At 46.1% G+C, this 142479-nt stretch overlaps 2 protein-coding genes across 3 annotated transcripts in view; both read left to right on the top strand.

Moving 5' to 3' along the window:
- Positions 1-25336: 25336 nt before the first annotated feature.
- Positions 25337-117045, top strand: CACHD1 (cache domain containing 1). Its single transcript, XM_066555454.1, has 27 exons — positions 25337-25546; positions 55493-55555; positions 63662-63810; positions 75172-75278; positions 81623-81749; positions 83845-83989; positions 86507-86723; positions 90866-91015; positions 91981-92214; positions 93877-94026; positions 94523-94646; positions 95132-95249; positions 96044-96212; positions 98783-98925; positions 100019-100200; positions 101442-101552; positions 104231-104353; positions 106192-106291; positions 106382-106498; positions 107693-107853; positions 108440-108526; positions 108682-108798; positions 109396-109547; positions 110158-110319; positions 111227-111304; positions 112085-112186; positions 114640-117045. The coding sequence occupies exons 1-27, from the start codon at positions 25337-25339 to the stop codon at positions 114876-114878; spliced, it is 3837 nt and encodes a 1278-aa protein (XP_066411551.1). The 3' UTR covers positions 114879-117045.
- An 8466-nt stretch (positions 117046-125511) lies between these two features.
- RAVER2 (ribonucleoprotein, PTB binding 2) overlaps positions 125512-142479 on the top strand; it is a 31548-nt gene continuing 14580 nt past the window's right edge. For both annotated transcript variants that reach the window (XM_066555540.1, XM_066555539.1), the window contains exons 1-3: positions 125512-125667; positions 135347-135413; positions 136563-137032. In XM_066555540.1, coding sequence (XP_066411637.1) covers positions 125512-125667; positions 135347-135413; positions 136563-137032 — 693 coding nt within the window. The remainder of the gene's footprint in view (positions 125668-135346; positions 135414-136562; positions 137033-142479) is intronic.

The raw sequence follows: 142479 nt of genomic DNA, 5'->3' as shown, positions 1-142479 counted from the left end.
ATTTAAAAAAAATTTTTTTTTAAAATTTTTCTGGGAAGTTTGGGAAGAAAAAAAGGCAGTTCTCAATAAATATTTATTTATGGATGACTCTGGGAGAACCTAGCAGGAAACAACCCAGAGTGTTCTGCTGCAGAGAGCAAATATGTCAATCCTCTGCTATACCTTGATTTTTCTAGGTCACAGAAACACAGCCTGAAATCTTAAAGGTCATTCCTGAATATCCATAGGAAAAGGCAGACAGAGAAAATCTACTTGGCCACAGTCAGAGGAGTGATTTGGCTTTATCAGTGAGTTCTCTGAGCCCAGAGATACCAAAAATGTCTGTATTATTTATAATCCCCGTGGAATCTAAGTAGGTTGAGGAATATTCTCCTGTCATCCTTTGATTCCTCCCCAGAAAGACACTTCCCAGGCCTTTAAGCAGATTTTGAGGATGGCAGCCAGCTGCAATCTAGGAGTCACTGCTCATTTTGTAGCACTGCTTCATTTTAGAGAATATCTGAAGGAAATGTTAAAATCCAGTACATCTCCTAGCTTTCTCTTGGATTAATGAAATTCTGGGGAAACCAGCACTGCATCCATCTGCCCTGTGGCTTCCTGGAGCTTTCTCCAGGCTGTTCCATCAGCCCAGCAGTGCAGCAGGATATATTTTATATTGGATTGCACTGGAATTAGCAAAGGCAGATGTGTCAGGGAAAGAGCTGCAGCTGAATTATCTCCATTATTGGGTACCGACACCTTGTAGTTCCATCATCCCAGGAATCCGGGAGAATCTTCCCCTCCAAGCCCGGAAATGCTGGGAGAGGGTGGTTTGAGGATAAAACCCCTGGGGAGTCCTGCAGCTTCCTTCTATCCCTGAAGCAGCTCCTCTCCCCCTGCCCAAGGCCAGGCCAGTGATGGATCTGCAGGATGGATTACCTGGGACACAGGAGCTCATTTGTGAAGCCTGGATCCAGCAGGAATCCATCAGGATCAGCCAGAACCTGCTCCTTCTCCCTTGGCTGCTGTCCTGGTGGCTTTTCCAGATCCATCTCTGCCAGCACCATTTCCAAAGGCAGCCTTGGGAGGCTGTCCCCGAGCACCAGGCAGGATTCCAGCTGTTGTCAGAAGGCCCCAGATGTGATGAATGAACATTTAACTCCTCCCCGATGTTCTGCCCTTCTGCCCCATCTCCTGCCCTTCCCATCCCTCGGCTCTTTCATCCTCCTGCTGCTGCTGGAGGTGGTGCCCATGGCCAGGAGGGTGCTGGGCTCTCCCATAATGGATGTTGACAGGGAAGGGAACAGCAAAGGGAGAGATCCAGCCCTGAGCCATGGCCAGAGCTGGAATTTTAATGGATCAAAGGCATCCAGACAGCCCCTGCACAAGGGGAGCATCTGGAAGAAATAATAATGATAATAATAATAATAATCAGAGGTTTAAGGGGCTGCTTGGCATCTTCTGAGCAGGTTGGAGCAGTGGTGGCATGGGGGAATTGTCCTTTAATTTTAGGCTGTTCTTGGAGGTTTTTTGGTGCAACCTTGCTGGCCAAAGGGCCTCCCAAGCCACCTGGGGAGCTGCTGTGGGGCTCAGCTCCTCGTGAGGGGATAACAGGAAAGCTTGGAATGGGAGTCAATCCCATCATTTTGTTGATTTATGTTTTTCCATGACATGTGCAGGAGCAGTTGCTACAACAAAGGGCTGTATTTATAAATTATGAAAATTGAATTATACAGGCATGCACATGTAGCTGCTCATGTAATACATCGGGTTTGGATTAATGGATTATGGGATATTACAGGCCAGCATGTCTGGGTGTATTTCTAGGAAGAAATTCCTGGCTGGGAGGGTGGGCAGGCCCTGGCACAGGGCACCCAGAGCAGCTGTGGCTGCCCCTGGATCCCTGGAAGTGCCCCAGCCCAGGCTGGACAGGGCTTGGAGCAGCCTGGTCTGTGTGACCAGTGACAGGAGTGGGGAGGGAATGGTTGGAGCTGTGCCAGGGGAGGGTCATGTTGGATTTTGGGCAAGGTTCTTCCCCCAGAAGGTGCTGGCACTGCCCAGGCTTCCCAGGGAATGGTCCTGGCCCCGAGGCTGCCAGAGCAGCTCCAGGAGAGCTTGGACAGCGCCGCCAGGGATGCCCAGGGTGGGATTTGGGATGTCTGTGCAGGGCAGGAATTGATGATCCTGGTGGATCCCTTCTAACTCCATTTATTCTGTGATTTGAACCCCCTTGGTGTTTCCAGGTGCTGCTGTCCTGCCCCAGCAGAGGCTGGGTGGTCACAGCTCAGTCCCTGGGGCTAGTTTGATCTCTGCACAGGCACTGCCTCACCTGAGAGCTGGGATCTGGGCTGGGGCCATCCTGGTTCCCATCTCCCGTTCCCATCTCCCAGAGCCATCCCCATTCCCATCTCTTGGAGCCATCCTGTTCCCATCCCCTGGAGCTGTCTCCATTCCCATCTCCTGGAGCCATCCTGTTCCCACAGATCCCTGGCTGTTCCCTGTCCCAGCCCCTCTCCCTGAGCACACCCAAACCTCAGAGGGAGCTGGGTGTGTTTCCCCCTCACAGCTTTTGTGCAGATGCACCCAGGCCCAAATGTGAGCTCCATTATTTCTGTCATCAATCCCTGACAGTTGTGATCCATCATCCCGTGGTGTTTCCCTGCACACCAGAACTCCTCTGGAGCAGGAAAGCTCTTCAGCTGCACATCTGTCAGCCAAGCAGAGCTCCCCAGCCCAGCAGAGCTTCATCTCCTCCCCTAACAGAGACATTTGCGGCAGGAGGCTGTAAATGTCCAGGGCTGTGTTGCTGTGTGAGCTCCCAAATATTCCTGTTGTTATGATCTGTGCTAGAGATTGAAATTCCAGCTCAAAGTGCCATTAAAGTGTCACACCAGGGTCATTAAAGGGGTCAGTAAGAGCTCCCAAACCCTTTGTGGGTGCAGAGGGTGATTTCTCCAAGAACAGTTTAAAATACAACAATTGTAGCTCGGCTCTGACTGCTGTGTCTCTAATTGGATAAATAATCACCATTTAGTGGGTGAAAAAATGGCCTAAAACCTCCCAGTGTGCTGCCTGAGCTCTTTCCTAGGAGCTGGAGTTTGGGAAGCTCTGCCTGGCCAAGCTCAGGTTGTTCCCAGGATCTCCACGTCCCTTTCCTGCCCATTCTGAGGTCCTGGGATGGGCTCAGAGCCACTTTTCCCTCCTTTAGCACATCTTTGGGACAGGACATGTGGCCCTCGTCCACGTGGTCTGGAAGATTTAATATTTGAGGACTGGGGGGAAAAAACCCCAAAAGGTAATTGGACTTAAATAAGGAAAAAAACCCCAAAAGGTAATTGGATTTAAATGGGGGGAGGGAAGCCAAAAGGTAAATACAGGGGGGATTTAAATACAGGGGGAAAAGCCCCAAAAGGTTATTGGATTTAAATAAAGGGGGGGGGAAAGCATGAATATTCAAAACATGGGGAAGAAACAGGTTGAGAATTTGTTTTTAAGGTGTTGTGGCTGGGATAATTTGGAGCAAAGCCAAGAACAAGGCAGCAGTGAGGAAATGCTGGGTCTGGGGTGGAGTGGGGACAGTGGGGTCCCATGTGGTGACACCAGGTGATGCCACTGACACCCCAGGGACAGCACTTTGGGCAAATGAGATGTGGGGAGCAGAGTGGAATTTAATTTGGGTGAGATTTACAGGATTTTTTGGGGTTTAGGGTTTTTTTTCTTCACTTGGTAAAGTCAATTGATAAATATATCTTCCAGTGGAAATTCCACTTTATACTTCCACTAGGTCACTAGTACAAGCAATTCAGCAAAACCTGGTTTTAATTTAATTTTTATCCATTTTTAACTCGTAATCTTTAAAGCAAAATTAAAAATTTGGCTTTGAATTTCAATTAAAATGGGAAGGTTTTGTTAGGGAAACACTGCCCTGAAAGAACTGCTCTCTTTTCCATGTCCATTCTGTTTTTCTCCATCCCACACTGGTGGCTTTTAGAGGGAGACTCTGAGGTATCTGACAGCCTGAGCATAATTACCTGTTTTTTCCTAATATCTGACAGAAATCCCTCTTGCTGGGAATTGAACTGATTTCTACTTTTATTCCTCGTGGACGTGGAAAACAGCAGAAAATGGGTTTATGCAGAATAACCTATGGGATTTTTACTGCCTTTAATCTTGCAGGTTTTGTACCCAGCAAAGCCAACCCTTTCCAGCTTTCCTCTGATTTTAGGGATCTGTTCTCATTTCCCTGATCCTTTGTTCTGTGGTGTGGGCGCACAACAACCCCTGACACAGATGGGGCACAGCTCCAGGTGCTTGGCAGGCCAAGATCTCCTGGAAATCTGCCTTTGGGTGAGGGTTTGCACATCAGGAGCAGCCCAGCAGAGGGGGTGCAGATCATTTGCAAATCGGGTTAAGCGATGGTTTGCATGGAAATGCAAATTTCGTTGCCGTTAATGGCTATTTTTTTTTTAATCTCCAAATTTTCACTTTCTAAACCAATGCTGGAGCTTTGCACCTCCCCGGAGGTTTCTGTCACCCTTGTGAGCATTGATTGAAGTTTTTGCCTTGCTGCTGCTGGGAACAGAAGAGCAGAGGCTCCTCATCAAGGTTTAATCTCTGCTTAACCAGGCAATGCTCCCTGTGAGCTCTGGCAGCGCTGCTTGAGCCAGGACTGCTAAAGCCCAGCCTTGGAGGGGAGCCTGGTTTTGTCCCACAGGCAGTTTGTAAAGCAGGGGAGCCTGAGGGACTCAGATTTGGGATTTTCCAGAGGGCCAGGCAGCAACTGCAGGGCTGGATCCATCCTGCCAGCCCAGGGCTGACAGTGCCAGAGCTCAGGCCCGGGCTCAGGCCCGGGCTCAGGCCCGGGCTCAGGCCCGGGCTCAGGCCCAGGCTCAGGCCCAGCTCAGGCCCAGCTCAGGCTCTCAGCTGTCCCCTCCTGTCAGGAGCTGTGCAGAGCCACAAGGTCCCCCCTAATCCCCCTTTTCTCCAAGCTGAGCCCCTTCCCAGCTTCCTCAGGAGCTGTGTGAATTTTTGTTATTTGTATCATTTTGCTTTATTTCTGTGTATAATGTTTTTATCTGTGTGATTTTTATTGTATGTATAATTTTATCTGTGTGATTTTTTTATTATTATTTGTATAATTTTACTTTATTTCTGTGTATAAGTTTGTTATCTGTGTGTTTTTTGGTATGTATGATTTTATTTGTACATATAATTTTTTATCTGTGTGTATGATTTTATTTTATTTGTACGTATAATTTAATCTGTGTGATTTTTTTATTATTTGCATGATTTCTTTTATTTCTGAGTGTGATTTTTTTGGGTTATGATTTTAGTGTATTTGTAAGTATAATTTTATCTATGTGATTTTTTAATTATTTGCATGGTTTTATTTCTGTGTGTGACTTTGTGTGTACAATTTTATTTTTTTTCTATATATAATTTTATCTGTGTGATTTTTTTATTATTTGTATGTTTTTGCTTTAGTTCTGTGTATAATTTTTTATCTCTGTGATTTTTTGGGTGTATTATATAATTGTATTGTATGTATAATTTTATCTGTGTGATTTTTAAGAAATTATTTGTATTGTTTTATTTCATTTCTGTTTATAATTATTTTATGTGTGATTTTTTTGTGGGTATGTTTTTTTATTTGTTATTATGATTTTATTTGAGTATTTTTTTATTTCTGTGTAAATTTTTAAAATTTATTTCTTTATTATTTAATTATTGCCAGCACCCTGGAAACCCAAGAATGAAGGACTGGACCATGGGAGTTGAGGTTCGGTTCCCCCATGGCTCAGGAAGGCCAAGCCCCACCTTTTGTAAGCACCACCTCATCCTGCTTTTCTCCAAAATTATAAATATTCCAAACCTCCCTGTCCCCGAGGCTTGTCCCAGATGGTTTTGCCCAAATTTTGGCCATTTTGTGCCAGCCTATGGGAATAAATCACACAAACTCTATTTTCTTTAAGGTTGGAAAAAAGCCTCTTCTTTATTGGAACCGTCTCGTGCATTTAATCCTGACCCTAGCAAAACAATCCCAAAACTCCACAACTCTTCATTCACATAACTCTTTTTATACAATTTTACAGACCTCATGTGTGACTCTAATTAGTTAGCAGCTTTCTTGCCAGTTACTTTTATTGGTTAGTAATAAGTTGTTATTTTATATTAATTGGTCACTCAAACTCTTGGTGTGTGCATGCAGGAAAAGTTGTTTGTGAGAGACAGAAAAATGAAAATTATCTAATGATGTAAAAACAGTTTATATAGGTGTAAGATTTATTATTTTTTATTTATAAGTTGTGAGGTTTACAGTATTTTACTAAAAAGTTATAAAATGTTATAGATTTAAAATCTATATTTATATAATAATATTTTATTTATATATAGTTACTTATATTTATATATATTTATGTAGCACTTCTAAGGTTAAACTACTTAATTAAGAAATTATATTTAAATTATTTTTACTTTTAACTTAATAATTAATTACTTAAAGTCTGCAATGTGGACTTTTTTATTTAATTACAAAATACTACTTAAACTCATGAAGAAAAAAGTAAAGAAGAAAATAAATTATTCTCTTAAAACTTTTCTCTTAGTTTTATATATATTGTTATATTCTAAAACTTTAAAAGTTTTCTATTTAGTGATATTACACAATTTTAATTAAACTTATTATTAAACTTTTTATTAAACTTATAATTTTAGTGTTATTAATTAATTTTAGAAGTTTTTTCTGTAGTTTTAAGATAAATGTAGTGCTTTTTTTGAGGCTGAAGTTTGTTAGCATAGAAAGTTTAAACTTTTGGTATCTAAAATTCGGCCAGGCTTGATTTTATGGAGCCTTTCTTTATGATTTTCCTGCCTTACTGCACCACCAGCCTGGTTCCCAAACACAAACCCCTCTCCCTGGGCTGTCTCCTTCTGGATGCTCTCCCTGTTTTTATCTGTTCACCTCACTCCACTCAGAGCTGAGTGTTTTCAATTTTGGGAATTTCTGGGTTTTTTTGGAGAGGGCCTGAGCCGATTCTGATGGGAAGCACATCCACAGCTTTGCTGCCTTCCCATGGTTAAATCAGATTGTTTCCATCATTTAAAGCTTGTGGGGTTTTTTCCATCTGAAAATGGAACCAATTTGTCTGAATGTTGGATAGATGAATTTATAAGTGACAATTCTCGCTGTCACCTCAGGGTTGGGTCAGGAGATGTCCCAGGGGTGACTCAGGCACTTTTTTTGATGGTGCTGGTTTCCAGTGTCTCTGCAGGATGGGTTTTGCCATATCCATGGAGGGGATGGGGAGGAGCTGCTATGAGGGAGCTGGGAAGGGGCTGGAGAATCCCTGAGGGAGCCGGGCAGGGGCTGCAGAATCCCTGAGGGAGCCGGGCAGGGGCTGCAGAATCCCTGAGGGAGCTGGGCAGGGGCTGCAGAATCCCTGAGGGAGCCGGGCAGGGGCTGCAGAGTCCCTGAGGGAGCCGGGCAGGGGCTGCAGAATCCCTGAGGGAGCCGGGCAGGGGCTGCAGAATCCCTGAGGGAGCTGGGCAGGGGCTGCAGAATCCCTGAGGGAGCTGGGCAGGGGCTGCAGAATCCCTGAGGCAGCTGGGCAGGGGCTGCAGAATCCCTGAGGGAGCTGGGAAGGGGCTGCAGAATCCCTGAGGGAGCCGGGCAGGGGCTGCAGAATCCCTGAGGCAGCTGGGCAGGGGCTCAGCCTGGAGCAAAGGAGGCTCAGGGGGCCCTTGTGGCTCTGCACAGCCCCTGCCAGGAGGGCACAGCCGGGGGGGTCGGGCTCTGCTCCAGGGAACAGGGACAGGAGCAGAGGGAACGGCCCCAGGCTGGGCCAGGGGACGTTTAGATTGGATATTTGGGAATATTTCTTCACAGAAAGGATTCTCCAGCCCTGGCACAGCTGCTCAGGAATGCCCATCCCTGGAGGGGTTTAAAATCCCTGTGGATGTGGCACTTGGGGACACGAGGTGGCCTTGGCAGTGCTGGGAATGGTCTTAAAGGCCTTTCCCAACCTGGAAGTTCTTTATGATCCCACTTGAACCAGCTCTGTTTTGACTTTTTCCTCAGTAAAAGAATTAAAGAAGACTGAAAATGTCACCATGTTGGGCTCTGGACAGGAGGAGAGAGAACGGCCTCAGGCTGGGCCAGGGCAAGTTTGGGTTGGAAAGGACCTGAAACCCCATCCCATTCCACCCCTGCCATGGCAGGGACACCTCCCACTGTCCCAGGCTGCTTCCAACCCGTCCAACCCAGCCTTGGACACCCCCAGGGATCCAGGGCAGCCATCCCCACCCAGTTCCTGCCCAGGTGGTGGCCTTTGGCCAGCTCAGTGCCACAGCTGTTTGTCCAGGACTCAGAACCCCCCCAGTCCATCCCAGTCCATCCCAGTCCCAGCAGAGGAGCCAGGAACCCGTGGGAGCCTCTGGCACCTGCAGCACTGCAGCCCTGGCCAACCTGACCACAGCACGCAGGTGACCCCAGGGGGGCTTTTTTCCCTCCCCAAAACAGAGCAGGGCCAGGCCTTTGAAGCTCCAAATGCAGCCTTCATTTCAATTTTAGTTTTAATGAAATTATGTCATCTTCTGTGCTACATCCCTTTAAATGTTGGGGTTTTATTTGAGTATTTTTATTTGAAATTTTTCCCCCTGTGTGGGGCCGCTGACCTCCCCTCCCATATTGCCTCCAGATGTCCAGGAGGGAACAGGGAGGGGAATCCTGCTGGCTCCTGCTCCTCTGGAAAAGTGCTGGTCCCTCTGGCCATGTGGTGTTTTCAGTGGGATTAAAGGAGCTCCATCCACAGCCCCACAGAAATGTGGCCCCACCACCTCCACCCTCGGCTGCTCCTTCCCTTTTCCACCTCCTTTGAGCCATCCTGGGGAGTTCAGCAGGATTGAAATCACTTTGTTTTTAAAGTTTAACCCAGAAGGGGTTGTTTTAAGCTGGATCTGGGTCACTGAGGTGGCCTCAGAGCAGGGATGAGGAAGATGAAGAGGAGGAGAGCCTGATGCCCTCTGGGCTGGTGGCCTCTGGAGCTGCAGAAAGCAGGAGAAATGTTGGCTGTAAGTCATAAGCATTTCAAAAAGTTTCAGAAATGAAGGAATAGGTGAAATGCAGCAGGCAGGAGAGCCCCGTGCCTGGTGCACCACCCCAGCCCTCCCCAGCACGTCCCAGGCAGCAGAGCTTTGCCACCAGGAGCCTTTTCCATCTGCATCAATATTCCTGGCTGCTTCCTGATCTCCTCCAGATGGGCTACAATAGTTTCCTATCTTCCTTCTTTTGGTCTTTTTTATCTTTTATTTCAATCCAAACAATTTCTCCCTGCCTTGCCAAGCTCTATATTGTATTGCATTCCTGGCTCCTTCAGACACAATATCCTCCTTGACCCATCCTGGCATGTTTCCACCTGCCCTGTTGTGTCTGTTCCTCCTACAAATTCTTCTTATTCCAGCTCCAAGAGCAGCCCCAGAGGGATCTGATATCCTGCTGTCCATCCTCCCAGTTTGTTGGGAAGGATGGAAGCTTGACAAGAAATTTTTGCAGAGATCTGTGCTTGGCAGAAAGCTCCCTGAAGGTAGAACCTGGGAGCAGAATAGAGATGGAAGCAGGTTTTGATACAGAAGGATAATAGATGTGCAAATTGAGAAGTGCTGAGCCAGTCTTGCTGGACAACTAAAAAAGCAAAGGTTGAGTCGAGTTGGAAGGCGGTTTTATGGCTAGAGCAAAGGATATGTTGACCACAAACAAAAAGATGTTTTTATCAGGCAGAAATAGGTCTTAGGAAATGCAGAAAGATACCACAGGCAAACAAACATGCTGATGTGGCAAGCAGAAAAAAGGTCCAAGGATTTTCCACTGCAAGAAAACTGAAAAACAACTTTAAGCTGCAACTGTACCACACTAACTCATGTGATTGGATAGTATTGACCATAATATGGTAATGGAGTAGTTATGATAGGCTGTAGGTAATGGTGAAGGTATTGATTGGTGCATTGTGTATTAATCAATCATCATTATATATATAATTATATATAGATCTATTTGTCATATATATATGTATTATATATATTTATATATATATTATCTTTGCTGAGCAAAGAAAAGTATATAATGCATTTTTACCAAATTTCAAGTGTCTTCAGGCTTGTCTATAGCTGTAGCTGGCAGTTTTAGGTATGGCTCTGTTACCCACAACCTGAGACTGCTGTAAAATCTTCTCTACAAGAAGCTGCATTTTGTGTACAATAAACAGCACTTTGTATGCAACATACTGCAGTTTGTATACAGTATACAGCATTTTGTGTATACAGCATTTTGTATATGCAATATACTGCATTTTGTATACGATATATTGCATTTTATATACAATAAACAGCATTTTGAGGAGCTGCCTGGAGTCCCACATCTCATCCCAGTTACACGAAGTTTCCCTCCCACACCACAGGGACAAATTCCTGTTCCCAAATCCTCTCCAGCTGCCTAGAAGGGCTGGATTTGGGAATGTCACTCCACTTTGGGGACACACGTTTGGGAAGCATCCCTTTTAAGTGAATCATCTGTTTGCATGGGCACCCAAGGTTGACTCCTGTGCCAAAAAGCACATTTTCAGTTTCTGAATTGTTGCTGCTGGGCAAGTCAGGGCAGGGTTTAATTGTGTGGCTACACCTCTGTCTCCCCAATTAGAGCAAAAATTATTTAAATATTTGGGCCAGTTTGTATTTTCTCATCTTTAATGGCTAGGGAAAAAAAAAAACATTTTTGAAGGCCCTTTTGAGCATTTCCATGCATTTCTTCAATTTTTTCCAATGTCTTTGCTGCATAATTTAATCTTTTGGGATAAAACTAAGGATAACCTGCTCGTTTAAGGGTGAAAAAGATTCTTCTATGGAAGAAAAAAATTAAGTTTGTGCAAAGTAAATATATTTTAAATAATTATATTAAAAAGATTAGTTTAAGTGCTTATGTCTATCTTAAGGATTTGCCACAGAGGTATCAAATTCATTTTATGTTGGCCAAATTATAACACTGCTATTCTAATAAATCCACCAAAAATTAAAAAAAGAAAGTGTTCTACTGCTAAGTTCAAGCTAATTTGACTCATAAGTCAGGGCTGATGGAAGCAAATCCCAACTCTGGGGTAATTTAATCTAATTTAGAATAATTTCAAACTGGGTGCAAAGGTGCCTAGGAGTAGTTAATGTAATCGAGGGTTTTTTTGAGATCAGTGATGTGCAAGGAGGAAGACCCTGGTTCTACTCTTGATAGATATGAATATTAATGAGCTTACACTGGTACAATTTGACCAACATAAAATAAAGTTGATATCTCTGTGGCAATACCCTTAAGACAGAGATAAGGATTTAAACTATTCTTTTTCATCCAGTTATTTAAAATATATTTACTTTGCACAAGCTAAACTTTTTATCCCATGGAATCCTCAAGAGAGAAATAAGGACTTTGAACTATTCTTTTTCACACAGTTATTTAAAATGGATTTACTTTGCACAAGCTAATTTTTTTCTCCCATTGAATACTTCTTTTTTGCCTGGCATAATTGGTTCTGTTCAGAATTAAGGAAAATATTTTCACTTTGCTGCCTGAGCACCTTTGGCTCCAGGTTCTGTTTTGCCAGCCACTCTTCCCACAAGAGAAATGCAATCACAACTTGCCTAATTGCTGAATGATAGATAAGAAAAATGAAAGAATAAATGCCTTCATGGGCCCAGGCCCAGAGCAGAGCCAGCTGCAATGTGGGCTGTGAGCTGTGGCACTGCTCTGATGGATCTGAGGCTGTGCTTCTGTGCCCCATCCCCATTGTCATTGCCACTGGAGAGCCACCAAAGGCTCTGCTGGGAGACCTTTCCATTGCTGCTGCTCCAAAAGGGCATTTTCCCTGCAAGCCACTGCAAGGAATGCAGGAATTACTCAGTCAGGACTGGTAATAGCACCTAGCAATTATATAGTCCTTTACACATTCAGTGGATTATACAAACTCCGACATTAATGAAGTTGGACTGCCTCTTCTCCTCTGCTCTTTACCTTAAAATTCTCTTTAGCAAAAAACTTGGTTTGGCACACACAGATTTTCACACACTGGCTGTGCGACCAGCAAAATCTCCATCTTTATGGGCAAAAAGAAACAAGGTTGAAGTCTGAGCTACAAACACACGGCTGGCTTGTAAATTTACAGTGCAGCATAAATTAGGAGTGGTGCACAGTTGTGACAAGCTAAAGATGGACTTGAGATCTCTCAGTTGCAGAGATATTCAAAAAGTCTCTTTTGAGGGGGGTTAATATGCATTTTCTTTACTTTTCTTTACTTCTGCAGGTTCTAATGAGCGGTGAAATTCCAGACCATGGAGCTGGATATCTTGTCTGTGCCTTGTCCCTGCCAGCGGCAGGGAGGGCTGGCACACCGGAGAGGGGACTGGTGATGAGATGATCAAAGAAAAGCAGAACCCTCGACTCCAACGAGCTGTACCCACCCAGGAGAGCAAACAGAGCATTCTGCTTTTCCCCTTTTTCAAATCCCGTGTGGTTCCCGATCGGGCTGACGGGGACAGACACACAGACTCTGCCGTGCCCGGGTGTTTCACTGATAAGCTATCAGGAATCAGCCACCGCACGTATTGCTCCTTCCTTTGATGAATCATTAGCAGCCAATTTGCAGGAGGCTTTGGGGCAAGTCCCCACGGCTCCTCACGCTGCAGGAACATTAATTTGCTGTTTGCTGAGGGAGGGCAGAGGCAGGCCCTGGACGCTGCCCACTCCTCCTGACTCACACTGGAGCAATCCCTTCTTTCTGTTTGGATTGGGATAAAAATCACCCCCAGGAAGGGATGGAGAGCGCTGCCTTGCTCAACTCGTGGCTCACAGCATGAAATCGGGTGATTTTCAAGAGGGGATTGACACAAACCCACGGCCACCCTGGGTTTCATGGTTGCCACAAGGCCACTCCGTACCTGTGGTGGCCACGCTCAGCAGATCTTCCCTCGGAGCTCCAAATGTGGGATGTTGTCCTGGATTAATGGATCCTCCCATGGCTGCAGGACATCTGAGCCTGCACACAGCTGGGACCTGCTTTGGGTTGGAAAGGACCTTTAAAATTCCATGGCAGGGACACCTCCCTCTGTCCCAGGCTGCTCCAAAGCCCAATGGCCAGCCTGGCCTTGGGCACTGCCAGGGCACAGCTGCCCTGGGAATTCCATCCCAGCCCCTCCCCACCCTCCCAGCCAGGAATTCCTTTCAACATCCCATCTCAATCTACCTTATTTCAGCTTCCAGCCATTCCCTGGGTCCTGTCCCTCCAGGCCTTGTCCCCAGTGCCTCTCCAGCTCTCCTGGTGCCCCTTTAGCCACTGGAAGCTCTCCCTGGATCCTTCCCTTCTCCAGCTGAGCATTCCCAGCTCTCCCAGCCTGGCTCCTGGAGCAGCTCCACCTCCTCCCTCTGCTGAGGATCCCAGGATCTGGGAACATTCACAGGGAATCCTTCCCAGGAATGCTGAAGGTACCCATACACCAAAGGGCTCCCTGTGGATTTTGACCTCATTAGTCCAAACTTATCCTTGTACAACTTTCCTTTCAACTTCCCCTTGCTCCAACAAAGACATGGAAAACCTTCAGATGAGTTCCATCACTTATTAACTAAGGATTCCTTAGAAAGGCTCAGTTTTCTCCTTAATGCCATGGAGGATCTTTGCATTTTCATCACTTGTTTTTTGTTTTTTTTTCAATCTCCACGATTAATAACTGGGAAAAAAAGTTCTATTTCTTTACCACATCCAGCTGTTTGTTAGGTGGTGGAGCAGAAATCTGTGATAAGAATCAGAAGGCAGAGCCAAACTGATAAATTTCCATCTTGATGATGGAAAAAGAAAAGCAGCTGGGATTTTTCTGTTTTTTTAAATTAAGTCTAGACTATACGTGTTGTGCTGCTGGGAAATAATCTGGAAATATTTACCAAATTGCATTCTGATTATGATGTCAATTATCAAGTGAAAAGAATGGGTAGAGGCTCAATTTAGGAGAGAAAAGAAATCTCTGATTTGCAGCTCCATGTTGCTTAAGAGAGCAGCTCTGAGCTTCAAAGCCAGAACTTTTTGTTCTTTCCTCCCAGTTGGTGAAATTCATTCTCAGCAGCCCTTGTGAGTGTCATGAAACCTGAATTTCCCATCCCAAGCTCCAGAGAAGGGATGGGGGTGAGGAGATTTCACTTTTTGGCTTCCTGTTTAAAATCCAGAGCACCCATTGCAGCCTTCCAAAGGATTTCTTCAGCAAATTTCGAGGAGTGCAAGAAAAAATCCCAACTGCAAAGTTTTATGGTCTCTGCTCTGAGATTTTAGACTTTATAGCTGGTACACAATTTCAGTTTATTCCTATATATGTTTTGTTGGTTTTCCTATCTTTTACAGAGATGGGGCAACTGAGAGGTGTATTAAAAGATTTCATTCCATTTTCAGTCTCGAGGAATAGTGAGACACAAGAGATGCAAAACTCAAAGGCCATTCCATCAGAACCCAACCTATTTCCTCATTACAATACCTCAGAAATATATTTTAGTTTATTGGTTTTTGCTACACAATGTTGTCATTATTTTTAACACTATCATTTAACACTATTATTTAACATTATTTCTATTTTTTCTTTATGTGGTCATGCTAGAATATATCTTTTATAGTTTTAATTTTCTAAAATATCTAGTCTTTTTGTAAGGCTGTTGTAGTGGTTTTGGTTTGGTAATTTGAGATTTTATTCATTCTGAGATTTTTTGGTGAATGTATTTAAGAGTGTGGTGGTTAATTACTAAAGTATTTATTTTTTGTTGTGAGATAGGATTAGAAGAAAGGCAAAGTAGGCTAAAATTTTTAAAAGGGTAAAAGGAAAATTTATTAATAGTGATTAAAAGGAGGAGTGATAAGAATTAGAATAAAACTTTTTAAATACTTTTTTCCCCTATAATTATAAAAATTGATCATGTAGAGAAACAAAACTTGAAATTTTAGTTAGTTTATTATTTTTAGAGTAGTCTTTCTAGTCTAAAAGCTGTCTTTTGAAACTTGTTTCTAGTTCAATCTCTCTCTTAACAATTTCATCTCTATCCTATGGCTTTCTTAAGTTAGTAACTTTATCTCAGAGTTTGGATAAAGATGTACAAGACTGAGTTTGCTGTCAGATTTTGAGAATCCCTCACAAATCCATTTCTCGCATCTTTCCTTTAAACTCTAATGAAATAACTGGGGCTTCTCTCTGCTCTTCTCTCCTCCCTCACAAGCTGCAGTGCTCAAACAGCACCCAAATAATCAGGAATCATTTTGGAACAGCGTGGCCAGAGGTGCCATCTGCCATCAAGGCTGACAGGGACATTGGCTGATTTTTCAGAGAAATTCCTCTTTTAGGAGCAGGGAAGTGGCTGCATCCCCTGGGTTCACCCCACACAGCCATGCTTGGATTTATTTAACCAGCCTGTAAATGAGCTGCTTAATTAGCAGGTAGGCCAAGCAATTTAGAATTTACAATAATGGTTTGAATACAGATGTAAAAACCACTTTCTCCTATGGCTGGGTTTTTTTTTTCCCAGTTCAGGGATATTTATTTATTTGATCAGTCAAAAAAATGTTAAGTTTAAAGTGAGCATGTTCTTATCTCATATTTTCCATCAAACTGGAAAATCTCTGAAAATCTCTCTTATTTAGCTTGTACCATGACAAAAATCACAGATTCAGGTGCATTCCAACCTTTCCACTGGCAGATCTTGCTGTTACTGGTAGTTAAATTTATCATTTTCCTTAGAAGTGGCTCTGATTCCATGGAATTTGCAGTCCTGCCCACAGGATAGTTTAGAGGGCTAAAAATCTGCAGGAATAATTCCAGCTGAGAAAAGTGGGTGTCCCATATAGTCACAGCAGAGTGGTGGTGTTATAGGGGATAGTTTTTGGGGGGGTTTAAGGGGAAGGGATACAAAAAATGCAGGAAAAGCTGTCATAAAACAAAAGAGCACTGTGGTCTTAAAATAATGACAAAAAAGGACAAATTTGTTGATTTTTAAAAAAATTTGGGTACTTTTTTATAGCCTGTAACTGGTTCACTCTGATAGCATCCCCCAGAGTAAGGCAAATCCTACATTTACACTCAGATCTTGCGAGATAGAGATATTCAAAACAGTATCTTTTTTGGAGTTAATATGCATTTTCTTTACTTTTCTTTAATTCTAGGTCCTAATGAGTGGTGAAATTCCAAACCCTTGAGCTGGATGTATTGAAAAGGTAACTACCTACAGATTGTGTCATTCAAGCATTTATTTAGGTGCACATTAGCTATGCCTAAAAAGGTCGTAAAAGAAAATTCTCCTTATTGGCTGCCTAATTTCAGAGGCCATAACCAGCTCAAGGTGTTCCCAGCTCTGGTGTGGATCCTGTTGCAGCCTGGCTGCTAAAGGAATTCCAGATGTGCTGGGGCAGAGGAGGAGGAGGATGGGGAGGCTGTGATGCCAGCACAGAGCAGGGTGTACGTGAAGAAAAAAACCCCAGATTTTGGCCCTTCTTGAGCAAAAATAATGTATAATATAATGTAATCTCTTATAGTAAAGTAATATATAATCATAGAATCCCTTTTGGGGATTATATTTGAAGTGATGTTGGATAGGGAAGCAGAGCTCGGTGTCCAGGTGTGGAAATTTGGCTGCTGAGGGATGCAGCCAGTGGGCAAAGGGGTGTCCTGGGATGATGGTGATGGGAGCTCCAACCCGCCCCTGATGCCTTGTGCAGGCTGGGCAGAGCTCCAGAATAAAGCAGGGATTTATTCAAAGCATCTCCTCCATGGATGCACCTTGGGCAGCACCAGAGCCCAGCCAGGGCTGCACCCAGGATGAACCAAAATGGCCCCAAAATGCACGGCCGGGCACGGGCTCTGTCCCTGGGATCAGTTCTGCTCCATTTGCACCTTGCAGTTCATTGTCCCATCCCAGCTTTAGCCCCTGCAGTCCCACCCTGCTTGTTTTTCTCTCTCCAGCCCACGGGGTTTGTGCTCTGGGGCTGAGATTGGATCATTTGTCCTTGGTGCCCAGCTGGAGCAGGAATTGTTTTGTGTCCCTGCTCTGTGCACAGAGCTCAGCATCCCCTGATGTGAGCCCAGCCCCACACACTAAAGCAGCACAGAATGTGAAAATAGAAAAGCCAAAACCTGAGGCATCACCACAACTTCAGGAAGGACTTCCCAGGACAGCAGGAGATGGGGACAGAGAGACCCAGGTGGTGCTGAAGGCCCCGGGACGCTCCTCACCAACCTCCTCCATGCCTGCTCATCCCTCAGCCCGCCAGGCTGGTGGAACCTGTCAGACCACAGCTCTCCCTGCTTGCTGACAGCTCTTCCCAAGCTTTGTTTGTGTGCTGGAGCTGGGAGATTTGAATTCCAAGTGCGTGGGGATGGCTCCCAGGGAACGCTGCCTCCTCCCCTGCCTAATTAGAGAGCGTGCTCTGGGAGACAAAGATCTGCCAGCCTCCTTCCCCAGTGCTCCACGAGCCATATCAGGAGGTCTAGCAGGAGTTATTCCCTGTCCTCAGGAGCCAGGCTCGGGGTGACAGGCGTATTTATAGCAGCAATATCGTGACTCAAGTGTCTGCTCAGCAAAGGCAGGGACATTCAGATGAGGGACCTCAAGGAATTCCCATGCCAGGACAGCTGGGATAGATCCAGTTTCCCAGGAGCCAGGAGAGATGGGTGGCTCTCACGTCCTCCCTGTCACCACAAATGCCTCCATCCACCCCATCTGGTGGTGACAGGGACACTCCTGGTCCCCTCGTGCCCTTAGAAGGTTCTCAGTGCTCTGTGCTCCATCAGGACCTGGTCCCCCAGCCAGGGAAAGGATAATTACCCCTCATCCCAAGCCCTGAGCCCAGGACAGCACACCACCTTTACCCAAATCATAAAAATGAAGCCGTTCCAATTTCCAGCATGAAGCAAAAGGGAAAAAATAAATAATACTGATGCCATGAATTCCATGGCATCAACACGAAGATAAAAGCAGAGATGCAGCAGGAAGATAAAGAGATTAGAGTATCAGAATTATGACAAATCTTGCCCGTAGCAGTGCCTGTTCCCAAGGCTGCCTGCCATTTCCCAATGATAAGATCCAGGTTTGCAGGCTGGGTAGTGTTTCTTTTTCCCCTATTTGTGCTGGAAAGCTCCGAGCTATTTTTCACTTCAGGCTCCGAGATATTTGTGCTGAAAGGTTCAGCCATTTCTCCAGCTGAGGTTATAGACAACAAAAAACCAAAGCTGTTTTGTTGAGAAAAGAGAGAAGCTGAGATTGGTTAAGTTTTGCCCCACTGGCCAAGAATGTGTCCTTTGAAACACCTGTGAAAATCCAAATTTAGCCAAATTATGAGTCTCTGGAAAACTCTTGCTCATATATAATCAGAGTTCATGTGTGGTTCCTGAGCATCTGCAGCTGAGGGAAATGTGCCCTTAGTCCAGTGCAGGGTACAAAATGACACTGAAATTGAAAACAAGTTTTTTAAAATAAACAAGAGAAGGCATTTAATGCTATTTTTAGAAACATTTTTCAAATTATCCTAAAATTAAAGAAGTGCAAGTAAGCAGTGTTTTGATTTGAGCAATAATCTCACTGACAGCACCTTCCTAATCATGTTTGCTCTTTCCAGTACCTGCTTTTAGGTCTATAGTTCTTATAAGTACCCATTAGTAGCTAAGATGTGTCTCTGAATGAGAAAAACCGCGGAACAATGAAGACATCAAGAAGTGGGAATTGAAAATTTGTATCCTTTGTTACACAGCATGGACCTGTTCTTCACCCATAACCATGAAAAAATGCTTAATAAGCACGTGGTCTTGATTCAGGACAGAACCAGAGGGACTCAAAGAATGCCTTCAGGTTGTGGAGTTTGCTTCTCCCTCACAATTTTTAGGGGTCATTCCTGGTGAACCTCGTCTGTCTCTAACAGAATTCCCACTAAACTGGGGGCTGTGCTGCTCAAAGGGTTATCCCAGGTATTTTATGGACACGGGAGGTGGGCTGAGCTAAGGAAAATTCCCCAGCCTGGAGCTGGGATGAGCTGGAATCACAGTCTGGGGAAGAGGCTGCAGCAGCCTTTCCTGCAGCCTGGGAAAGGAAAAAGGAAAGCAGGGCCAGAGCTCAGGTGTGGTGCAGCAAGAACAGGATGAACACTCTGACGGGTGCCAGGTGAGCTGCTCACAAACAAGCTCTCTCCCAGGTAATTATGGCATTATAAAAAGGTCATGACTTAGAAATTGCCAGGACTGCTGGACAAGAGGTTAAAAAATGCCATCTGGTTATAATAATCCCAAACTGCAGGGCTGCAGCTTTCCCGCACTGGGATAAACGGGATCTGTTGTGGGATTCTATCATTGTGCCATCCTGTGATTCTTTTTCCTGTATCATGGGTTTTTGCTTTAACACCATGGTTAAACCACACACAGTGATTTTTTTCCAGGACAAAGAGATGTTCTTGTGCCCAGGCCCCAAATAACTGCCAGGTAAGAAAATACCTGTAAATTTCTTACAGGAATACCAGAAAGCTCCAAAGTTCTTGGCTTTGTCTTCCACTTTTCTCTCTCTGGGACCTGCAGGGGCAGCAAACCACGACCCTCAGGCCCTTCCATCAACTTCCAGCATCCACCCCAAGCCCTTCATCTGCCTCTCTCTTCCTCATGGCCTGTGCCTCTGCCTGTGTTTAACCCTTGCTTAAACATTTCAGCCCTGCCATGCTGAGGGTTTGAAGCCTCTGAGTTTGTTTTCTCCCTTCCATCATCCCTGGGATATTTAGGACAAAATTCAGTGTAAAATCAGAGCCCACAGCAGCGATTCTGTGCTGCAGCCCTGCTGCTCACATCAGGTTTTCCCAGTCCTGAGCTGTGCAGCTGGGCACAATGCTCACTTTGAAATCCCACACCACACACGTGATGGCTTTCATTAAATATATTAAATATATTATCTGGTGATGATGGTGCTGTGGAAAGAATGCTCTCACAGGCAGACTTGCTGCACAGGGAGGGGACCAAGGCGTTTTTTCCATTTTCATTGCTGGTTGTAATCTGCAGGGCAATGACTGATTAAGTGGGCAGATGTTGCTCTAGGAGATAAAACTTGGAGTTGGTGCCTTGTGCAGGCTGCCCCAGAGCAGAGGCTGGGCAGAGCTCCAGAATAAAGCAGGGATTTATTCCAAGCATCTCCTCCATGGATCCACCTTGGGCAGCACCAGAGCCCAGCCAGGGCTGCACCCAAGATGAACCAAAATGGCCCCAAAATGCACGGCCGGGCACGGGCTCTGTCCCTGGGATCAGTTCTGCTCCATTTGCACCTTGCAGTTCATTGTCCCATCCCAGCTTTAGCCCCTGCAGTCCCACCCTGCTTGTTTTTCTCTCTCCAGCCCACGGGGTTTGTGCTCTGGGGCTGAGATTTGGATCATTTGTCCTTGGTGCCCAGCTGGAGCAGGAATTGTTTTGTGTCCCTGCTCTGTGCACAGAGCTCAGCATCCCCTGATGTGAGCCCAGCCCCACACACTAAAGCAGCACAGAATGGGAAAATAGAAAAGCCAAACCTAAGGTATCAGAGTTTTGAGTCTTATAGGTCCTAGCACGTGATACTTGTGAAAATGGGTTTTTGTGAGAGTGCAGACCTAAGAACAGTTATACAGGCACCTTCCCAATTAATGAAATATGTTCAAGGAACTCTTAGTTCTGATGTATAACATAATTTGTCATCCACACAGAAGAAAACAAGGTTTAGAGGAGCAGTTTCCAGATGCATGAATCAATTGCTACCTGAAAAATTCCACCCTAAATCCAAGAATTCCACCCTAAATCCACGAATTAGAGTTGCTAGCCTTGGTTTAATCCAGTATGCAACTTGTAACTCTCAGGAGTGAGCAAAGATCAAACTTTCTGGGGAAGCAAGAGCTGCAGCCAAAACTAACACAAAACTGTAACTTCCAGAGGAAATATTTAGAGGCATAATGAGAGGGATGGGAAACTAAACATGAAAATCAACATGGGGAAATGAAGCCCTCAGACTTGGCCCGTGTGCTGATGGCCACAATCAAATTAAGGCAAATTGAAAAGGGGTCAGATCAGAAAATAAAATAAAGCACATGAACTGGGAAACAATGCAGGGCAAGAATTGCAGCAAAGCAAGACGCAGTAGTCCCATGCAAACTTTCATTTTCTCTATTTTTATTCTGGATTTATACCAAAGGAGTAAATTTAGCCTTTGCTTGGAGGTCAGAGAGCCACAAAGAATTCCTCAGTTCCTTTCTTGGTGAGGGCCTGGGAGTTGCTCCATCCCTGTGAGGGTTTCTGGATGTGCAGTTTGCACACGACCAGTTAGGGACAGGCTATGGACAGGGGGAGAATTGGGCAGGAACTGTGAGGCTTCCAAACTATTTTATTATTCTGAACTATTTTAATATTCCAAACCATCTTATAACTACCTAATAACCTTCTGGAGTGTATATCGTGTTGCTCACAGGCCTGAAGGTCAGGATCATAAAAGAAGTGCCCCTTTTAAGGGGATTTTCCAATGGTCTGACCACATGTTCTTAACATGTGGGGATCCCAATTTGCTGGGAGGGTTACAGGGATGTGCCAGGGAGTGAAGGAAGCACAGCAGCCTAGGGAGGGGAGACCTCTGCATTCATGTGGCTCTGTATTTACAGTTAAATTTCAGAATAGAAATGAAATATTTGTCTGCAGAGCAACTGGAGAGGATATATCAGCAATATCCTGATCCCTGCAGAGGGGATACACCATTAATAAGCCCCACTGAGTCATTCCCTACAGGAATAGTGTTTTTCTCCAGGGCCATTGCGTGCTCCAGCTATTCCAGAGCCATCCCACTTGTTCTGTTTCCTGACTGACCCGCTTGGCATCTGCCTGTGCTGCTGTCAGAGCGAGGTTACTCCCACCACAGGGCTGGGATTTATATCTGACACGTGTTCCTCCTCTTCCCAACACTCCAGCACTGACACTCCAGCTCTCTTTCCATGTTCTCTAAAAGGAAAAAGGGATGTTTTTCAAGCCTGGCCCCAGTTTTGCAGTCTGAGTTTTTGATGCTTTTAGCAGAGCAGAGCCTTCAGCTCTTCGTCCTTTGGGTCCTTTCCTTCTCCAGCCCGCAGCAGCACACACTCCAATTTTGGGATGCCACAAGCCAAGCTAGGGGGATCCTCCTCTTCTCCAGGGTTTATTCCAAAGCAAAATAACAGGATGGGAGGAAACAGCTTCATGTTGCACCAGGGAGGTTAGATTAGGTAGCAGGAGAAATTTCTTCATGGATGAGGCTTGGCCGGGGCAGTGGTGGAGCCACCATGCCTGGAAGTGTCCAAAAAATGTGTGGATGTGGCACTGGAGGATGTGGTTTAATGGTGAACATGGAGCTGGGGCTGGGCTTGATGAACTTAGAGGTTTTTCCAACCTTTACAGTTCCATGATTCTATGATAGGAGGACACAGATTTAATCCACAAAAGACAGGTTTGAGAAGGTGACAAACATCAGACTATCTAAATTGGTAGCTTTAACTCACATTCAATGATCACAGAATCTGAATTTTGGGGTCCTTTCTTCATCTCTTTCCCCCTTGGCACTTTGAAGGGAGATTTTTTTCCTCTCTTTCCCTCAGCATTTTGTCCCGTGGCACTGAGTGAGCGCGAGCCCAGCTGGTTCAGAAACGCCCCGCTGCTGATCCCTGGGGTCTGCGTCGGGTCTGGCTCCCACATCCTGGAACAACTCCCCATGGGTTGCTCCTGCGGGGAGGCAGAGCAGGCAGGAAGCACTGGGAACCCCAGCAGGAGCTGGCTCTGCCTCCAGGGCTCTGCAGTCAATGAGTTTTGGTTGTGCAGGAAAATGTGAAACCTGTTCTGTGGGTTCCCTCGCCACCAGCAGCATCCCGGGGCTTTGGAAGTCCAAGGACAACTGCCTCACTCATTTCCTGGGGTTAGTTTATTTAAAAAAAAAAAGTCTATTTGTAGTGTTGACCTTGTGATGGGGTGCAGGAATGGCATGACTTGGAAATCCTTGGAGCTCCAAATGCAGCTGGCTACTGCCTGAGCTCTGGCTGCGACCTTGATTTGACAATGTATTATGTAACAAAGTTCAGATATGAAGTTTTCAAACATGCAGCTACATTAGAAATAAAAATTTTTAAACTGTGGTTTAGCTAGGATATTGAAAAACCACTTGGCTAAATCTTTGTGTCCTACACTGGTGAACCTAATAAAATAAAGTAAAATGTAATACGAAAATGACCACTGCTAAGTGTGAATTTGGCTGAGTTTTGCCTCTGACTTGGACCCAGGGAAGATTTTCCAGCAGAAGTCCAGAAGCTTCAGCATGATGGAAAGAAAATATCCTTGACTTTCAGGTAGCAAAGGCTGCTTCAGCAATGGAAATAAAAGGTAGCAATTAGGGCAGCTTTGAGAGGCATCCTTTGGGTTTGGATTGCTTTGGCTAAACCAGGATTGTCAGGAATATTGACTAAAAATTCATTAAATATGAATACAAATATAAATATTATTAGGCTCATAAATCACCTAAATGAACAAAAGCCAAGGATAAGCTGGTGCAGTTTTTGCATAGGAAGAATTATATTTCATTTATTAAACTCAAATGAAAGAGTTTTGCTGATGTCCCTCAGAGATGGCAGCAGGTGCTGCTGGGAGGAGCAAATTTCAGCTCTCAGCTCCCATTCCTGACAAAGTGGGATGAGGAATTCCTGTGGGCACCAGCACCTGGGAGAAGTCAGGAAAATCAACCATTAGAGCAGATAGAAACCACATTTCAAGGAAATGGGATATGATTATAGTAAATAATACATTGTATGAATGCTTGGAGGAACTGTTAGCTCCTGGAATTTACTGCTACAGGACACGAGTGGCTCTGGTAGGATTCTTAAAAATGTAACCGCGGATGTGGGTTATTGAAGCCATTGTGTCTCTACAGCCCAGATTTATTTAAACATTATCTACACCTGCACAATTATTGTTAATTAATGAAGAGTAAATCTGGAGCGTGTGTGTCTTGTTGTGGGCCTGGTGTTTGGCTTCTTGGGCTTGTTGATTGCTGGGCAGTACCTCAGGTCCAAAATTTATTCCTTGTTTGAGTTTTTCTAACACAACCTGATGTAGCTTGGTTCCTGATGGTCAGGAGCAGAGGTGGCACCTGGGGACGTGGCTTGGTGCTGCTGGGTAAATGGTTGGATTTGATGACCTTGGATGTCTTTTCCAATTTACTTATCCTGTGATTCTAGATTTCGATGTGCTGCTACAGGTTACGGGATGCAGGGCTTGTCGTGTGCTTGTGCACATGGCATCGACACAGCTTTTTACAGGGGCATAGTGATAGGACAAGGAGGGAGAGTGTCTTTAAACTGAAGGGGATTAGGTGTAGATTAGAAATCAGGAATAAATTCTTCCCTGGCAGGGTGGGCAGACCCTGGCACAGGATGCCCAGAGCAGCTGGGGCTGCCCCTGGATCCCTGGCAGTGCCCAAGGCCAGGCTGGAGCAGCCTGGGATAGTGGAAGGTGTCCCTGCCATGGCAGGGTGGCTTGGATTTTGAAGTCCTTCAACCCAAACCATTCAATGATTCTTTATTTCCTGCCCCAAAGGGGACGTTTCTCCAGGTATCTCGGCTCGTCGTTTTATCCGTGCTGCTCTTCCCTCTTCCAGGGGGTGCAGCTGTGTGTTTGCCGCCGTTCCTTGCATTCATTTATTTGTTTATTGCCCATGTCAGTTGCACTACAAACATTTCCTCAAGGCTCGCTGCCCGACACGAGGCCGCGCTGGGCGGCGCCGTGGCCGGGGGACGGATGGCTTCGTGCTCGGGGTTGCGAAAGGAGACGTCGAACACTGATAAAACAAAATAAATGCAATAAAAGGGGAAGAAAAAAAAGTTTTAAAAGAGTTTTAAAAGATTTTTAAAAGATCCGAGGAGGCAGAGCGGTGACCGTTCGGAAGGCGCTGCCGGCCGATGGAAGCCGCCCCGCTCCGTGTCCCCCGCCCGGTCCGGGGGCACGGCGGCCTCCGGGGCGGGGCTGGCGCGGGGGGCCCGGCCCGGCCCCCGCCCGCAGCGCGGCGGCCCCAGACGCCTCCCCCTGCCCGCGGCGCCTCCGCTCGGCCCCGCCGCTCCCGCTCCTCCTCCGCGCCGCAGTTTGCGTCTCTCCGTCTCTCTCCAGCGCCGGGGCCGCGGAGCGCGGGCCCCGCCGAGCGCCGTGAGCGCGGAGCCGGGCGCGGGGCAGCGCCCGCCGCCGTCCCCTGCATGGCGGGCGGCCCCTGAGCGGGGCAGGCGCTGCCCGCGGCCGGCGCTGCCCGCGGCGCTCCCCCAGCATGGCGCGGGGCGGCGGGCGGCTGCAGCCCCGCGCCGCCGCCGCTGCCCCTGCCCGGGGGGACCGGGGGCCGCTCGGCCTCCTGTGCCTGGCGCTGCTGTGCGCGCTGGGCGCCGCCGAGGCGGAGTTCTCCATCCTGGACGAGGCGCAAGTCCTGGCCAGCCAGATGAGGAAGCTCGCCACTGAGGAGCTGAGGGTCGTCACCATGCAGGTACGGCCCGGCCCGGCCCGCGCCTCGCCTGGTTTTCCCTCCTTCCTTCCTTCCTTCCTTCCTTCCCTCCCTCCCTCCTCCACACGCTCTTCCCGATTCCTGCCTTGCCCTTTCTCTCTCCATTCCTTTCTTTCTTTCTTTCTTCCATCGGTTCTTTTCTTCTTCTCAAACTTTCCCTCCCCCCTGCGCGGGCTGCCCGGCTTCTCTGGCCCCGGTCCCCTCAGCTCCGGCTCTCCCCGGCCCCGCTCCCTCAGCCCCGTTCCCCTCAGCCCCAGCTCCGCTCAGCCCCGGCTCTCCCCGGCCCCGCTCTCCTCAGCCCCGTCCCCGTTCCCCTCAGCCCCGGCTCGCCCCGTCCCCGTTCCCCTCAGTCCCGGCTCGCCCCGTCCCTGTTCCCCTCAGCCTCGGCTCGCCCCGTCCCCGTTTCCCTCAGCCCCGGCTCTCCCCAGCCCCGGCTCTCCCCGGCCCCGCTCCCTCATTCCCGGTTCTCTCCGGTCCCGCTTCCCCCGCAGTGCCTCCCGCCCGAAGGCGAGCTCGGCCGTAGCGGCGGGGCACGGGCAGTTTCTTGTTTTATTTGCGATTTACACAATAGGAGTAGCCGAAACCGCCTCCCGCAGCCGCGGAGGGGCCCGAGCCCGGGCTCGGGGCTGAGCCCGCCGTGCCCCGGGGCAGCTCCGGGCGGGGGGCTCGGGGCTGAGCCGGTCCCGGCCGAGCATCCCGCGGGCAGGAGCTGCGGGGCGGTCGGGGAAGCGATGGCTGCCGGCCCCAGAGTGCGGCCGGAGGAGTTTGTTGGGATGCTGCATTCGGGGGAAGGCTGTTCTCCTTGCCGGAGTTGTGTGCTGTTTGCGGGTGCTCTGCTGGAGGCCGGTGGGACTTGCAGGGAGCGCTGGTACCTGCGGTACAGCCGGCGGCTGCCGACCCTCTCTGGAGGGGGGAAAAGTGAAATCGGATCCCGGGCGGCTTTCAGGGGAAGGTATGGTCAGTAGCAAATGCAGTTTTAAAAGCCTCCCAGATTGAAAAGGAGACACTTTCATAGGATCAGCGGGGGTCTCTACCCAAATGGCCTTTTATCTTCTCTAAACTGGCTGCATTCTCTCACCTCTGGACCATCATTGTGCTGGGCGGCCTCCTAGGGCTCGTTTTGTCCGGGCAAACACTGAGCTGTCTCTTGTCCTTGATGCTGAGAAGACGCGGATTTAAATGACTTCACTTAACAAGGTACATTATTGATGTACTGAATTCAAGGAAGTCCTTTTTTTCCCCTTCTGCCGTGCATACGCATGTGTGTATTTCCCCTCAAAAGATAGAAGCATAATCCTTTGCTTTGGTGGAGTCTCTGTTAATGCAAATTAAGGCAGTATAATTGCATTGCTAAATCCGTTTCTGGCGTTAAAAAAATTATAATACGATCACCTCAACGCGTGTTGTATTTGAAAAAGCAGCTCACAGAAATATACATTGTTACAAGAATTAACCATAGGATGAGCCAGGTTTTCTTTCCAAGAATTGTACCGATGATCCGAGCTCGGGAACAATCTGGATGCCAGTGCACGGAGATGCAAATAATGTTAAAATTCTGTTTACTATTAATTGGAGTAATTTAATGTGGTGGAACTGGTAGTTAAACTGAAACCCTTTTCATACTCAGCTCTATTTTTATATGCTTCGTATTTTGACTGTCTCAACTCTCATCACGCTAATGCCCAGCCTGTCCTTTGCTCTCCCCTGGAACATTGTTACAGCTGTTTAAGATTAAAAACCGGTGGGAACAAAACCTCCCCTGATTTTAGAAGCTTTTTTTGCTGACCTCCTACAGTAGAATAAAAAATGTTATGACATGTGTCACTGCTTCCCATGCTTCTCACTTGGTTTTAGGGCTGAAATTTCCAAAGCCTGCTCAGGCAGGGATGGGTGTAGCTGGCACAGAATTCCCCATTATTTCTGCGTGTTCAGGGCTGTTGGTGAGTGGTGATGAGCGCCTGGTGCCAGGTGCCACAGTGGGGATGTTGGGATGATGCAGACAGGTCGTGTTTGCAGAAAAAACAGAAAAGAAAGGTGTGGGACTTTGGCAGGAGAGTGAGAACACTTCCCTGCTTTAAGTGGATACAAATCCAAGGGTGTTGTCCTGGTTTAGAGGGTGGCAGGCCCCAAATCAGGAGTGGTGAGGGGAAGCTGTGGTGGAGGGAGGAAGGGTTGACATCCAGCTGTTAGTTTTATTTGCTTCACAAACCAGAGAGGAGGAAGTGGCAGGATCCAGTGCTTCCCTTGCGTGCTCTCCCCACGCTCTGGTCCTTGCCTGCTGTGGCTCCCACATCTGCACATCCTGCTCACAGGCAGGAGGTGGTGGTGTCACCAGGGGGCTTTGCAGGAAGGGTCTGAGCTGGAGGTGGGCAGGAAGCATCCAATGAGTGCGGGAGCAGGTGGGAATGCTTCAGTAGAGCCAAGGTGAGAGGTTGGTTGGGTGTGTTTTGAGTCTGGGAGAAGAGGAAGGTCTGGACAGAGCCTCCGTAAGTGCAGGAAGGCAGGATGAGATGAGGTGGAGACTCCAGAGCGGACACCAGAGGAGCAGGTGGAAGAGGTAAGAGGAGAAGGATGGAATTTGTGAGCCTTAAATGCCTGTGAGGAGGGGCAGGGAGTAATGGAAGCTGTGGGATATGAAATAAATCAGATTTCTGCGGGAGCACTGGCGGTGCTGTGAACCAGCTCCTTCTCTGTCCGGTGTCTCCTTCCTGTGGCACCTTCTCCTTGTATCTGTGCTTCATGGCACTGCTCCAGCAGCAGTGAGGGCTGACTGCTCCTCATAAAATCACATCATTTGGCATTGTTGAGAGGAGTGGGGTACAGCTGGAAGAGAGGTTGAAGCTACAGGCAGACTGAGGATGAGAGAGGATTCTGGTGGCACACCAGTGTGACAATTGATTTTTGGCACTCACACCACTGCTTTCTATTTCCAGAGCCTTGCATGAGGGCAGTGTCTGACTGTCACCTTGGGGGAGTGCTTTGTTTCCTCGCCCATGCAAGTGCTCTGGTTTCATTTATAAATTTATTCCTTGAATGGTACTGCCTAGAGCAGCTGAGGATCATGTAGTGTAGGTGACAACTCGTGAGTTGCATCATTTGCTGGATGTGTTGAACAGCAGCTTAAGAGTTTCTTATTTAAATTTCCAATTAGAATATACATGTTTGTACCGTGCCAGGGATGCCCTTAGTGAGAACACGTGCTGGGCTCTGCAGCGTGTGTGGGTTCCTGGGTGTCTGCCTCTGTGTTCTTTCTCCACGAGTGGTTAAATATTGAAAGTTCATCAGTTGTCTGATTTTTCTCTGTTGCTCTGATTAATTATTGTTCCCCCTCTGTTTGGCAGTTCTGCCAAACCCCCAGTTAATGATGTTGCTGTGTCTTAATATTCTGTGTCTTCCCTTTCCCGTGCTGGGGTGTGAGTGCTGTGTACATACACATTTTTACAGGGGTTTTTGCCCTGAGCAGCAGAGGTGATCTGTTTGTGTTTCTGCCCAAAGTCATTTCCCAAATCAAGCAGAAACATCCTCACCACAATCTCTTCCCTTCCTCTCCCTCCTGCAGGACGGAGGGTGCTGGAGAAGGATTCTGGGTTGTGCTGTACCACAGTCACCTGTGAGTGTTCCTTTGTTTCTGGGCAGCCAGAGCACGTTGGCAGCATCCCTGCCATTCCAGGGAGCACTGCTAGCAGCAGGCTGCATCCTTGGGAGGCAGTGGGCACTCCCAGCTCCGTGTTCTTGTCATTCCTCAGCAAACTCTCAGTGTCCCATGGCATGGCCTGCTAAGGGCTGCAGCTTGGTCGATGACTACTTGTGTGGCAGTCCTGTAATGTATTCTCCTGGGCAGAGCTGGCACTCAGCACTAATTAAAAGTTAAGAGCCTTTTTTTACTAAAATTATAACTGAATTGGTGGTTGTGGCATGACCTGGTCTGCGGGTGGAGTTTCACCATCGCTGTTACCTGGCTTGTCTGATCCCAGCTTCTCTGGCCTGGCTGAAATTACAGGGGTAGGTTGTTGGTTGAAACAACTGAAATTCTTTAGCTGGGAGGTGAAGGCAGGTAAAGAATAAATCAGAACTTTTTTGAGCGGTTGGTTTGGTTTTGGTGAGGTTTAACCCTCTAAATCTGCTCTGGGTGAGGTGAGGAATATTTTTTGGTATTCTGGGTCAAGGTAACGTTTCCATCTCCAAAACAGGGATATAATACTTGCAGCCAGAGTTGAAAGGAGTAAGAAATGCTTTGAAGATGAAAAGCATTAAATGCCTCTATAACTCTCAAAATGCATGTTGATGTTTCCAGCCAGACAGTAACAAAAGTTGTAGGCCCAGAGGGCCTCGGATATTTGTGAAGGCAGCTCTGCCATCTTAATCCTTAGCTCCTACTCTGAGAAGGAAGCACAGCCCTTTCTCATTGTCTGCTACTGATCTTGGGGACTGGAATTAAAAAAATGCATTTTGAATCTGAAAAAAAAAAAAAAAGCAGTTTGCTGATCACTTTTTTCCCTGTTTATTTTTAGTATTAATACTGTGCAAACAATAATATATTAATACATCAGGTGATGCAGTGATGTGTAAAATAACAGCTTAGTACAGGCTTTTCCTGGTTGATTGGCAAGCATATTATATATTTATTTCTCTCCCTAATAGCTTGTCTGGCCATATGTTTTTCAAGAAGAACAGATTGTGCTCAGACAAGCACAACACGGAGACAGAGACATGTCCAAGGGTTTATATGGGCTGAAAAATCCACATTCTTTGAGGATTTTTGGGTAATGGCAAAGAGTTGGAGTCACCAGAACTGTCCATTTTTTCAGTCCTTTTTAAAATGAGCGTTGACAGAATGCAGCATTATTTATTTTTTCTAATGGGATTCTGGCTATTGGATTTACTACTTAGAAGAGATAAATCCCATTTTGAGCTGTCCTGCAGACCAGTATAAATACCAGAACCGTGGTCCTCCATCTCTGAAATCAGGGGTTTCACACATTTCTCCACTTCTTTTGATGGGTCTTTATAAATAAATCTGTGGTGAGTGTGAGGCACTTGCACAGCAAGTGCTGTAAAACCCCACGTCCTCCAGCTCTGAAACCTGGACCTTGTGCACCCTCAGCACAAAAAAACTGCTGATTTTTTTTTCCTATTATTTTCATCTTGTGAAGCTGAAATACCAAAAAAAAAACAACCCATAAGTAAGGAAGGCTGTTAAGTGTTTGATTGTACCTTTTTGGGTTATTTAGATATTATTTGGCAGTAGTGTGTGCTGTAGCAATTATTACGGAGCAGAAACCAGTGGAGGAAAACCTCATCTGTTTTCCATGATTATGCCTTAGTTTGAGTCCAGCTACAGCAGCTTTATCCGAGCCTCTCTGGCAGCCCAAGTTTTTTATCCTTTTCCACACATATTCCTTTTTTTTCCTGCCATGAACCATTTCCAAAAGACAGCGAGAGGGTCCTGGTGGAAGGGCAGACCAAATCTGAATTTTTAATCAGGCTTTGAGCCGCCTCTTCAAAGGGCCGGGGCATCCTCAGCGCTGTGGCATCAGCCGGGGCTGACATTCCACTTCAAACACCGGGAATGCAGCTGGCCCCGCCAGATAAAAGTTGGGCTGTGGAGCAGCAAGGTGGGCTGGCAGATAATGAGCTGTGCCCGAGGATCCCGGGGACAGCAGGAATTCAGATCTCCTGGGAGGTGATTGGGGAGCTCGGCTGTGCCAGGGCTGATAACACGAGGAAGGCGCGCAGGGAAATGCACTCTTGGTTTTTGGAGTGGTTGGTGCCTGAGAAGCTGCTCTGCTGTCATAGCCTGGGCAGGCACTGGGGAGAAAATAGCCTAATTTTTGTTGTAAAAAACGTAGAGAAATTCTCTTCTTTCAGAGAGGCAGGATGTGTTTGAATTGGAAAAAAAAAAAGTTTTCTTGTGCATGTGTTTTCCAGTTTTTCTTTTATATCTATATATTAAAAGGGAGAATTAAGAGTAAACGGATTTTTTTTGTTGTTTGTCGGTTTTTGGGGAGGAATTGGCCAAGAAATGCTCAGAGCCTTGTCATTCATTGCTCTCCTGTGTGGAAGTGCCCAGCTCTAAGGAATTGCCCCAAATTTTGTTTATTTCCATATTGTTGGGGTGCTCCATAGCTGGGGCTGGGGTCTGGGGTACCTGAGCTTGGGTCTCTGTGAGCCTGGAAATGGCAACACTTCCTGGATAAGGGTTGGATCATGGCCCAGAAATGATTTATTTTGATGCATCTGAATAGGAAAATACTAATTTTTTTTCTTTCTAATTTTTTTTTCTGTAGATGAATAATATAACTTAATAATTGCAATTTTAGTGACTTACCTGATGCATCAATCTTTGTTTTGTACGTCAAAAATTTTGCTGAGGTTTTGATTAATAGCTCTTGTCTTGTAGGTTTCATGCAGATTAAAGTGTAAAAATATGGAGAGCCTGCACTCCTCAATCATCATTTTCCTGTCGCTTGTTGTTGTTCAGTACCATGCAGTGTTAGTGAAATCTGAAAGGATACATACCCTTGTGTTCTCTTTTCCATGGAAAACAGCATAAAAACGCTGCTGCTTATGCAATGTCTGTTGTGGAAATTTTCCTTTTCTGATATAAAACATAAGCCAAGTTATTGCTTGAATCTTGTGCTCTGTGTGTTCTTACCCTGTGCAGAAATCTGGATGAAATTATGTGTCTGCTTTAGCAGTGAGAATCTGAGCTGACTTTTGAAACAATCCTGGTGCCACAAATCAGGAGCGCTCATTTCCAATCCCAGGAAAAGTGTTAATGGAGTCACTTTATCAACTGCCTCCATGGAGAGCCTCCCAAGAGATTTTGCAGAAGTATATTTGCACAATTACAAGAATTAGTAAAAGCAAACTCTTCCATCTCCCTTCAGCAGCTTCCCAGTCAGGAGCAGCTGATGAAAACAGCTTTTTGTGGAGCTGTTGGCCTCTGAGCTCAGAGATTTGCACAACTTGGACTGTTTGATATGAACTCCCTTCCACCTTTTGGATAAAAAACTGTGATTTTCCTTTCAGCATGTCTGCAGAACTGTCTAGCCAGTGCTCCCTGTCCAGCTTTGACCTTCTTTTGCACATATCCCTGCGATGCTGTAGGAATTTCTGGCTGTACTTTGGCTTGTCACAGGTGGGAGTGAGGCCAGGGGAAAAGAAACCCTTCAAAATAGACACATCTGGAGGTTGCCATAAAAGTTTCTAGGAGCTGGAACGCCTTAAGCTGAATTTTTGGTGTGTTCACCCAGGTGGGATTGTTTTTGGTGCTGTTTTTGGGGGATTTCACACCAAAGTGCATGTGGAGATAAGTTCAGCTTGGCAGAGGTGATGTGGGGGTACCACAGCAAAGGGCTGAGGGGCTCCCAGTGACCTCCCTGGCCCCGCTTCTCTCCCTTTCAGCAAAGGAAGAATTAAAACCATTTCCCTTTGGGCTGTGTCTCACCTCAGGACTCACATCAGACAAACCCTGGGGAGGTGTTTGCAGGGGTTTTAGGACGAGGGAAGAGAGAGAATTTTGACTCTTATGTTTTAGAAGGTTGATTTATTATTTTATGATATATATTACATTAAAAGAAAATGATATATTCAAACTATACTAAAAGAATAGAAGAAAGGATTTCATTAGAAGGCTAGAAAAGAAAAGAATAGAATGATAAAATTTGGTGACTGCTCACAGCTTCAACAGAAGTAACTATCATTAGTGTCAGGTGGGATTGCTCCGGTGTGGGATGATGGCTCAGCTCCTGATGCTTCCCAAAACCTGGGAACTGGGATTGTGGTCATGGTTAACTTGTACTGCAAGAGAAAAATGAGTGGTGTGAGGCTTTTTGGGCTGCTGAGGTGTTGGATGTGCTGGAAGCCAGGAGAGCTTTTTGGGAATACCCGTCAATGAACAATACCCCACCTTGGGGTGGCTGTGGAATTGTGCATTTTGTGGGGGCAGAAGTAAATTCTCCAAAAAGTAAATTTTGCTTTTGGTGGTTGCCTGTCCATTGCAAACCAGCCCAGGGGCAGCTGCTGGTGGGAGGTGGGCACAGAAGGAGATCACATCAGGTTATTTGTATTGCCTTGTTCGTGGTCAGTCAATGAACAGATTGGTTTTCCTCTTTTCTCCAATATTGAGATCATGTGGGATTTCTGACTGTTGATAAAGAACTAATGGGAGAATAGGAAAGAAGCAGCATGTCCCATTGCAAGGAGTGTGAAAGGAGGAGGAAAAGCCACTTCCACTGTGGGTCCTAAATTGCAGTTTGTATTTCATTACTGGAAGCTGAAGCTGCAAAAAAAAAATTTAAAAGGCCATTTTTTTTTCTCTATTCTCTATTTCCAGTTGGCAACAGTCTGGTCAAGCCCTCATGGACAGGTGTATTCCAGAGGGGCCAAACCAACATTTTGGAGACAGGATTTTTGTGTGGTATGGAAGGCACAGAAGGATAAAAATAGACATGTTTTTAATTTGAGGTTAATACACTTAGCAGTTTTAACAATGAAAGGATATTTAATTTAAATAAGCCACAGCTGTAGGTAGTTAGACTTCCTTGGGCACATTGTTTGCCCAAGGAATTGTCTGGAATATGCATTTCAGAATTGTCTTTGATTCCTTTTGCCAGTGGCTGGCCAGGACTGCCAGGTGTGCTGTGGGATTTCTTCCCTTGCTCTGTTTTGGTGGAGTTCGGCTGCACACAGCATTTCAGAGGGAAAACTGCACTTTCTGGAGCAGGCAGGAATAAGCACTGAGGATGCTTGTTTGTCACAGTAGGCAGCTGTGGTCAGGCTGCTGGCTTTAAACTGTGCATTTCAGGCTTTGATCTCTGTGATTAAAATTAGAAATTCTTATTCCTGGCTACACAGTCTCCTGTGTCTTCCTTGAAGGAGGTTTTGATTTTAAAAATGGAAGAGAGATGATATTTACATACATTGCAGGAGGAGGATGGAAATTGTGAACTTCTGAGAGGTTTTAGCTTCAGATGAGCTTCACCAAGGTGGAGGTTGCAAACCCAAACCTAGTGGCACTAAGTAGCCAAGCTTCTCATTAGTGCAGTTGGGGAAAACAAGAAATCTTCTCTTTAATATTTTATTTTTGACTGAAAGGAAGCTATAATTATAAAGGATCCTATTCTGGCTCTTCCTTTTGAATTCTGCTGCTGTTATATTTTACAATCCCTAGACCATTTCAGTAGCTGCTTTGATGGATGTGCTTGATGGTCTTGAAGTTGTTAAATTCAGCTCACTGATGATGCAGCTGTTCTTGGCAGAGAGGAACCTCTGCTGTGCTGAGTTCACCACTGGGAACACAGGATTTTATTCCAGAAGTTGTGTTTGGTTTCTGAAATTTTAAATACTGACATACTGGTGATGCTGTATTTCCATTAGAACTACTGCCTGCAAAGCCAAAATTAAAGCAACCCCAACACAGCCATGATAGGAGATAACTTGTTTAATTGAAATAGAAATGACCAGTTGTTTATTTTTATTTGGTGTGAAATTCAATCTCATGAATTTTAAAATATCGATTCACTGTGATGTCACAGAAATAGAATTTTGCCTCCCCCTTCATTATTTATGTATTTATTCAGCAAGTGGTTGGCTGAAAGTCTAGAAACACATTTTTTAAAAAAAAAGTATATTCTGGTAATTGCAACCTCAGACTTTGAAATGCTGCTTTTTCCTACCTTTCCAAGAATAGAACCTCAGCCTCCAAAAATAAATGCAACCCAACATCCATCACCATGGTGTTCAGTGCTTGGAATGGTGGATTTCTCCTGGAGGAGCAAAGGTGCAGCAGCTGTTTTGGGAAGGGAAGATGTGGGGTGGGGATGAAATGAATGCAGAGTTGCTCTGGGAGGGCTCCTTGGAAACCTCAGACCTGCCTGGGGTGTGTGTTGTCTGGTGGCTTCAGAGCCTGAAAAGTCAGGGTGAAGAGGAGGAAAAACAAGCAGGGAAAGGGATAACAGTGATTCAAATATTTACTGAGGGAAGGTGTTCATTTGGAATTCTTTGGAATGTTCTTGATGTACAGTGCAGGTGCACACTGTGTAGGTCAGGCTCATTCCAGGCTCTTCCCTGGTTTTATTGACCCTCATCTTCCTGCAACTTTGGTACAGAAACTGCCCTTTCATTCCAGGCTCTTCCCTGGTTTTATTGACCCTCATCTTCCTCCAACTGTGACACAAAAACTGTCCCTTCTTGTCCAGGGCCTTGCATCCCAAACTGTGGCTCCTTGGTGAGCACAGGGGCTTCTGTGGACTTTGTGCATCAAACTGCACTGCGGGGCCAGGAGCAGCAGGGCTGGGTTTTTGCTGCCCTCCCCTGTCACTCCCCATTCCCTGGCCTCTGCTTTGCTTCTTTGCTGCCATTTCTGCCATTCCTGTTTGCCATTCCCTGTCCCCTGCTTCCCAGTGCCACTTCCCTGCCCGTGGCACTTGGCCTCACTCTGCACAGCTGAGGTGGCCTGGTGGCAGCTCTGGTGTGGCAGGGACCTCTCCAACAATGTTCTTTTTATATACATTATTTTATATATATATGTGTGTGTATATATATATATGTGTGTGTATATATATGTGTGTATATGTGTGTATATATATATGTGTATATATATGTGTGTATATATATGTATATGTATGTATATATATGTATATGTATATATATGTGTATATATATGTATATAATGTTTCTATATATTATCCGTATATAAATTATTATTTGTATATATATAATGTATATAAATGATATATAAAATTTTAATATATTATTCATATATACATTATTTGTATGTACATTATTGTGTATATAAGCGATGAATAGAATTTCTATATATCATTTGTATATACGTTATTATATTATATACATTATGTATATAAATTATATATAATTTTAATATATTTGTATATACGTTATTTGTATATACATTATTATGTATATAAATGATATAAATAATGTTAACATATTATTTGTATATACATTATTACACTTATTCTGTATTATATACATTTTTATATGCATTATTATCATTATTCCAATAGGGATTAAATAACAGGATGCCACCAGATCCCCTGGAATTTTGTGCTTGGTGGAAGATACCTGTGAGGGGTTTTTGATGTGGGCGTGGAGGGATAGAAGGAGGGATGGCTGGAAGCTGAGAGAGAGCAGGTTTAGCTGGGGTATTTGGAGAGAATTGTTCCTTGTGAGGCCCTGGCACAGGTGCCCAGAGCAGCTGGGGCTGCCCCTGGGCAGGGGAGGGTGTCCCTGCCATGGCAGGGTGCGATGGGATGGGATTGAAGGCCCTTCCAAGCCAAACCATTCTGGTTCCTGTGTTCCTGCAGGGATGGGCATGGATGGAGCACACACCTGATGTTGGTGTGTGTGACAAACCCCAGCAGTTCTGCCACCGCCGGCTCTTCCTCCTCGTCCCATGAGGAGCTGCACTGGAGTTCGGCTGCTGCTGCCCCTGGGAGAGGACATTTAATTTTAATCCTGAAAAGAGATTCACAGCCTGTTTGGGACTCTTTTTGGGATCCTGGCTCGGAAATGAAGTTAGAGCCAGTGTCAGCATCGGGCCCTGAGTCTAAAAATATATTTAAAATATGGAAACCTTGCCATAGCAAGGCTGTGGTTTGCACTGGCCAGAATGCAAAGCTGGCCCACAGGCACACCCATGCCGGGGAGGATTCTCAACTTCTGCCTTTGCTTTGATGATGTAGAAAGAAAAAAAGAGAAATTCCTTTTTAATTACTTTTTTAGAAACATTTTTTTCCTTTTGGTGGACAGAAGATAACATTCTCTGTCAGGGATCTGTACCTGTCTTAGTTATTTCAGAATCTCAGGAGATGCTGAGCCCCTGTGGGAAAAGGAAAGGGAGGCAAAAGATGGAGAAAGAGGATGAAGTGGCTGTGCACTGCTTTGGTGTGGGTAAGAGCAGGGGTGGCAGCTCACCAGTTCATCCTGATCCATCCTGATCCATGGTGTAACAGCAAGATCTGATCTATTATTTCTATTATTTATTTATTTATTAACTTTCTGTTACCAGCCTGCCAGAGCAGCGATTCCAGTGTCCTCAGAGCATCATGTTTGGTGCAGGGGCACTGTCAGGGCTTGAATCCTCTTTTCCATGCTTTCCTGGGCAGTGTGAGGTGCCTGAGTGTCACCAAACAAAGAAATGAAAGCCTTAAAACATACAAAATCCATGTTCAGCTGGGCTACCAGGCCTTGAGTGTTACTCAGAGGGGCTGTGCAGCATTCCCACCTCCTCATTTCAAATCCCAGTTTTCCAGTGACAGACTTAAAAATCTCATTGTGCAGCTGAGTTAGTGACTGAGCCCTCACTTTATAATCACTTTATAAAGCGCATGCACATTAGCAGGACGTGTTTAATGGCCACACGGCCCAGATGAAAGGGCCCTTTGTGGCAGGAGCCTTTTGTGCCTTCCTGGATCCCTCAGCAATTCCTGCCGAGCTTCCCAAGTCTGCCTGACACGGCGGGGCCGAGGGAAAGCCCTTGTGGCTTTCAGCTTGAGTGGAGAATAATGGGGAGCAGGATGGCAGGGGGGGAGGGCTGGGGGCTCTGCGGTTCCTCCTGCCCCAGCTGGGGCTGTGCATTCCCAATGACCTTCCCGGGCTGTGTCCCCACACCTGGGGACACTGGGACACCTTTTGTCGCTCCCTTTATTTCTCAGGTTTGTCTCTAATGGCCACGTACCGCAACAGCGTTTGATTTATTTAAAATTTTTGTTATTTATTATTTTTGTCAACTGAGATTTGATGTTGTCTTTCATCTTCTGTTTAATCTCTCAGCTAGGTTTTGTTTCCTGTCTGTGGGTCTTAGAAAAGCTTTTTCTAACCTTACCTTTCATACTCAAAAAATAAGGCTGCAAGGTCATGGATGCGTGCAGCTTGGCCTGGCAATAATCTTCATTAGAACAAGAATTTAGTGGATATATATTTACCTTTCCATTAACAAAAAGAGGGAAACTTCAGCAAAAAAATTCCTGGATTGTCTGATAAAGAAAAAGATCCTGATTGTCTATTGTTGCTAATTCACGTGGTGCTTTGTGGGGTCACAAGCAGAGAGAGTTTCAGCTCCTGCAAAAACTTTGGGAAATCTATTCCAGTTTGGAAATTGCTGAGTAAAGGTGAAGTGAGAGAAGATTATTAAAAAAAAAAACCCAAACGGTGGAGATGGGGGAACATACACAAGAAAATGCAGGTATTTAATTAAGTTAGAAATTAGCTAGATGTGATTGGAGTGGGGTTTCTAGTTTGGTCGGATCCCAGAACTGTTAAGGCTGGAAAAGCCCTCCAAGACTGTGGAGTCCAAGCTGTGCCCGATCCCCACTTTGTCCCCAGCCCAGGGCACTGAGTGCCACCTCCAGGAATGGGGACTCCAGACCTCCCTGGGCAGCCCCCGCTGAGGCTGAGCACCCTTTCCATGGAGAAATTCCTGCTGGTGTCCACTGTGATCAGTCAAATCTCCCTGGGCAGCCCCCGCTGAGGCTGAGCACCCTTTCCATGGAGAAATTCCTGCTGGTGTCCACTGTGATCAGTCAAATCTCCCTGGGCAGCCCCTGCCGAGGCTGAGCACCCTTTCCATGGAGAAATTCCTGCTGGTGTCCACTGTGATCAGTCAAATCTCCCTGGGCAGCCCCTGCCGAGGCTGAGCACCCTTTCCAAGGAGAAATTCCTGCTGGTGTCCACTGTGATCAGTCAAATCTCCCTGGGCAGCCCCTGCCGAGGCTGAGCACCCTTTCCATGGAGAAATTCCTGCTGGTGTCCACCCTGAGCCATCCCTGGTGGGAAGGTTGGCGTGCAAGAGCTGTTTGTGTGTGTTCCCAAGGAAACATCCTGGTGAGGAAGATCCAGGAGCTGCTTGGGCAGCTCCAGGCAGGTGTGTGGGGATGGATACCACAGTGAACCTCCCCGTGCTCCTTCCCTTGGGCTGCCTGTCTCCGTCTCGTCCACGTGTTTGCTGTTGGTTTTCCATGCTGGAGATTCCACGGTGTGGAGAGAGCCAAAGTTGTTCTGTCTGCCTTGAGCTGAGCGTCTGCAGCTCCTGCAAGGGCAGAGCTGTTGGTTGTGGGGTGGCTGAGGGTGGAACCCAGGGCTGGGCTGCACCCAGGTGCCCTCAGAGGGGCTGGAAGGGAATTCAGCTGGGAAATGCTGCCAGGGGAACAGGAACGGGGTGAAAAGCAGAGGGCTGGGCTCTGTTTCTGTGGGGCTTGGAAGCACTTCTGTCTCAGGATCAGCCAAGACGTTCTGCATTGGTGTTGTTGAGCTGAGGGAGAATTTCAGCTGAATTATTGGAAGAAATTTTTGGAGATGAAGCACTCAGGGCCTTTTTGCCAAGTGAACTTGGGGTGTTTTCTGTATAACCAAGTGAGGACCTTCCTAGGTGTGCTCTAAATGGATATTCCTCAATCTCCTCTCACCAAAGATCACTCACAGAAGTCAGATCCAGGATTCCTCTCTAAGAGGAATTTATTCATATTTCCCTATTTCCCCTCGCTTAACTCCGTGTTTAAGAAATCCATTATCTGGGAAGTGTGCAAATATATGGTATTTTTTTCTCTCCCTCTTTTCTTCATCAAAATAGAAGAAAATCTGGCAATGGATTGAGGTTTTCTTCTTTTTTTTTTTTAAATTTTAATTACATCTGTTTATGACTTATCTTAAGGCCAGAAAGCTCCCTGGTTCATGAGCTTTCCCTTTTTTTTCTGTTTTAGTTTTCAGCACTGTCCTTAGCTCATTAGCTAGAATCTCCTATATAATTATCTGTAATTTTCTATCCCACTTGCTCAGTGAAATACTTAGAGAAACAAACATTCTGTGGTAGTACTGCGAGCTGGGCTTTTAATTTTAAATTCTTCATTAATTTCACTGCATATTTGCTGCAAGTTTTGTGTTCTGCACGTGATCTTCAGTTTTTTGAGTGTTGAACACCGAATTGAAATCAACTTCTGCTTTGTCAGATGAAGATTTCTCATGAAAAATAAGATAATTTTCCTTTTCACGCTACTGCTTTGCAAGCTGGGATAACAAACACTAATTTTTTTTTTTTTAATCAGTAAAAAACCCTTCTATTATTGTTATTGCTATTTTATTTTTGGTGACTGAAAAACTGCAACAGGAAATGACCCCAGCCACAGTTTCCATGACACCCTCTCACTTGAATCCAGTTTTCAAGCAGATGAAAGGCCCAAGCAGCCTTTTGATAGTGAGCAGCTAATTGGGTGCCTGATAGAGGCAGGTTTTTCTCTGGGAAAAAAATAAAGGAGCCAAGAAGTGGAACAGCTGTGTTTTGGTACACGTGTGTAATCCCAGATAAAACTCTCCAAGGATAAGGAAATCCAGTAATATCCCACAGAAAGGAAAATTAAGAATCTTTGAAAACCTAAATGTGGCTTTTTTGGGGGGAGCTCATATTTAAAATAAAAATCTGCTGGAACGAATGTGGTAATAAATTATGGAGTTGTAAAATCTGAGCAGAGCTTCTTGTTCTGTGAGATGTGGTGCTGGGATTTGTTTTTTTCTGGGCAAGAAAATGGCAATTTGGTCTTTTTTGTCCTGGTTTTTCTTTGCTCAGTACATTTCTACCCCCAAAAACGAGAGGTTGGAGGCTGTTTCCAGCTCTTCTGCTCTCAGATGAGCTGCAGGTCATGGGCTCCTCACATCTCACCATGGTTGTGGCTCCTCCCCTGCCACTGTGTGCTGAAAATGTCCCTGTGGAGAAGAAGGTAGAAATGTCCACATCTTTTTGGGGAGAAACTGAAATCTGAGCAGCCTCTTCTGGTGGCTGTTAACATCTGTGTAACCTCTGGGGTGAGCAACAATTGTCCATGGCGTGGCAAAGAGGAGAAACAGTTAAAACAGAGGAAATAAAATCACAGATTATTCTGAGTTGGGAAGGATCATCAAGCTCAACTCTGAAATGAGTGGCTCATGCAGGGATCAAACCTTGCTGTAGCATGAGGACTCTTTTTTTCGGTAAATGGTTTGAATCTCAGGGCTGGTTTTGATTGGAGGGATAAATCCTGATTCAGGAATTCCCTGAAGCTGAGTTGTGGAAGGAGCTGGGACTGCTGAGGGGGCAGTTTCTGGCTCAGGTGGTGGTGGTTGCTCCTGCTGCAGCACCTGGGGGTGTCACAGAGCTGTGCCTGGTGGGTTTTGGTCACTTTGTGTGGGCTCCCTTGGTTTTCCCAGGAAGTTCTGAATTCCTGGGCGGGAAAGTTGTAGGGAACAGTCTGAGATGGGGACCTCGTGTGCTCTCCATGTCCCTGTTGGTCCTGGAAATATTTCAGGACCAGTTCAATGTTCCAGTGCTATTTCTAAGCGTTATTCTCTTGAAGTTGTGTTGTTCTCTTGAAGTTTCCATGCAGAGCATTTCACCTTCTTGCTTCAAACGAAGTGAAATGATGAGGGTTTTCTCTCCTGAGTAATGGAGCAGCCTGCTCTGGTGGAAGCTGTCCCTGCCCATGGCATGGGGGGGAACTGGATGAGCTTCAAGGTCTCTTCCACCCCAAGCCAGTCTGGGATTCCACAAATATCAAAGAAAGCTTTTTTTTGTTAATTCAAGGGTGTACAATTAATGTAAAATGAATCTTCGGCACAGGTGGAACAACAGCTGATTAATAGGGGGGGGTTGTGTTAAATGCAGCTTTGGGTTTTTTTAAATCAATATCTCTGTTTTCATTAGGTTTTGTCAGCAGTTGAATATTAACTTTTACTTATAGATTAATTATAACTGTGCAGGTTGGGTGTTGTTGTTTTGTGTGGGTTTGTTTTGGTTTTGTCTTCCAGGGCAGTTTTAGTGCCTGATCTGGATATGCCAAACTCTAAAAACAAAACTAATTTTGCAACTTGTTAACTTACAATGGCATTGACACTGTAGAAACCACTTGTCTCATTGTATCCCCTCTCTCCACAAGGAACGCATCAAAATTAATTCAGGAACCTTCTTTCCCCCAGTTTCTTCTACACTTTATGCATTTTTAGCTTTATTGTGGGAGTCTCTTGCTCTTTTTTTGATTATTTAAATGAGAGGATCCAATCACTTTTATGGAAATAGTAGCTTGTGGTTAATAATGGTGAACATTGGATGCAAATACATTTAAAAAAATCCAATTAACATAAGCAATTAATGATTGCTGTGTTTGTCAATCAGAGTGCACTCCTAAACTGTCCTGAAGTCCAGTAATTCTCATTTATTGATCCCTGACTCGGTGTTTGGGAGGACTGGGTTGGCATCCCACGTGTTTTAGGCTGAGGCAGGGCTCACCTGCAGGAGCTGTGAGCGTGAGGAGCAGAGCAAACCCAAACACACCATGGGACCTCTCTGTGTGGGTAATTGATGTCTGCACAGACAATGCCCACACTGGGAACGTTTTGTGGATCAGAGTGGGAGCACAGGGGGATGAGGGGCTGCAGAGCCAGGAAACGTGGAAAAGACGCTGGGAACTGGTGGCAGTGGCTCCTTGGGATTTGGTGACATTGTTGCAGTGGCCACATTGTCCTTTTTACTTTAAATTTTGCCTAAGTTCTTACCCCTTATGCGTGCTAAGATACAGGCAGCTGCTTCCTATTGCCACTTCATTCATCTGCAAGTGAGAAACAGGAGCACATCCCCTAATTTATAACCCTAATTTAATGTGTTATGACACACTGCAGAAAGGATTTGCCTTGCATGGCTCTGGGAATTTTCATAATTTACTTTTTCTTCATAAGAAATTCAATATTCTTTCCATTCATTCCGACTCCGGAATTCTCACCCTTCATTTTCATCCTCTGTGTTTGAGGATGGACATCACTTTTTGGAATGTTTTGAACTTTTTTATCTCCTGATGCTTTTGATTTTGTAGCCTTGTGTTTGTGTCTTTGCTAGGAGTGAAAAGCCAGGATGAAAGTCCAGCTGGGGAGGTGAGACAGGAGTTTTGAGCTGTTCCGCTGTCTGTCAGTTCCCAATGCAAAAACTGCGTTGTGAAAACACACATGGAGTCTGGAAGTTAAAATACAGATTCCATGCTGAGACAGAGACCTAGATTAATTCCTGGGTGTTAGCAATTTATTAAAGTTAAAATTTATTCATTAATTTGTGAAGATAAATTATCACTCTCAGCATAATGAAAATTTTTCAGCTCATTAAGTATTTTTTTCCCCCCCCTCCACTTCCTGACAGTCAAATCCTGCTACCAGTGCAGGAGTGACTGTGAGACAACAGGAATATTCATTCCCTGAGTAGCATTAATCCACTTCCATTCTCCATTCAAAGCAGTGTTAATGCCTTTATTTCTCCTTGGAGCCTGAACTCGCTAATCCCGATCCCAAAGTGGATTATGGTGTCGTTCCTGCGTGTTCAGACAGATGTGCAACACACAGATAATTGCACAGAAAGGCAACAGAAAGGGAATTTCTTTAGTTGCTGAGCTGGAGGTGGTCTCTATCCAGCCTTAAATCCTTAATTCAATTTCAGGTTTGCCACTCAGTCCTGTTGGCCTCGTGCTCAGAACGAGTTCTAATTGGAAAACTGCTTGGACTGATCCCTATTTTATGTGCATTGAAGCATCCTCAAGAATTAAATATGAATGGATGTTAGGAAATGTTGAAATATTATGAAACATCTAATTTCCAGTGCAAATATCTGCCTAGGGATTCTTGATTATCTTTCATGAAGATGACACTACCCATGATCAGCACAAGTGCTTCTCAAATAAGAGAATTCATAGAAGGAAATCACAGCAGAGATTTGTTTGGAGTAAACGAGCAGCCTTTTCTCCAGAGATTCCAAAATATTTTATTTAGACAAAGTTAAACATGACTGGAGGTTAAAAAAGAGGTCAAATCATTCTCTCCTGTTTTGAAAGAGAAATTGGTTTGCGTTCATTTACCAGGAGCAGCGCATTTGCTTCGTAGTTAGTAAACGTTTTGTGAAAAAGCAGCTTGTGATAATATTTATAGAGGGAATGAAAAATAATAATTGCCTCTGTCACTGCTTGAATTTTAACAATGTGTGTGCACTTGAGGCCTTTTTGATCTTTTTAATAGGTACAACCCAACTGGCAATGACATCACATCAGGAAAGGAATTAATGCTGCCACTGTCAACTTCCTGGCTTGCTTTTTTTCTGAAAAGCTGCTTCCCTGCAGTTCAAATCCCTTTTTTCCAGTAGAAATCTGCTCCCACATTCTGTTGGCTGCCCTGTCCTCGTGATGTTGTGCTCTGTTGGCCAGGAATTCCAAGACTCTGTGGATGGGCAGGGTCCCAGGACTGTGCTTACAGGTTTGTGGCAAGATCTGCTGTGATTTAGGTTGCAGAACATGAATCTGATATCAATTTGAGATATTAATTCCATCCTCCACAGCTGGGATTGTGCAGTTCTCAGCCCAGTCTCTTCCTGGATGTGTTTGCACTGGGGAGGTGAAAACAACTCGGAGCAGAGGAAAAAACAATGTTCCAAAAGAGCCCAGGCTGTTTCTAAACATCCTGAAAGCTGCCTTCTTTTTCCTCTTTGCTCTGCAGCTTTTTTGCATTGTGATTTTTGTGCTTTCTCTCCCGTGTTTTCCTCTATCTTTGATCAGTAACACTGACCTCATCAAAAGCCCCAAATGGGCAGCTCTTCCCAGCAGAGCTGAAGCTGCTTGTAGTGCATTTCTCCCTTGAAAACCTGAGGGTACCCAGTGAGACATCTGGGATAACCCAGCAGAACTCTCCTCCTGCAGTGACTGCAAGGATGTGTGGCTGGAATTTGTGGGAATCCGGAGGCAAAGAGCATCCCTGGCATTGAAATAACTGCAAAAAACAACTCCCCTGGCTAAGGAGGAGATGCTTAGTGGAAACTGAAACAATCCTGCATAGGAACTGAGGGGTTATGTTTGCATAGGTGAGATGCCTTTAGGGAGATGTTTTGGGGGGCAGTTCTTACAAATTTCAGCTGCTGATTTGAGGCTAGTTTCAGGCACAGGAATCATTCAGGGCTGTTAATCAGAGCTCCTCAGAAGAGCACACTGTGATGTTTAAATTGGACTTGAGTGTAGCTTCTTGCTGCTTCCTTTTGAAAGGTAAATATATTCCTTATCATTTCAGCACTGCTCATTTTTAGAAGGCTGGGATCATTATCTTTATTTAGGAGAAATCATGTTTCAAAAACCCCTCTCCATCCCTGCTGTGGTGGGACCATCCCATCCCCTGGGACCCAGAGCCAGGACCCCGGAGCCCCCAGCCTTGGTTTGTTTGGAAAACAGTGAGGGGGCAGGAATAAAATCAAATCCCTGCTTTGCACAGCATCTGATGGTTTTCTGCTCCCAAGGGCTGGATGTAGAAATTCCTGTGGGATGGCTGAGAAAGCACCGGGGCGAGTTCTGCTCCTCTCCTTCATCCTCGCCTTCCCTCATTAAATCTGGAGCTTTCTCTCCTTTTTCTGGGTTGGAATCCACACTGTGCTTGATTAACACTGGAGGTTTTGTTTGAGTTTTGGTTGTTGGTTGTTTTTTTTTGGTTTTTTTTACTTGCCCCTCTTTCATGTAAATGATGTCTTGCTATTTTGCTTGCTTTTTCCCTTTTTTAATTAGAAGAATAAATGCTTGCATTCATGCACAAATTGCTTTGAAGTGCTGTAAGAATTCAATTCATGAGCTTCCTCCAGTCTCAACCTTTAATTTTTTTTTTGCACACTGATAACATCTAATGGCTGTGCTCTTTCCAGGAGATTACATTTGTTTTCTGAGGGCTGCTCTGCCTCCTCCTGTGTCCCGAGATAATGAGTTCAACAGAGGGAGAAGTTCAGCAGCAGCTCCCAGCGAGCATTCCCAAGGTTTTGGTACTGGGAATTTTTATTTGTGCTGGGCCACAGCTCCCTAAAAAAAAGAGGGAGGGAACAGTCCCAGGGACTGTGGGGACCTCTGGGTGCTGTGGGACAGCTCAGCTCCTTGGAAAAGTGCTTGAGCACTTCCTTCCAGGGATTACCCTCTTTGCTTTATTTACCCAGGAATCATTTGCTATTTTGCACCTGCCTGTTGTTTTTTGGGCTGCAGGATGCAGTTTGTCAGTGCTGTCATTGTGTGTAGGGTGTTGGTGGTGATGCCTTGGGATTTTGGCTTTTCTGTTTTTCTGTATTTGTGATCCTGCAGTTCTTTAGTGCACAGCTCTAAACTCCATGTTCAGTGTGAGCTGCTGCTGTCCCATTTTGGGCAGACTCAACAATTCCCCTCCAGGCCTGGCAATCAGGGACTCCTCACTGCCTCAGTCCCTGAGAGATGGAAACAAAAATGAGTTGGGGCAGCAAACTTGGGGTAAATTAATTCATTACCTGAAGCTGTAATTGGGAAATTAACCCCCAATATGCAAATGGACCAAATTTATAAAAATTTGAAAACCTGTGACCCATGGTCCATTTTGGATGCAGCCCCAGGGGGGGTTTTGTCTGCCCAAAATGTACCTGAAGGCCCCGAGAAATGTAAACAAAAGGGATTTGAGGGGTGCAGACTTGGGGTGAATTATTTCATTACCTGAAGCTGTAATTGGCAGATTAACCCCCAGTATGCGCATGGACCAAACTTATAAAAGTGTGAAAACCTCTGACCCATGGTCCATTTTGGGTGCAGCCCCTGAAGGGCTTTGTCTGCCCAAAAGGTACCTGAGTTTTCCAAGGAAACAAATTTATAAGAATTGTGCTCTCCTTTGCTCCTTTTCCATCTTGTGCCTACTCCTTGTCTCTCCTCTGAGGCCTGAAATGATCCCATGGGATTTCACCTCCCATAGCTGATATGTAAATGTTAACTGAGATGCTTTTGGCCACCAAAATTAAGATCAAACTTGAAGGCCCCTCAATAAATATGACCACTCTTTATTCCCTTACTTTTGTCTGGCCTGTGTTTTTAGGTACCCCCAAAAAGGCATCGGTGGTTCCAGGTGGAATTCTGGCTCACGGAATGCCAAGCTGTCAGATCCAACAGTGTGCTCAATGTCTGAGTTCATTCCTCCCCTGTTCTGGGAGCAGAGGGGAACAGAGCCCATTTCCAGTGCTGGTGGATGAGTGATTCCCTTTTCATTAGCACTGAAGTGTGGCAAAACGGTGTTTCCTGGAGCCCACAGAGCCTCCCAGGGGATTTCAAATCCCGAGGTCAGATCAGTGCAGCTCAAGTGGCCTCTCCTCTGCTTCTGGAGGTGTTTGGTGACTGACTCCCCCTTTTAAATGTGGGGTCACAGCCCTGGGCTGGCCTCGTGTGCCCAGGGAGCTGCAGAGCAGCTGAGGTGGCACCAGACCTGCTGCGGCCCTGCTTGGCCAGGACACCTCTCCTGGTGTGTCTGGAGTCACTTTGGAATGGGATTTTTTGTTTGAAAATAACTTGACACCCATGGAGTGATTGATAGAATTAATGCAAAGTGGTTTATCACCTTGAGTTATTTTTTAAAGTTCTTTTAAATTTCAAGTGAGAGATTCAACCTGAGAATTTGAAATTGCACAGATTTGCACCCCCCCCCCCCCGTTTCTGCTCAGGAAGGGAAGGGTGGGGATTATATCAAATATAAGTAATATACAAATATCATATAAAAATGATGCAGATGAGGGAAGGGAAGGGTGGGGATTATATCAAATATAAGTAATATACAAATATCATATAAAAATGATGCAGATGAGGTATTTAAGCAGGTGACCCTAAAACTTCTGTACTTATTAATACAACTAATGCTGTAAATGAAGGCAACCTTGCAGTTTTTATTGCAGACACTGACTCAATTATCACAGGGAGATAATTATGTCCTGCCAGTCTTTTTCAGGTTACTACTACTATTATTTATCTCTTGACAGAAGTGTGGATGTTCTAGTGCAAGAACCTGCACATGGGCTGCAGTTTGTGTTAAAACTTTAAACGTGGCTGTCTCTCCAAGTGCAGGCACTGGGAGACAGCTCCTGTTCCAGAGAGGTTGTAGGGAAGGCTTTTGGGACATTTATCCTGTGGATGCTGATGGTTTCCTGCTGAGAGATCCTGAAAAATTATACTCTTGGACATTTAAAGCAAACATTTCTGTAATTAGGTTGCCATCAGCCCATTCATTTCATGCACAGAAGTTCAGCCCTGTGATTTATGATCTTTAAATCCCTGGATTTAAGGTTGTCTGCTTGGGTATTGTTTTTTTAAAGTTCCTGTGCTGCAGCATTTCTCCAAGCAAAATCCTTAATTATGCAAAACTGATGAGGGAACAATCACCTCTCTTGGTGTGTCTGTCCCTTTGTGCTTTGGGATTTTTTCCTGACTTTTCTGTAAAATTGCAGAATCCTGCCTGGAATGTTGCATCAATTGATCCGTGTTTTTTCTGCAGACTTGCTGTACATGAAATTCATGAGCAAATTGGACAAGCACAGTAATTACACTTAAAGTGGTATCAGACCCCTCTGGCTCTAGGATTGCAGCTATTTACAAGTCTTGGGCTGCTGCTTAACATCTTCCCAGTTTTGAGTCATTTTGACATGAGTTTGAGAGCAAACCAGAAAACTGAAACCCAGAGTTCTCCCAGTAGAATGAAGGCTCTGGTCAATTTTGCTCCTTTGAAATGCTCAATTTTAGGTTCTTTTAAAAGGAAAAGGAGCAACAAGATGCAGCAAGGTGAAAAGAGTTCACTAATCAAAATGTTCTCAATCTGAAAAAACCCATTGAAATCAGTTAAGTTTTACATCCTAGAGGCTGCAATGAGGAGTAAGTGTAGGGAAAAGGAATCCAGTGCCACTGAGAAGCCCATCTGCTTTGTATTTTAAGGGTTGGGTAGCATGACTTTCTTTTTTTCTGCCATGCACATTGTCAGGAGAATAACCTTAGTCAAGTTACATTGGCTAAATGAATAATCTCTTGAACATGTGGAACTTATTTTCTTGGGGTATTTCCCCCTCTCACCCTTTTTCCCTTCCTCTTCTCTGCTCCCTTGAAAAAGAAGACAAAAAAAAACCCCAAAAACCTGCTGGTTCCTGATTGCATTTTTTGGCACTCACTCAGTTTTCCAGAGTTTTCTCTCCTTGCAAATGCCCAGAGTTTTCCAAGGAAACAAATCCATCAGAATTGTGCTCTCCTTTGCTCCTTTTCAGTGTTGTGCCTACTCCCCATCTCCCCTCTGAGGCCTGAAATGATCCCATGGGATTTTACCCCCACAGCTGATACAGAAATGTTGACTGTATATATTTATATATAAATACATAGATGAGATGCTTTTGGCCATCCAGATTAAGATCAAACCTGAATCCCAGTTCTCCTGTGTTGCCCAGAGTACATTCCAGTGCTGCAGAAATGTGATGAGCTCCTGGTGGAAGATGGTGGGACCTTGAGCCTTATAGGGATAAGACTCAAAATTTGGGATAAGTCCCAAATAGGGACTTGGTGAGCAATCTTCATGACATGAAAAAATGGGAAGGGAGATGATGTTTTCCCACTTAAAACTTCAAGTACTGGGGAATGTGTGCACCCAGAGGGTGTGTTATGAGCCTGCAATGTTCATTGGTTCTAACTCACATAATTCTCTTTATTAATTAGTGTTCCACCCTCGGCTGGTTATTGATTTCTCAGTTCTCATGCTAATTAATCCACATTTTTCGGTATTTTTAGTATATTTTTATTATATTTTTCCCAGACAGGGAGTTTACAGCACGGGCTGATTGTCTTTCTTAGACTCTTCTTTACCTTCTGCTTTCTGCAGCATTTCCTTGGAGGGATGTAAAATTGCATTTTAGGTGCCCAGTTCTCAGCCTCATTGAAGCTCATCAGGGTTAGTTCAGCAAAACTTCAAATTTCAGCAATTTTCCAATCCAACTCCAACGATATGAGTTTGAGAAAAAGGTAGCTACATGCTGGCTAAAGTGGAATTCACACTGCTCATGATTAATTAACACAATTGATTGGAAAAGTGAATTAGAGACATTAATTAGAAAAATGAATTAGGAAAGTTCTAATTTCCAAGAGCCTGTGATGGCAGGGGCTGAGCTGAGCTCAGCATCACTTTTCTCTCTGATTCAGGTGTCTGTGGCTGCTCCACAAATCATGTAATGAAAAATAGCATTAATTAGTTAAAACCCTTCTGAAATTAGTGAAAACATGGGGTTTCGTTGAAACCCACAGGAGGAGAAGGGCATTTGTGGGGTGGTGTTGGGCTATTCCTTTCAGATCTGTGGTTGCTGCCCTCGGTGCTCCCATCCCTCTGGATGTGCCTTTCCCTGTGTTTTCCTCCAGTTCCCTTCAGCTTCTTCCATGTCTCACTGGAAATTCCTGGAGGAAAGCACAGAGCCTGTCCCTGATCTCTTGGGAAGTCTCTAGTTAATGTTCCTTGGTTTTAGAAAATGGTAACAAAACAGAACACGAGATGGCTTCAGACACTGCAAAAATAAACTGCACAGGTTTCCCTGAAAAGAACCTCCCTGGGCGAGCTCCACCAGGAAAAGGATTTGTTGGATATTTGTTGGCTCACCACTTTTTAAAACATTAACCTTTCATGTAGGAACCAGACCCTGCTTAGGGGCTGCTTGAGTTTACAAAGGATCACAGTCCTGCTGAGCTGATTCTGCCTGTGTTTTACACACCTACATTTTATTATTCTGTGTAACTAATTTAATATTATTGATTTTTGTCATTGAGTCCTTACCCAACTATGACAGCTAACAGCAATCCATGCCCCAAACCTGCAGAAAGGTGGGTGCTTTGGGTTTTTGGGGTTTTTTTTTTTTGGTTTTTGTTTTGTTTTTTAAATGGCTTGTATGGATGGTGAAGTGGCCTCAATGTATTTACAGCTCAGTGGCTATTTTCCTAATCCTGTGTTTGTTTTCCCTCATTCTCTTTGTCTCAAAAAATGTTATTTTTGTTGTCAGGGAGATGGGTTCGTGTCTTGTCTGGCAAGTGAAGTGATGTGCAAATGGTTGAGTGCTCTGCAGAGCAGTTGGTGCCTGTGTTTGGTCGGGGGCCTTGGAGCTTTGGGGGTGGTGGATTTTTCTGTTTGTTCTGATGCTGTGCTGACAGTCAGGCTGGGGCTTTTGGAAGTGTTTTTCTCACTGCAGTGCATTTTCATCCTGAGGGAACGAGCCAGTTAACATTTTACTTTTTATGCAGCTCTTGGTTTAGAGTCTTCTCCCAGATTTAAAACTGAGTTGCCTTCAGTTTCAGATAAATAAAAGCCTCTCAAGTAAGGAGTTTTTGGGACACCACAGAGGTAAACTCGAGCTTATCTCTGGCTTGGTGGGAAACCTGAGCTGTGGTTTGGGTGCTGGCCCCATCCATCACTGTCAGACCCCACCTGTGCCAGGCATTAGAGCTGGTGGCCCAAATCTTCCCTGTCCCAGCCCCCTGCTCCTGAATTCCTCATTCCTTCCTGATTTCTCTCTCTTATCAAATACTTGTCCTGCTGTCCAAAGTTAAAACCAGGCAGCTGGAATCATCAAAGGATATATGGAGGTACCACAGAAGAATTCCCCAGGAAGCTGCAGGTACTTTGACCCAGCCAGGGATTTCAAGAGCTTGGGAAAGCAAGAGTGGGATACTTTGGGAATTTGTCTTTGGAAAACAAACCTCAACTTCCTCAGGGCCCCATCCAGGACTCCTGCAGGCTCACAGGGCCACATCTCCTGGTTTTCCTGAGGAGCTGTCATGGATCCCTGGTGTGATCCCTGCGCATACCAGGATTTTCTCAGTCTGGGCTTGTGTTTGTGTGGCCAGGCAGGAGGGCTGGGGAGGGTTAGGAGCAGGAGTGATGTGCCCAGGATTTGGGTGTTGCCAGAGGCCCTGGGGATGGTTCAGGGCTTTGTGCTCAGCCCCTGGCAGCAGCACTGAGCCTAAACCTGAGCAGAAAGCTGCAGCTACAGCCAGGCAGGTGCTGTGGCTCTCCAGTGTCTGAATAATCCCAACAGAACCTTTAGGAAGATTATAATAAGTTTTGAAATGGTACAATTAGAGAATAACCAGGGTTGGAAGAGACCTTTAACATCATCAAGTCCAGCTGTTTCCCAATCCCTGCTGGAACATTAAACCACATCTCCCAGATCCCCATCAGGGTTGGGGACTCCAGCAGCACTCTGAGCAACCTATCCCAATGCCTGACCACAAAAACAATGGAAAAACTTGTCTAGTATCCAGCTTTAATCTCCTGTCTCAGTTTAAGGCTGTTTCCACTTGTCCTCTTGCTGTTGTGGAAGGTGTCAGGATAAATCAAACTCTCCAACACTGTTTTCTTAGTATTGGAAGGTAGACATTGCTTCAGTCACAGTGCTGGGATAATTCCACCAGGATGTAAAAATAAAGGGGTTTTCCCCAGTTAATTAGTGCATACAAAGGCAAATGAAGGAAAATAAGGTGGCATTTGAGGGCTTGAGGATGTGTGTGCTGGGATTTTGGGAGTGATGGTGGGGATGGAGATATTCCATGGCTGGGGGAGGAGCAGCTCAAGGGAGAAGGCTGAACCAGGGCAAGGGATGGATCCTGATCCAGAGGAAAGGCTGGATGCTGAGTTGGGGAAGGGTTGGGTGCTGAACCAGGGGAAAGGCTGGATGCTGATCCAGATGCTGATCCAGAGGAAGGGCTGGGTGCTGATCCAGATGCTGATCCAGCACAGCCTTCCCATGTTGGGAGGGCGAGTGGTGATGGGTTCTGGCGAGTAACGCCGGGCCAGCATCTCGTTAAACACGTGTGGGATTGTTCTGTGAGGGAGCTGAGCCTGCTGCCATCTGCTCCACAGAGCCAATTCTACAAGAGGGCTGGGGAGAATGAAGTACAGATGCTAATGGGCTGTGTAAACTGCAGGGCAAGTTCTCCTAAATATTTAGACTGTTTTCTTGAGGTTGTGTGTGGGGCTGACTTTCTCTCTGCTCTGTGAAGTTCCCACCACTTCATTTGAGGTTGCCACTTAGCTCTGATTTTCTGGTTAAAGTTAGGGCACTTTTAAGTCAGTGAAATTAGCTTAAAGATGTTTTTTTTTCCCCCTAGAGTGGAATTGTGCCCAGGAATTCTTGAATAGGGAGAAGATATCCTGAGTAGGGACTGGACCCAGGCAGGGGCTGAGCAGTTCATGTGTAGCCTCGGGGTTGGATTCTCAATCCTTCCTCGATTTTTACTGTTGGTTTACTCATTATGTGTGTTTAGTTTGACTGAGGAATTCCTGCTCCCCCCTCTCAGCCATGCACAGTGCTTTTAATTAAAACAACAGAATACACCAGACCATTTTAAAGAAATGAACTAATTCAAAATCAAGCAAAATAGGTTAAAAACCAAGCCAAATAAATTCCTGCTGGCATTGTGACTCTTACATAACCATGGGCGATGTTCCCTGGCATTATTTTGCAAGTTCATAAATGAGCTACATGTGAAAAGGGTGGAAGAAGGGTCAGCTTTGTGTTAGGGACAGAAAGCTCCATTCTCAGGGGCTGACAGTTGATTTCCTCCTCGTTCCTTTTGATGTCTGCGCACTAAACGCTGCGTGGACAGAAAAATTCAATTCATTTAAAACATTTTGCATCAAAATGACATGCTTTAATGTATTTCCTTCTGATGTTTAAGTTATCTTTTCATCTCACGAGGGAGGGAAGAAAAAAGCCAACATGTTTGTAGTTAAAGTACCCAAGCAGAGCTTTAAACAAAGGTCTCGATGAAGTCTCAATGTACAGGCAGCTTTTAAGAGTAGAAACCTTTTTTTTTTCCACCCCCTCCCCTGCCCTCCCTTCTTGGCTCTCTGAGCCTTGTAAGCCAAGGAGATTTATTGCTGCCCTTCCAAATGCTTCTTCAGAATGAAGAGTTCGCATTTTTGAAATTCCTCAAGTCCTCAGGAGGGAGAGGGATAAGGGGAAGTGATGATGGGGAGCACACCAAAGGATTTTCCAGGCTGGTTTTGCTGCCTGTAACTGCTGGGAGGGAATCAGCTGAACCTGCATCAAAAGAACCCTTGGAGCTGTGGACTCCAAGAGTTGTCAGGGAGATGAATTTGGATGAAACTGAAACTTTTTAGTAATTGCAGTTGTTGTTGCTGATAATGCAACCCAGGGTGTTTAGGAATCCCTGTCCTTGGCCAGGTGTAGCCACGTGTGTGACTCAGCACTGACAGAATTGGGATCCATCCCCTCTGTGAACCCCCAGCTCTCCTGGAGCAATGTCTTTACAGCCTAAATGACCTCCATTTATTGCTATTACAGCTATTGATACCACTGATTGCTGTTAGGAGAGCAAAGGAATATTTTAGGGGTATTGTACAATTGTACATTTTCCAGTGGGGATGGCCCCACTGTCCCCAAGGGCAAAGCTGCCCTTGGCAGTGAGAAATCTTGAAAGAGAAGCTCAGGTGATCAGACAAACCTTTGAATAATGCTGCTGGTGTAAGCCCAAATGTTTCCAGTCCTGTTTTTCAGTCTGGAAGCAGAATATAACACAAGGTGTTGAGTGTTTTTTCCTCTGGGTCTGTAAGCAGGGATGTCACCTGTCCCCCTGGGAAGTGAGCTTCCCACAGCAGGACACAGCTCTCACTTCTGTCTTCTGATAAATCTCTTGTTTTTTGCTATTAATGAGGTTGATCTGGTTGTGTTCAATTTGGGTCTCACTTGTCTCTTTTCCACATCTTGAATTTGTCTAAATTCGGCTCCCAGCCTCTCATGTTTTAGTTGGAAACAAGCATTTTTAAAAGTAGTAATATTGGGTTGAATGTTTAGCAAAAGAAGGGTCATAGTTTGCACGTGGAGCCATTTTTAGCACCTTAGGTCAGTTTGGTAAATACACAGATGTGTGGAAAAAACCCTGTTATGTCTTTGCCTTCCAAAGTCAGCCTCTGCATGCAGATCCCTCATGGAGACATAATTCCCTGGCACTGGGAGAGTCCCCAGGCTCTTCTCCGACCCCATTTCCTCACCCATCCACCCCTTGGAGCTGCTTTCCTGGGACATTTATGGCAGAAAAGCCTCTCACACTTCCTTTCTGGTTTTTCTTGCAGAGGATATTCAACTCCTTCGTGTACACGGAGAAAATATCAAATGGAGAAAGTGAAGTTCAGCAGGTGAGTCCAAAACCCCTTCACCTCCACTGGCAGAGTCAGCTCAGGGAATTCTTTCTGTCTGCATTTGTGGCCCCTTCCCAAGCTCAGATCACAGCCAGGAATAGGATGGGAATGGGGATGGGTGCATGTGCTGATGAAGCTTTTGAGAACTTCGCAGAGCTTTTCCATTGCTTGGTGTGGGGCTGTCCCTTGGAAACAGAAGGGCCCTCATGAAGAAGCTCCCATTAATTGTCAGCCTTTCATGTTGGAAGTGTCTCTTTTTGAATTTCAAATTCAAAGTAAACCCAAAAAATTCAAATTATGATGTGGAAATATGGGACAGCTACAGCCTGGTGCATCATAGGTGGGGTTGAGGGGTGCTTGTAATTTTGTGGGGTTTTACAGGAGCACATTTCAACATTTAACTCTTCAGTTTAACATTGAGATCCTACACGGGCAGTTTGCATTTTAATACATGTGTATATTTTTAAAATTAATTTTGGATCAGTTTTCGAACAGATCAAGTCGGTCATGTTTTATTATTTCAGAAATTAAAGTCCCAGTTATGTTTGTGGTAAAGATGATGGGTTTTGGTCAAAGAAATGGAACAGTGAACCAGCTTTTCTTCCCAGTATGAGCATGGACTTGCTCAGCCTTCAGGAGTAACCTGACCTTCCTAGACCCCTATCAAACCAGTTTTAATGTTCAGGAAAAGCAGAAGCTCCTCGGAGTGGGGCTTTCCCTGGGGAAGAGGGAGCTGCAGCTCAGCCCTGCAGGCAGCCCCGTTGTGGCTCCCAGAGCAGGTCAGTGCGTGGCGTGTTCATGTGGGCTCACACTGCTCCTGGAATACAGGAATGATTCACACTCCAAGTTGTGCTTCCTGGAAATGGTGACATTTCCAGCCTTTCATTTTTGTACTGAAGAAAAAGTCAGAGCAGAGCTGGTTCAGATGGGATTGTAAGGAACTTTTAGGTTGGAAAAGACTTCTGAGACTATTGAGTCCAGCACTGCCAAAGCCACCTCGTGTCCCCATTTGCCACCTCCACAGGGATTTTAAACCCCTCCAGGAATGGGCATTCCTGGGCAGCTGTGCCAGGGCTGGAGAACCCTTCCAGTGAAGAAATATTCCCAAATATCCAATCTAAACCTGCCCTGGCCCAGCCTGGGGCTGTTCCCTCTGCTCCTGTCCCTGTGCCCTGGAGCAGAGCCCGACCCCTCCGGCTGTGCCCTCCTGGCAGGAGCTGTGCAGAGCCACAAGGGCCCCTGAGCCTCCTTTGCTCCAGGCTCAGCCCCTGCCCAGCTCCCTCAGGGATTCTGCAGCCCCTGCCCGGCTCCCTCAGGGATTCTGCAGCCCCTGCCCAGCTCCCTCAGGGATTCTGCAGCCCCTGCCCAGCTCCCTCAGCCTCTCCTGGAGCCGCAGACCCTTCCCCAGCTTTTTGGAGGTTTTGGCATGCCCAGGTGGGTGCTTGCAAGCAGAGGGGCCACGGGAATGCAATTGTCACCTGGGTTTAAAAATTGAAATCCCAAACCATCCCAGCATCCCTCAGGATGGGCTCTGTGGCTCTGTGCTGTATAGGGCAGCATTTCCAGGAGTGTTTCTGGGTGGTCTGTGCACCACAGAAGGGCCATGTGGGCTGGATCAGATGTATCAGATGGCTTTTGAAAGGCAAAACTGCTTTTGGGAAACCAAGAAACTGGATCAAAACTTCTTTGAAGTCCTGACTACGGATTCTCCACTGAGGAAAAGACAGTCCTTGTTTCCCAGAGCAGATGTCTGTGTTCATCCCAAGTGGATTTAAAGAGCTGTCCAAACACTGGAGGTGGGGTGATGGATCTGGAGCTGTCAGGGCAGAAAACGGGGCTCTGCTAAAGTGTAATTACTGTGCTTAAAAGCTCTACAGTGAAGTGGATGGAAGAATAATTGAGCACTTCTGGTTCATTAATAACCAGATCTTTTAGCCCTAACGAATCCCCAGCAACAGAACCTGAATTTTATAAGAGTAGGACATTGAATGGGATCATCTTGAGCAAAGGCAAACAAATGTAAGCAGATGAAATCCCCTGCCAGAGAAATCTCATTTCTGCTTTGCTCATTCATTAACAGTTTCGTAGCAACTGCTATCCAAAGGCAATTAATGACAGTTTTTTATGTCAGCTGGGATTTCTTTTTTTTGGCAGAGCACTGAATTGTTGTGGGGGTGGTGGGTTTTTTGCACCAAACCATGTAAATAATGACTCTCAGTTTATTGAAAAAGTGAAAGATTCCAGCTGTTGGCCTTCAGGCCTAACTGTTCAATACCTTTGGCTTTCTTTGTGCCACACAAGGAGCAGTTTTACCTCTCAGCATTGAACTGGTTACACTTTTAAGGTCTGCAGTTACACAATTACTGTTGTACCTGACAGGTAAAACCTTTTCTGCTTTGAACAGGTCATTAAAAATGGGATGGCAATGGCCAAAACTGACTTGGATTCCTTCCCTGGGAGTTATTTCAGTATCAGAGAACTCTCATCATATGATATGAGAATGCAGTGCTGTGAGTTAGTGATGCAAATAAAGTGGGACAGGAGGAGTTTTATGAGGGGAGAATCTACATTAGCTGATTTCAGGGAAGTCAGTGTGTGTTCAGTGTCCTGCCAGACATCTGCTTTCCGTGATGTGGAGAGCGGGGATCTGGGCTCCACACAGGAGACGGGGTGAAATGCTCTCAGGCAGGAGTACATTGACCAACTTTGAGGAGAAAAGGCTTGAAAAGCTCAGACCATGCTGCCATTGGGTTGGATTTTTAGTTTGGTTGGTTTTGGACTGGGCAAAGAAGCCTTTGGGGAGGAAATAGATCTGAAATGTGCTGAAAAAATTACATTTAGCTGTTGAGCACAGCACGTTCCCTGGCTGTGAGAAGTGGTGTGTTCACACACATTAATGAATTGTGAGCCTCACAATAAAAGGCAATTATTGTGTGTTTAATGTACTTCCAGAATGATTCAGGAATTGTGACCTCTCTCTAGGTTTTGCTGTGCATCCTGTTTAACATCTTCCTTGGAATAAGTCTTGGGAAGCTTTGCCAAAGGTACTGGCCAGTAGAAAACCTCAAATGAGTGCTGGTTTCCGTGACAAAATGCACATTGGAAAGCGGTTTCCTGCATCCTGGTTGCAATAATGAAATGTATTTTCAGTGTCATCCAGAGGAGCAGGAGTGGGGACTTTCCACAAGGGAGAATGGACTTACATGGAAGGAGGGGAGGTTTAGATGGGATTTTAGGGAGAAATTCTTCTGTGTGAGGGTGGGGAGGCCACAGAAGCTGTGGATCCCTGGGTCCCTGGCTGTGTCCCAGGCCAGGTTGGAGCAGGCTGGGACAGTGGAAGGTGTCCCTGCCCATGCTGGGGTGGAGCAGGGTGATCCTTAAGGTCCCTCCCAACCCAAACCATTCCAGGATTCCATGAAGGGTTAGAATCCTTTAAAACAGAGCTGTGGGATGAAGCTGGAGGTGATTCTGTGACCCTGCCCTGAGCCATGTCCCTGCTCACCTCTGGCTCTTCAGGGCTGGTACAAAACCAGTGGTTTCTTCAAGAGCCACGTAAATGAAAAATACATAACATCAAAAGTTTCCTAGATTAGGAACCTGTGGATGCACAGTTGTGATACAGCAGCAGGATGAATGCCTGGTAGGTGTTGGAGAGAGGTGCTTTTTCCCAGATTTTTCTAGTTTACAGAGGAAATTTAAACCTCAAAATTCTAACTCAGCTCTTCCATGTGTAAGCAATGCTTTCCAGGGAGCTTGACAGTGTTAAATCCCTGTCTGTGAGTCCATCCTGGCATCCCTGCCTGTCAATCCCACTGATGCATATTTTATATACAGGCTTGGAAACATGAAAAATACCTTGGCTTTCAAGCTGCAGCCAGAAATAAAACCTCACCTTGGAGCTCTGCTTTCCCTCAGAGCTCCCTGCAAAGGGAAGACTTCAGAGCTGTGGAGCTTTGAGGGGGAAGAAGCTTTAAGAAAAAGCTCGAGGGAACGATGCAAATGAGGGAAATGTCTCTGGGAAAATTAGAGGAGCTCAGTGATGTTGTGATGAAAGGTTGTCAGTGGAGATGGTGACAATTGAAGTGCATTACCCAGGGGTGCTGCAATAATAGAAACAGGTGTTACAGTCCAACCTGTCTGCAGACCCAAGGGCTTTGGCTGCGTGTCAGCTGCCAGAGGAAATCCAGGGAAAACAGGGCTAATGGCTGCATTGTTCACAGAGAGCACTCTCTGCTCATTGTTTTGTTTATTAAAATCAAGGAGAAAGCACAGAAATCTGAAAAAAGCCCACAGAGGCTTCCCCTTGCTGCTGTTTTTCAGATGAGGCAAAGAGCACTTTGTGTTGGATAATGATATTTTGTGTCAATCTCGAGGCATCCAGATTTATTTCAGTCTCCATTACAATGGGTGAATTGGAGGATTTCTGTGGGAGCAGGAAATGTCTGCCACACTTGGTACCCACCCAGGTGTGGGACACCCCTGCCCCTTTCCTGTGTCTGATTGAGGGCACAGTTTTCCATTTTGCCTTAAAAATACTTGAGCAGTTATGTAAGCATGGTTTCATAGTTCAGTCTTCTGTCCTTTCATTATTTGTTATCTCTCTTTCTCTACTTTGGAGGTTTTGTGGGTCTGGCATCCATCAGCATCCAGCAGCTCTCCAGCTCCAGGCAGGTTAAAAAAAGCAGGGTATGTGCTGGATAAAAACTTCAGGTTTTTATTTAGAAAGAGGAGAAGGTGATTTAAGCCTGCAGCTTTGACTGTGACAGGCTCCAGCAGCCGAGAGCATCACTCTGCAAAGGAAATAAAGTTTGGGAGGGAATGAAGCCCAGCTATGGAAGAAAGGTTTGTTTTGTTAGGCTTCATCTGGGTGATACTTCTCAATTTGATTAATTAGAACCATTTGTTTCTAGCGTTTCATTGGTGTTTTACCCTCAGTTTCTTATCACAGTTTATTCATTTGAAGAAATTTTCAACGGAAAATTATTTTTGGATGGTCTTGCCCTCGGTGACTTTGAGTTTGCTGGTTTTGAAGTGGCCTGGATCGTTGGGAGCATTGTCTTGGTATCAGAGGGCAATATTTTTAGAGTTCTTTAGATTAGACAAAGTCAGATGTGGTCAGGGAATGGTGTCTGGAGCTCTGGGAGGTTTCAGATCCCTCGCTGCTGACACGCACTTGACTCCCGCCCCGACCGAGGCGCTGGATCCCCTTCCAGAGAAATAACGGAGTGACTTTGAGCCATTCAGAGCTTTTTTCATGGGAGACGCAGTTTGGGAACAAAGCATTTGCTTTTTGTCAGCTTCTGAAGTACAGGATCTTCTGAAAAACAGATTTGTCAGATCTTTAGACTCGGCACAGCAGGGTGAAATTCAAAGGCTGGGGGGCGCTTTTATCGTTCAACCTAGAAGGTGAAAACTCATCAACACCGAACCCTCAGCTTGAACAGCATTCATTTATCAGAGAGCAGCTCTGATTCCAAACCAGAGGCCTTTTGTTCTGGGGCCCTGTGATGGTTTTATGACTGCTAATGATGCTCAGCAAACTTCAGCTCTCTCCCCTCTTCCTGATTTCAGGTAGGGAAACCAAGAGGGAAATCTCAGATTCAAGTACCTGGTTTGCCTTGGCATTTCATTTGCCCAGCCTGAGAGGAGAACTTTGTACACACCAAATCTAAATGCTTTGATTTAGGAAACTTGGCTTGTATTTGTTTGAGAACAAAACCAATTTGTGCTGTATGACTGCTGCACCATGCCCCCATCCATGATGGAGTGAGTATGAAATCCTGGAATTCCTCATGCTGTCATTTAATCTGTAAAGAAAATGAGAATTTCTTTGCAAAATAGCCTGAGTTTTCTGCTACTTGGGATAAAAACAGAGAAGGCAAAACTCCAAAGGTGCCTCTTACCTTGTCCTCATCTTCTACATTTCTCCCACACCTGTGTTTAATGGTGGGTTTTAAACAATTCCAGGAGAATCCACTTCTGAAGAGCACATTTGAGGGGTACAGCCAGACACAAAGAAAGTTTACTGGAAACCAGAGAAAGATCTCCCCAACAGCTTTTTATCCTAGCAACTGGGAACAATTTAACAGTGCTGGATGTCTAACATGGAGGAGCCCATTAGCAGTCCTCTGGTGCCTTGGCAATAAATCATTGCACAGAACTAATTAGGTGTAATTCTGCGAGTCATTTGAGCAGGGTCCTATTAAACCTGTGCTCCTTGGGACCTGTCACGGTCTCCAGCGTTCCCTGGAGCGGGCAGGCAGAGCAGGGCTGTTATCAGGGAGGCCTCCTGCCTCCCAGAACCAAGTAAATCATGACAAAAGGGCCTGTTGGTGAGAGTTGGGAGAGACATTTGTTAGTGCAGGGATCTGGAGAATCCAGGGCTGTTTGCCAGCACACAAGAGCAGCAGCAGCACTGTTCAATCATTCCTGCAGGGCTTGGGGTGTGCAGGAGAGAGGAGTGCTGTGGATTGAGGAGGTGATTTAGCTCTGGAGAAGTTTGCAGAAATGCAAAACAGTATTTCTGATTATCCAACACCTCTGTCTGTTGCTTAAGAGGTGGTTCTTCCATTTGGGATTGGCTGATTATTAAATATGTAATTGGTTGGTGTGAAAGGGATGCAGAATATGCAGAGCAAAAAAAAAAAAAACCCTGATCCGTTTCATCAATTCCTGCCTTTGATGAAAGACCAGGAGTGAAAATCTCAGTAAATGTTCCCTGTGAAACCTGATGCCTCCTGCTAACTGTGTTCACTGTCACGTTTGCTCCAGGAGCAGCCACAGATTTTCCTTTCCCCTTTTCCCTGGCAGTCGTTAGTCAGGCTCTTTGGGAAGTGCCTAATGAAGGGACACAAACGAGCTCCTCTGTGACAGCACAGTCACTCCAGCAGCCTGGGATGTGTCCCAGCTGGCTCAGCCCTTCCCAGTGCCTGGAATCTGCCTGGCATGGAGAGGGCAGAGATGCCACAGGCACCACCAGCCCTCAGATCACACCAGATTGGAAGTCTTTGCCAGCAAAAAAATCATTCATTTTACTTTTATTTTAATTTTTTCAAAAGGATTTAAGAAGAAGGGCTGAAGTACCCAATTTGCTATTTCCAAAGTGAACCACTCTATTTTTTAATGGTCTGAGAATTGCATAGGAGGGGCCACAACCTGTTAGTTTTCAGTTTCTGAAAGGAGCAAAATTGGCTCTTACAAATCACAGCGTCACCTCTAAACCTTGTCCTGATTTATAAGGAGTCCCTCTGACAACAGAAGGCTTCGGGAGGAATTTCAGTGGTGCAAGACTTTTGTCATTATTTTCGTGCTGCTGTGGTATAACATCAGTTGGAGACGTTTCAGTTTGTGGTTGAAGCTGTGGATTGTGAGTAGGCACAGTGAGCTCTGGATCGATGAGGAAACCACCCAGGCGTTGCTCAGCCTCCCAGGAAAGCAGCAGGGATTGCAGCTGAAAAGCAAAAGCTGGGGCGCTTATTTGGCCCAAATCTCCATGAAAGAGGTGGTGGAACACTTCTGCACAGATCCAGCTGATGGAGAGGCTGCTGAGGAACTCATGGCAATGTTTGGGGTTATTTGGGTTCCTTGGGTCCTGAGGTTGCTCCCATCAGTGGGAGATTTGCTGTTGGCTCTTTGCTCCTGGAGCAGGAGGAGTTCTGTACAGCGAAGGCATCTCTAGTACCATTATTTGGGCTTTCCTGAAGTGTCCATGTACAGAACTTCAATAAATTCACTTGTGGCTTGGTTTATTCTCCATCACATCCCTGTCAGGCCTTGGAGCAAGCACCTCAGTGTCACATCCAGCTGTCAGTTCTTAGTGAAAGGGAAGTTTGTGTAATGGAAATCACACTTTTCACACATGCAGGACTCTGTTGAGGCACCCACTGCTGGATGGTAAATGTATTTTATTTTCTTATATGGTCTCCTTGCTGCAGCCAGTATTAATTACTTGACTTCTTGCTTAAGCCACAAAAATAAAAACACAACGAGCAAATCAGAAAACAATTGTCTTTAACACAGGTTCTAATTCCTTGTTAAGGAGTGGAGTAATACAGAGAAACTGGGTTGATTTTAAACTTCCTTATATATATATTTTTTTTCCAGTTGGCAAAAAAAATCCGCGAGAAGTTCAACCGCTACCTGGACGTTGTGAATCGGAACAAGCAGGTGGTGGAAGCCTCATACACTGCCCACCTCACCTCACCCCTGACTGCCATCCAGGACTGCTGCACCATCCCCCCTTCCATGATGGAGTGAGTATGAAAGTCTGGAATTCCACGTGCTGTCTTTTAATCTGGAAAATGAAAGTTTCTTTGCAAAGTAGCCCGAGTGCCGGGAAGAATGAAAGTTTGACAAGAAAGTCTCACAGATAATGTGTGCTTGGCAGAAAGGTTTTTGAATGTAGAATGTGAAGAAGGAATAGAGATGGAAGCAAGTTTTGATATAGGAGAAAAGAATTGCTGAGCCAGCCTCACTGGCTAACCAAGGAGGCAAAGGGGGTGTTAGTGAGAAGGGGTTTGTATGGCTTAGAGCAAAGGATAAACCCACCCCAAACAAGAAGATGTTTGCCTGTGCTATCGTTCTGCTCAGTAAAAACAAGTCTGTGCTGATGTTGCAAGTAGAAAAAAGGTCTCAGAATTTTCCACTGCAAGAAAACTGAAAAACAACTCCCAGCTTAAACTGTGATGTACTGACTGTTAGTGTTTGGAGAACAGTGACATGAATATGGGAATTACAGGAGTTATGATGGGCTATAGGTAATAGTTAAAGTATAGATTGGTTCTACTGTATTAAGATGCTCAGCAAAGAAAAGTATGGAATGCATTGTAACCAAAAGAAAAGTATAGAATGCATTGTAACCAAAAGAAAAGTATAGAATGCAATGTAACCAAAAGAAAAGTCTATAAGGCATTGTAACCAAAAGAAAAGTATAGAATGCATTGTAACCAAAAGAAAAGTATAGAATGCAATGTAACCAAAAGAAAAGTATAGAATGCATTGTAACCAAAAGAAAAGTCTATAAGGCATTGTAGCCAAAAGAAAAGTATAGAATGCATTGTAACCAAAACCAAAGGGTCTGGAGCTGACAGCTGTGGGCACAGCTCTGTCACCCACCATCCTGGCCTGCTGTGACACCTTGGATACAATAAACTGCATTTTGGATACAATAAACTGCATTTTGGATAGAATAAACTGCATTTTGGGTACAATAAACTGCATTTTGGAGAGCCCCTGGAGTCCCACATCCCTCATTCAGGCTCTTACTCCTGAGTTTTCTGCTACTTTGGGTAACAACAGAGAAGGCAAAACTCCAAAGGTGCCTCTCATCTTGTCCTCATCTTCTTCTACATTTCTGCCACACCAGTGTTTGATGGTGGGCTTTAAACAAGAGCTGGGAATCAGCTGGAAGCAACAAAAGGAAGAAAGTTCGTTCATGGTGTTCTGTACAAAAAGAGTCTGTCTAGATCCAAGACGCTGTTCTTGCACTGCTTGCCCTGAATAACTCTCCTCAAGCTGGTCATGGGAGCTTTTCCTGTCCTTTGAAGTAGCCAAAATCACGAGTTGGTCAGTCCATCACATGCTAACAGCACTGTGCTCCGCTTTAATCAGGCTGACATGCTGCTGTTTGGTAGCAGAGCTTTCATGAAATCGAGTCCATGGCTTGGAAACTGCATTTGTTCGTGTTCAGTTTGGTTTGGTTTCAAGTACAGGAGTTTTGAGTAGGCTAAATCCAGGCACTTGGTTGTCTTTAATAATTTCTGTTGTGCTGCATATTTGCAGAAATTTCTTTGGGTTTTCTAGCTGTAGAAATGTGTGATAGAAGCCCTGATTTTTCCAATTAAAGAGGAGTAATTTTCTTGAAATCCTGAACATTTTAAACATTTACTTCCATGTGGGCTTGAAAAGAACAAGGGTAACTTTCCATTTATGCAAACCTTGATTACAGACTGATTTTCATGGTTTATATCTCAGTCTGATTTAAGCACATTTGAGAGGGAGGAAGGCAATTTGGGCCATCAGGTGACTCCAAGGGCACAGGTTTGGAGTCTCTGTGCAGTTCCTGCTGGACAAGGCGCCTGTGGAAAATGCTGCCACAGCCAGGCCGTTGGCAGTGTGGACAAAAGGGTCAGGAATTCTTTGAGGGTGAAAACCTTTCTGCCCTCTGATCACAAAATCCATGCAGGAATCACCAGGCAGCAGGAACACCTTCCAAGCAAGGGCTGAAGGGAAGGAGAAATGGGATTTATCACCCCCTTGTCAGTGTGGCCTCATTTTTCATTAAAAAGAGAAGTCTGCTTTTAGTCTGGAACTTTAGTGAATTCCTTTTCACTTTGTCCTCCAAAATTACATAGCTTGGAAGTCCTCCAGAAATTTCTTTACCTGTGGTGAACTTGCATAAGAATCCTGCCCAGTAAGAGGTTTAAAACACAAACAGCTGGCAAAGCAGAGGGCTGAATTTATTGTTTGCACAGCTCCTCATTCATGCTCTACAATGGGATTCTCCTCATTTAGTTGCTTGGATAATAATTAAATAATCCCCAGAAGAGTTTATCAGCTGCAGGATGTTCTGGACCTTGGCAAGGCCTGGTTGAGGCTTATCTGACCACTGGGCCCAGTGCTGTCTATAGGAAATCATCTGCAAGACAAAAAAATAGAATGTAAAAATGTATTTTCTGTTTGAAACTTCCAAGTTTTAGCTCCAATGAACAATGCTTTGTTCATTGCCTGATTTTGTCTAAATGCTTCTGCCATCTTTTCAGTTTTTCTCCCCTTTCTGCCTCTCCCATCTGCTGCTCTTCCTTTCATTTTCCTTCCCTGTGGCATCACCGTTCTGGGAGATTCCCCATTTTGGTTAAATATCAGGGAAGAAGCTGATTCCCCTGGATATTGTGATCATATTTTGAATTCTTGCATGTTTAATTTGGGGACTAGCTGGGTCTGCACTTGCAGGAAGTTAAATTGGTTGTGTTAGTGCTGATAACAGCTTATGCTTGGTGTTTGAAATGTTTAATGTTGGTGTTAAAGCAACAACAATTAAATTTTTTTGGTTAAAGTATTTATTAACTGCTGCTGCAGAAGAGTCACATGGAAAAAGACCCAGATTTGTCTGTGATTTTTTTTTTTCCCATGAGATCCTTTGCCTCAGATTGTGCCTTGGCCTTGTCTGAGTCCTCAGGGCTGTGGTTTTCGTTCTGGAGGGTTGTGAAATGTTTGTGTTACAGCTCCTGAACTCTGTGTGTCTTCTTCTGGCTGTTTCCTCATGTGGCCTCTTCATTGAGCAAACATTTGGGGCAAGAGCAGTGGCAGAAGTGCATTATCTACATGGTATTTTTGGGGTATTTTTAGGTGGGTTTGAAGATTTCCCCCGGAGTGTTTAAGGCTGTTTGTCACACGGTGTTCAGCCTCTTATTGTCCAACTTATTGACAATGGGAATGCTGCAAGTTTGGATTGGTCTGGGGAAAATTCACTTGGGAAGGATGAACTACTCTGTAGGGAAAGGATTTTTAAATTTATTTTTTTTTAATAGATTGCTGGCTTCAGTTTGTTCTTACCATTAAGAAAATGATCCATCCGTTTGCTTGTATTTCTTCTGAAAATCCAAGCATTGGTTTTTCATGTTGCTTGGGATAAACTGTGAGATTTCCACACCTGGTGGCTATAAATAAATGATAGAAAACAGGACCTAACAAAGCACAAACTGGGTTAGAAAACAAACCTGGCATTTAAATTGGTTGTTTAATGAGTAGTGAGGTATGACAGGGAAAGCAATATTTATTTTATTGCCATTACATGGTGTTGGCTCTTGCAGTGAAGAGCCCAAATAAGTGAGTTTCCGTGCCATTTCAGTCTGGATTGAAATTCCCAGCCTGACTGTGCTTTTGGTTGCTGTTTGTACCCCAAATATTCTGGTTTCACTGGTGTGAGACCAGCAGTTGTGTGTTTGTGCCCCCTCCAAGGCAGGGTTGTGCAATGGAACTGCCTTGGTCTGGAAAGTGGTGAAAAGAAATAAATTGGAATTTGCAAACCCAACTGGATGAGGCAGCACAGTTGGTGGCTATCGAGTGGTTTTGGCAAGGCCTTAATTCAACAAACATTTCCTGATAAAATTACACTCAGCTGCTCTACCAAAGCCTCTAAATGTGCTTGGGCACAGGGAAATAATCCCACACCTAAATCTGTGTGCAGGCACTGCCAAGGAGGGGTGAGCAGCGCAGGACTTGGTTCCCCTGTCGGAATCCAAAATGCAGGGAACTCTCAGAGCTTTGGGCCTGTAAAGCAAAGCTTGGAATTAAACCCAGGGTTTGATCTGAGACCTTGGGAAAGGCTCCCAAACTGAGGTGCCAGAAGCGAGAATGTGGATTTCTAGTTTAAAGCAGAGACATGTTAAGCTAAAAAAAAAAAAAAAAAAAAAAAGTTTAGAGTTTTAGAGTTTAAGGTACAGAAAAAATCAAAGTAGTTACAAAGGAAACAAAGAGTTTAGAATGTAGCACTGTGGGTTTGTGTGCCAGAACATGATTGGCTAAAAGAGCTTACACTGTAGCATGAGTCCATCAAACCAAATATGTAAGGATTGGGTCAAAAGCATAAATAAATATCCTTGTTGGCAGTGTTTTATTGGTTAATAAACCCTTAAAAGGATTGTGACTGGAGGCCTTGTGACCCTCTGAGCCGTGCAGTGAAGATGTGAGCCCAGCTCACCCTTCCTGCCTGTGCAGAAGATAAGAAAGATAAATCCCATCACCTGAAGGAGCTCAGAGGTGCCATCTCTAATTCATTCAAAACCCCCACATTCCCCTTTGGTTTTTGCTGATCCTTTCTCCCAAGGCATTTTCAGCTCTGCCTAACCAAGCTCTGGGAATGGCTCAGGGGCAGGCAGGGAGCAGAGGTTCCCAAGCTCTTCCCACGTGGTTGCTGTGGAAATTGGTGCCTGCCCGAGCAGCCAGGCTGTGTTTGCGTCCCTGGGGTCAGACCTGGGCACCAGGACCATTTCCCAGGCTCTGGGGGAGAAGAGGCTGCTCAAGCAGACAGAGTTAATCTGGATAAAGTGTTCCAGGCTCTTAGTGAACTGATGGCAGATAAGGAAAATGGATGTCAAGTGAGGTGCATCTCCTAATCCTGGAGGAAATCCCTGCTGGAAAAACGAGCCTTTGTGTCCCTCACCAGCACAGGCTGCTCCACAAGCCATGAGGAGTGGATTTAATGCTGTCTCCAGACATTCCCTATCACAATGGAACTGGGGGGTGATTTACCGGACAATGTTTTAATTAAAGTGTCTTTCTCCTGAAGAGGATAAAAGCCTTTGTGTACAAGTTGGAGTCTCCTGGTTTTCGTGCCTGAAAGGCCTCAGCAGGTATTGAGGGAATCTTGGGTCTGGAATGCACTGATGGAGCAGCAAGAAGGGAGGGAAAGGATAAACAGAATTTATTTATCAAAAGTCCAGAGTACCTGCAGTGGGAACTTCTGGGGTGTGTCTAAATAGGGATTTAAGAATTGAGTTTTGGGAAGCAGGTCTGGAAGCTTTAGGGGGTTCTACCTCTGCAGGTCTGCATGGTCTGGCTTGGGAGTGATGATGGAATAATTTCATTTGTAGAGATGTTGCTGGCCTGGATGGCAACAGGCAGATAAAGAGGTGGTTTATATTGAATATTTGCAGATGAAAGGAAATCAAACTCTTTTCCACTCCAAGAATAAATTGGATATGTGGGTAATGTTTGAGTATTTGTCTTCTACCCATTACACAAAATGTCATTTTCTGGAGAAGTTGTGATTGATGCTTTCTTGTGGGAGGCTTCCAGAAGTGGCTTTCTGCAGTTGCAGTTTGCCAGGGAAGTTGGTTGTGTTAGGGCCCATAGAGCACCTGCCAGTGGTTTCTAACACAGCAGTGGCTGCAGTAGCATCACCTTCCAGAAAATAAAAAAGATTATTCAGGTGCATTTGTGAGGAAATGCAGCTCTTCCTGCAGCTTTTCCAACAAAAACCAGGTCATGCTTTTAAAGGGACACAAAAAGTCTTCCCTGAACTAATCTTGATCCAGTTTTAAGACCCATCACTCTGATGTGCCCCAGCTTGTCGTGCCCTTGGCTCTGGGAGAGAAGGGAGCTGCATTTTCCATGGGATGTGAGCAGTGGCAGCTCCAGGAAGCTGCCCCAGTGTCCCTCATTGCCCTCCTTGTTGGCCATGGCTCCTGCGTGCTGCTGGAACCATCCCCTGCTGCCCTGGGGGCCGCAGCTGGCTTTCAGGGCTGGCTGTTCATGGGAAGCTGCCCCAGCTCTCCAGGATCCTCTGCTGTGCATTAATGCTCCCTCTCTGGCTGCCTTGCAAGGCAGCTGCAGATCTGCTTTTGCTCTTTATTTAACTGTGCTGATAAGAGCTTGGGGAATGCATTTATCCAAATTTGTGGAAGGAGCTGGAATGGAGAAATATTTGTTGGTAAAACACCCTACTTGGCAGCGGTGCATTGCAAACATGAATGGAGCTGTTTGAATAAGGGAGTTTACAAACCTCTATTTGAAAATCATTTACTCCCTGGCTGTGATACTGCCTTCAGAAGGGGTCTGGTTTTTTTTTGCCTTTTTTTTTTTTTTAACAGATGGTTAAATATTTGCTATTGCAGTTCAATTTTATCACAGCTCTTTCTGTGTTTATCTTTGCTCTCTGGAGCAGTTAAGTGGGAGATAACGGGAATCCCGTTCAGTTCCTTGGGTTGCTGCAGTCCCTGAAGAGCTGCACTTCCAGAGGAGGACTGGGGGGGCCACCGTAAATGAAATTTAAGATGTATTTGCTGTTCTGACAGAGTTTCAGGCTGAAGTACAGCCCAGGGGGTTCTAGGAGATGTAGGGACTCTGCACAATCCTGGCATTTGTCCATAAAGTGCAGCAGGTATTTAGGAAATTCCTCTGCTGGGCTCTTACTGTTACTTCTAATGTGGCCAAATTCCTCATGAAAAAAAGGGGTTTGGAATAGAAATTCCTCGTGAAAAAGTGAGGTTGGGAATAGTTTGTGTTCCTGAGTTGAATCCTCCTTCCAATAGTACATTCCCTTTACAGCTGAGAGCGGCTATACTTGGATTTTTCAAGAATACTTGAAATAATGGGAACAGCTTTGGTGCCTTGCCAGAAGAAATTGTGTAACTGAACCATCAGTAGCTTTTTTCTTTTTTCTTTTTTCTTTTTTTCTTTTTTTTTTTTTGTGTTGAATTTATTCATAAAAACATTGTTTTCCAGCATTCTGTTTAGATGCAGTGGGAACCCTATATTTAAGTATTTATGTAAAATATGAGTTGAAATCTTGCCTTGCAACCAAGCAAACAAGGCCTAGTTGGGAATTTCAAAGGAAACCCTGAATTTTGAGTGAACTTATGTAATTTCATTTGCATATTAATGTCAGCTTGAATTTGTATGAACGGAGAGAAAAGCAAGAAACGAGTACTAAAACAATACGAAGCCCTGAGCAGCTGCTCAAGTGCCATTTTTATCCACATCTCCCTCGTTTTTCCCCAAACTCCAAACACACAAAAGAAGTTGATTTACACTGTAAATTCAGGCTGAGCAAAATCCAATTGGAGCTCACTCGAGCTCCGTTTTGATGTCAGATTCAAAGCTCCTGCAGATTCATTTTATCTCCTCCGCTCGCCCGGCTCCCGCTCGTAAATCCTGTTGAAGGAGAATAGGAATGAGCGCGGCCCGATGGGAATTTCATGTGTGAAGTTCAAAGCAGTTTGCACATCAGAGGCAGCGTCAATCAGGGCAGGATCTGGGGAGGCAGGCAGGGAGTGCGGAGCTCCGTGGGGACCGGATCAAAGTGGGAGTGGCGGCTCTGTTTGCTCCCTCGGGATGCAGCTTCCATCCCTTCTTCATTAGAGGGAATCCAGGAGCAGGACAGGGAGAAAGGGGGATGGGCTGCAGGAGGCTGCCTTGGAAGTGAATCTCAGCCAATGGCTTTTATTGGCTTTAAATCTGGTAAAAAACCGCTCAAAATTACAGCTTGGTCATTTTGGTGTGGGGGTTTTGGATGAGGGTTTTGGAGGGTTTTGCTGAGTGTTGTCATCTGGAATATTTTGGGTGAAATCTCAAGAGGCTTTTATTGGCCTTGTAGTGCTTCTGGGAAAAGTGGGAGACACCGGTGAAAATCAAGGGAGACACCGGTGAAAATCAAGGGAGACATCGGTGAAAATCAAGGGAGGCACCGGGTGAAAATCAAGGGAGACACTGGTGAAAATCAAGGGGGACACCGGTGAAAATCAAGGGAGGCACCGGTGAAAATCAAGGGAGGCACCGGTGAAAATCAAGGGAGGCACCGGTGAAAATCAAGGGAGGCACCGGGTGAAAATCAAGGGGGACACCGGTGAAAATCAAGGGAGGCACCGGTGAAAATCAAGGGAGGCACCGGTGAAAATCAAGGGAGACACCGGTGAAAATCAAGGGAGACACTGGTGAATTTCAAGGGGGACATTGGTAAATATTGTGGGAAACAGTGGTGAATATCAAGGGAAACACTGGTGAATATCAAGGGAAACACTGGTGAAAATGAAGGGAGATAGTGGTAAGAATTTAGGGAGACACAGGTGAAAATTAAAGGAAACTCAGGTTAAAATTAATGGAGACACAGGTAAGAATTTAGGGAGACACTGTGGAAAATTAAGGGAGATATTGCTAAAAATTAAAGGAGATAGTGTTAACGATTTAGGGAGATACTGGTAAAAATGAAGGGAGATAGTGATAAGAATTTAGGGAGACACAGGTAAGAATTTAGGGAGACACTGGTAAGAATTTAGGGAGGTACTGGTAAAAATAAGGGAGATGCTGGTGAAGACTTAGGGTAAAAATTAAGGGAGATACATGTAAGAATGTAGGAAGACCCTGGTAAAAATTAAGGGAGACACTGACAAAAATTTAGGGAGACACAGGTAAGAATTTAGGAAAACTGGTAAAAATTAGGGGAGACACAGGTAAAAATTAAAGGAGACAGTTAAGAGAGGTAAAAATTAAGGAGATACTGATAAAAAGGGGAGACACAGGTAAGAATTTAGGGAGACACTGGTAAAAAATAAGGGAGGCACTGGTAAAAGTTTTAAAAGACTTTGGTAAAAATTGTCTGCTCTGTGCAGAGAAAAGATGCTGGTCAATGCTTGTCTTCAAATATTGAAATACAAATATTTGTAGTGTTTTAACTTCTCCCAAAGTGAGCGATGGGAAGATCTGTACAGTTTGAAACTTGAGTGGAAAGTGTGAGAGGTATGGACATGGTAGGAAAGGTAAAACCAGTATTTACAGCTAGGAATACAAACATCAGTTGGAAAGGCCACTTAGCAGTGCTGGGGCTTTGGTTTTAATTGTGGCTTCAACGGGGAAGATGCTCAAATATATTAATAATACATTCTGAATGAAACTTAGAAGCACGTGGAAAATTCTCCAGTGGCATTAAAATGGTGACAAATATTGCAATGTAGATTTGCCACAGTGCTGCCAGTTCCTGGGATGTTCAGCTGTGGTGGGAGCTGCTCTCTCCTCCAGGTCCTTGTGCCAAAACCACTCCATTGCAAGGGACAAAAAGTCAATTTTAAACAAACATCACTGAAAGGAGATGTGAGGCAGGTATCCCACCCAGCTCAGTCTGGAGCAGCCCTTGCTCAAGGCTGGCAGGTCTGGTCTTTAATTTATGGGATTGAAAACAATTTTTCATCTTTTATTTATATTTTTTTTCCCCTCATTAACTGGATTTCCTTTTTGCTGTAAGAAGGAGGGATGGGATTGGGCTGCAGGAATTGTTTTTGCTTTCCTTCTTCAGCTCTGCTGCAGATTATTTAGGCATCCACAAATTCATCTTCCTGGTGGGTGACTGACAGTGGCTTCCTGAGAAGAGCTGAGGCCTTGGATGATTTTTGGAGCATGTTGAAGCATTTTAATGCAATAAATGAATAATGTTGGTTGCTAACAAGGCATCCTGTTGCCATCACTAATAGATTTGGATGGGAGCTCTGGGACAGTCCGTTTACATCCTGAAAAGTCATTATTTTTCACTGTGGGGTTGTTCCTCAGCCTTGCTCGGAAATATTTCTTTAGGATGGAGATGTTTAATGTGCAGTTTTTTGAGTCTGCCCCAAGATAAACACGATTTTTGTGGAACCCATCCGTTATCAATCAATCTTAGGCTGGAGATTCCTCAGCCAACAAAAAATCAGCAGCAGTTTTGCTCTCTTGGAAAGAGCTGCGAGTTTTTTGAAGTGGTTCCATTTTGAGGGTGATAAGAAAAGCCACAGCCTCCATCCAAGAGCTGCATTCCTGGGAAATGTCTTTTCCTCGACAGAGAGAGGTTGGGAAGTTCTCTGGGAGGAGGCTGCCAATAACATCAGCAAAGAGCTCCAGCAGAGGGGCTGAGACCGTGCAGAGCTCCAGGTCTGGCTGCTCTGGGTCTGCCAGAGCACCCCAGGCTGATCTCCAGCCTGGGGCAGAGCACCAGGACACACAGGAGGCCTTGGTGTCCGTCTGTCCGTCCGTCCCTCTTCCTGGCTGCGGAGAGTGAGGACAAGGCAGGAGATCAAAGGGACTGGGGACAGGGATGTGCAGGGCGGCTTTGAGGCAGAGGAGGGCAGGGTTAGGTGGGAAACTGGGAAAGAATTCCTGGCTGGGAGGGTGGGCAGGCCCTGGCACTGGTGCCCAGAGCAGCTGGGGCTGCCCCTGGGTCCCTGGCAGTGCCCAAGGCCAGGCTGGACACTGGGGCTGGGAGCACCTGGGACAGCATTGGGGTGCAATGGGATGAGTTTTAAGGCTCTTTCCAACCCTTCCTCAATTCCATAATCATCTTTTCATGCATCCTTTTCTTGTTTTTCCAGATTTGATTGGAATTTCAACAATAATCTCTTACTATTAGTAGTTATTTATACTGAAACATTAAAAAGCTGTGTTTCCATCGTAAATGTAGGTTTAATGAATAATGTTTGATTGCTGATCCTCTTGTTGTTATCCTTCCATATTTAATGGGAATTTCAGCTCTGTGTCACTATAAATATTTACACTGAAACATTAAAAAGCTGGGTTTCCATCGTAAATGTAGGTTTGATTGTTGGTCCTGTTGTCTTTCCAGATTTGATGGGAATTTCAACTCTGTGTTACTATCAATAATTATTTACATTGAAACATTAAAAAGTTGTGTTTTCAATGTAAATGTAGGTTTAATGAATAATGTTTGATTGCTGATCCTGCTGTTGTCCTTCCAGATTCGATGGGAATTTCAGCACCAATCTCTTACAATTAATATTTATACTGAAACATTAAAAAGCTGTGTTTCTGTTGTAAATGTAGGCTCAATAAATCATGTTTGATTGCTGACCCTGCTGTTGTCCTTCCAGATTCGATGGGAATTTCAGCACCAATCTCTTACAATTAATATTTATACTGAAACATTAAAAAGCTGTGTTTCTGTTGTAAATGTAGGCTCAATAAATCATGTTTGATTGCTGACCCTGCTGTTGTCCTTCCAGATTCGATGGGAATTTCAGCACCAATCTCTTACAATTAATATTTATACTGAAACATTAAAAAGCTGTGTTTCTGTTGTAAATGTAGGCTCAATAAATCATGTTTGATTGCTGATCCTGCTGTTGCTCTTCCAGATTCGATGGGAATTTCAACACCAACGTTTCCAGAACCATCAGCTGCGATCGCCTCTCGACCACTGTCAACAGCAGAGCCTTCAATCCTGGACGCGACTTAAATTCTGGTGAGCAGCTCAGTTCCACTTTGGGGTTTATTTCCTTCTGTTGTAGGGCTTTTTTCCCCTTAGACTCCAGCATTTCCTTGGCACAGAGAATTTGCATTGATTGCCATAGCAACAAGCTTTTATTTCTCCTTGCAAGTGTCACACTGCTCTTAATTTGAGATTTCATGATTGAAAGCTGATACCTGAAGTAATGCCCTTAGTCTAAGTACTTTATAAAAATGTCATGAAGATTTTATTCCAGCCTACCGTGGATAATTTTGTTGTGGTTTCTGCACTTTTTATTTCTTCCTTTTTCTTTTTTTTCCCCAAGGTTTTCTCCTTCCTAGGCCTGTCTGCTTTGGCATCAGCAGGGTCAGCTGCTGCAGGGGCCACACAGGGAAGTTTCTCTGATCTTCTTAGCTGAGTTCAGCCCATGTGAGGCTGCCTTTGCAGTGATATGCAAAAACGACCAAATATGGGGGCATCTTAAAATATTTCCTGTCTTTGTCTTGTCAGGGCATTTTCTCAACACGTTTAAGGACTTAGAAATATGCTTAGAACCAAAATACACACGACTTATCCCTGAAAAATTCAGCTTTTGGGCCTCTGCTGCAGCAAGGTTTTTTCTTCTTTTTTTTGCATCCTAATCAGTGTGGATTAATACAGGGATTTCAGCTGGGTTTAGTCAGACTTTGCCCCAGTTCCATCTGACTTTTCAACTTTTTATGGTGCTCAGTGTTGTAAATTAGGGAACATTAATAGACTTCGTGGATTTTATTTTGGGGAGGTGTTGTTTGTTAATTCTTTTGGGGGAATAATGCAGACTTGGGATTTATTTTATTTTAATTTCATTTTCAGGGGTCTTTTGGAATAAAATGCTGATTTATTTCATTAACTTGACTGATGAAGTGGCAACCCTGCCATTCCACCCTCACCATCTTGCAACAAACAGGGGGAAAGAACCCCAAATTTTTATAAACTCCTTTACTGTTTCTCTTCTTATAGCTCTGCTCTCTGGATTTCTAATAGAATATAAAAATGAGCAGTCCCCAGAGGTTGTTTTGCATCCCATTCATGGTATCCCACATCTTGGATGCAGGTGCTGGCCAGGCTGATTTCCTGACAAGCCATGATTTGTGTGGTGTTTTCCATCCTAAAGCCAGGCACTCTTTGTTCACTCGCTGTGATTTGCTGGGCTTTGTTTTACTCATCTCTTTATTAAAAAAACCAAACTTAAACGACTCATTAAAATAATGTTTAAATCACATGCAGTTGTTAATTAATCAGAATGATTTTTGAAGGCAAGTTTAAAGTCACTGTTGTAAGAGCAAAGCATACAATGAATCACTTCATGGTTTTTAATTTAATTAAATAAAAATCTTTTGCTACTGCAGAAGTTGGAGGTTAAAAAAGTATTCGAGAAATATTCCTTATTTTTGAGTGATGAAAAGCAAATAAATTGCAGTTTCTTCTAAACATAATTTAAATTTCTGGTTTGAATTCTCAGAGAAATAAAGTGAGTGAGTGTTCAAGGTTCCTGCTGTCCTGGCCCTGCAGTGAGGCTCAAGTGCCTCCTCTTCCCTTGCCTCTGGCTTGAAAGATTCCTGATGAAAGGAGAACCCTCAGAACGTGGCATTGGCAGGAAAGGGCAGCAGCAGAGGAGGGGGAATTGAGGGAGAGCAAGAGCAGGATTTATTGACAGCAGACTCTCCTCTGGCACTCCTTGTACAGAATCAGCCTTGGGGGGAGGTTTTGATTAGGAGGAAATGTCTGTGAGAGAGAAATGGGACGGGAAGAGAGGATTGAGGCAGGAAAATGGGATGGGAATGGTTAATTTGAGGAACAAAAGTTGGTACTGGGTGCCCACCTAGTGAAGAGAGAGGTTTTATGTAGGTGAGGCCAAGGAATATCCCTGGTCCGTGTTGTGTTTAAAAAAAATTCCCCATATCCCATAATTTTCTCTCTTCTCTCGTAAGTATCCTCATGCAGAGCTGAGGAGGAATATTTGTTGCACTTTGGGTTTAGGCTCTACCTCTGCCTCATTTATTTTTATGCTTTAAAAACTGTGGGTACATCTGGGTGTTCTCATCGTTGTCTTCCTGAATGAGTTTTTCATTTCATTCTGCACATAAAAGACACAATTCCCATGAGTATCCTCCCTTTTCCCACAGGAGTCCTGCAGTTTAAATAATCCTGCCTATAAAAAGCTCCTGGCTAAACATAAATTTCAGCTCTGCTCCGCTCGACCTCGAGCTCAGCTCTGGAAATGTTAATCTTGGCCCAGAGTAAAAAGTGGGATTGGAGTGCTGAAGTTGGAGGTGTTGGAAGGGAACGGAATTTGCACCACAAAGCCACAGGAACAGAGCCTGGGAGAGCCCTCAGGGACAGCAACCCCAAATTCCACCCTGGGCAGGGTGTTAAGAGGGGTGATGGAGCTCATGAAACTTCCAAATCTGTTTTTTCCATTATTATTGGAATTTTTTTTTTTTTTGTTAAAACAAACATTAATCTTAGGGGAGGGAGAAAGAAATAGATGTGTCTCCTTAGCTTTAAAAAATATCACTTTTACCACTGTTTTCTCTTACTATTAGGTGGCTTTTTAAATGTTGTTTCATGTCTTGAAAAGATTTTGTTTTATCTCGGTTGGAGTTTTGCATCTGGATTACTTTTAGCCATTACTACAAAAGAGATAAGGAGAAAGTCTTTATTCTCCAGATGGAGACACAGGCTTTGGGCAGTTAGATGAAGAGATCTGTCCTCACCACCCTGAATAGTCCTTTATTTATTAAATCTTCCCCAGAGCCAGTGCAATATGTTATCAGATTCCTTTGGAGGTTTTTTTTTTGCCTTTTGAATAAACAGGGAACCAGTAAATCTTTCTCCTTCTCATCCTTCAAAGTGCTGAAATGTCTGTTCCAAGTCATGCAGCTCTGGCAGAGTGCTCCTCCCCAGAAATATGCAGAGGTGGCACAAAATTGCCCAGTAAATTTTGTCTGTTTTATTCGAGGTGTTGATCATTTCAAATCTTGGAGTCATAAAATATCTGGAGTTGGAAGGGATCATCGAGTCCAGAATGTGGAATGTTCCTTAAATTGCTGTATTTTACACTGATTTTTGACTGAGTTAAAATGGCTGGGGGTTATTTGAGCAGAAGAGTTAATAACCCTCCTTCCAAATCCTTTTAATGGAGGAATCTGGTCCCATTCCCTGAAATAAAAGGGTTTTTAATTTCTTTTTCCTTCAGAGTCCTGAGGATTGAGCAGGGCTCTGTCCTGGCTCGTGCCACCAGCAGAATGTTAATTGTGGCTGAGCTGCAGAGCTTTTATTGCTGGTGACAACACAGGAGCTGGAACTGGGTTTGACTTGGAAAATCCCGGATCAGGTCTGCCTGGGGAGTCAGAGGATGTCTTCACTTGTGCAACAAACACATTTCTTTGTGCTGTTCCTTCACCAGGAGGGTTCTTAATGGAGGGACTTGTCAGAGGAGAGCTGGAAATGAAACTTCCCTGGTTTTTGTGGGATGAGATCCGAGGTGGGCAGCTCAGCAAATGCAGTGCTAAAGAGGAGGGCTGTAAGAAACCCTTTTAGAACGAGCAATTATGTTCAGTAGTTCCTTTTTTTCCCCCTGACTGTTTGTGCAGTTCTTTGAAGATTAATTAGTTAATGATTTGGCTGTGCTTTGAAGATGTAAAGTGGTATCTAGAAGTGCTAAGTGTTATCATATCGCATTCCCTTTGAAGTTTTATAAACTCTATCACACAGGGCTTTCTTCCTAAAAGTCCTTTTTGCCTTGTGAGATATTTATAATTAGAGAGAACCATCATTTCAAACGCTGTCATCTTAATACTTCCCAACTTTTCCAGTCTGCAGCAGGATTTGGGGTCAGATCTTGCTGCAGGGGAAGTGGAGGGGACAGAGTTTTGGAGTGACCTGGCAATGCCACCTTATGGGCAGCCTGGCCACTTTTATTCCCAATCTGTGTCCAAAATTAAGGAATCAGCTTTTTATTTGGATGGAATAGCCTGTCCAGGGGCTGGTTTTCCTGGGAGGAGGAGGTGGGGATAAACTACAGGCACCAAGGACGTGGAAAGTTTGGGGTGAGATTTGGGTTAAAAAAAAAATCATCTACTGTGTGTCCTGGCAAGGAGCAAGAATTGAGGAAATATCTGCAGGGCATTCTTGCAGCTTGAGTAGATGGGAAATAAGAATGTGTTTAAAGAGAAAAAGTCTGGATTTTTCAGCCATGGCTTATCTGCAGGGAGATTGTCTGCTGTGGTCATAGGAAAATGAAAAAAAAGGGGGAAAAAAGCAGAGTTTGGATAAAATTGGTGGTCCCTGGGGAGGGTGTTATTGAACTAACACTTGCTGGAGGAAACATGAGCACAACTGTGTGAAAAGGAAGAACAGCAGAGCTTGAGTTTCAAAACCAATTGTTTTATGGGGAAAATGAATACTTTTAAATCCACATACTCTCGTGGGGAAATAAATACAGCTCATGGCCTTGCAGGAATGAGAAGTTTATCTTTAATATAGCAAGGATTAAAAAAAGCCAAAGCCTTTAAATTATAAACTAACTCCTTTATTGTAATGTTGTTGGTAAAATGAGACTGCACAAGTTGTTTCATCCAGGCTTTAACTGAGTGTTCACATGTCAACTTTGAAATTACATTTTTCAAGTTCTGTAACTCAAAACAAAAACTTCAGCACTAGAAATTCAACCTCTTTATACAAAACAACTTCACCCCCAGAACGATGAAATCCTGGGCATAAAAAGAAGGATTTAAATGTTTTATAGTCTCATGGCCCTTCTGCCTGCAGGAGGAAGCAGCAGCTCAGAGAAAAAATAGATTTTGGAGGGGAATGAGGAATCTCTGGTAGCCCTTGGTCCACCAAGGCAGGGAATTGTTCTCATGAGAAGCTGCATTTCTGCACAGAGCTCAGCAGTCCCAGCCCAGCATCCCAGCGGGATTTGTAGGCACTGTGGGAAGTGTCAAATACTGTGGCAAAGAGGAGTGGGGAAAGCCCAGGACAGTGGTTTTTGCAGGGCAATTACACTGGGCTGGATGTGGAGAGAACATCCAGCCACAGCCAGTCTGGGAAACTTGAGTAAGTGCTAAAGTGTGGAGGATGTGCAGCTCAGGCTGCCCTCACTGTGGGTATTTGGGTGTAGAGTGTCTGGCTAAGGCTTGAATGTGCCCTGCAGTCCTTTCCAACCCAAATATTGGCATATTTGATAATGAAGGAGATGAAACTGGCCCGTTTTCAGTGCCAGTCCTGAGGGAATGCTGGAGGGAAATTCTGAGCAAAAGGTGAAGCACTGGAAATCAGAGCCCCCCTCTGCCAGTTCTTTGAGTTCTGCAATCAAAGAACGTGAAAGGAGAAATGGCAAAGAAATGTTTTATTTTTTTCATGCATTTTAAGCTGGTGTGATTCACTTTATTTGCTCGGTAAAAACCTAAGATTTGAAAAATCCAGATTTTGTTTTCAGTCTGCTGCAAGCAGAGAAGGTATTCAGCCCTGAGTGGGAAATAATCCTGTTCCTGCTGTGGTGCCTCCCATGCTAATCATGTCCCATTCCCTCTCTCCTGGGAGCATTTCCCTTTTGTTTTAAAGGACTTAGAGCTGCCTGGGATCAGTGATGTGGCAAAATTGATGATTCCATGGATGAACATCAATCCAGGCTGGAGGGAGAGCAGAGGAGGTCTGTGGGACATTCCCACTACTGCACCATGAGGCAGAAATCCCAATGCCCATAGGATCTGTTCTTCCTAATGTCCATGGGATCTGTTCCCTTCCCAAGGCCCATGGGATCTGTTCCCTTCTCAGTGCCCATGGGATCTGTTCCCTTCCCAAGGCCCATGGGATCTTTCCTTTCCTTCAACGAAAGGAAAGATTCCATGGGCACTGGGAACAGATGAAGCTGTGAGCACCAAACCTGTTGAATATTTTGGAGTTATTCCACCAAAAAGAACAGGATTTTTTGACATGAAGGCTTTTTCCTTTGTGGAAAGGATGTTGACAAGGTGTTTATTATTACATGGAGATGTAGGGTGTATATATATATATATTATATATAATTGCCTTAATCTCTTCCTTCCTCACTCTGGCCTTGCCTTCCAGGACCTGGGGGTGCTTCAGAGATTCAGGAACTGTCATCACATATTAAACAAAATCTGTCCAATCCAGTGTTGAGTTTCTTGAGCTGTTTGCAGATCAGTGCCGTTTCAGCAGTGTGTTTTCCCCATCCTAAGCAGAGCAGTTTGTGTTTCCTGTGGGGCCCTGGTTGTTCTCCAGACTCCACCAGGGAGGTTCCGAGTCTGGGCTGCCTTTGTAACTCTGCTTCTCTCTCCCTTTCCACCCTGCAGTCCTTGCTGACAACCTGAAGTCTAACCCAGGAATCAAGTGGCAATATTTCAGCTCAGAAGAAGGGATTTTCACCGTGTTCCCAGCCCACAAGTTCCGGTGCAAGGGCAGCTACGAGCACCGCAGCAGGTAGGGTTTGCCTCCCTCCAGTTTCCTGGGAAAAGCACTCACACTGGGTTCCTCAGGCCCTGATTTCATTCACTGTTGTCCCTTGCCAAGCTGCCAACATTCGTGAGTAACTTCTGATGGAGCCCCTTGGGTTTTCTTAGGGCAGTTTTTTAAAGCACCACTTTTCACTTCTGAGGAACTAAACTAAAATTCCAAACAGGTTCCTCACCTCTCCCAAATTAAATCAGCTGTAAACAGCACTAGCACTGACTTGGAAGTTGTAGGTCAGCCTGCAGGCAAAATCTGACTAATATTTGACTCATATCTGACCCCTGTTAATAAAGCAGTGAGCAGACATTCTGCTGATTTGGCAGGTGCATCACTTTGGGAGGGAGGGGAAGGATGAGAGACTGGGAAGGGCACATAGGTAGGAGCATTTTTCCCCAGGTTCAGGTGGCACATCGTGGATAGTAGGGAAGCAGCAGTGAAAATTTCTTTCCACTGAAATAAAACAGTAAAAATAAAGCATCAGGTGGCAGAGTGGTGGCAGGGTTTCCTGCACAGGGATTTCTGTTCTCTAAGCCAAGAATTTGAGGTCCAGTATTTTTCTCTGCTTTTTCTGTCAGTACCATGGGATTGATGCAGGCTCGAGGGTGGGAAGGTGCAGTGGCTTTAATGTCTCTGGTCATACATTAATTAATTGTACAAGTTAATCAGTCTGTGCAGGAGAAGCAGCAGCACATCCAGGAACCTTTTGGGGACACCAAGGAAGGTTTGGTTTTCTGTCAGGGTTGAGCAATCAAAAGTTTACTGATGTTATCTTCAGTGTGCCATCAAAGCACAAAGTTCTGAGCTTGACTGAGTTTTCTGGGGCCTTGGAAAGGTGAGGGCTGAGGAGGTGAGAGTTGGGGGTGCCCCAGTCCTGCTCAGAACTTGGACACTAAAACCATCAGTGGTTTTATCCAAATCACTTGTCTGGGTCATAGTTCCTCCATGGCTAAATAAGGGGTCTCTTTTTGCTAATATTTACTTCAGAGGGTAGTTTGAGTGAATTAATTAGTTAATGCTCCAGTGCTTTGAAGATCAAAGGCCCTGTTTCAGTTGCAGGTATTAATCCAGGGTAGAGCTGCAGGCTGTTTTACAGTTAAGAACTGATTTGTGCCAGTTGTTTACTGCAGTGCCTTGTGTCAAATCTTTCCTTTCCTTTTAATAAGATTTCTGTGTCTGCCTTTGATATAACGAAATTTAGATCCCAAAATTCTCCCTTGACTGTAACTAGTTTTGTGTCTGGACTAAAGAGGAAAGAGAAACTTGCCATTTTATTTTAATCCTTCCTTCATGCTGAGGATCTTCCTAATTTATTCCAGGTTGAAACCTTGGTGTGAGAGCTTGTGAACTCTTTCACACCTCTCTCAATATTGAGCTGGATCTGAAAACAAGATTTTTGGTGTTAGCACAGACACGTGGCAGCACTGAGAGTCCCCACTGGTGTTAGCTCACTTTGGGATGTAAAACTGGGCAGATGCAAGGGCTTGTGCAGCATGACCCGGGTGAGAGTCATCCCAGGGCACCCTGCCTTGGCCAGAAGCCTTCTTACAGCAGCCCAAACACCCTGGACTGATCATCTCCCTGCAGCTGCACAGGTTTTGACTTGCCATGGCCCCAGCACATCCCCACTGCTGCTCCCAGTTCAGGTGTGGGTGAAGTTCCCAGCAGCCAGGATTTACCTGGAGCATTTCTTGCTTCATTCAAACCTTGCTGTGAACTGCTGCAGTGATCCCAAACGCTGCTGCTGTGTAAGCAGCAGGGTTAATTCCTGAAAGCTCTTGCTGTGACAGAGGGAGAAGAACCTGGTTAGGTTAAAAAATTCAGAAACTGAGGGGCATTTCTCCATGCTCAGATTCTCAGCTGGCCTTTCCTGGTACAAGTTCTGATAAGGGGAAAAAAAAAATCTGTTCTAATTCATTGTTTCTTCCTGTTTGTTTGCTTGGGTGTTCTAATTCCTGCCTGTTTCCACTTGTGAGCACTGCAGTGGGGATGACAGGGTGCTGCTGCTGATGGTGCTTTGGGTTTTGTCCCTCCTGATGATGGTGCTTTGGGTTTTGTCCCTCCTCAGGCCCATCTACGTCTCCACCGTTCGCCCTCAGTCCAAGCACATTGTGGTCATTGTGGACCACGGGGCCTCTGTCACAGAGACACAGCTCCAGATTGCCAAGGATGCTGCCCAGGTGATCCTCAGCTCCATAGATGAGCACGACAAGGTGAGATTTCTCCAGACAAACCCAGCTTCCCCTGGGTTTTCAGCTCCCACCCAAAGTGGGGATTTCAGTCATGGACCCCAGCAGATCTGGGATCTGCCTCCGAGGAGTGACAGAGCCTTGAGTTCACTCTTTGTGCTGCAGGGGAAACATTTGGGGATCTGCAGGCTGGGAAAAAAAGTGAAATCCCACTGATCTAAGGCAAAATCTTGTACCTGAGCAATCTTTAAAGGCTCCTCCGTCTCAGCAGATATTTCAGTGGTGATCAACCATGCTCCAAACATGACTCTTTCTCACATCCTAAACTACTTTGAGCAACTCATTTCACCTCTGAGCCTCTCTTTTTGTCTTGTGAAAGTGGAAATTATTTATTCTCCTGCAGTACTGGTGTGTGCTGAAGCATAATTAGTGTTTGGGAGATTCACAGATAATTATGGTACCAGCACAGGGCCAAGAAATCTGAGTTTGATTTCTTGCTCTGTCCCTGGTACTCATTTGACAGTGAGAAAGTCACTTAACCTGTATTTTTTTTCAGTACAGGCAACTGTGGATTCATAAAGTGCTTCTGTAAAAAGTCTGCAGTTTTTTAATAACTCTTTATACTGGTGAGACCTTGATCAGTCTCTCTGCTTGGGTTTTCTTTTGTGAGCAGGAGGAGTTTCAGTTAAATCAAACTGAAGAAAACTGATGATAATCTTTGCCTTAAGTCTTCTCATGAATAGTATGGGAAAACCACTTGGAACATGGTGCTTTTAAAGAGATTTAATATGGTAAAGTAATATTACAGTTCAGCAGGATTAATAGCACTTAAATTCAAGTGTCAGAAGGGTTTGTGTTAGTACAGAGGATACATTTAAGGCACCTATTCCTTGGTCAGTAGCTCAGTGGTTATAGAACCTGTTACACAGGTATCTAATTACTGCTTAATTCTGGGGCTGTCTTGCCTCAGTCATGCTTCCTAATGAAGTTTGTCACTCAATTAATGAGTCTGGTGTGTTAGATGTCATTAAGGCATAGAGGTAACACTTGCATTAACTTATTTACAGGAAAAGCTGATGTCAGGGTCGCCTTGCTTTGACTGAAACATTAAAGCAGCAAAGCTTTGCTGGGAGCAGTCCTTGGAGGGGTTGTTTATTTTTTTTTTATTTCTCTGTGCACTCAGCTTCTCTCTGGGCTCTCCAGGCTTTCCTGCAAATGCTCTCTGCTGATTCCCTGTCAGCTCTCCCTGGCCCACTCAGGCTCTGCCCAGAGCAGTGCATTGACCATTGTGAGGGAGCAGAGTGAAGCTGACTCTGCTGAGAAACAAAGACCCAAATCTCTTTTCCTTGAACTCCACATAATCCTTTTGAAATCTGACAGATTTATGCCTCCAGCATTTCTTTTCCAACAATGCAGTTTTAAACCCATGGAATCTCCTCCGTTGGCTTCTCCAGTGTTGTGTGTCTGGGTGTGTAAAGATGATGTAAAGGTGTGTGTTGTGTTCTCCATGCAGGACAACAGGACTCCTGGACAACTAATCAATGTCATTAAGCAGAAGCCCCTTCATTGTTTACTTAAGCTCTATTTATACATTCTCACACTACTGCACACACAATCACACATTTCTTGATTGGTGCCTCTACCTTGTCTACATGCTCTGCATGCACTTTTCAGGATATGTGATTGCTTACAGTCCAGTGCTTCAGGGCCCTCCTTTATCTAATGTCTTGACATTTTGTTTCTCAGCCTCTTCTTTCTTAATGTACCACAATTTATGTCTTAGTAACCTTGAGAACCCCAGAGGCTTCTGATAAGAACAACTAAAAAAACCAGTTTGGCTGGAGCACACTGTGGCCTGAGCTGTTCAAGCACATTGCTCCACCTCCAGGGGAGGTGATCCTATGGAGCCCCTTCCTCATGGAACCTCTTCCTCATGGAACCCCTTCCCCATGGAACCTCTTCCTCATGGAGCCTCTTCCTCATGGAACCCCTTCCCCATGGAACCCCTTCCCCATGGAACCTCTTCCTCATGGAGCCTCTTCCTCATGGAACCCCTTCCCCATGGAACCTCTTCCTCATGGAGCCTCTTCCTCATGGAACCCCTTCCCCATGGAACCTCTTCCTCGTGGAACCTCTTCCCCATGGAATCTTCTCTCTTCCCTATGGAACCTCTTCCTCATGGAACCCCTTCCCCATGGAACCTCTTCCTCGTGGAACCTCTTCCCCATGGAGCCCCTTCCTCATGGAACCTCTTCCTCATGGAACCCCTTCCCCATGGAATCTCTCTCTTCCCCATGGAACCCCTTTCCCATGGAACCCCTTCCCCATGGAACCCCTTTCCCTTGGAATCTTCTCTCCTCCCCATGGAACCCCTTCCCCATGGAATCTTCTCTCCTCCCCGTGGAACCCCTTCCCCATGGAACCCCTTCCCCATGGAACCCCTTCCCCATGGAATCTTCTCTCCTCCCCATGGAACCCCTTCCCCATGGAATCTCTCTCTTCCCCGTGGAACCCCTTCCCCATGGAGTCTGTTCCCGGCAGATCTCGGTGCTGACGGTGGCGGACGCGGTGCGCACGTGCTCCCTGGACCAGTGCTACAAGACCTTCCTGTCCCCTGCCACCAGCGAGACCAAGAGGAAGATGTCCACCTTTGTCAGCAGCATCAAGGCGTCCGACAGCTCCACGCAGCACGCCCTGGGCTTCCAGAAGGCTTTCCAGCTCCTGCGGAACACCAACAACGGCACCCGGCTCCAAGGAAGTAAGCCAGCCTCTCCTGCAAGCCGGGCTATTCCAGGGCCTTGCCACGTTTGCTGATTTCACATCCTCACTTTGGCAGAGCCCAGGGGAGTGGAGTGTGTTCAATAGGAACAGAAACGTGCTCCATCCCCATTTTTGTTCTAAGGAGCGTTTCCTTGGGCTGCAGTCCATGTGAGGGGCTGTGGAATGTGTCCATCTGCACGTGAGGGGCTGTGGGATGTGTCCTTTCTCCATGAGGGGCTGTGGGATGTGTCCATTCTCCTTGAGGGGCTGTGGGATGTGTCCAATCTCCATGAGGGGCTGTGGGATGTGTCCATTCTCCACGTGAGGGGCTGTGGAATGTGTCCTTTCTCCATGAGGGGCTATGGGATGTGTCCATCTCCATGAGGGGCTGTGGAATGTGTCCATCTCCATGTGAGGGGCTGTGGGATGTGTCCAATCTCCACGTGAGGGGCTGTGGGATGTGTCCATTCTCCATGAGGGGCTGTGGAATGTGTCCATCTGCACGTGAGGGGCTGTGGGATGTGTCCTTTCTCCATGAGGGGCTGTGGGATGTGTCCATTCTCCATGAGGGGCTGTGGGACGTGTCCAATCTCCACCTGAAGGGCTGTGGGATGTGTCCATTCCCTGTGGTGGTGTTCACAGGGGTCCCAGGATGAGGGAAGAGATGAGGATCTGACTCCATGTTTCAGAAGGCTTGATCTATTATTTTATGATATATATTATATTAAAACTACACTAAAAGAATAGAAGAAAGGATTTCATCAGGATGCTTGAAAGCAACAGGAATGGAATGATAATAAAACTTGTGACTCACCAGACAGTCTGAGCCAGCTGGACTGTGATTGGCCATTAATTAGAAACAACCACATGAGCCCAATCCCAGACCCACCTGTTGCATTCCACAGCAGCAGATAACCATTGTTTGCATTTTGTTCCTGAGGCCTCTCAGCTTCTCAGGAGAAAAAATCCTAAGGAAAGGGTTTTTCATAAAATGTGTCTGTGACAATTCTCCACGTGAGGGGCTCTTGGATGTGTCCATTCTCACTCTCTCTTGCTGCCTTGCCTTTCTTTTGAACTGAAAGAGGAGAATGCAGGATTGATCTCTGTGATAGCTGAGTTATTTCCTCAGTCTGTATGGGGGGGTCAGGGGGCCTTTCCAGGAAAATTGCAGCTTCTGCAGGTTCATTTAATGAGTGCTGGCACATTTGCATATGGATGATGTGCCTTACTGGAATCCTGGGGAAGTGGATCCCCTTGCTTCCCAGGGAAATGACATTGGAGGATACCAATTATGGGTGATATTTTGTGGAACACAAAGCTGTCCTGGCTAAATTTTCCTTCATCTCAGAATAACCCCGCTGAACTCTGTGTACTCATTATGAGCTTTATCCTTCCCCTTCCCAAGACTGGGGTTTTTCTGGGTGTTTTTTGTAGTGATGATGGTGGTGAAAAACATGAAAAGATGGATGTGAAATTGAGTGGCAGATTGGCTTGCCAGGAAGCTCTGGAAGGCAAATCCTGTGCTCTTGGGTGCTCCTTGGATTTGAGTAACCCTGGCAGTGCCAGGGCAGGGTGGAGGGAACAGCCCATCTCCATCAGGATGCTTGGATTATGTAACTCAGTTCCCACCCCCTGGCCCCGTGCCTGCTGCAGTGAGAGCAGAGCTTTCAGTGTCCCAAAGGGCACCAGCTCAGAGCCTGTGCAGAGCCAGAGAGAGAGCAAAAGTCCAGGAATTGAAGTGCTTTGGAAAGAATGAGGAAATACCCCCCATTCCACGTGACTTTCCCTGGGTTTATGGAACGGTGCTTTTGCTACCAAAGGTTCAGCCAATTCCTGAGCTTCAGGCCATTGGCACAGGGAGATTTCGTGTGACTGGACAAAGGATAAGGCTGGCAAGGGCAGGATTTTGCCATCCTCTGGCAGAATGATGACAGGGGAGCAACCCCAGCAAATGCAAAATGAACAATGCGGGGCTGCTGCAGCTGGCTGGGATAAGATGAATTTGCCATCAGGATTTATTCCAAGAACATCAGCTGAGGAGTCTTGGAGCATCCTCCTGCTTATTCTCCATTCCTGGAAGTGTCCAAGGCCAGCTTGGACAGGGCTTGGAGCACCCTGGGATGGTGGGAGGTGTCCCTGCCCATGGCAGGGGTGGGGTGAGATGAGCTTTAAGGTCCCTCCCAACCCAAACCATTCCAGGATTCCATGTTTTTATGTTTGGCACTGTTTGATATTAGGGTTAGAAGTTTTGGCATATTCATATGTCACTAGGTTTCATATCAAACAACTATTTTGGGGCACAAGCACAGAAAGTTAAAATGCAAATGCTTTGGATTTAGGTTTTCTCTACATGTGGGAGATTGTGAAGATCTAACGTGTTTAGGATGAATTTCAGAATTCCTGGGGTGAGACACAATAGGTTTGAGAAGAGGATGTTTATAAAACATGTCTCATTTTCTTGTAAATAATCTTTTCATCTTTTTAAAAAAGAAAAACAAACCCCGCAAAAAAAAAAAAATCCTTCATTTCACTGTTAATTTTCTAACATCCTGTTCCCAGAGAACAATGTGTGGGTGTGTCAGGGAAGCTGTTGAGATACAGCCTCAATCCCAAATTCACACTGGCAAAGCCAGAAGGGAACTGCTGGTGTGAGGTGGGAGATCTGTGCTGTTAAACACATCTGGATTTTCTGCTTCAGGTCCTCCTGCAGTCCTGCTCAGCAGATCCTCATCCCAAAGAGTGACAGAATGCTCCAAAAGCTGCTTGCTCTGGTCCCTCATGCAGATCTAGGACTGGCTCTTGTTACTCCATTTAGGCTGCAGCACCATGCCTGGCTGCAGATAAAATATCTCTGCTGTAGCCTAGGAAACACAGCAACAATTTTCCTTAAACTCCACCCAAAGCTGCTTTTATACCTGGCTTTGCTTTTATTCCTACTTTTAGCCCTTACAGAAAACAAAGGTAGAAATTCCCCCAAATTAACAGCACCTCCTGTTTGTGTCAAAATCTGGTTCTGGCTGAAATTCTGGTCAAGCAATGAGGACAAAATGTGCAAGTGAAAGCAAATCCACCAAAAATCCAGGTGAAACAAGAAAGTTGAGATGTGACCACGTCAGCCCAGTGCTCTGGATTTCCTGTGGATGATTTTGATCTGTGTGTTCATTATAAACACAAACCACTCTCAGTGCTGAGATAAATGTGATGGAACAGGTTGGGGAGTCAGCACAGGGCTGTGGATTGTGTTCAAAGGCTCTGGGGCAGGACTCTGGCCAGGAACATCCTCAGCCTGAAAAACGTGTTCCAGGGAAAGTGTGAGGAGCCAGGTCCCATTCCAGAGAATTCCCAGAATTCCCAAGCTTTCTTCTCTGCCCTGCTCCATGGAGGGTGTCCTGTGCAGCTCCATGCCTTGGGATTGCAGGGTGGAAGGAGAACAGAGGGGCAGGAGATGAAAAGTGCAGGTTTTGACCTTGTGGAGCCTTTTCCATGGAATTGGAGCAGCTGCTCCAGGTGCTGGATCTGTGTGCTCCTGCCTGGAGGCAGCCAAGCTCCTCACCTGGAGAGGAAAAGGATCCAGGGAGTCCTTAGTGCCTGAGGAGAGCTGGAGAGGGACTGGGGACAAAGGATGGAGGGACAGCACACAGGGAATGGCTCCCAGTGCCAGAGGGCAGGGATGGATGGGACATTGGGAATTGGGAATTGTTCCTGGGAGGGTGGGCAGGCCCTGGCACAGGTGCCCAGAGCAGCTGGGGCTGCCCCTGCATCCCTGGCAGTGCCCAAGGCCAGGCTGGACAGGGCTTGGAGCAGCCTGGGACAGTGGGAGGTGGGACTGGATGGGGTTTAAGGTCCTTTCCATCCCAAACCATTCCATGACTCCAAAGCCAGAGGGTGCTTGTGGGGTTTGCTCAGGAGAGCAAGCCCAGTGCTCCTGGGTGGCCAACAGGCACCAAACCAAACAGAAGTTTGGTGAGTGCCAAGAGTGAAACTTGAACCCCAAAGGCTGGAATCCATGTGGCTGCAGTGTGTTCATCCCCTGGAGGGGCTGTGGATCCCTGGGAGAAGCTGTGTGAGCAGATTTCAGGGCTCTCAGCACAAGAGTTAAATCCTGATGCACTTTGTGCTGTGTCTGTAATTGTGTTTCAGATACTGACATGGTGATCATTTATCTCTCGGCTGGGATCACATCAAAAGAGTCCTCAGAAGAGGATAAAAAAGCCACTCTGCGTGTCATCAACGAAGAGAACAGCTTCCTCAATAACTCAGTGATGATCCTCACTTATGCCCTCATGAATGGTGAGAGATGCTTGTGTTTTCCAGGCCATAAAATTCCCCTCCTGGCACAGCACAGCTCGTTTATTAAACTCATCCCAGGGTAATTCCAGGCCTTACTGGGAACAGTTTGTTCATGGATTTATGGCACATTTAATCCAGAAGCTGCATCCAGATGTTGTTACTTTGGTGTTTATAGCTGTGCCACTCTATCCTTGTGTATCGCAGTGCAGCTGCAGGGATACAAAATATTGTGGCCTGGATTGTCCAGACTGAGTTAAATTTGTTAATTATTGCAACTGCAAACCTTCCTGGGGGCTTCCAGGGGCAGCAAGCTGGGACTAAATGTGACTTCATCAGCCAGGGAGGGTGAATGGGAGATCAAACCAAGTCTGAAATGATAACCCAGCTTTGGTAACCTGGGAACCAACCTGAGAGTGAAATGAAACATGAAGATCACCCACTCCTTTTCCAAAAAAGCATTTTCAGCACGAAGGCAGTTTGTTGTATTACTGAAAATAGCCAAGGAAGTGAATGCTTAACCCAATGTACGATTTGGTTGTAAATTTAAATGTTCATTTGAGACTGGGGCGTGCAAAAGGCTTTGATTTGTGTGCAGGAGTTGAGCCTGGGACTGGAGTGAAGTGTGAAACTGGAGTGATTCAGCTGGAGAACAAAGGCTGTTATCTCCAGGGCTGAGGATTGCTCCTGGTCCTGCCTGTGGGCGAGCCACCGTGGAGAACAAAGAGCTGTCCTGTGGATTTATGGGGCACACTGCTCTTTGCTCCCAGGGCTTTGTTTAAAGGGGGGATGTGAACAGCATGGCAAATCTTTTGCACTGTGCAACAGCAGGAGAGAGGCAATCTCTTTAAATTTGGTGTTAGTAATTAATTTTCCTCAAACCAAAACACAGAGTATGGATCATTCCTTTGGGGCAGGGGCCTGGATGGGAATGAAGCCTGTTTGAGCAGTGCTTTGTGTCCCTGCAGAGGGGGTGACAGGGCTGAAGGAGCTGGCCTTCCTGCGGGACCTGGCTGAGCAGAACTCGGCCAAGTACGGCGTGCCCGACCGCAGCGCCCTGCCCGTCACCAAGGGCAGCATGATGGTCCTCAACCAGCTCAGCAACCTGGAGACCACCGTGGGCAGGTTCTACACCAACCTGCCCAACAGGATGATCGATGAGGCCGTGTTCAGCCTGCCCTTCTCGGACGAGATGGGGGACGGTGAGTGCTGGCCTTGGCTTCTGGTGAAGCCATCAGAGATCAGGTTCTCTTTGCTTTCCTGTCCCCAGATACGTGTAATCCTGTGTCCCAGTTGAGATGGAGACAATACAAATACACTCCGTTTTCAGAAGGCTTCAAACTGTTTTTATTCTGGCATGCAGGCTTTTATACATTCTTACAAAGCTCAGAAGTTTACACTTTACTCATTGGTCATGAGACAAACAAAGTGCTCATTGGAATAGCTGCAGGTTTCTCTTGTTTATCCTTCTCTCTTTCTTGGTTTCTGTGTCAATGACCTTGGTAGGAAATTCTTTCAGGGGTGAACATGGATCCTCTTATCAAACTTCTCTCTGGCTCTCAGAAGTCCCTGTAAAACCTCTTCCACAATCCTACAAGATTTTGGTTCTAGGTGTGTTTCCAAGCCTTGTTGTCTGCAGAATTTTCATCTGCAGAAGGTTTAGTTGTGAAAAAAGTGCTAACAAGGCATGGAGTTGGCAGATTTAGTTTGGATTCTTGTGGTGACATTTGTTCCTCTGTATGAGTACACAGGAACAAATAATCCATAATTTAATCTGTGGAGAGAAATTCTTCGTACTGGAGGGAAATAGATTGGAATGGCATCCATGTCAGTCCTGTGTAAGAGCAAGATAAAAGCAGCCTTGCGAATGGCACAAGGAGAGATTGTTAATTATTGTTAATTATTGTCCCAAGCTGGCCACCCTCAGCCCTTCTTTGGCTTCAGCACAGCTGGACTGTCCTGAGACCCAAACTGGATTTAAGGCTGTTCCTGAGGAAATCTGAGTCTGAACTTTTCCTCCCTCCCTCAGTGATTAAACTCTGTCTTGCTCTGTCCCAAAGCCATATCCAAGGGAAAATAGGATCAACAAAGGATTGGGAATGATGCAATAGATGGGTTTGTCTTACAGGGATTTCAGAGTGTACTTAAAGGCTTGTACATGCAAATGAGTTTTATATTGGGGTGAGGGAAGAGCTGCTGAGTTTCCAAGCTCAGAAGAAAGGAGTAAGAAAGTGTTGCAGAGTTCTCACCTCAGGGATGAGATCAATCCCAAACTGTTGGGTAATTATGGATATGATTCCAACCAGAGTGGCAATACTGGAATTTAGTTAAACAGAGATTTAATATTCTGATTATGCAGTAGATGAGAAACAACTCATCCCAACTGTTGCTTTACAAGGACAAAGTCGTTTCCTCCTTCTTCTTCCATCCTATTTTAATGGCATTAAATTATGTTTAAGGAAGAGAATACTCTGTTGGCTGTTCACACAAATTTATTTTATATCTATAAGGAATCCACTTGGAGACTGACAATCCCTCAAACACCAATTGTGGTGTGTGTTCTAATAAATTGGTGAATATACTTCAGGTCACTATCAGGAACACAGGTTAATTAGAGAGAATTGCTGACAACAGCCAGACACAACAGAAAAACTTGCTGAGCTTCCCTGGCCATATTCCAGCAAGGAATAGATACAAAATTTAACTGTGTAACATCTCAAAAGGCTCTGTTTCCTCTCAAAATAATGAACCAGAGGATATTTCTGATATTTAACTGTGTAACATCTCAAAATGCTCTGTTTCCTCTCAAAATAATGAACCAGAGGATATTTCTGATGGTTTTGTGGTGTTTCTCTCCCTCCAAGGCCTGATAATGACTGTCAGTAAACCCTGTTACTTCGGGAACCTCCTGCTGGGAATTGTTGGAGTAGATGTCAACCTTGCCTATATCTTGGAAGATGTCACCTATTACCAGGACTCCTTGGGATCCTACACCTTCCTCATTGATAATAAAGGTAATTTTGACTCGGACCATCTCCTCCAGTCCCACTGAGCTCGCGAGCCACCAATTCTGACTTCTCACATTTCTGAGGAATGAATGATAATATTTATTCAAAGTTTAATTGCGTGTTGTTGGTTAGTTCTGCCTGAATGTTGCTGGAGATTTTAGGTGGATTCATGACTTGAAACTTCTGTCCTGGAGTTCTGACTTGGAAACTCTTGCTGTGGGGATTTCCTACACCTGTGGCATCCAAGGTTTTCTGGGAAAGAGGGAAAACTGATGTTGATGTGTGTGCCCAGCTCTTTCCCTCTGATCCAGCTTATTTTATTGCTGAATTTTTCAAGCTGGTTTTCATTTGCAACCCCTTTGATGACGAGATTGTTTGGTCACTGCCATCCTTGCCAAAATTCTATGTAATTACTGTCTATTTGTTTTTCCCCCTAAAATACCTCTCCTGGGCTCAGTTTTGTAATGCATTCCACGTTTGGGGCTGTGTGTTTGTTTTCTAGGGTACACTCTGATGCACCCCTCCCTGACCAGGCCCTACCTGCTGTCTGAGCCCCCCCTGCACACAGACATCATCCACTACGAGAACATTCCCAAATTCGAGCTGGTGCGCCAGAACATCCTCAGGTAAGGAATGGATGCAGCACTGGGAGTATTTCAGTATTTCTAGAGGAGTTTAAGAGTATATAAGGTAAAATTCCTTTTCCTACAATATCTGGATTCTTGGATGGATTTTTTTCCCCATTAGCAATTCTGGTTTGATTTTCCCTCTTAACTTTTTCAGTTGTCGTTTGTTATGTGGTGTTTCCCAGCTGATCTGGGGAATATTCCTTCTAATCTCTCTCTTCCCTGTCAGGAAGATTTCCTACTATTTGGTCTGGGTTTTTTCTTTATCCTTTGCCTATTCTGAGAATTTTTAAGCTCAGAATGTGAGGGTGCATAAGTGCATTTGCAGCACACACACAGGCTTTCCTTCACCAAGCACAAATAACAGTTAATTCCTTCAATTCTTATGATAATTATATAAACACACAATAGAAGGATTTTGCTGAAGTCCTAACAGTTCTGCTCAGTGTTTAATAAACTGCTGGATGTTTTATCTGCCACGGCAGCATTCCCTTGGGCAGCCAGATCATCACAGTTCCTGTGAACTCCTCGCTGTCCTGGCACGTCAACAAGCTGAGGGAAATTGGGAAAGAAGCCTACAATGTCAGCTATGCCTGGAAAATGGTGAGGACAACAAGTGTGGGTTGGCAGAGAGGGAATTCATGGCTCTGCTGCTGTCCTTCCTTCAGTCTGGGAATGTCTGGTCACTAATCTCAGCCTTGGGGTTAAAATGGGATCTGAGGTTAAACATAATCCAGGTGAATTCACCGATGCCAGCAAGAATTGGTTGCTTTGTGCCAACAAACTCAAGAAGGTACTTGTGGATCATTTCACAGTGTTAAGTTAAATCCAACCTAAAGGATTAAGCTGAGCAGTTTTAAGAGATTAAATCTGTCATTGTTTAACAGAAATTCACACAGGAAGGTGTCTGGAGCTGATTTTCTAAGATTGTAACAATGCATTTAATACCAAACTCCCTTTGCAGAGCAGCTGGGACACTCCCAGGTTTGCTGCTCTGGTGTAATTTAGAGTCCTTAAAATACCCAAACCAGTAAAACATCTGGACATGCAACACACAATTAAGAGTGGAAATAATAAAATCTTGCATTTGAGAGTTAATTTGTCTGTACTCTCCATAAAGGTAACACCAGTGTGTGTCCAGCAACTGGAAACCTGCAGCCTTTCCTCTGTTAGTGACAAAACATGACCATGAAACAGTGTTAGAATTAGAAATTATGGCTAATCGAGCAACAAAATGAAAGTCTGGTTTGGTTTTCAGGAAAAAAAAAATGCAGTATTTTTATTTTCTGTGTTAACTGTGGCAAAGTTTATTTTGTAGAACTCAGTGGTTCTGAGACAGAAATTCTGTTCGTCCCCCACACTTTGGTTCTGTTTGGTGACTGGCTGGTGTTTTGCAGGTGCAGGACACATCCTTCATCCTGTGTGTGGTGGTGATCCAGCCAGAAATCCCCGTGAAGCAGCTGAAGAACCTCAACACTGTCCCCAGCAGCAAACTGCTCTACCACAGGCTGGACCTGCTGGGCCAGCCCAACGCCTGCCTGCACTTCAAGCAGCTGGCCACCCTGGGTAGGGCTCTGCCAGCCTGGCCTGGCCACCTCAGGGACACCCAGCTTAGGGAAAACCTCCAGGAGCCAGTCCCAGCTGTGCCCAGTCCCCAGCTTGTCCCCAGCCCAGAGCACCGAGTGCCACCTCCAGAGCTCTCTGGGCAGTTCAAATGCCTGACCACCCTTTCCATGGGGAAATTCCTGCTGATATCCAGCCTGGGCCACCCTGGCACAGTGACACCTCCTGTGTGTTTCTGTAGAGTGTGGCAGCTCAAAGTAAAGCTCTTCTCACCATACATGGGAAATACTCTTCCCTTGAGAAGGTTTTGTTTCCAAGGCTGGTTTTCTGATCAGCTTTTACCTTCTCACAGCTCTCCTTGGTCACAGTGGCCTGCTCAGTGCTGAGCTCTTCCAGGATCACAGCAGAGCCTGAGCTGGGTCCCACAGGGGTCATGGAGCCCAGCTCTGGAGGGAAGGGCCCACCCAGGGATTGAATCCATAACTTTGCTACCATCAGCACCAGGTTTTAACCAACAAATTCACTTCTTGCAGGATGAATGAGTGGGGCTGCTGGTCAGAGTAGAGGATAAATGCCCTGGGAGTCCAGCAGGGTCCCTGGCAGTGCAGTGGGAGCAGTGGAGGTGTCTCAGCAAGCTTAACCCAAGTCCTCTCCTGGCTCTAAAGCACCTCCCTGAGCAGTACCAGAGTAGGATGAAGTCCCAGCCAGTTGTGCAGGACTCTGCTGCTCTTTTGCTCTGGATTCATGGGAGTTTTCCACTGCCAGAAGCATTGAATACCTTCAGAGGCAGAGGTTAAGCCTGCTGGGGAGAAGGAGAACTTCAGTGCTCTGATGGTTCCCAGACCCTCCTCACCTGCTTCAAAACTCTCAGGTTTTGATAGGCTAAAGTGGTTCTGCTCTTCCTGACTGATTTCAAACATTGCTGGGAAAAAGGGAGAATCTCCATGGCAGTTCCAGTGTCTGGGAAGGATGGAGAATTTAAAACCCAGAAATATCCCAAGAACAGAGGGGTTTTACATAAACATCCTACACTGCAAGCTGTCATATTCAGGTATAGCTTGGGAGGTCCCTCATATCTGTACTATAAGAAGTTCTGAATGAAATACTTCTGCTTGTAGCAGGGTTTGAAGGTGAATTAGTGGCAAAGTTGTGAGATTTTTCTTAGCTCCTTGGAGCCCTGCAGAATTGCTCAGTGAGATCAGACCAGAGGAGGGACCTGACAAACCTCTGGAAATTGCTTTGCCAGTTGTTTAAAACACAGGGATTTTTTGTTTTGTTTTGTTTAATGTGCTGCCTAATCTTGATTATCTTATATCCAGAAATATATAAATGGAGAAGATCCCAAAAATGCAGTACTAAGCTGTCAAGTGGGAAAACTTCATGCAAAGCAAAATCAGAATATTTGCTCTGGGAAGCAGATGAAGAGCTGGAGTAGAAGTTTGGAAGTGGGGGCTGCAGCACATGTGTGGGGATGTGTTTGAGAGGAATGTGACTAAAAGCAGAACACTTCACATACTGCACTGCAGCTTCTCCTCTGGAGCCCATTCCACACAGGGAATTTGGGTTCCATGGGTCACATCCTCAGAAAAGATCTTCTCAACCCTCAGCCCTGAATCATCATAATCATTTCTCTTTTTTAAAAAGGAAAAGCTATCTGGTTTTGCAGATTTTGCATGATGGAAGTTTGCTTTTGAGTTTGTTCTGAAAACCACTCCAGACAGCTGCACTTTTATTGGGGAGCTCCTCTTCTGCACTTGGGATTCTCCAGATGTTCATTCTCTGGAACTGAAAATGCTCATTTTCGTTTTCCTCTGGGATATCTAACCTAAACAGGGATACTTAATTTCTTCTTTAGCCCATCATCTTTTCTTAAGGGAAAACAGCTTCTGTAGTCTCACAGAAAGCAGTAATTCAGAAATTATTGAGGCTTTGGGAACAAAGGCATTAAATGACACACGGAGATCAGAGGAGGGGGCTGATGCTGTGACTTCTGTGTTTTGAGGCAAGAAGGGGAGGAATTAATGTTCAGCTTGAGCTTAGGATGAAACTCTGCTGGGAAATGCTCTGGGTTGGGTGGAAAAATGGATGTTTGCCCTCTCTCCCAGTCCAGAGTGTCCTGCAGGAGCTGGGTGTTGTAGTTGAGATGGAGACAATACAAATACACTCCATTTTTAGAAGGGTTCAAACTGTTTTTATTATGGCATGCATGCTTTTTATATATTCTTACAAAACTCAGAAGTTTACACTTTACTCATTGGTCATGAGAGACAAAATGTTTATTGGAATAGGCAGTTGCAGGTTTTTCTTATTTATTCTCCTTTCTTGATTCCTATATCAACAACCTCAGTAGAAAATTCTTTCAGGGGTGAACATGGATCCTCTTATCAAACTCCTCTCTGGCTCTCAGAAGTCGCAGTAAAACCTGTTCCACATTGGGCACTTTGTGTGCTGAGGTGTGGGAGAGCAGCAGGGTCATCCCTGCCGCAAGGACAGCAGGACAGGCACCCTCCCTGTGTGGTACAGACACCCTCACAGCTCATAACACTGAAATCCCTGGTGTTTGGTGTTTGCAGAGAGCCCCACAGTGATGCTGTCTGCAGGCAGCTTCTCCTCCCCCTACGAGCACCTGAGCCAGCCCGAGACCAAGCGGATGGTGGAGCACTACACGGCCTACCTGAGCGACAACACGCGCCTCATCGCCAACCCCGGCCTCAAGGTGGGCACAGCACCCGGGGCTGCTCTGCAATGCCCAAACCCCAGCACTTCGCACTGGGAGGGACCTCAGAGCCCATCCCATCCCATCCCATCCCATCCCATCCCATCCCATCCCATCCCATCCCATCCCATCCCATCCCATCCCATCCCATCCCATCCCTGCTATGGATGCACCTTCCACTAGCCCAGGGTGCTCCTGATGCCTTGGGATTTTGGCTTTTCTGGTTTTCTGTATTTGTGATCCTGCAGTTCTTTAGTGCACAGCTCTAAACTCCATGTTCAGTGTGAGCTGCTGCTGTCCCATTTTGGGCAGACTCAACAATTCCTCTCCAGGCCTGGCAATCAGGGACTCCTCACTGCCTCAGGCCCTGAGAGATGGAAACAAAAATGACTTGGGGGGAGCAAACTTGGGGTGAATGACTTCATTACCTGAAGCTGTAATTGGAGGATTAATCCCCAATATGCAAATGGGCCAAACTTATAAAAGTGTGAAAATTTGTGTCCCATGGTCCATTTTGTGTGCAGCCCCTGGGGGCTTTGTCTACCCTAAAGGTACCTGAAGGCCCTTCAGTAAATAGAACTGCTTTTTATTCCCTTAATTTTGTCTGGCCTCTGTTTTTAGGTAAGCCCCAAAAAAGGCATCACCCCAACCTGGCCTTGGACACTTCCAGGCATCCAGGGGCAGCCACAACTTCTCTGGACAGCCTCACCCTCCCAGCCTGGAATTCCATCCCAACAACTGATCTAAGAGTGGAGAGAGGAGGGGGCCAGAACTTTGTTGAAACAAACACTAGAAAAGTTAAAACCACACTAAGTTCTTAGCAGAAGCACCTTGTTGTTCCTAGGCATACAACTGAGAAATCTCTATTTTCTGTGCGAGAAGCACAATATTTATATTTACTCCAAGTTAAGAAAAGCCACAGAGATAACACCACCAGTATTTCATTCTAATAATCTGCTTGGAATGTCTGGTGTGAGAAGCCTTGAACCACGTAATTGAGCCGAGATGATCCCCGGTGGCTCTCGGGGAAGCTTTTATTATCTTGCCATGCAAGGGCTGCAGGAACCCTGCCAGCTCTGCCTTTGTTTTGCAGTTCTCTGTCAGGAATGAAGTAATGGCAACCAGTCACGGCACGGATGAATGGATGACCCAGATGGAGATCAGTGGCCTCAACAGTTACATTGTCAGGCGTTACATAGCAACCCCCAATGGGGTGCTGCGCATCTACCCCGGCTCCCTCATGGACAAAGCATTTGATCCCACCAGGAGACAATGGTGAGTTTTTAGGGTCCCTTCAGCAAAGCTTTGAATCATCTCCCAGGGCAAGAAGGGAAATGTTTCGAGTTGATTTCGGTTTTGGAGTTGATTTCGTAGCCTGTGGGTTGTTTGTTTTTTGTTGTTTATTTTTTTTTTTAATTTAGTTAAAAATGTTTTCAGTGTGGGGAAAAAGTTCAGAGCCTAAATGCAGTTCAAGCATTTATTGGTTGTAATTTCAGGCCTTTTTATTTGGTGGGGTAGTTGGTGTTTCATAGCCCAGCTATGGCAGATGGGGACATAAATATTCAGAAAATGAGCATCCCCTTCAGGGATTAGCTAACTCAGGAGTGTTTGAGCTCCTCGGGCCCTTTTTTGGTTGTTCATATCCGAGCCTTTTTGTTTGTTTGCTGTGGGTTTCCTCACTGCTTTCAAGGAGGGATTAATTATGCAGCAGCATCTGATTTGGGCAGAGAGCTGGGGACATTCCAGCTGGGAGCAGGCTCTGGGTGTGCTCCAAAGGCTGGGATCTGCGGGAAGGAGGCGCTGCCACACTGGGCAGGACACAGATCCCAACCCTGTGGCTCTGCAGTGCTCCTGGCAGCTCTCCTGCCCCGTTTTCCCTGAGGTTTGTAGTGGTATGGGAAGGAGGTGCAAGTCAAACACTGGGAGTAAAGCAGAAGTGGATCAAGCTGCTCATGGGTCGGTGCTCTGGGTAGGGAGAAGCAAAGTGGTCACTTTTTCTTACAGAAAAGTGTTGCCAAAAGTTTTATCAACTTTGCTATGACAGTTTTACCAACTCTCCTATGACTGTGGCTGATTTTATGCTGATGGAAGTTTTAAGAGGTTGTAATTTATACTCACTGTCTGATATTTCTGAATTTTCTTGGCTCACTTCTGTTTTTTCTCCTCAGTTTGCAGTATAATCATTTTGCCAGGGTTGAGTTTGAGACTTTGCTGGCACCAAGTCCTGCATTGTTCTGGGGGAAATGTCTGAAATTACATTAAATGTGCTCCGTGCAGAAGTAAACTGAGCTTTTTTAATGCAGCTGGATCTACTGGGGGACCATTTATCGAGCCAGTCTGGGTTAGTTTGGAGTCCCAGTTGTGTTTAGGTACTTGTTTAATATTAAAAACCAATAATTTGGTGCCTGTTGTTCACAGTGTCCAAAATTCGGTGTTATTTTGGGAAAGTCGGGGATTCTGTCTTGAAGTTACAGACTTGGGCACTGATTGTGAGCATTTCTTTTGGCTTCCCTCAGGTACCTGCATGCAGTGGCCAATCCAGGACTAATCACCTTTACTGGGCCCTACCTGGACGTGGGAGGGGCTGGATATGTGGTGACCATCAGCCACACTGTGCATTCCTCCAGGTGAGGGGCTCTGGGGCTTTGGGGCAGGCAGGAGGACTCTGAATTACCAGAGCTGGGTGACTCTGTGTGCTCCAGAACTGAAAACCAAAGCTGGTCCTAAAGTGCTGCTGGTGAAATGTCATCTGAAAAAAAAATGGGGCATTGAAACACTGGGAGAAATCCAATTTATAGGAATATGTGAATTCTGTGGTTTTATTGGTAGAGGAGTAATAACAGCATATTTAAAAAAAAAAAAAGGATTGATTGGTGGGAAAGTGCTCCTGGATGAACACGAGGTGGGATGTCCCAGAATTGGGAGGAGGAGAGGGATTGCTCTCCTGAGGCACTTTGGGCAGTGTTCCCTCTCTGCTGGAAGTTCAATCCTTCTCCATCAGGACTGCCAAGCTCCCCACTTCCTGGAGTCCCCCACACCTCCACCTGGGGGGCTTTAAGGAGCAGGGAGGTGTTTGGAAGGGACTGGAGGCCACAAAGAGGGTTAAGGACAGAGCTTTCCTTACTCCAGGAATTGGGGAGCTCCTCTCCTGGGCTGCTTCAATCCAGCACTTCTGGGTTTCCAAAGCCTATGAAACTCCAAGAGCCCTTCCAGGATTGCTGGGAGCAGACTGGAGTGGGAGCAGCAGGGCCAGGAGCTGGGCTGGATGATCCCTGTGGGTCCCTTCCAGCTCAGGATAGTCCATGGTTCTATGAAATGACTTTTTCCTGGAGGACCAGGCTGTTGCTGTTCCAGCTCCCTCCTGGCCAGGCCCCAGGCTGAGGCCAGGATTAGGGATGCAGGATGTTTAAAGGAGCCCAGTTTATAAAACATGGACCTAACCTTGCTGTCCTGAGCTCTCCAAAATTCCCAGAACAGCAGTTACCTGCCCTGCTTTTTACATGGAGTCTCCCCCAAGCTCCCTCCCCAAGAGCCCAGCAGTACCAAGGGAATTCCAGTGCTGTACTGGGAACCAGGAACCCCAAAGCCAGCAGGGATCAGGACGTGGCTCCTCCACTCTGCCAGAGATTCCCCTGCTCTGGGTGGGATTTCTCACCTCTGCCTGTGTGTTCTGGCAGGAGCATTTGCAGCCCCAGCCCCTGCGTGGTGCTTCTCACAGAGGAATTTACTTTGGGGAAACACTTCTGTAAGGAGAGAAGTGCAATTAATCAAAATTCTGATTTTTATCTAGCAAGGGATGGTTTACTCAGCTCTAAGAACTTAAAGCTCCTGTGGGTTATTAGAACATGATTAAAGAGCAGTTAAACAAAGTTTGGCAGATGTGAGTGTGATTCCTGGGTAAATATGACCTCTGAAGCTCACAGTCACATGTGGTTATAATCCCCAAAGAGGCCTGAGCTCCAAATCCAGAGGGGTGGGGAGGAATCTGTGGAGTTAAGAGGAATTTTGGCATTAGGGACTGCTGGGAGGGTTTAAATACCCACATCAGGGCAGCCAGAGCTGACACCTCTCATTCCCATTTTATGTGTATCTTATTCCTTTTTATGGAGGCTGGGAAGAGAAGATTTATGCCTGATGTGGTTTAATGCAGTTGGCATCAGCAAAGCAGGAGGATTTAATGCTTGAAAATGAAGCTAAAATATTTACAACATCCTAATGGCTTTATGTCTGTTAGGACAGAGCAGAACTTCAGAGCTCGATGCCTTGTCACACATGAAATGTGTCTGTGCTGCTTCACTGCCATCCTTCCCTTCCTCCTCCAGGAAATGTGAACAATAAATCAAATGCAGGTTTTAAAAATCTGTATTCATCTGTCTACAAATGAGATTTGACTGCATCTCCACTGCACCTCTTTGAAAAGCAAACAAACCTCAGCCCAGTAAACAGAGCTGGGTTTCCATGGAGCAGGGGTGGCCAGAGCTGTTTGTGCAGCCCAGCTGGGCCTTGCAGCATCTTCATTTTTTTCCTTTTTCGAAATATTTTCATTCCTCTCTTCAGAGACTGAATAAAGGAGAAAAGTGAATTTTGAGGAGCAGCAAGTCAGAGGTGTAAGGTCCACATGGGTGCAAATCCCACACCCTTGAGCTGATCCTTTTGTGTCCTGCAGGGGGGAGAGGGAACTGTCTGGCTGTGGCCTCTCAGTGCTACTGGGAGCAAACTGGGAGCACTGGGGTGTTAGGAATGGAGGAAGGACAAAATGCAGCCTCAGGCTGCTGCACACCACCACATCACAGGGTCCTTTTCATAACCTACCCTAAGAAATGTTATTTTCTTCTAATTTTCTGCCTGCCATTCACTATCACTCCCACACTCCGGAGTTTCAGGGATTTAGCTCAAAGTCTGGCACCTTCACATTCATTCCTCCTGCTGGGGGCTGAGCAGAGGGGGTTCAGGTAACTCCTTCAGCTGGAGGAATTGGAAAATACAGGGACTGCATCCTCTCTTTGTTTGTGTGGATGGGGAATTTTTAATCCTAATTTCTGTCGCTCAGGATTCAATGTCTGTAGGTGGTGGGGGCGTGTATGGGGTGGGATCCACTCCTGGGCTTCTCCTGTGCTGGCTGTACAAGGGGTAATTAAAATATGAATTATTATTATTATTATTATTATTATTATTATTATTATTATTATTATTATTATTATTATTATTATTATTATTATTATTATTATTATTATTATTACCCTGAATAAAGATTATTTCTGATTATTTATAATATTTATAATTTTTCCCTTTCCCCTCACTGCAGTGCTCAGATGTCCTCAGGACACTCCGTGGCCGTGATGGGCATCGACTTCACCCTCAGATATTTCTACAAAGTCCTCATGGACCTGCTGCCAGTTTGTAACCAAGATGGGGGGAACAAAATCAGGTAAAAATAAATAAAATATTTCTTTTCTTTAACCAGATGACCCAGAGGACATTTCCAACTTAATTTCTCCAAGGATTCTGTTACTTTCAGTGTGTGTTCTCTGATTTCCAGTAGAACTTGTGCTTGTCCTTCTCATAAAGATTATGTGGATGTTTTTGTTATTCCAGATCAAACTGCCATCAGCTAAATAAACAATCTGCAGGATTACAAAAGCAGAAGATAACAGATTTGATTTGATTTTTTTTTGTTATATTTAGACTTCTTTGAAATTCTGGGTAGAAAAAACATTCCTTATTAAATGAACACACTTCCCAGTTCTCCTGTTTGTTTTAATTTAACCTATTTAGTTCCTGTGAGCGTGTAAGAATGATACAGGATCTCAGTTATTTTAACTCCAATTATTCAAATACAACTTTGGGATTTTTTTCTCAGAAATCCATAGCACAGCCTAGGCAGAAGAAGTCTGATTTCATCTGGAGTATCCAATTTCAGTCAGACCCCTGGGTATCTTAATTGTTCCTTTTTTGAAAAATCCTGTGGGAGTGGGATAAATTCTGGTTTGGATCCGGAGTAACTTGATCATGTGGTTTGGGCATTGCTGTTGGTTCCTTGTTTGTTTTTAAACCTTAAATTTGGGAAGGGAAGTGGTTTTCTGTCGTCCTCCCAGTTCTTTTCTGGTTTGGGTATTTTTCTATATATTTTATGGCATATAAAAGAAACCAAATCAGGATTTCTGGTTTGGCATCACTCCCTCCCAGTAAAAAACTGCTGCTGATCAGCAAGGTCAGATGCTTTATTCTGTTCCTGCATTCCCCAAATGAGGAATTTTGAGGATATTTTTCAGACCATTCTGATGCAGAAATTGGATCCAATGTTTCCAGTCTCGATGTAAACGCAGGTGTTTGGGGTTTTGTAGTATTATCTCTCCTAAGCTTTTCCTGTCAGGAAAAAGAGCAAACACCACATCTCTGTGTGGATTTCTAATGGAAACCCCCCAAAACCTCCAAGTTTGTACCCCTGAAGAGCAGAGAGGCTTCCCCTGCTCTCTGTTCCCCCCGAGCTGCTGTGGGTACCTGACACATGCCATGGGAATCCCACTGAAAGCTGCTCCAGCCCCAGATCCAGCCGGGTCCCCGCTGTGCCAGGGCTGTGGCTGCCACCCTGCTGAGCTTTTGGGAACATCAAGTGGGGTTTTAACCTCTCCCTGTCCCCTCCGTGGCCACCGAGCCCCTGATGTCGGTGCCACCCCGGTCCTGTGCCTTCCCCAGCGCTGCCGTCTGTGGCCATGGAAACGGGAGAGGGAAAAAGGGAAAAAGGGATGGATTGAACTCCCTGGATTCTGGATTGGGACACAGCTCCAACATGGGAAGAGCTGAAAAGGGAGAGGAAAGCTTGGGAGGGCTGGGAGTGGAGCAGGAGTGATTTATCCCCCACTCAAATCGAATTCTGAAGGGGGAGGGCATTAAAGGAGAGTGTGAAATCTCTCTTTAATTAGCCACATAGTAAATTAATAAGCCATTAAAGCTTTCCAAGTTCATTAGTCTCTGTTCATTTCTGGCTCTCCCCCAATCAGACAATGCACTGATGGCTTTTCCTTTCTGGTTTTAATCAGCTCTGTTTTCAACTCCTTGATGGCCCTGGCTCTCTGGAGCAGTAACAGATGGAAAAGCTTTGGGGAAATACCCAACACATTTTTAAGGACATTTTTCAGGAATTTCTTTCATGGCCCTGTTAAATGGAAACCTTTAAAAGCCCTTTAAGACCATGTTTTATTTCACCCCGTTGCCCTGAAGCCCGAGGAGGTCTAACAGGAGGCTCTTGCTGTGTTTTGGGGGCAGGTGCTTCATCATGGAGGACAGGGGGTACCTGGTGGCACATCCAACCCTCATCGACCCCAAGGGCCACGCGCCCGTGGAGCAGCAGCACATCACTCACAAGGTCTGCCTGCTTTCCCTTGCCTTAGCCCACACCTCTCATTCCTGTCTGGGTCTGATTCCAAAGGCATCAAATGCTGCCTTTCCCCCTTAGGAGCCTCTGGTAGCAAACGACATCCTGAACCACCCCAACTTTGTCAAGAAGAATCTCTGCAACAGCTTCAGCGACAGGACCGTGCAGCGCTTCTACAAATTCAACACCAGCTTAGTGGTGAGCGTGGTTTCTCTCTGATTTGGCTTTTGAGTGCCTTTGCTTGGGTTGGGTTTCTCCTGGTGGAAACACAAGTCCCTGCCAGGCTCAGCAGCCGGGGCTGGGAGCCAGCCTTCCATGGGGATTGGCCTCTGTTCCCCTTCTCCAGACACAAACAGAGTCCCCTGACATGCAGGGGTTAGGGATGTGAGCCCTGGCCAAGTGTGGCTTCTGTCTGCGGGTCTCAGCCAGCACCAGGGGAAGAAGGGCAGTTTGCTGCTGCTGGGTGAGGATTTTCCAGCTATAGCTGGGATGTGTTGCTTTGGATCTGAGCTGACCTCTGGCTCCAGCTCTGGCCAGTGTCACATCCTCCTGTCAAATCTCTAATAACTTATCTTTAGATGTCCAAATAAATCCATTTACTGGTGAGCATTCCCAGCCTGTCATTTGTGAGATCGAAATCTCTGGGGTCCTGCACACTCTGCGCTCTCCATGGATCCTGTGTGAGCTTCCCCTCATGAGGAGTCTAAACCAGGGGCTGTCATCCCTCACAGAGCCACAGATCCACCCTGCCAAAGTCCCTCCACAGTGATTCCAAAGCTGCTACACTGTGGGAGAAGATTGGAAAATATTTGCAAGTCATGTCAGAATACATTGATTTATGTCAGGTTGGCTTAAACATTTTCCCCACACTTGAAATGCCAAGTGGGAAGTGTGATGTTGGGAAGGAAATTGTGTAGGACGGAGCAGAAACTTGTAGAAAGGAATCAGGAAGGAATCTGCAGGAGCTGGGCAGTGCTGTGGTGGCTTTTCCTAAGGCTCAGGAAGTTTCCAGCACGTGGTGGTGGCTCCCATCAGAGCCTTGGGGAGGTCACTGAGAGCTGGCACCATGGGGATGGGTCAGGAGTGCTGGGAAGGAGTGAAATGTCACCTCTGCTGCCACATCTCATTTTCACAACTAAGCCAATTCCCTTCTACCTTCAGCAAAGCCTTTTCACCCAGAAGTATCAGGGTGGCAAAACTTACCCACTCCTTAATCAGCCTCTGTGTTGTGAGGGTGGCACTCCCTCACAAAGCTCCTGAGGGGAGCCGCCAGTTCTGGAAGCTGTGGCAGAATCCGTGTCCCCTCAGCTCTGTAGGATCCCTGGGGAAGGGAAGAGTCTTCAGCTCCCTAAAAGAACATCTGACACCACTGACACCTTGTTTTTTGCCCAGGGTGACCTGACCAACCTGGTGCACGGCAGTCACTGCTCCAAGTACAGGCTGACGAGGATCCCGGGCACCAACGCCTTCGTGGGCATCGTCAATGAGACGTGCGACTCGCTGGCCTTCTGTGCCTGCAGCATGGTGGACAGGCTGTGCCTCAACTGCCACAGGTGACACGCTGCCTGGCCTGGGACACTGCTGTCCTCAGCCCTGCTCTGAGGCTCAGACAGCACAGCCGGTTCATCACTTCATTCGGGGTGAAATCAGGGAGAGTAAGAGTGCTCTGCCTGTGCCCCTGTGAGAGGTGCAGGGTATCTCTGCCAGGCTGTCGGAGAGTTTAACCCAGGGGAGTTTGGGTGGGCAATGCTGAAAGACACTGAGATCCTGTGGCTCAAGAGCAGTTACTGTGAGTGAGGTATAGAAATTCCTATGGCGTAGAAATTGCCGTGATTTTCCATGGATTGGGGGGTTTTCATTGAGGGGATCCAGGAGGTTCTGCCCACACCATCCTGAGGTGTTTGTGGCACTGCCAGGAAGGATCCCTACATCCAAATGTGAGGGACTCCCTGCTTTTGGGGTTCCAGGGGTGGATCACCCTCAGTCCTGGTGCAGGGCAGAGCAATCCCTGTTCCTGGGGAAGGAGCAGAGTCACTGCACAGCCTTTTCCATGGGAACTGCTGCTCCAGAGCTGCAGCACCATGGAGTTGAAATCCCAGAGGTGTCTGATGGGTTTTCCCTGTGCTTTGTGCCCTGCAGGATGGAACAGAACGAGTGTGAGTGTCCCTGTGAGTGCCCACTGGAGGTGAACGAGTGCACTGGGAACCTGACCAACGCTGAGAGCAGGTGAGAGCCAGGACACTGCAGGAATGAACTCCCTGTTGGTCCTGCTGAGATCCCACAGGCAGGATTTTCAGTACAGTGAAGCAGATGACATGCAGGAGGTGAAGATGATTTGAATGGACTGTGCTCTGAGTGCTCTGTTCTTTGCTGCCATGCAGGAATCCCAGCTGTGAGGTGCACCAGGAGCCAATGACTTTCACAGCCATCGATCCCAGCCTGCAGGATGCACTCCCCCAGTGCATCAACACCCAGTGCAACCAGAGGACAGAGAGTGGGTAAGGTGGCCTTCCCCACCCCTTGGAATACTCTCTTGTGGAAATAATCCAATGGCAATAGCTCTGCTTTAAATGTTTCCAAGAAAAAAAAAATAGAGGGGGAAAAAAAGCATGATGCCAGAATGAGGTTCTACTCCTGGCACTGAGGGCTCATTTTTGCTCGTTATGGGCAGCCTCCAGGGACCTGAGATTGGTAAAACACACCAAGCTCTGACCAGCCTGCCCAAATCTTTTCTTCTTTCTTCCAAATGCTGCAGAGAAAGGCTGGAACTGCAGCCAGACTTCACCACACTGAGAAATGTCTTATTGGAGGAGTCACAAGTAGGATTCTCCCTTTGCTCAGGCTGAGTGGTAGAGGAAAATACCAAAGCAGACAGAGTTGGAAAAGGGATGCTGGAAATGCAGCTTCCCTGTGTAACTTCCCTTGTGGTACTCGAGCACTCCCATGGGATTTTTCCTGGCTAAACTCACATACTTGAGGGTCTACAGATGCTCTTGGCCTCTCCCTGTCTCGTGGCTCTAACCCAGACTGAGCTTTGCAGGGGAGAGGTGTTAAGCTGGAAAGTAACCACGTCCTACTTGGTTGTTGGCATGCAGGGATTGCTTTGGAGTGCTGGACTGCGAGTGGTGCATGGTGGACAGCGATGGGAAGACCCACCTGGACAAGTCCTACTGTGCCCCTCAGAAGGAATGCTTTGGTGGCATCGTGGGAGCCAAGAGTCCCTATGTGGACGACCTGGGAGCAATAGGTAACTCTGCCTTTCTGAGCTGCTGCTGCTGCCTTCAGCTCTTTGTGTCCCAGAACATGCAGCAGGTTCTGCACATATCATTTACCTCTTAGCCAGTGCTAAATCAGCATAAAGAGTGCACCAGGCAGCAAAGACGTGGTGAATATCCCCTTCTGGAAAACCCTGATGTGGAGCTGAGTGTAACTGTGCATTTCTGTCTTCTCTCTGAGTTCCTTCTCCTATTCCAAATGAGCACAGTCAGGTATCCAGAAACCTTTGCAGAGCTTCTCCATGTTCCATATTGTTGATTTAACCCTTCCTGCACCTCTCTGAGTTCCTTTTCCTATTCCAAGTGAGCACAGTCAAGCACCCAGAAATCCTTGCAGAGCTTCTCTATATTCTATATTGTTGATTTAACCCTTCCTGCACCTGAGTTTGTTCTCTTCTCCATGTTCCATATTGTTGATTTAACCCTTCCTGCACCTCTCTGAGTTCCTTTTCCTATTCCAAGTGAGCACAGTCAGGCACCCAGAAATCCTTGCAGAGCTTCTCCATGTTCCATGTTGGTTTAACCCTTCCTGCAGAGCATTCATGGTGTTGTTCTCCCTCTGCTTTGTCCCTTTTGCTTTAGGAGATGAGGTGATCACCCTGAACATGATCAAGAGTGCCCCCGTGGGCCCCGTGGCTGGAGGCATCATGGGCTGCATCATGGTGCTGGTGCTGGCCGTGTACGCGTACCGGCACCAGATCCACCGCCGCAGCCACCAGCACATGTCCCCGCTGGCAGCACAGGGTGAGCTCCACTCAGGGGCTGGGGATGGAAACAAACCCAGCAGCACGACTAAACTCAAAGGAAAAGCACTCCCAGAGCTGCCCCCCCCCGGTGTTGTTGCAGTGTTTCCCTGGTTTTAGTCTGGTTGGAGCTGCAGGGAGCGGGCCTGGCGCAGGGGCTGTGTCTTGCTGCCCTCTCCTGGGTACAGCCAGAGCTGCTGCTGCTGCCCAGGGAGCCTGCCCAGACCCAAAGGGAGATAAGCTAAGCTTTGCCAGAGCTCAGACACTAATCCCAGCTTTCTGCAGCTCGGCCCAGCAGATCCATCATGTGTTTATTTTGTGCAGCTGCTGGGAGTGACACACTTCTCACCCCCTTTTGCCTTGGGTTTGGCATGTGTCTTCTTTCACTTGTGTTTCCTTGTTCTGGTCCATGTGATGTTCATGGAATGTCTGTGCACAGAGAGATGAAAGGACTGAAGTCTGAGAGGCAAAATTGTGCTGGGAGAAGGGATACTGGTATAAAGATAAAGACCCAGAGGTGAGAACACCTCCCTGGAAGTGTTCCAGGCCAGGCTGGACAGAGCTTGGAGCAACCTGGGATAGTGGGAGGCTGGAAAAAGATGGGCTTCTAAGGCCCTTTCCAAGCCAAACCATTTTGGGAATTTAAGTGTGATCAGAGCTAATAACCTCTATATTTGATCATCCCCCAGCTCTGTTGTAAATCAGAACTTTAAGGAGTCCCTTGCAGGGGAGGTGGGATGAGGCATTTCCTGCTATCCCAGCCCCATCCACATTGGAAGAAGAGCACCCCCAGCTCAGACCAGTAACACAAAGTGTTTCCACTCTTGTTCCTGGGGCGGCAGTTGGCAGTAAGATGGTGCAGAACCTTTCTCTCACCAGCTGTATTTTCTGTTTGTAACTCTGTGTAGAAATGTCAGTGCGTATGTCCAACCTGGAAAACGACAGGGATGAGAGGGATGACGACAGCCATGAAGACAGAGGAATCAGTAAGTACCAAAAAAACTGGGGAAAAACTGTAAGATTCAATCAGCCATTTGTTTTTTAACACCCTGGATTTGAATATGTGAGGATGCCCTGTGCTGATCAGCAGTAGGAAATGAAAGAGCAATCTTTGAATTCAGACATATAGTGCACATTTAGTCTCATGCTGAAAAATGACATTTTTCACTTTTAACAGATAATTCTCCATTGAGTGTGGAGGAGTTTTGCCCCTTACAACCCCCTGTCATGAACACTTCCAGAAATACCTCTGATCACCTTAAAAATTGCCACTGTGACAGCACAGGGTGTGGAAAACCCTTCCTCATTTTTGGCCTTAGAAAGCAGAAGCCAAGTCTGGCAAGCATGGCCAGCAAACATGACAGTAAATCTTTTTTGCATTGATTTGGGGTGCCTGCAGTTCTCTGCCATCCAATAAAAAGGGCACTTTGCATGATCCTGGTGTGCTCTAAGTTGAGCTGGTGCACCCAAACTCCAGGGAAGCTCCAGGTCAAACTGGATCCCTGGCACTGGGCCCTCACTAAAACAATACTCGAGATTTGAAGCATATCTTGCATGTACTGCCTCTCCACGTCCCTTTTTGTTCCCTTTGGAGCCCTTACACTATGGCCACGGGACCCTCAGCCCTGGCACAGCCCAGCTGAAGGCTCCTGGCTGGATGTTGACCCTTGTGAAGCCCAGCTCTCTGCTGCTGTGTGGCTGGGCAGTGCCCTGTGCAGCAGAGGGCTGCAGGCTGCTGTGCTCTGAGCTGTTTGTGTCTGTCGCAGTCAGCAACACTCGCTTCATCGCCGCCGTCATCGAGCGCCACGCGCACAGCCCCGAGCGCCGCCGCCGCTACTGGGGCCGCTCGGGCACCGAGAGCGACCACGGTGAGTGCTGGGCCCTCAGCAGGGCTGGGGGCTCCTCTCCCTCAGGACACTGGCTCTGGCATAATTGGGGGCTCTTCTCCCTCAGGACACTGGCTCTGCAGGGCTGGGGCTCCTCTCCCTCAGGACACTGGCTCTGGCATAATTGGGGGCTCTTCTCCCTCAGGACACTGGCTCTGCAGGGCTGGGGGCTCTTCTCCCTCAGGACACTGGCTCTGGCAGGGCTGGGGGCTCCTATCCCTCAGGACACTGGCTCTGGCATAATTGGGGGCTCTTCTCCCTCAGGACACTGGCTCTGGCATAATTGGGGGCTCTTCTCCTCAGGACACTGGCTCTGCAGGGCTGGGGTCTCTTCTCCCTCAGGACACTGGCTCTGACAGGGCTGGGGGCTCTTTTCCCTCAGGACACTGGCTCTGACAGGGCTGGGGGCTCTTTTCCCTCAGGACACTGGCTATGGCAGGGCTGGGGGCTCTTCTCCCTCAGGACACCGGCTCTGGCAGGATTGGGGGCTCTTTTCCCTCAGGACACCGGCTCTGACAGGGCTGGGGGCTCTTCTCCCTCAGGACACTGGCTCTGGCATAATTGGGGGCTCCTCTCCCTCAGGACACTGGCTCTGGCAAGCGTGGGGGCTCTTTTCCCTCAGCAGGCTGGCTCCCTGCAGAAGGAAAGCCAGAGTAAATGCTTTGCTCCTTCTGGCTTTGCTGTTGGACAGTTCTGATTGGATTTGTTCTGGGGGAGATCTCACTGGGGTCCTCAACATCCTCCTGAGGGGCAGCCCTGCTCCCTGTGACAGGGACAGGACCAGGGAATGGCTGGAGCTGTGCCAGGGGAGGGTTGGCTGGAGATCAGGAGAAGGTTCTTCCCCCTGAGGGAACTGGAGGCACAGGACAAAGGAAATGGCTTCACACTGAAAGGGAGTGGGAGTAGATCAGAGGTTAGGAAGGAATTGTCCTGCCCAGAGCAGCTGTGGCTGCCCCTGGATCCCTGGCAGTGTCCAAAGCCAGGCTGGATGGGGTTTGGAGCACCCTGGGATAGTGGAAGGTGTCCCTGCCATGGCAGGGGTGGAATGGGCTCATCTTTAAGGGCCCTTCCAACCCAAACCATTCTGGGATTCTCTGATCTTCCATCACCTTTAAGCTGGGCACCATTAGGCTCAGGGGGTTGGGATGTGTCTCCCCTGCCCTGAGACTAAATCTCCTTAAATCTGGAAAGCTGCTAGAAGGGTGTAATGCTGTTGACCCATGAGGAGGCTTAATTTATTAGGAAATGAGGAGGAGGAGGGCGAGACAAGGCAGTCTGCAAGCTGTCAGCTCTGCAAGGCTGGGGACCTTCCAGCAGACCTGGCCCAGCTCTAAGACTCTGGTTGCACTAATGGAATTGGGACAGGAAACCCAAAGGCCAAAGCCTTGGAAGGTGGATGAACAGATGTGTCCTAGACAATCTTGCTCTAGGAGGACTTACCCTGGATTTGGGATGAGATTACCTGTGTTGAGGCAGATTTGCCAGATTAATGCTCCCTTTGCTCCTTTTCTTGCAGTCCCAGCAAATCCTTCCCATCTTTTAGTCATCCTGGGTTAGCAGGGGAGCTGTCTACCTCCATCTGGAATGTGCACTGCTATTTTTAGTTTCTGTAATTCCATCTTCTTCAAAGGGCTGCCCAGGCTTCTTCCCCAATTCCTCTGTGCCAGCTCCAAGCCATGACTCAGAGCGTGGCAAATGGGAGGCAGCTTTAGGGGCTCAGCTGCTATTTTTACCACCCTCCTTTTAGGTGTCTCCAGCTGAAAACCTGAGTGAGATGCTCAGGAGCACCAGAGCTTCCTCAGCCTTTAGTCCTTTTTTTTTTGAGAAGGATTTATTTTCAACTCAAGCAAGATCTTTTTAAATTTCATTTGGTTTTGCATTTAGAGGTGCTGAGGGGGAGTTGTTTGCCCTGCAGCCTGGTCTGGGTAGTAACAGCTGATTAGGATAAATCCAGGTTATACCTTAACAGATTTTTTGGGGGTGGTATCTTTGATGTTTTGGTTTGAAATCAGTGCCAGCAATTCTGTTGTTACAAACTGTTGAACACGTGGGTGCTGTTACTGTTTGGAGTGGCACAAACCACAAATCCCCAAAGCTTTGAACCAAAGGTTCAGGCAAAGGGATCCAGTATGGACTTACAGGGGAGGATGAGTTTGTTGGGGTTTGTTGTGTTAAGAAAATTGTTTTACACGCTCTCTAAGCACCCTTTGTGTGATTCCATGAAGGTGCCCAGCCAGCCCTGGGAATTCTGAGTGGCAGGGAAAGGGATCTGTTAGAGGGTTCGGGGAGAGGATGAGTCTGTTGGGTTTGTTCTAGTAAGAGAACGGTTTTGTGCCCTCTCTAAGCACTCCGTGTTGATTCCATGAAGGGTGCCCAGCCAGCCCTGGGAGTTGTGAGCATCCAGAACTGTGCTCACTGCTGCTGTTCATTCCCAGGCTACAGCACCATGAGCCCCCAGGAGGACAGCGAGAACCCCCCCTGCAATAACGACCCCCTCTCTGCCGGCGTGGACGTGGGGACCCACGACGAGGACCTGGAGCTGGACACGCCCCCGCAGACAGCAGCGCTGCTGAGCCACAAATTCCACCACTACCGGCTGCACCACCCCACCCTGCACCACAGCCACCACCTGCAGGCCGCTGTCACCGTGCACACCGTGGATGCCGAGTGCTGAGGCCAGCACGGCCACCCCCTGCAGGCTGTGCCACTGGGGACACCATAGCTGCCACCTGCAGGCTGTGCCACTGGGGACACCACAGTCACCACCTGCAGGCTGTGCCACTGAGGACACCACAGTCACCCCCTGCAGGCTGTGCCACTGAGGACACCACAGTCACCACCTGCAGGCTGTGCCACTGGGGACACCACAGTCACCCCCTGCAGGCTGTGCCACTGAGGACACCACAGTCACCACCTGCAGGCTGTGCCACTGAGGACATCACAGCTGCCACCTGCAGGCTGTGCCACTGAGGACATCACAATCACCCCCTGCAGGCTGTGCCACTGGGGACACCATAGCTGCCACCTGCAGGCTGTGGCACTGAGGACATCATAGCCACCACCTGCAGGCTGTGGCACTGAGGACATCATAGCCACCACCTGCAGGCTGTGCCACTGGGGACACCATAGCTGCCACCTGCAGGCTGTGGCACTGAGGACATCATAGCCACCACCTGCAGGCTGTGCCACTGGGGACACCACAGTCACCACCTGCAGGCTGTGCCACTGGGGACACCATAGCTGCCACCTGCAGGCTGTAGCACTGAGGACATCACAGCCACCCCCTGCAGGCTGTGGCACTGGGGACATCACAGCTGCCACCTGCAGGCTGCCACAGCCACCACCTGCAGGCTGTGACACTGAGGACACCACAGCCACCACCTGCAGGCTGTGGCACTGAGGACATCAGAGCTGCCACCTGCAGGCTGTGGCACTGAGGACACCACAGCCACCCCCTGCAGGCTGTGGCACCGTGCACTGAGGACACCACAGATGCCACTCCAGGGCCATGGGGACTGTGCTGCTCCCCAAGGACAACCTCACAGGCTTCCCCACCAAACTGATGGGGAATCAGAGCTTTGCATTTTTACATATGGAAGGTTGGCTCTGGCCTGCAAACGTGCTTGATGAATGGACCTGCCAAAACACGGAGAAAAGTGGAGCAGGAGGCGTGTTAGACCTCCAGGAACAGGGATGGGAGTTTATCCAGCAGCTGGAGTTTGTTTGCTGAGCCAAGAGCAGACAGAGAGCATAAAGAGCCAGAGATGATTTGGTTTCCTTAACTGGAAGAGCAGGAATGTGCAGCTGGAGAGCCCAGAAGTGCCAGGCAGAGCAGGAAGGCTGCTGGCTTCTCTGCAGGTGGAGATCTCCCCGTGCCCACGTTGCTCTGCGGGACCCAGGACAATGCATCTCAAGATTTTTAAGTAAAGGATTATTTTTCTACTATTTATTGAACTTGAAACTTTGGGGGGAGGGAGGGGAGAAAACCTGTTAGGGATTCTCAACAAGTACCACGTGCATTCTGTGCTGGGGAAGGGGCTCTTCCCAGGAAAACAGCTGTTCCCTGGGAGCTGACCTTCAGCCAGTGCCCCACTCTGCAAAGGGAAAATGAAGAAGCCCTCTCTGCCTCGCTGTTTACATTAGGATTGCTTTCTTTTCCACACTTGTTTCCTGTAAATATTACAGCCTGATTTCTATTCCAGTATTGTCTTCCTATCTGCAGAGGAGAAATCCTGTACTCCGTTACTAAAATTCAGAGAATTCTGCCCAGAAACTTCTCCATCTTTATCTCTTTGCTCATCCTTAAAGGATTCCTGTGTGGAAGTAATAAAGAATTTCTTTAGCATTAGTTACCAGATAATCCCAAACGGAATCTGTGCCATTCTTCTGTTTCCTTGGACCACAAGTAGGGATAAACCAGTGTTTTGTAAAACTTGGGTTACTGTGGAAGAAACCTTGAAACCATAATGAGAAGCTGCTGCTGTTTGTCTGGAATTTTAACCTTGCTTGGTAATTCAAACAAAGATTAATCAATGTCTACAACAAAGGGCATCATAATTATCAATATGTTTTCAATCACAGTGTTGTATTTTAGATTCACATTTTGTGATTACAATGATATCAAGCCGTTCTTGCACTGTGCATATGGTAAACATCCATTTATATGTAGGTTTTTTTAAAAAAATCACTTGTTTTAATTAATATGGTACTTAATACTGTATTATGTAAAAAATTGGTTCTTAAACAGTACAGTAAAATAACTCTATGTGTGATACCAGGATATCCCTTTATACTATGTATAAAATTAAAATCTCTAGTGAAATAAACTGTATATAAGTATAGATCTGTGAAGATTCTGAAATGATCTGCTGTGAAGATTCTGAAATGGTTCTGCCTCAGTTTCCTTCTCTGGCTGAACAGGACTGAAAATTCACTCCAGTTCCTCCAGTTTTATCAACAGCCTTGAGAAATCTAAACTTTAAATATAAATGACAGTACTGAGGGAAGTTGTAAAGCCTTTTTTTAGCTGGTTGGTCATTATTTGGGAAATGACCATTTCCGGAACTGGTCAGCCACTGCTTAGAGTCACCAAAGCAAATAATTTAAGGGTTTTATTTCCTGATCCTCTCCTGAAACCTCAGTGGCTCTGGATTTGCTGTTGTGCTGTGTTTGTGCAGGATTTGGTGGAGGGTTTTGCTGAGCAGGCAGTGCAGGAATCCACTGAGCCTCTGCTTTGTGCTCTCAGAGCTCTCAGGTGATGTCCTGGGTATCAACCAGGCTGGGATTCATTTCCATTTTGGAATCCAAAGTCGTGTTGGTGCTTGGATACTGTGGGACAAATCGCTTTTGATAAAATGTATCAGAAATATCAATAACAGCCAATAATTGGAAAAAGTCATCAGGTTGAACGACAATATTACTTGAGGGGAGATGTTTTTTGGTGGTTCCTCACCTTCCCTGCCAGCAGAAGGTGCTTGCAGGGTTCTCTTGCAGCTCTGCCAGGGACACAGGAGCTTCCAGAACCTCTTGGAACAGCTCTTGGAAGTCCAACAATCAAACCCCTTTTGAATGGTTCTTGATCTGAGGGGTCTGCACAGCCCTGCTTCACTTGAAGTGATGGGGAGAGCCTGAGCTCTTGCTGGTAAAAATAATTACAGGGACAACTCTGATTTCCAGGTGTGCCAAATGCCAGCTTGCAGTGCTGGCACTGACCTTGTCCCAGCAGGAATAAATGGGATGCACTGCTGATAATGGATGGGATTGGGCTTTACAAGGAGCTGCATGAGAGCTCTTCACTTTTATTGCCTGAGTTCTGCCATGGCCTTGCCTCCCCAGCATTGTTTGACTGTATTGACTGAGGAGCAAGATCATAAAAGCAGCAATTAAACCTGGATCCTCCTTCCTGATAAGACTTTATGGCCATTCATTTTCCACTTATTTAATTTTCCCAACTTAATTGTGGTAATTTCCTGTAGGTTTTCTTTCATTCTCCCAACCACAAAAAAAGGTTCTTTTAAAGTGAAAATGAGCATTGCCTTTAATTTGTGTTCATGAATTTTAAATTGACTTGATGCTTGCAGTGTTTGAGATCTGCCAAGTGTATGGATTTTCCTATATCCAAGGAATGAATCATGGAGAAGCATTTCTTTGGGCAGAATATATTGATTGATTGAAAATGCATTAAGATTTTTTTTTTTTAATTTATCTATGCTATTCCCTGGCTAAAAAGTGGGATTTGCAAAGCCTGGTACAGTTTACCCATGAACATTTTATAAGGCCACTTAAGCCATGAAATATTATCTTTATCCTTGCCCTTGGCAAGGGCAGGGAGGGGAGGATGGATGGGAATTCAGGAGACGTTCACATGCAGCAGGACTTGTGACTATAACTGGGCAAAGGGAGATCTCTCAAAGGCTTTTTTCTGTCAAGTGACCCAGAAATGGGCAAGAGCACAGAAAGTGGATTTGTCAGAGGAAAAACTATGGGAGTAAGCTGGCAGCAAATATGGAAAAGGAGAAAAAACTAGGATGCAAAAGTCCTGGATCCAAGAGAGTGCAGGTAATCCAAAAGGCTGTTGGTGAGTTCCAAGATGAATTTGCAGCGTTCCCAGCTCTTGGCTGCCCATTTCAGTTGTTTGTAAAAGAGATTCCCAGCTATGGCTGGGGTTTTCAAAGGAGCCTGCTCTGGGCTGTCAGTGATGTTTGGAATATTAATTCCTGCAGCAGTTAACTTGGGAACCATTGGATTGTTTTGCTGTACAAACCCCTCTTTGCCAGGGAGCCTAAGAGGGAGAAAGGAACATCAGTGCCATGGAATATTTCATATTCCTGCCTGACAGCCCTTGGGCTGACGAGAGGTGATGATTTTGTGCTTTGTGCTCTGAGCTGAGCACGGAAGGACCTTGGCCCAGAAGGGCTGGCGTTCCTGGAGCCAAGGCTGCAGTGGAATTTGGACACTGCAGTCCAAGAGTGAAGTTCTCCAAGCCCTGCCTCGTTAGTGAGGTGCCAGGCACAGCTGGGGTGAGTGCCAGCCCTTGCTCAGAAGCACTGCTGGGTCCTCCTCGGGAGAAGATCCCATGGGATCACTGACACCCCTGTGGAACAGCCCTGCTGTGAGCAGAGGGGTGAGAATGTGATGGCAGAGGCAGAACACACCTTGGATCTGGAGGTTTTCTTCAGCTCAGAGTGGCTTCTTCTAAATCCTGTGGAAAAAATGATCCCTGGGCTTGTTTGTGCCTTAGGAAGGAGCAATCCTGGTTTGCTCTGGTTTGTTGGAGGTTTTTGGAGCTGGCACTGGCAAATCCACCAGGTCAGCAGTGCCCTAGCAAGTGCCCTCTGCTGGGACAGCAGCAGTGGCAGCAGGGAAGGGACCCTGCTGGTCAAGGGCATGGGGCAGAGGAATCCCTCCACCCCAGCTTCACCTGGCTCTGGCACAACTCCATGGAGAAAGGGAACAGCCCCCACGAGTCAACACTTTGCACAGGAAAAAAATGCACTTTGCAGGAAAAAATGTGCAGGGAGGTGTTGGCAAGGTCCTGGCAAAACTGGTGGTCTTTCCTTAAATCCAGTTGAACCATCAGACTGCCAAGGATTCCCAGCTGGGCCAACACTGATGGATTTTTCCAATTTTAAAACTCTTGCACTGCACCGAGGTAATGAAATTGGGCAGACACCCCGAGATGGGCTGGCACAGGAGCAGGAAACTGGGAATGCAGTCAGAGAGTTTAATATCCTTCTTTTCACTCCTCCAACATTCTGACACTTCCACAAAATTGCTCTCAATATCCATTCTCTTGGCATAATTCATGCAAATCGCATGCAGGATTAAAGGTTGAGTAATTAACATGATCTAATTGCTGCAAAATAATAATAAAAACCTCCTTAATCATTTATTTCTATTGCAGCTGAGCCAAGAAAATCTCCATGAACAAGACAAAAAAACCTCAGCCAGGGAACCTGGAAAACAGGAAGGGGATGGATTTTTTCACTCTGAACATGGAGAAATCAGGCACAGCACGTTGGGTGACAGTTCCTATGGAAACCTTTTATAACTGAACAGCAGAACATTTGAAAGCCTCATAAATTTTTTGGGAATGTTTCTCTTGTGTTACCTCCTTCAGGCCAGTTTTCCATATTGAACACATTTTTTTCCATGTGTAACTGGTTTTTAAGGACAAAATATTGTGGGGGTGCTGGAAATTGCAGGCTCTGCTGGCAGAGAGAAATCATGGGCTGGTTTATCTTCTCCAAACAAATTGCTGGTCCCATGCCTGCTCCCTCCCAGTCCATCCCAGCTCCTCAGTTAATCTCAGCAAATTTCCTCCAGGTTTATAATTAGCCAGATCCAAGGAGCAGGAATGGAGATGTATGGATTCACCCTATGGAATGCTTTCACCCCCAGCATGAGGATTGCCCCGTTTTGTGGTGGTAAATGATTTTGTAATTCCCTGTGAATTGTCACTGTCAGTTTCCAGTTCCTAGAAAATTGGTGCTTTTAGGGAATCTGAGGCTGATTTATTTGGAATTCCCATTTGAGGCACATTGATGGGCTGGCCAATAAAAATACTCCTGGTAAGAATGTGGGGCTGGACCTGCTTTTGCTAGGAATCCAAGCAACATTTGGATGGTTTTTAATACTAAAATTGCCAAAATGCACTTGGTTCCAATAACTAATGACTAAATTTGAAGCTGAATGAGGAAAAATAAAACCTGCCTGTGTGGGAAGAGTGGTGATTGAAAGCAGGACATTGATTCAGGAGAAAGTGTTGCAGAGGTTCCCCTGTGAATATCTGGGCCATTTATTGAGAATTTTATTTGTTTGATCTCATTTTCCTTTGTTCTCAGTTATTATTCAAGAACTTGGCTTTGCTTTCTGGTGTTTATTTTAATATTTACTCTTTTTTTTTTTGCTGCCTGTAAACACAACCACACAGATCTGCTAATGATGCACGGGGCAACAAAGGTTTGAAATTCTGCTGCAGAGACCACAGGTCCCAAAATAGCCCATGGCAGCAGAGCCCAGTGATGATTTCCTTGCAGGAGTTACTCACTCTGGAAGTTCCAGCTCTGAACTCTCCCACCTTTGCACTGTTTGTTTGCAGGACTCTGAGTTAAAGAGTGGAAGCAAGGAGAAGCTGCTCAGCAGGCTGATCCTGAGAGAATCCATCATTCCCCAACTCAGGAGCAGCAAATCCACATCCAAGAGCTCCCACTGCAAATGTTTAGCAGAGAGTTTTTGTGCCTGGGTGGAAGAGCAGGAGTAAGAAACATCCCAAGTTTGGGCATGTCATGGAATGGTGCACTGAGAATGCCAGAAGAGCTGGAATTTGTAGGATACAGGAACTCCTTTGGCACCTCTGGTGTATTTTGGATGCAGTGTGCATTGTGAGTGATCTGGGTGATCATCACCAAACAAATCATTGGTGTTGAAATGAAATCTGCAGCTTCTGGATCCAAAATCTCGGTGTCTGAATGAAACAAAAGGAGCAGCTGGAGCAGGAAGAGCAGGGACAAAAGGGAGTGCCACGGATTGTGTGGTTGACATGAGGTGTGATGGTAAAATCCATTCTTCTGATGGAATGTGCAGCAGCTGGAGGGTCCCACATCCCCCTGCAGGAAACACTGAATTGTTTCATTTCTCTTGCATTCAGCCATCCCTTACCTAAGGAGCTCAAATACCTGGGAATATCAGAGGGGCTTGTGTCCAAGAGATGTTCTCAGTCTTGGCTGTCACCTGGTGTGCACAGATCTGAGTTTGTTTGTACTTTTGGATGTGGAATCCCAGAGAATCCCAGAATCCTGGACTGGTTTGGGCTGGGAGGGACCTTAAATCCCATTTCATTCCAGCCCTGCCATGGGCAGGGACTCCTTCCACCAGCCCAGCCTGGACGATTTTGCCTGACTGCACCTGTAATTCCAAAAGAATGTTTAAATTTACAATTACAATTTTAATTAATACTCATTCCATAAAAAATACAAAATATATATGACTGGTATGATCCAGAGCTGCAGAAGCACAGGGAAATTTATCTTTTTAGGAGAGCTACAAATGGAACTGCTGGGGTTGAGTACATTACTCTTAATTAGCAGGGAATTTAGTGAACTAAATTAAATTATTACAAGGTGATTTATCAGTTGTGCAGCAGCACAACTGAAGTTACTGAGATTTAATTTAACAATGTTTTTTGCTTCTGCAGCAGTATTAAAACCTAATGAAAGTATTTTAGAAAATGGGAAACTGTTTAGATCAAAGCATAAACATGGAGGGGTTTGGTTTGGAAGCTCCAGAAAAGGAGTCAAAGTCATGGAAATATTTCATGGAAGCCTGTAATCAACAGGAGGAAATTCCTTAAGGAAATACCTGCATGCCTTGGCTCAGCATCCTCTTCCTCCTGGAACAGCTCTTTTTGTGGGAGGCTGGTATCACCTGGACATGAACACTGGGGGGAGAAGATGAATACTTTAACCTACAAAATACAAGATTTTAAATATCTATCCATAACCAAGAGAAAAAAAAGGTCTTTTTATCTGATATTTTATATATTCTCTGAATATATTCCTATTTTCTCAAGTTTCTCTGGAACTATTTACTGTAGGAATTTTGTTTGTGCCATTAATACCAAACTATTCATTTCTGAATTCTTTCAGCAATGCACTTTAAGTTTGAATGACTTAAATTCAGGGACACCTGCAGCCCATCAAAAATGACCAAAAAAAGGCAAATTTTGAGGAGGCAATTGCTGTAGGTAGAATTAATGAGCACTGGTTGCAGGTGAAGCAGTGTCCACCTTCAAAGTGGAAAATTAATGGTAAAATTAATTACTCTGCTTGAATTCCTTCATTAGCATAACTAAATTTTATGATGTTTGAGCAGATCCATAATTTCTGCTGTAATTGCTTGATCTGGTGATAATTTTTGAGGAGATATTTCATGTTTCAGTATTTCTAGGAGAAAAGTGTTCCTTTTTCATGATCCCAGAATTATTTACATCCCATAATCTATGAACCCTTCACACCTCTCCTTTCCAACGATTTTATTAAAAATAATGCAAATATTGAAAAAGGAGGAACATTACCTGTTCAAGAAAAAATTAGGGAAAAGGAAGCCCTTGAACAGAAGCTTGTCAGCTGTCAATTTTTAAATAATAAACCAAATTTCCCTTTGATTACTGTCATTTTAAAATTCATTTTAGAAGTAATGAAAGTCCAAGATACTTTTTGTGTTCTTAACTTGTTTTGGTTTGGGCTAAGGCAATTTCTAAACCAATTTATTTGGTGGAATTTTTTAATCTGTAACTGATAATTAAAACGGCACCTTGAACCTAGTCAAGAATTATCCATCAGAATTAGATTTTCTTGATAAGAATTGTTACAAACACCCAATTCAACTTCGAGTGTTCTTCCAATTTCCTTTTTAAGACTCATTATGTTTCAGGTCTGGATTCCCTTTTGCCTGTTCTTTGTGGTTGGCCTCGTGTCTAAAAATGGCTACAAAAATTTAAATTATTCCTCACTCATTTATAGCAATGATGACAACGTTAAGAGCTAAATTTACAATGTCATTTACTGTAAATGACATTGCAAGGAATTATGCTAGAGGAAACATGGATTTTCCAAAAGAACAACCTATTTTATTTTTTAAAATGGGTGCTGACTGAGAACTCATGGAAGGGGAAATTTACTTTACAGTGATTCCATGAAATATTGTCCTTCTGTTGTGATGCTGGGCTCCTTTTTATGGCAGGTCACAGCCCTGTGCCTGTCCCCGGTGTCACCAGCACAGCAGCCAGGTGCTGTTTTCCTCATTTGCATGGATTTTAATTAGTATGTCACATTCCTGGTGAGGAATAAAACTGGGACAAGATCACTCTGGCCCACTGTGCCTGCTCATCTCCAGTGGAGTTCTTGGGTTCACTTGGGATTACAGGTTGGACTCAGTGATCTCAGAGGTCTTTCCCAGCCTAACTGATTCTGTGGGATTTATTTTGTTGCTGTTCTGTTTTTCAGAATTTCCCACTAAACGAACTTTTCCACTTTCCCAGGCTAACTGATTCCATGGGATCAGCCTTGTTTTGTTGCTGTTCTGTATTTCAGCCTCTCCAGTGGATCTGGATCCAGGGAAGGTGGCAGTGATGGGGACTTGGGGAATGATTGCTGCTGGCCTTGGCTTCCATCAGGATGGATCCTGGGGCAATTCCCCTCACAAGAGAGCCCCAGCTGTTCTCCAGAGCACTCAAATCCTTCCCAAAAATCTGTCTGGAGATCGGATACTGTGGGGATGAGGTGAGGAGGGCCTGAGGGTGCTGGTGGACAATGAGCAGTCCCTGAGCCAGCAGAGTGTCCTGAGGAGACCTTCAGGAGGATCTTCAGGAGGAGCATTCCCAGCAGGTCAGGGGTGATCCTGGAGAACAGCTGGGGCTCCCTTGTGAGGGGAATTGCCCCAGGATCCATCCTGATGGGAGCCAAGGCCAGAGCACCGTCCCTCTTCTTCACCCAGCAGCAATCATTCCCCAAATCTCCATCACTGCCACCTTCCCTGGGTACAGATCCAGCAGGTCAGGGGGGATCCTGCCCCTGTGCCCAGCCCTGGGGGCACCTCTGGGTGCTGTGCCCAGCCCTGGAGGCACCTTTGGGTGCTGTGTCCAGCTCTGGCTCCTCAGCACAGCAGGGACAGGAGCTCCTGGAGCTGAGCAAGGGCCTGGAGCATCTCGGTGCCCAGGAAAGGCTGAAGGAGCTGGGGCTGCTCAGCCTGGAGAGGAGCCCCAGCTGAGAGGGGCCTCAGCCCTGGGTGTCCCTGGGTGTCCCTGTGCCTGTCCCTGTGTGCAGGGAGGGTCAGAGAGCCCCCAGCTTCTGCCCCGGGGCCCAGCGATGGCACCAGAGGAGCGGGCAGGAACCGGTATCAGGGAGTTCCCCTGGACAGGAGGCAGAATTTCTTCACTGAAAGAACGGTGCCAGATTGTCCAGAGAGGCTCAGGAGTCTCCTCAGTGGGGCTACTCCAGACCCGTCTGGACACAATCCTGTGCCATGTGCTCTGGGATGACCCTGTCTGAGCAGGGCGCTTGGACCCGTTCTGTGAAATTGCCGCTGCGTCCCGTTCATCCCGCACACACCCCGGAGCTCCGTTACGGGCAGCGCCGAGCCCGCCTCGAGCCCGCTGGGCTGCCCCGCGTCGCTGCGGGGCTCGGCGGGCCGGGGTCGGGCGGCCGTGAGGGGCCGGGCCCGGGGGCTCCCTCAGGCTGCCCCGGGCGGGGCAGGGCGGGGGCGGCCCCAGCGCCGCGCTCCCCCCGCGGTCCCCGGCGCGCTGCAAGATGGCGGCGGGAGCCGAGCGCGGCGCGGCGCTGCCCGCGGAGCCGCCGCCGCTGAGCGCCGAGGAGGTGGCGAGGCGGCTGGCGAGCACCCGCCGCGAGCTGGGCAACCGCCGCAAGATCCTGCTGCGGAACCTGCCGGCCGAGAGCAGCAGCCAGGTACGGCCGCCAGCGCTGCCCGCAGCCGCCCGGCGGCGTGGCGCGCTCCCGCCCGCGCCTCAGGCGGGGGCCGGCAGCGGGAGGGAGGCGCGGGGCAGCCCCGGGTCCCCCGCGGGGCTCGGCGGTCGCGGGGCGCTGCCTCCCCCCGGAGCTGCCCCTCACGGCGCCGGCTGCGTGGGGCGGCTTTGTTACCTGCGGAGAGCGGCTCCGGCTCGCCCGTCCACGCCCTCACCGGGGGCCACGCCGGGCTTGCCGGGCAGCACTCCCCGGGGAGCGCCGGGGTGTGAGGGAGCGAGCGGGGCTCGGTGTGGGGTGAGCGGGTAACGGGAGCGCCGCCGGAGAGGCGGCACCTGTGTGCGCACAGGTAGGGCACTGCAGCACAGCCGCTTGCGGTGCGAAATCTGGGCGAAAAAGCTTCCAGACTGGCTTTTTTTTTTTTTTTCATTATTATTGTGAGGTGAGCCAGACGTAGAGAGGGAAAGCGGTTTTCCGCAGTCTGACGGTGGTTTAGGAAAATTCCGCTCAAATTGCTGCTGTTGGTAGGAGATGATCGCTGAACTCTTCAACCGAGTGCTGTGAGTCAGATGCTGAGGTGATTTAGCTGCACAGTCACTTCACCAGCTCCAAGCGCTCAACTTGATGCACGAGTATTAAAAAAAAAAAAAAAAAAAAAAAAAGAAGAAAGTAACAGCTCCTTTTGTTCTGCTCTGCTCCCGGTGTGCCTCCCCCCTCTCTGAAGCACAGGTGGTTTTACTACCTGCGGCTGAGAGCAGCACGTGCAGCCTCTCCATTTCTGCATAACTCCGGCACAAAAAGGGACTATTCATTTCGGAGAGGCTCTCCGGGCGCTCGCAGTAATCCGAGCCGCAGCGCCCAGCTGGCCGCTGCACTTCTGGCTGTTTTGTTCTCTCTCGGTGTGTCTGGCCCGGCTCTAGCAGGTTAAAAGTTTAAGAGCTGACAGCTTTGTTAGGGTGCTTTAGGCGCCTCTGCTGATGGCAGCCCGATGAGCTGATCTGTAGCAAACTCGCGGCTTGGCCAGCGCTGCTAATCTTCGTCTCTTCACGAAGCGGCGGTGTTGACAGAGAGGCTTTGCCGGTGTGTCACCAGATGCTCGCCCTGCATGGCCCGACAGGAGCACTCTGTGACACTCCGGGTGTGTCCCCTGCTCCCCCTGCACGAGCTCCCGTGTGGGGATTCGCCTCTCAGGTTTGGCGGTGCTTGCTCAGCCGGTGTGTGCTACAGGGAAATACCAACATTAAGGTCAACTTTGGCAGCCACGGAGTCTTCTGGAAGTTTGCCCTTTTGTTTTGATGGCTTCAAAGCAGCACTTAGATGCCTTTTTCTCCTATGTGTCAGGTTCTAATGTTGCCCTGAACACCGTGTACAGATCCTAAAATGCACTTTACAAACTGTCATTTTTATTTTTAACGTTGACGAGCTGCTGCTGGTGGTAACAAAGGCAGAAGAATTGTGCTATAGAGAGGAAGTTTCTGTCCTGGAGCAGTTTTAGAAAGAAGGGTGTTTGTGGTCAGGCATGTTAAGTCTACCTGTGTATTTGGCTGTGATATGCTTCCAAAATTACTATGAAATTTCACATTTCTTGTTGCCAGTTAACACCCGTAGTAAACACGGGTTTGTCTTCTGTTTTCTCCTTGCACTAATTGGTGAGCCAAGTAAAATCAGATAAACTGTTTCTGACCTGGCCAGTTTTATTCACTGTCAAGAGGGAGATGAACATCACTGAAATGCAGCCAAGTCTCCCAAAATAGGTTTTCATAAATGTAACTATTCATCTCTGAGTGTTGGGGTGTTGGCTTTGCTGCCATTTGTTGTTAAGTGAAGAGTGAGGCCAAGATTTACCAAAATAGTTTTGAAATGAAAAATTACTGTTTTGCTGATAGAGAGAGAGATTGGTGGAGAGACTCAGTATGGTCAGAAAAGTAGGAAAAAACTAATTTTATTAATATGAAGTTACATAACGAATATAATTCCTCTGCCAGTTGTAGCTACATATTAACTTTATTACTGTACTTGTAATCTTCAATTACCTTTGGAGCCCCACCTGTGTTAAACTAAATTTAAAAAAATAAATTACCCTCGGGGCCACAGCAGAAATGTCTCTTGGCCATGAGGTTTCTGAACCAGAAACAGGTTTAGAAACCAAGCAGAGCTCACCCTGCAAGTAGATGCCTGCAGGATCAGTGTTTCTTCAGGCAGTTCTCTCACTACAGCCATGGAGAAAGGATTTACATCTTCCCCGCTCTTGAAGGCAGAGTCTCCATTTGCTGTTCAGCTGGCAGTCAGTGAATGCTGAACTCCTCAGAGTTGCCAGGTAGTGCCCAAATTCACCCTCATGGGGTTCCTCCCGCACAATACCAAGTGTGGTGTGATGATGACCCAGAAATGGCCACAGGCTGTTGCTGACCCCTGGAACTCTTCAGGTCTTTGATACCCATAGCAGTGACTGTGCCTTAGAGGCAGAATTCGTACTGGGGGATCAGGAGAGGCTTCCCTGTGTCTCCATGGAGCTTCACTGGGATACCTGCTTGGAGCAGGGATCCACTCTGCTCCCCCCTGCAGCCTGGGCAGGTCCCACTCCTGCAGCTCCAGTTCTTGGTGCCAGAGGAGATATTTCATGTTTCATGTCATATAAATATTGGGGCGTGTCCTGTGCTCTTGGAGCAGGCACTCAATGGCTTCATTAGGGCAGGGCAGTGCTGTGGGATGTCCTGCACTGAGATCAGCCCCTCGGTGCCAGCCCTTCTGAAGAGCAGCACACAGTGGGTCTGTCCTTGTGGCATCAGCAGCCTCTGATGTGGTGCTGTGGTCAGGCTGATGCTTGCAGAGCAGTCTTTGCCAGGAGGCTTTAAAGTGAGCGTGGTTGTAGCGCTGGCTTTCATCGTGATCTGCTTGGCACTGCATCAGGGGTCCCTTGGCTTGCCTTGTTGTGTGTGCATCTCCCTGAGCCACATCCCTGATCCATCATCCACCCCAGCAGCAAGGAACACGGCCCCCTGGGATGTTGTAAGAGCAAGAATTGCAACCAGAAGGTCCTTGGAACAATCCTAAAGCTGTTCCCAGTGCTCTGGAGGAGGAGGACTGCTCTGAGCAGAGGGAGGGAAGGAAACACCACCTCCCTCTCTCCTTTTCTGCTAAAGAGATGCCAGGAACTTCAGGATGACCAGAATGGAAGTGAAGTTGTACCTCACTGAACAGGAAGTTTTGAGTTTATATTGGTTTTACCCCAGCCAGCAAAGAAGCGCCACACAGCCAATTTTTCACTTCTTTGCTGCTCTGGTGCTGGGGAGAATCAGGGGAAAAGTAAAGCTGGGGAGTTAAGAACAGTTAACTCTTGAAGAAAAATAAAACATATCTAAAATTAACATAAGACTAATAAAACTAATATTAATTGTAATAATTATTAATTAATTTGTAGCCAGATCTCCAGTGTTCTGTGCCAGGATCAGCTGCCCAGCAAGGGCTGTTGGAGTTTTGCTTCCCATTTTTGCAGATAAGAGAAAATGCTATGGAAGATGCAACTGCTCCCGACCATTTTTGGGTTGATTGTGTTGATTATCCCTAATTGCAAGCATGTTGCAGCTCTACAAAATAAACCTGGTGGAGGGGATGCTCTGCTTTAATGTAGAACATGCAGCAAGTAGGGCTGTTAATTATTTTAACACCCTGTGGTTCTCCTGGGGAGGGACAGAATCCAGAGAACAACGAAACACTGAGGTGTTGATCCAAACCTGCTACAGTCCACCTGGGACAGGGATTTATTTGGTATTTTGGAACCTCATGGACCCATTCAGTTTTTTCTCTGCTGTCTGTTGCTGATCAAAAGCCAAATCCCTACTTAGCATGGTGCTGTTTCTGGTGGGGCTGTGCCATTTTCCCCCTTTCTCCCTGGATTAGCCATCATTTTCCCTGTTGGATGGAAAGCCTCTAATGAGGTGTGATGATTTGAGGAAGTGCTCTCTCCAATCTGTTGGATGCCAGAGCTTTAAGCAGAAGGGCCTTTGTGTTCCCATTCCTCCTCTGTCACACTGCCTGAACATGAAAGGCACATTGTGGAGAGGGAGCAGCTCTCGTGCCTTAAGATGGAATTTTAAAATTTTCTTTATTACTTTTCTTTTGCTTGGAGCTCTTGCTCTCTCAAGTTACCTCTTTCTATGTCTTTTTCCCTCTTTCATTTAGCTCTCACACCATCCAGTATACCCAGGATGATGGAATTCATTTCCAGGCCCATAAAGATCCTCTTAGCAACACTCCCCAAAATCTCTGGAAGATCAGAGGAAAAAGTCTTTCATTCCACTGAGAAATTGTTGTTCTCCTGTCTTCACATTTTCTTACATTACTTCACTGATCTTACAAAAGTGAGAATCAATTCCCAAGCACAAAGGTTTGCCCCAAGAGCAGTTTATGGCCTGGAATGATCCATTTCAGGTTTCCTAGTCTGGGATTGTGGGAACGAAGAGGGAATGAGCAGGGCAGGAGCTTTGGGACGCTCCTCAGTGCTCGCTGTTCCTGGCAGCTCAGCATCTGCCACATCCCAGCCCTGAGCCTCCAGCCTTGCTGCTCTGAGAACCTCCTGCCCTCAGCACTGAAAACCACCTGGAAACTGGGAGGGAAGGAAGAGCTGTGGTGAGCCCAGTCTGCCTGAAATGTGACTTCTTAGGGGGATTTATCCAGCAATTTAATGACATTTTGAGGCCCTCCTGCCTTTCTGATCAGGAGATGGTTAAAATTGCGCTTTGCATCAGTCCTTTTGTTTTTTTATTAACCCTCTTGTTGGTGCTGAGTGCTGCACTTGTTCTCCAGCAGAGCTCTGGGTTTTCCCTTTAGTAACATATTATTTAAACTGTGTCAATATTCTCTTTTTTACTACTTTTTATTATTTATTTAATATCTGCAGTGAAATCCGTGTGTCATGTCATGAGCTCAGATATTTAGCAGTCTAAAATCTGAATCAAATGAACAGCCTGTTATATCCTTTTGTAAATGGAAAGCCTTTTTTCTGAGAAGCTCTCTTTTCCCTACCCTGCCTGCACAAATGGAACAAAGCCTTTTTCAGCTGTGAGATGATTTAAAACTTCTTGCTTAGCCAAGTAACTACTTTAACCTTAATTGATTCTCATTTCAAGGATATTCATGTGAAGTTCAGGCCTTCAGGTGCTCGGTGAGAGCCAAGTTATAGACCAGGCTTGGAGAGTGTTTACATTGGAGACTTCCCTGAAGCTCACTGCAGACATCTGGCCAGGCACCCTTAGAATTGTTGAATATTCTGGTGCCAGAAAAGCACAATTATTACATTTCATATCGAGTTTTACTTCCAGAGAGAGAACAGTGCTCGAGTTTGGTGCACTGTAGGCTTTATATACATTATTATATATATCTTATGTATTGTTCCAGGTGAGTGCTGAGAATTTCTTGGGTATTTTTTTCCCTTACACTGTGACACTCTGGGTAGGACAAGCTGCTTTTATTAGAAATAAACCACTGAGCTTTCCTAATTTGATAAATGTGCCTGTGAGTGAGTCCCTTTCTAATTTGTGTTTCAAACAATGTAGGTACTAAACACAAAGTTCAAGGTACAAATCTCAAATTGATGATAAGAGCTGAAAACTCAGGTTGCCAATTTTTCTACCAAAGAGACGACAGGGCAAGAACTGAAGTATTTCATGACCACATTTACAATAGTAAATAATACACTTCTTGAAGGGATAAAGGGTGATTTCTCTTAAACTCCCTTTATTTGATTTGATTTTGCCTTTTCTGCTAATTTGCAGAAAATAATCAAAATAATTTGCAGAAATAATCGTATGACCAATTATTTCCTAATTACAATTTTAATTTGTATTGATGACAAGATTATCTGCTCTTAAAGCTTTAAGGGGCTGTGGAGTGGCTATGCTTTATTGCTTATATTTCTGTTATTTTCTATATATTCTATATATTTCTATATATCTATATCTACATATATACTGTTATTTCTATATATTGGTTATATTTCTGTTATTTTCTATATATTCTATATATTTCTATATATCTATATATATTCTGTTGTTTCTATATATTCGTTATATTTCTGTTATTTTCTATAGATTCTATATATTTCTATATATCTATATCTATATTCTGTTATTTCTATATATTCGTTATATTTCTGTTATTTTCTATATATTCTATATATTTCTATATATCTATATCTATATATATATATATTCTGTTATTTCTATATATTCGTTATATTTCTGTTCCAGGAGCACAAAGTCCTGGAATGGTTTGGGTTGGAAGGGACCAGATAGAACTGCTTAACATTTTTGTTGTCATAATCTAGGCAAACATCAATTTATAAACGAGGGAGGTCAGGGGTGGGTTCAATCTGTAACCAACTGGGAGAAACTGGGGGTACAACAGAAGCTGGGGAATACAATGTTTAAACCAAGAGGGCATCACAGGGGAGGAGAACAACTTCAGCAAACCAATGGGGCCTCGAAGGATACAAAATTGATGGGGAAGTTTCTAGAGAAAGGGGCAGGCTTGGGGAGGGATTGACATTCAATGGCAGGAGGAACAGGGAAAGGTTTGGGGAGATGGACAAAACCAACAACACAGGAGGGAAGGAGCAACCCATTGAGAATAAAATATGCCATAACAATACAAAATAGGAGGGGCTACAAAACTGGCTGCTAGGAGCAAATTACAATCAGAACCACACACCCCAGCAGGAAGGAGCAGCAGCAGTGGGAGCAGGCAGCTGCTGTTTGTTACTGCTGTTCTCAGGGAAACATCCCCGTGCTTACATTCCTCACAAGTGAACGGGGTCACAGCAGAGGATCTACCTGGCCTGGCTGATCCCTTCTCCTGCAGGGCAGACATTCCCTCCTGGCCTGGCTGATCCCTTCTCCTCCAGGGCAAACATTCCCTCCTGGCCTGGCTGATCCCTTCTCCTCCAGGGCAAACATTCCCTCCTGGCCAGGCCTGGAGAGCTGCAGAGGATCTACCTGGCTTGGCTGATCCCTTCTCCTCCAGGGCAAACATTCCCTCCTGGCCTGGCTGATCCCTTCTCCTCCAGGGCAAACATTCCCTCCTGGCCTGGCTGATCCCTTCTCCTCCAGGGCAAACATTCCCTCCTGGCCTGGCTGATCCCTTCTCCTCTAGGGCAAACATTCCCTCCTGGCCAGGCCTGGAGAGCTGCAGAGGATCTACCTGGCTTGGCTGATCCCTTCTCCTCCAGGGCAAACATTCCCTCCTGGCCTGGCTGATCCCTTCTCCTCCAGGGCAAACATTCCCTCCTGGCCTGGCTGATCCCTTCTCCTCCAGGGCAAACATTCCCTCCTGGCCTGGCTGATCCCTTCTCCTCTAGGGCAAACATTCCCTCCTGGCCAGGCCTGGAGAGCTGCAGAGGATCTACCTGGCTTGGCTGATCCCTTCTCCTCTAGGGCAAACATTCCCTCCTGGCCTGGCTGATCCCTTCTCCTCCAGGGCAAACATTCCCTCCTGGCCAGGCCTGGAGAGCTGCAGAGGATCTACCTGGCTTGGCTGATCCCTTCTCCTGCAGGGCAAACATTCCCTCCTGGCCAGGCCTGCAGAGCTGCTTGGAGCACTGGGGTCAGAGCTGTCGCTCCCATTGCTTTGCTGACACGTCTGCCCTGAGCTGTGGGGAGTGAAACTGGGAGCAGCAGCACAATGGGAGCTCTGTTCCTTCTTTTCCACCAGACCTGAGTGCTGGGAGATGTTGGAGGTGAAGTTTAGAGAAGTGCCTGGCTTAGCAAGCAGAGAAATCTCAGTGTAGCACACAGATATTTACAGCTGTTTCATGGAAAGGAGTACACATTTCCCTGCAGTTGGCAGGGTGTGTTTTATCTTTGTAAATCCTCACGAATGGTGTTTATGTGAGGAATGCTTTCACTGAAACGCTGCCCAAGCCCAGCTCCACAGGTGAAGGTCTCAGCCCTGCCAGGAGCCCACGAGAGCACAAGAACCAGAACCTTCCTGGAAGAACCCTCTGCACAAACCTGGCGGTGTTTGCAGCCCCCTGTGGGAGTCGGTGTTAAAACCTTTACCGGATTTCTGTGCTTAAATCAGGCTTTATTTTAAATCTCCCTTACATTCTCATCAGTTTTTATATGAGATCTCATAATTAGCCCCAAAGACTTGTGCAGTAGGGGCTGTTTTCCTCTCAAAGTTTCAGGCAGTTCCTGGGGAATCATGTGGAATCATCTGATACACAGATGACTTTCAAAAGAGTGTTCAGAGCTGTTTGAAATCCTACTTCCTGCTGCTACCCAATCATCATATAAAACTTGCAGTGGTACTCTTGTAAAATAATACAGGAAATCAAAAGGGCAAATATGTCCCTCTTTTTCTGAGTGGGACAGAAACAATTTTTTGGAGTCTTCGGTGGCACAGCACAACAGAGCTGCCAAAAGTGTACAGAAAGTCTCTTCTCAGTCTCTTATGTCTGAGGAAGAACCATGTAATTCTTGTTTGAGATGTGCTCACACTCAAATCCCCTGCCTGGCTTGAATTTTGGGCGTATCTTGCATTTCAGAAACCCCATCCTTATCACACCTTATTCGTGGACGTGTGCTGGCTGCAGAAATGCTGCCATATTTTATTAATGCAGTATTTGACAGCTGTTAAATAGTGAAACCAGAGATTGCTGCTCTCCTGACTAAAAGGTGTGCACCTGATACCCCTCACAGAGAACCCAATTAACCTTTGGGCTCCATATATTGTATTACCAAACTGGCAGCTACACTCAGCTGCTGGAAATCAGCTGCAATTAAACTTTCAGACAAAGCTGGTTGATTATTTTGCTTGCAGAAATCATCTTGCACTCCTGTGTATGGGATTTATCCAGCTAAAATCATGTAAATGTCCAGGTTATTACTCCTGCTTTTTCCTTGGGATGGTGAGTGCTCAACTCTGCTTTCTCATCCCTGAACTGACAGTAATTTTTGGGGATTTTGGGGGATGTGCACCTTGGTTTTTTGGGAATAGCTGCAGCAAACTCCTCTTAGACTTGCTCTTAGCCACCCCTCCTCTCTTCCCATTAATTAGTGGGAGCAAATAGCACTCTTGGGATTGATTCTCTGTTGAGCAGCTGTGCAGTAATTGATAGAGGATACTTTCCAGGGGGTACTCTGGCCACAATTATCTGCTGGGTGAAAGAATATCCATTATTAAGGGTGAAAATCTATTAAAGTGAACTTGAGCAGGAAACTAAAGCAACTGTTGGGTTTTGGGGCAGCACTGTGCCCTCAGTAAATTTGGTGATGTGATGCTGCCAGTGTTCCTTGTCCATGTGGTATTTTAGCTATGCCAGTTGTACTTCAGAGAAATGGAGAGGGTTTTGCTATTTAATGAGCTGTGATGTTATTTGTCTTTATCAAAAGACAGTTACAGGACGCTCTTTTGTGTTTATGTCACCCCAGAGAATGAAAAGCAAATTAATCAAATTCAGCAAGCCAGTTTTTTATGGGAGATTAAAACATTGCTGCAGCAATGTGCAACCAACTCCTTTAAAAACAAATATTTGATAGTGTTTCCATGGTGAAATTTTCTGTTTGTTGGGAAAGTTTTTGGTTTTGTTTGAAATGAGGATGAATTTATGCACTTGCTTGGTTTGGGGACTTATTTATGTGATGTTATTTGTACTTTTCCCTTGCAGGAAATCCATGACTTGTTTAAAGATTATGAAATCAAGTATTGTTATGTGGACAGGAATAAAAGAACAGGTGAGAACTTAAAACTTGCATATATTTCAATTCTGTGAGGAACATCATGTGCTGTATGTGAAGTCATGGACTGTCACAGCTTGTCTGGCATCCCTCAGTGCCTTTTTTGTCACCTTCCAGTGAAGCCAGTGAAAGCTGGAAACTTTCTGGTGTTGATGTGATTTTTGGTCCCCTCTGGTCTCTCTCAGGAGCATTCCTCAGTGAGCGTCCCTTTGGGACAAAGCTGACCCCAGCTGGCTGAATTCCTTTGGGAAACTGCCCCTGAGGCCTCTCTTGGGACAAACCTGAGAGGAAAACCTGCCCAGCTCCAGCTGCATTTGTGGTTTGCTGACATCAGGAGACACTTCTGCCCTGTCAGGGTCACCCAGCACTGTTGTAGCTTGTCCAGAGAGGTCTCCATCCCCTGGGATCCTGGGAACCCATCTGGGTGACCCTGCTTGAGGAACAGGGGGTCCCTGCCACCCTCATCCAGCCTGGGACTGTGTGAAATGCCTATGGACTGCAAAGCCCAAAAAAAGACCTGTTAACCCCAAAGTGAGAGCTTGTGGATGTTGTCATCAAAGAAATTCCATGGAATCTGTGATGTGTGCATCCACTTCAGTGGAATATTTAATTTAGTGAAGAACAGTCTGCTAGTAGAATATTTAATTTAGTGAAGAACAGTCTGCTAGTAGAATATTTAATTTTGTTCCCCAGATACAGAATTGGTTGGGTTCCAAGTAGTGAAGTTGTGTGCATCACAACACAGTCACTTTCTGAGTAAAATGCTCCTGATGTTCAATTGAGATTTTCAGTATTATCTATAATAGATACATTTATTTGTTGGATCTTTGGGGTGAATCTGTGCTTTCAGGGGAGGGAGAGGTCAGCTAGTAGACTATTTAATTTAGTTAAGAAAGTCTGCTGGTAGAATATTTAATTTTGTTCCCCAGATACAGAATTGGTTGGGTTCCAAGTTAATGAAGTTGTGAGCATCGCAGCGCAGTCACCGAGTTAATTGCTCCTGATGTTCAGTTGAGATTTTCAGTATTATCTGTAACAGATACATTTATCTGTTGGACCTTTGGGGTGAATCTGTGGTTCAGGGGAGGGAAAGGTGTGGCTGCAGAGCAGCTGGGGTGGCTGATGTCCCCATGCCGTCTCTTGCAGCCTTTGTCACGCTGTTGAACGGGGAGCAGGCCCAGAGCGCCATCAGGAGGTTCCACCAGCACTCCCTGCGTGGCAAGGAGATCTCAGTGCAGCTGCAGCCCACGGATGCTCTGCTGTGCATCACCAACCTGCCCCTTTCCCTGGGCATCGAGGAGTTTGAGGAGCTGGTGCGTGCCTATGGCAATGTGGAGAGGTGTTTCCTGGTGTACAGCGAGCTCACCGGCCGCTCCAAGGGCTACGGCTTCGTGGAGTACATGAAGAAGGACTCGGCTGCCAAGGCCAGGCTGGAGCTCCTGGGCAAGCAGCTGGAGGAGAGCACTCTGTTTGCACAGTGGATGGATGTGAACCAGCTGACCACAAACCTCATTCACTCCAAGTGCCTTTGTGTGGATAAACTGCAAAAAGACTGCGCTGATTCCAAGGAGCTGCTCCAGGCTTTCTCCCTGAAGTACAAACCTGTCTTCTGCCAGGTAGGGTGGCTTTCTGTCCTATGGAAAACCAAGGCTGGGGCTGCAGCATTGCCTCACTTCGCTCTTGCTGTCTTCCACTTTTGTTTCTCCTATTTCTTTCCCTATTTTTCTTATTTATTTTTATTTTCCTATTATTTTTCCCATCAACTGTTGTGCCATCTGCACAGTGGTGTGAGCAGTGCTGCTGAACTGCTCTGGGTGAGCAATGTGATCCATGTTCTCTGGGAATTCTGCAGGATAGCACTCCAGCAGTGCTGCTGAATGCTCTGGATGTGCAATGTGATCCATGTTCTCTGGGAATTCTGCAGGATAGCACTCCAGCAGTGCTGCTGAACTGCTCTGGGTGAGCAATGTGATCCATGTTCTCTGGGAATTCTGCAGGATAGCACTCCAGCAGTGCTGCTGAACTGCTCTGGGTGAGCAATGTGATCCATGTTCTCTGGGAATTCTGCAGGACAGCACTCCAGCAGTGCTGCTGAACTGCTCTGGCTGTGCAGTGTATCCATGTTCTCTGGGAATTCTGCAGGATAGCACTCCAGCAGTGCTGCTGAACTGCTCTGGGTGAGCAATGTGATCCATGTTCTCTGGGAATTCTGCAGGATAGCACTCCAGCAGTGCTGCTGAACTGCTCTGGCTGTGCAGTGTATCCATGTTCTCTGGGAATTCTGCAGGATAGCACTCCAGCAGTGCTGCTGAATGCTCTGGGTGTGCAGTGTGATCCATGTTCTCTGGGAATTCTGCAGGACAGCACTCCAGCAGTGCTGCTGCTCTGTGTGAGCAGTGTGATCCATGTTCTCTGGGAATTCTGGGAATTCTGCAGGATAGCACTCCAGCAGTGCTGCTGAACTGCTCTGGGTGTGCAGTGTATCCATGTTCTCTGGGAATTCTGCAGGATAGCACTCCAGTGAAATGCCAGCAAAATGTTTGGAGGACATCCCCTTTATATCATTTACTGAAAATAGTTTGGTTTTTGAGAGCTTTTGAAGTTAATATTGCTGAAGGTTTTATTGCTCAAAGAAGGCCAGAGTGTATGAATACCACAAGTGCAACAGTTCAGATGCTGCAAAATACATCATATAATTAATATATCAGTGTTTAACATGTTTTTCCCTAACTGAGGGAGGCTTGGGTTCTTGGCTGTTGTCAGGGATAGAAGTGCCACATCTTTTGGAAAGCTGGGAAGCACAGGAGTGGTGGATCCTTGCCTTTTTAGTGCAGAGGTTTCCTTCTCATCCCCGGGGCTTGTGAGATGAGGCCACAAATCAAAGTTGCACAGATAGAGCATCATGAACAAGCAGTGGAAGGAAACCTTTCCTTGCAGTCGCACAGACTGCAGTGGCAGGGCTGGTTTTGTGTTGGTTTTGTGCCTTTAGTCTCTTGGAAGGCTGCTCAGGGGTCATGCTGAGGGATGAGCACCCGGAGGCTCCCAGCAGGTGGAGCAGAAGGTCCCTCAGGATCTGCAGCCTGACACCTGCGGGCCCTCCCCTCCTCAGGGCTCTTTCCCTGCCCCAGCAAGCTCTGCCTGGCCAGAGGAGATCCTTAGGCTTGATCCAGACCCAGCAGGAGGTGAATAAAGTGGAATGAACTCTTCCCAGGAAATGCCCATTCCTGCCTGTTTTGGTCTGGAGCCTGGCAATGTGTCTGGCTTCAGCCTCACCTCGCTGATGCCTGAATTAAGGAGCTTCTGCTCCCCATTATTTTCCTCCTGTAAGAAGGTATTAAATGCTGGACTCAAGTCTCCTGCTCAATCTTTGTTTAATTAGCTGAACAGATTGATCCTTTTAAGTCTTTTCCTTCAGGCTTTTTTTTTTTTTCCCAGCTGTCAAATAATCTGGGGGCTGTTATCAGCTCCCCCAACAAATTTTCACCATCCTTTAAAAATTCTGAGCTTCAAAGAACAACAGACTTCTTGGGGAAAGATGGGATTCACTGACAGAGCTCTGCTGGGCAGTTAGAAACACTCAAAAATTGACTTTTGGCCTTTTTAAATCATAATAAATCTTGGGTAATACTTGGTGTGGGTGAGGAGAGTGTCTGCATTAGGTCAGTTCCTATAAAATACAGGAGGGTGGAGGTAGGAAAACAAACAGTTCAGATTAAATAGGTGAAAAAGGGAAGAGAATGGATGCTAATTAATTAGGGGTTTATCAGTGAGACAGCCTGAAAATTGAGGATAAAGAAAGGAGGAGGAGGAGGAAGACCCAAGAAAAGGTGGAAAAAGCAAAGAGGGGGGATGTGATGGGGTGGGTAGAGACAGAAAAAATGGGAGAGGATGGGGAAGCAGAAACCTCAGTTTGGGGGGAATTTCCGTAGAGAATGACTGAGAAAAGTTGGTTTTTTCTGGAAAACTTTAATGCAGCTCTTGTGGTGCTGCCATGCCTTAGTTCTGCTGGGAGCTCAAGCAGTATTTCATCACAATCCTTTGCCCAAAATTGTCACCTGAACTCATGAAATAAACTTTAGGTTTTTTCATCTTATTCCAAAGTTACCTTTTTTTAAAAAAATCATTTTGATTTCTCCTCTATTGACAACAGAAATGTTCTGTCAGGAGGAGCTGAAGCTAGATACTTGCATGTGGATATTAGGAAAAATGTGTTTTGTCCTTTCTTTCAACAGAATGGATCAGAAAACCTCATTCTTTTCTTCTGTCAACTTTAAATTGTCACTGAAAGGTCTCCACCCTGATCTGGATAGGAATAAAGAGCTTTTTTCAGTACCTGTTTACTTGGGAAGTTGGAAAGTTCCTGAATCCTTTGCAGGAATGTTGGTGGCTGCACTTGGGACATGTTAAGGGAGATTTGAACTGTGTTTCATTGTAGCTGAAACTAAAATACAACTGTTCCATAGCTTCAATCCCTTCTTATCAGCAGCACCTCAGGTCTTTGCCAGTGCACCTAAACTGGTATCAAAATAAAATATCAATATAAAACGTGTTTATACGTGAAATATCTGTTCTCCAGAGCTCTGCCCAGAGGCCAGGCAGTAACAGTGCCAGTAAAGATCTGACCACCCTCTTTTGACATTCATATTTCAGTTGTCAGGGGGGTCTGTGGGGCTGGGGTTGTTTTTATCCAGTGCAATCTGGAGGAGGTTTTGTTACTTCCACACCAGAGCTGGTATCAGTTTATCATTCCCATTCATCTGGGACTGGATATTTTTGCCTAAGCTTCATCCCTCCCTTCTCAGCCTGTTTTTTTGTTTGATTTAAATCTGCTCATTCTCTCCCAAAGTCTGCACACAAAGGCCAGGGCAGTGTTTGCCACGTAAGCCCTTTTCCAGTCTGCTTGATTGATCAGTCTGGCATCTTCTCTTGGCATTCCCCACAACCACAGCCTTCCCCTGCTCCCAAAGGGCACCAGATCCTGCTGGAATTTGCATTGTTGCATGTTTCAGCAGCTGTCATGCACCCTGATGAGCAGCACTTTGAATATGGCAGGCTGAAAAAAATGAAGAAGAACGAGTTTATGATGATCCTGCAAAACAAAACTGGCTGTAGCATCCAGCTGTATTTACAGTTTGCTTCTCATTCCTGCTTTGTTGTTTAAATGTGTGATGGATGCATTCCATGGCTGAGGGTCTGCCTGAGGTGGGATGGAAGTGGAGATGGGAATGGAAGAGATAAGGAAAGGGATGAGCAGATAACATGAAGAGATAACCACGAGTCTCTAAACAGGAATGCCAAAGAGATGAAGATGTGATATCCAACTTATTTCCAGTGTTTATAGAAAGAGCCTCGTGATTTGGGGGGAAATACTGACCTTGGTTCTGTCAGCTGTGCAGGGTCTTGCAAGGGACAGGTACAGTCCTGCAGGGCAGCTGCTGGAATTCCCATTTTCCATGGCTCTGGGAGCTGTTCCTGCTGGAATTCCCATTTTCCATGGGCTCTGGGAGCTGTTCCTGCTGGAATTCCCATTTTCCATGGGCTCTGGGAGCTGTTCCTGCTGGAATTCCCATTTTCCATGGGCTCTGGGAGCTGTTACTGCGGGAATTCCCATTTTCCATGGGCTCTGGGAGCTGTTCCTGCTGAAATTCCCATTTTCCATGGGATCTGGGAGCTGTTGTTGCTGGAATTCCCATTTTCCATGGGCTCTGGGAGCTGTTACTGCGGGAATTCCCATTTTCCATGGGATCTGGGAGCTGTTGTTGCTGGAATTCCCATTTTCCATGGGCTCTGGGAGCTGTTCCTGCTGGAATTCCCATTTTCCATGGGCTCTGGGAGCTGTTCCTGCTGGAATTCCCAGGGGCTGGGAGCTGTTACTGCTGGAATTCCCATTTTCCATGGGCTCTGGGAGCTGTTCCTGCTGGAATTCCCATTTTCCATGGGCTCTGGGAGCTGTTACTGCTGGAATTCCCATTTTCCATGGGCTCTGGGAGCTGTTGTTGCTCAAATTCCCATTTCCATGGGATCTGGAGCTTTTCCATTGCTGGAATTCCCATTTCCCTGGCTCTGGAGCTGTTTTTACTCCTGGAATTCCCATTTCCCTGGGCTCTGGAGCTGTTCCATTGCTGTTATTCCCCTTTCCCTGGCTCTGGAGCTGTGTTTACTCCTGGAATTCCCATTTCCCTGGGCTCTGGAGCTGTTTTCCTCCTGTTATTCCCATTTCCATGGGCTCTGGAGCTGTTCCTTTGCTGGAATTCCCATTTCCATGGGCTCTGGAGCTGTTCCCTTGCTGTTATTCCCCTTTCCCTGGCTCTGGAGCTGTGTTTACTCCTGGAATTCCCATTTCCATGGACTCTGGAGCTGTTTTCCTCCTGTTATTCCCATTTCCATGGGCTCTGGGAGCTGTTATTGCTGGAATTGCCATTTCCCTGGGGTCTGGAGCTGTTCCCTTGCTGTTATTCCCCTTTTCCTGGCTCTGGAGCTGTTTTCCTCCTGCTCTTCCCCTTTCCCTGGCTCTGGAGCTGTTCCCTTGCTGGAATTCCCATTTCCCTGGCTCTGGAGCTGTTTTCCTCCTGCTCTTCCCCTTTCCCTGGCTCTGGAGCTGTTCCCTTGCTGGAATTCCCATTTCCCTGGCTCTGGAGCTGTTTTCCTCCTGCTCTTCCCCTTTCCCTGGCTCTGGAGCTGTTCCCTTGCTGGAATTCCCCTTTCCCTGGCTCTGGAGCTGTTCCCTTGCTGGAATTCCCCTTTCCCTGGCTCTGGAGCTGTTCCCTTGCTGGAATTCCCCTTTCCCTGGCTCTGGAGCTGTTTTCCTCCTGCTCTTCCCCTTTCCCTGGCTCTGGAGCTGTTCCCTTGCTGGAATTCCCCTTTCCCTGGCTCTGGAGCTGTTTTCCTCCTGCTCTTCCCCTTTCCCTGGCTCTGGAGCTGTTCCCTTGCTGGAATTCCCCTTTCCCTGGCTCTGGAGCTGTTTTCCTCCTGCTCTTCCCCTTTCCCTGGCTCTGGAGCTGTTCCCTTGCTGGAATTCCCCTTTCCCTGGCTCTGGAGCTGTTTTCCTCCTGCTCTTCCCCTT

Source organism: Molothrus aeneus, chromosome 9 (genome assembly GCF_037042795.1).
Source record: "Molothrus aeneus isolate 106 chromosome 9, BPBGC_Maene_1.0, whole genome shotgun sequence".
NCBI classification, from domain to species: Eukaryota; Metazoa; Chordata; class Aves; order Passeriformes; family Icteridae; genus Molothrus; species Molothrus aeneus.
The sequence above is the reverse complement of the archived record's forward strand: the minus strand, read 5'-3'. Positions and strand labels throughout refer to the sequence as shown.

Coding starts and splice junctions, on each gene's coding strand:
- CACHD1 (XM_066555454.1), top strand. CDS start 25,337: ATGGCGCGGGGCGGCGGGCGGCTGCAGCCCCGCGCCGCCGCCGCTGCC. Junction 83,990..86,506: donor CCATAGATGAGCACGACAAG/GTGAGATTTCTC, acceptor TGTTCCCGGCAG/ATCTCGGTGCTGACGGTGGC. Junction 86,724..90,865: donor CGGCACCCGGCTCCAAGGAA/GTAAGCCAGCCT, acceptor ATTGTGTTTCAG/ATACTGACATGGTGATCATT.